The 124,911-nt window shown below is 41.2% G+C and overlaps 4 protein-coding genes and 1 pseudogene across 6 annotated transcripts; 4 read left to right on the top strand and 1 right to left on the bottom strand.

Moving 5' to 3' along the window:
* Nucleotides 1-2,696: 2,696 nt before the first annotated feature.
* LOC113122988 (sterile alpha motif domain-containing protein 9-like) lies at nt 2,697-4,504 on the top strand (annotated as a pseudogene).
* An 8,161-nt stretch (nt 4,505-12,665) lies between these two features.
* Nucleotides 12,666-20,318, top strand: LOC113123847 (sterile alpha motif domain-containing protein 9-like). Of its 3 annotated transcripts, none has more exons than XM_026296172.2 (5): nt 12,666-12,803; nt 13,292-13,383; nt 14,373-14,833; nt 15,888-15,935; nt 16,892-20,318. In XM_026296172.2, the coding sequence occupies exons 4-5, from the start codon at nt 15,912-15,914 to the stop codon at nt 19,562-19,564; spliced, it is 2,697 nt and encodes an 898-aa protein (XP_026151957.1). In that variant the 5' UTR covers nt 12,666-12,803; nt 13,292-13,383; nt 14,373-14,833; nt 15,888-15,911; the 3' UTR covers nt 19,565-20,318. The 3 variants fall into 3 exon arrangements, with proteins under 3 accessions (XP_026151957.1, XP_026151956.1, XP_026151958.1); XM_026296171.1 differs by lacking the exon at nt 12,666-12,803 and adding an exon at nt 13,148-13,182; XM_026296173.2 differs by lacking the exons at nt 12,666-12,803; nt 13,292-13,383 and adding an exon at nt 14,204-14,263.
* A 17,560-nt stretch (nt 20,319-37,878) lies between these two features.
* Nucleotides 37,879-46,858, top strand: LOC113123956 (sterile alpha motif domain-containing protein 9-like). Its single transcript, XM_026296364.1, has 3 exons — nt 37,879-38,171; nt 41,490-41,548; nt 41,817-46,858. Exons 1-3 carry the CDS (start codon nt 38,141-38,143, stop codon nt 46,266-46,268), a joined length of 4,542 nt encoding a protein of 1,513 aa, XP_026152149.1. The 5' UTR covers nt 37,879-38,140; the 3' UTR covers nt 46,269-46,858.
* A 2,744-nt stretch (nt 46,859-49,602) lies between these two features.
* On the top strand, nt 49,603-52,346 carry rpe (ribulose-5-phosphate-3-epimerase). The gene is made up of 6 exons (XM_026295670.1): nt 49,603-49,724; nt 50,106-50,185; nt 50,320-50,459; nt 50,673-50,807; nt 51,658-51,744; nt 51,846-52,346. The coding sequence occupies exons 1-6, from the start codon at nt 49,603-49,605 to the stop codon at nt 51,966-51,968; spliced, it is 687 nt and encodes a 228-aa protein (XP_026151455.1). The 3' UTR covers nt 51,969-52,346.
* An 11,198-nt stretch (nt 52,347-63,544) lies between these two features.
* On the bottom strand, nt 63,545-124,289 carry igsf3 (immunoglobulin superfamily, member 3). The gene is made up of 10 exons (XM_026294644.1): nt 123,573-124,289; nt 123,320-123,438; nt 107,630-108,010; nt 87,409-87,828; nt 84,032-84,418; nt 81,338-81,745; nt 78,186-78,611; nt 67,476-67,886; nt 65,417-65,863; nt 63,545-65,009 (listed from the first exon to the last, which is right to left on the bottom strand). The coding sequence occupies exons 2-10, from the start codon at nt 123,357-123,359 to the stop codon at nt 64,759-64,761; spliced, it is 3,171 nt and encodes a 1,056-aa protein (XP_026150429.1). The 5' UTR covers nt 123,360-123,438; nt 123,573-124,289; the 3' UTR covers nt 63,545-64,758.
* Between the last annotated feature and the right edge of the window lie 622 nt (nt 124,290-124,911).

The raw sequence follows: 124,911 nt of genomic DNA, 5'->3' as shown, positions 1-124,911 counted from the left end.
GGTGGCACAGAGTAAATAGCCAGCGCCCTGTCCACCTTCAATACCACGACTGAGGTGAGACCCTTGAGCAAGGCACCGGATCCCCAACTGCTCCCCTGGCGCCGCAGCATTGGTTGCCCACTGTTCCGGGTGTGTGTTCACTGCTGTGTGTGTGTACTTGGGTGGGTTAAATGCAGAGCACAAATTCGGAGTATGGGTCACTATATTTGGCCATATAAGTCACTTTCACTTATATTTTTGCTGAGCATTTTTTAAAAATTTAATTCCTTCTCTTTTTGCAGCATTTTTTTCTAAATGTCACACCTCTGTCAAATCATTGAAGCTGCTTTCTTAGTTTGCTTGTATTTTGCCAACCGGTATTTGAAAGTGTTTTCTGACAATGCAATGCTCTTAGAGCTCTTAGACTGCTGCTCATTCCTGCTGTCCTTCACACGCCTTTCTCCTCCAATACTTTCAGCTTCAGTCCTCTGGGTGGAGGTTTTAGTCCCAAGGTATAAAAACAGCTTTGTTCCCTCAGTTCTAATGGTGTTGAATAAGATGTAGAGGTATTTTGACCACTTGTATCATGTTGGCTGTCACTACTATATTTTACTGCAAAACAAATGTACCTGTGTGTATAAATTAAGTAACCAAACCTCTGCCTCTGTACATATAATCATGGATGGCTGAGCGATTTGCCCATATTTTGATTTTAATTTTGACACATTTTAGGCCAGAGTATAGGGCATTCCAATTTGAACACCCCTCCTCAGTTGTCATTGACTGTATTTAGTTTCAGGCAGTTTTACAGCTGCCGAGCACTGCAGTAACCTGTTTTTCTGCTTTAACAAACCTCGTTATTTACAACAGGTGCCATAGTTGGAAAACGTATTCAATCACTGAATAATCTAGAATCAACCACCAGGGGCGCACACTACCATATGTTACTGAGAAGTCAGTGGAAATAACTTGTTTTCTGCTATCTCTTCTGGAGACAATGGCAAAGAGAGAAAACTGGTTCTTCCACCTTCATTTGTAATTACATGCTGTGGTCTCATACCCCTTTAGGCTTCTTTTAAATATAATAATAATCTAATGATATGGAAATGTTTAACAATCATTGGGGACATTTTACTGCACTATATTTACATTAAAATACTTCAGGTACATTTTCTTGATTATACTTACTATACTTTGCTAAAGCCCAATGTATTAAGTACTTTTACTTGTGACAGTATTTTTACAGTGTGGCAATTTCCATCATCCATGTGTGTTACCCTAAGCAAGGTTTTCCCCACATGCTGAGTGCTCTCAAGGCTCAGGAACTAGCACACATAGTCAGTATAATAGAACCAATAATGTACTACATGTATGACCCACAACTCAAAGTTAATATCAATTAAGATCAAATGTTATGCTTTTTTTTTTTTTTTTTTTCTCAGAGCTATAAACCAATTTGGTTGCTAAAAAGTATAAGGCTTAAGTATGTTGTCTTAATTGAGCTTAGATATGTGGTTATAAATCAATTGAATAATAGTTATTTTCTTTTGCAGAAACAAATTGCGATTGTGTAGAAGAAACCAAATGTGTTCTGGCAGGACAAGATGAAATGAAGGTAAATAAGAATTGAAATATACAACAATTTTGCAGCAGATGCTCCTCTGTCATAATCCGTTAAACTGCCAACTGTAACAAAAGGATTTACATTATAACAAATTATTATTATAACACAAATTCCTATAAGGATAAAGTTGTCAAAGTAACATAACTTTGTAAAAAAAAAAACGTTAATGTCAATGTCAATTTTATTTATATAGCACATTTACAACAGTGCTTGCTGCATACATGCATACATAAATACATAATGTATGTATTGTGGAAAATATGACCTTTATTTCATTGAAGCTTAAGGTATAAGGCATTATTACAGTTATAGTTATGAAGCATTTGGCATGTGCAAAACAGCAGTAAGCTTAAGACATGAATATGTTTACCAGTAATTGCAAGGTCTCTCACAATGCAAGAAGTGAACTAGACATAACATCAAATAGGATGTCCCTGTTGCATTTGTTGTTGCATTCTGTCTTGCAGGACAGGTTGACCTCTGCCTGGAGGCATAGTAACAGTGATATCTCAGGACATCCCATCGTTCTCAACCTATGGCAGAGGAACATGCCAATTTCCTAAAGATTGCACATTTCACTCTGTAATATTATCACTGGGTCAGGGAAAGATAGGCAGTCAGACTTCGTGAACTGACAGAGAACACTGTTGGTGTTAGGTCTGACCCAGAGCTCTGCAACTGCTTTATTCAGTGTGTTTTAATAAACGGCTAATTTGAGACCATATTTATCGCCTCCACTTTATCAATTAAACGAACACGCGGAACTGAGGGAGAAAATTCCAGTTCCAACAGTATATATGTATATAAAAAAATGTTCACTTCCTATCAATTAATCCTTTTCATGTCATGGTGCATCAACACATCATTTCAAATGTGATCAGTAAATAAATTGTGCAGTGAAACTGAAGGAAATTAACAATGACTTTCATTTTAGTGTGACGAGGAGGATCTGTCACCTGACATCAAGGAATGGAGTAAACATCAAGTGAAAGAATGGGCTCTCCAGTTTAATGAGACAGTTCCAGAAATAATGTTTCAAGAGGACATTTGTGGGTGAAGTCTTATGCATTTAGATACAACAGATTTAAAGGAAATGGGTGTGACTTTTTCATGCCAGAGATGAGGTAGTGAGATCAAAGAAAGAGGAGCCAACAAGCTCTACAAACCAGCCTGGAAGACCATGCAAGCCTTATCCCTTTAATAGTTACAAAGATACATATAGATACATAGAGAGCAGCATTCTTGATACTATAGAATCAGGTCCCTCAAACCTGATAGAACCCTGCCATGAGTATAAAGCTTTCATCAATACAACAGATGAAAATAAAATGATCAAGTTCAATTTTGAGGTTGTTCGCTTTGCAGCTGCCTGCATGAGATGTGATTTCTTTCTTGTGTCGGAAAGATGTGCTTCCAAACAAGAGATTCCTTGTCATTTTCTTACTTTTATCAACAGTGAATGAAATAATGGACCCACTCGTGGAGACTTTCACTACATTCTGGCAAGAGCTCAGAGGCACAGAGCAAATTATTTGTATATGTGACAACGAAAAAACATTTACTTCATGGAAGGATGTGATTCAGGCTCGGTGTGGCTTTAATATCACTGAAAGATGCATATATGAGCTAGGTTTTGCTGAAGTCAATGGCTGAAGTCAAGTTTCAAAAAACCGAAGGGCCAGTCATTTTATGCCTTGTGGTGAGGGAAGCAAAGTCCTTCTTAAGAAGAAGGAGGAGTTCAGCTTGAATACACTAGATGTCCTGCGCATGAACCAGGATGTGGTGGGACAACTTTGGTCATGCATGTTTTATGGGCTCTTCGGGACAGATTCCGTTGTGCTGTCCTTAAAGACAGCAATGCTGACTTTGCTGAAGTAGCTCATCAAGTGGTTCAGTTTTTAATGTATGAACACAAGGAACAACTACCCCGGGTCCCTGTTGTGCTGATGATAGATGACTTTGATGAGAAGGAAAAAGTATTTGACTTGCAGCAGCTCATTGAAAAAGAATGTATAAAAAAAGACATTCAGTCCAAGTCTGCGCAGGTAATTCTCTTGAACTGTATAAGGTCAGAGTCCTCTGAACTAACGGAAACAACCGAAGACACAGAAAAAATCTTCCTGAGAAAGAACAGAAACTGTTTGAGATAAAACTGGTAGAAATAGAGGAAAAACACGAGAATGCTGAAACATTCTATGGATTTATGATCATGAAGAAGAACTTTAAGTGAGAGTATGTTCAGGGAGTGGTTCGTAACACTCTTAAGAGCTTCAGTTTGACTTCAGACTTCAGCTTCAGACATGCAAAACTCCTGGCTGTTTTAGTTTTGTTGAATGTATATCGCAAGGATGCCTCTCTTTCCATCTCTTTGTGTGAGGAATTTCTTGGTCTTCAGCCAAAACCAGTTTGTGGAACAGTCAAAGTTGAGGAAGGATTTGGGAAGTTTTCAACTTTAATTGAGAGCTACTTAGTTAAGGGCAAGGTAGTGTTCAAAGCGATCAAAATGATCCATTCCCGTATTGCACAGCACTGCTTACAGGAACTGTGAGCAAAGCTTATATTACAGACCTTCTGCTAACCACAAAAGAGCTTTATGAGAGCACACAAGGCAAACACAAGCTCCTGCAAGATGTTCACCACATTTTAGTGAAGAGAAGTTCTCTCTCCACTAATTTAATTAGTGGAGAGATAATTTCTCAGTTCTCTCCACTAATTTAAGAGATCACAAAAGAAACTCCAGGAATGGAGGAGATGGTACCAACAAATGCATCAAAAAGATTTGAGAAAGATGCTGTGATCTCTCAGTTATTTGCCAGGTACTACTACCTATAGAAAAAGGATTTCTCAGAGGCAAAACATTGGGCACAGAAAGCAAAAGATCTTTCCAAAGACAGCTCATACATGGCAGACACATCAGCACAGGTTTGAAGCATGAGCTGAAGAATGCCATTGCTAATTGTAAGAACGAGACTATTCGTCCTGAGGAATTGGATAGGTTTCTCCAAATGGCTCAGTCAGCAATAGATGGATTCAAGGAAACACAGAATCTTGCAAGGAAGGAGTCAACTTACAGATTCAACTGTCCTTTCAATACGTCAGTGTGCCTGGGAGAAATTCAGGTTGGAGTACTTGTCATTGAAATTCTAGAAAAGACCCCAGTGTTTTCTTCTGACAATGTCCATCATGACGTAATGAGTCAGGTTCTCTCTAGAGACACTAAACTTCAGGGTGTAGAGGAGAGTGATCAATGGCACAACAAACACAGATCCTACTACATTGTTCTCAGACAGTTTGAAGATGTACTTTGTAATCTCAAAGGTAGCATGAAGAAGAACTTTGACTTCCTTGAGAATTTTTATGTGAACTTGGGCTCCAGATTTGGAATGAAAGACAGTCGTGATCAAAAAACTCAAAGTGAGCTTTTGAGATGTTAACAAAGTGTATGCAGATCTTTTCTCCAAAACAACCCATGGGAAAAATGAAACCATGCTGAAACTAGACCAGGCAAGACAGTTCCCGGAGAAGCAAAAAGTCGCTACCTACTGTGGGATTCTAAATTTTCTCTCAAATGACATCTCAACAGAAATGTTGGAGAAGATTGCTAAACGGTATGATTCTGTTTGTTTACCTGATTATAACCCAACAGTTACAGAAAAAATCAACTTGATCTATGTCAGTGTTGTGTTGAGTGGCGTCAAACTGGAATCATCACTCGTTAAACCATACAATACACTACTCAATCTTCTTCACCAAATTTGATGTGGCCATGTTCCACTAAGTGATTATTTGTCACTGCACTTTAATGCAGTTATGCTGTTGTGGCCACAGCAGCACCATACAAATTGGAGAGTCCTGCAGACATGCATATCACAGATTATCTCCCCTTATCACACAGAGATAAATGGAGTATACAATTAAGCGGCCCATTGCCCATTTCTTCTTGGGGAAAAAGCCATGTGGCTATGAACGGCTGGTAACCCTTGGGGAAATCAAAAAGTGTATCACCGCTGGGCCGGAACAGTTTGCTTCCATGTGGGAAAATGGTAAAATATGGAAAGAAAAGAAAGTGGTGAGAAATGATGTCTGTATTTTACAGTTTGTCCAGTCCCTTTTTAACAGACATGGACAAGACCCAACCAAATATGAATACATGAGACAAAAACTCAGGGAAGTAGGTTGTTTGTTGTTGTACCTGCACCAAGAGTTTTCATTTCATACCATGGAGGATGCTATTAAACGAGCCAATTTCCAAAAAGTTGTTCAAGCTGTCAAGAAAGTTTCAGGGTATGATGAAGAGCAACATTCCTATAAAACACCAAGCCTGGCTTTAAAACTGGGACACACACTTCAGAAAATCTCTGAAATTCTCCAATGTAGAGCACTTATGGCAGAAGACGAAGTCTTGACCAAGTCCACTGAGACATTCAAGAAGTTGTACAGATTTAAATGGTCGGAGTTGGTGTCTCTCAGTGCTCTTAACACACTAAGCAATTCCAAATACAATAAACCTTCCACACTACCATTCACTGAGGATGTTCAAATCCTTCAACAATACCTGGAGAAAACTGCAAAAAGTGCCTTTGGCTACCTCGGAAAGGAAGCCACTGCACAAAAATATGCTCAACTTGCCAAAGTCACTGTTACTGCCATGGGCCGTTTGGTTTTTCGCCCCCCCGTGTGTGTTATTGTGACATTATATTTGACTGAGAACCCCAGTGAAAGGATGCCTGGGATATCCTCACCCACACCTTCTAACCTCCGTCCGCTGGGTGGAGCTGTAGACGGGTGACCAACAGTAGAGGAAGATGCCGGAAAGCAGCTGCAAAACACCTCCATGGACCGCGCCTCCTTGCCTGATTGGTTCCCCTTCACCAGCCTCCCTCCAATCAGCTGACTACACCTCAACAGTCCCTGTATTTAAGGCCCAGGATTTCCGTCACTCGGGGTGAGCTGTGCCTTGCCCATGGTCAGTTCACCTCGGTGTTGTGACTTTTTGCCTCAAAAACCTGGTTGTCAATATAGTGTTTTGTATACCGCTTGTCGGTTCGATTACTTTTGTTCTTGTTAACACTAGAGTTGCTTAGTTACTAGTATTTGTATTGATTTTCTAAAATAGTTAAAAAGATCTGGAAATATTAGTTCATTTTAGAGTGCCTTTGAGCCTGAGTGTTTTTGTTAAACGTTTTTTTTAAGTACCTGGCTGTGCCCATACCAGAATCTGTTTTTCGTTGTTGTACTTAAGTTCCTTGGCCTTGCTTTAGTTTGTAAATAAATATCGGCCGACCTTTTACCACCTGGTCACTGTGTTCTTCCCTAAAAATATCCCCTAGACAAAAAGGGTTGTAACAGTCACACTTGCACAAATTGTTGTTTAATCGTTGACGAGCTGGTGAGGTCTCCAAAATGTGCCTGAAAAGCTTTGTTCAAAGAGACCAAACAAGCTTACATGAAGATGTTGCCATGGGATTATCAAAAGTTGAACAGAAGCTCTGTAATTATTTCGCAAGAGTTGAAACCATGGGGAAAAGAGGCAGAAAGGTTGCAGTCCTCCTTACACCAAGCATGGTGGATGCGCTGACACTGCTTACAAGTAAAAGATCTGAATGCTGTGTTTGTGACAAAAATATCTTCCTATTTGCACGCCCTAAATCACTGAGCTACTACAGGGGACAGGGTGTCTGCGTTTTCATGCAAGTCAGTGTGGAGCAAAGCACCCTGAGCACCTCAGATCAACACAGCTCAGAAAGCCTGTCACCACTGTCTCCCAAGTACTCAACTTAAAAAACAATGAACTTGATCAGATTGCAGACTTCATGGGTCATGACATTCGAGTTCATCGAGACTTTTACAGATTGCCAGTCCCCACAACACAACTAGCAAAGATTTCGAAGCTGCTTTTATCAATGGAGAAAGGACAGCTTTCCAAAATACAGGGCAAATCACTTGATGAAATTTAAATTGAAGGTTTGTACAGAAATGAACACTTTGATATAAAGATTGTCTTTTAGTAATTGTAAATAGACTTGTCTAATCAAAAGGCTGATACATGTTCCTAGGAGAAATTTCAGCAAGTGATGCTGAGGATTTCAGCGAAAATGAATCTGATGATTGTACAGCTGCATCATCATCAGTGTGTGGACCTAGCAAGGTTCTGGATGCACCATCAGATACCACAGTCACAAACCAGGACTATGAAGCAAGAGATCTGGGTAGGTTGACCAGTAATAATTTGGGTTTTGATAATAACCTACGTCTTTTGGAACAAAAATAATGTAAAATTTGGTGTTCAGCAGGGAATGTCAGCGAAAATGAATCTGATAATGACTGTACAGCTGCATCAACATCAGTGTGTGGACCTAGCAAGGTTGTGGATGCACTATCAGACACCACAGTCACAAACCAGGACTATGAAGCAAGACATCTGGGTAGGTTGACCAGTAATAATTTGGGTTTTGATAATAACCTACGTCTTTTGGAACAAAAATAATGTAAAATTTGGTGTTCGGCAGAACCATCCGTGTCCTCAACAATAAATGAAACCGTCTCTGCCACTGAAGGTAAAGCATTTATTTTTATAGTAGCTTTTTAGTAAAAGTTTCTAAAGTGTGTCTTTTGTAAATCACTGGTATAAAATGAGTAATTATGGATGTTTAAGTGTTATCTGTATTATAAATCTTGGGACTTTTAAAATTGACATTTTTCATTATCTTTAACTCTTGTCAACTGTAGAAGTTTTAATCTTTTTTTTCTTCTGCATATTTTCTAGATGATGATGTTGAACGAAACTCCAAGAGACATGCTCCAAAAAGAGCATGGTCCAAAACTGAGATCTCTGCTGTGATGCGACATTTCAAACGCCACATACTGAAAGGGAAATTGGCCACCCTAAATGAATGTAAACAGTGCAAACTGGCAGAAGGGCCAGCACTAGAACAAAGAACTGTGCAAAACATTCGAGATTTTGTTAGAAACCGTGGAATAACTTCACAAAACAAGCTGTAAATTCACCCTATGGTGTCCCTAAACCGTTTGGTTTTATGCGTTTAAATATTTTGCTTATCAAGCAATATTTTAAGTATGCATAATATGTTAAGTTAAACATACTAACGTGTGTGTGTGTGTGTGTGTGTGTGTGTGTGTGCGTGTGTGTGTGTGTGTGTGCGTTATTGTTTATATTGAGGAATTATAGAGTCTTATGGCCGTAGACACAAAAGACTTCCTGAATCTTTCAGTCTTGGCTATAGGAGGAATTAGTCTGTGGCTGAATGAACTTCCCATTCGCCACAGTTCCTCATGAAGTGGGTGGGCAGAATTGTCCAGTATGGAGTTGATTTTGTCCACCATCCTCCTCTCTTTGCCTGTGATGGCTGTATCTACAGCCACCCAATAAAGGTTGGACTACTCATTCACAGCTTATCACCTGTTTTAATATTTTAGGAAGGTAAATAAGTCATTTTGTTTGGTTTATAATTTACTTTATTTCAGGACAGCCTTGTTTGCTAAGTGAAGCGCGCACATTTAGTTAGCATTGGTTTGTCTTTTGTCTATTTGTTAATTTATGTTTCTTTGTCTTTGAGTTACCTGTTCTCTTCCTGGTTTGGCAAAAGAGGTTGCTGAGGTGGAGCCTGAATTTGTGCAGAGACCAACAAAGAGGACCAGACCACTGACTGGAAAACCAGAGGGGGGGACGGATGAAGTCCTTGGTCTAAAGATTTGGTTTCTTTTGTGAAGTTTCATTTAGATATGTAGTTGTTGTTTATTTAGTTTATTAATTGTAAACTGATAGACTTGTAAGTTTAGTTATAAGTATGTGTAATTTAGTTAATTATTTTTGTCTTGTAAATCCCCCTCGTTTCAGTTGGCCTGATCAGCCAGTATATAAGTTCCTTTAGGCCCTCAGTTAGAGGGGCAGTCTTGTTCTTTGTTCAGTCAACTCAGTTTACATTTAGGTTAAACTTTTTTTTGCCTGAGTTAAGTTCTGTTCAGTTGACCTTTTTTATGGGCCCAGAACTTTGCTTACTTTTTTGTTTTTTCAAATTTGTCTTATTTTTGTGCATTTGGGGGAAATAAATCCCTTTTCTTGTTTAAGAATTCACCTGTGGCTCGTTTGTCAACCGGTCGGTCCCTCACACTGCCAAAGCCTCCAGACTGTCCTGATCAACTTATTTAGTCTGTTGGCCTCACCAGCCTTGATGCCACCTCCCCAACACACAACTGCAAAGAACAGTGCACTCGCTACTACAGACTGATAGAACATCTTCAGTAGCTTGTTGCACACACCAAAGGAACAGAGTCTCCTGTCTCCTGAAGATCTGCTCTGTCCTTCCTTGAAGAATGCATCCGTATTGTTTGACGAGTCCAGTTTGTTGTTAATGTGGACTCCAAGGTATTTGTAAGAGTCCACAATCTCTACTTCATCTCCAAGGATGGAGACAGGGACTGGGGTCTTCCTGCTCCTCCTAAAGTCCTCCACCAGTTCTCTGGTTTTCTTGATACTGAGCTTTAGACAGTCGTTACACCAATCGACAAAGCTTTTCATCAAGTGTCTGCATTCCTTATCATAATCATTATTGATACATCCAATGATTGAAGAGTCATCAGAGAATTTCTGGAGGTGTCAGGTTCCTGAGTTGTAGCGGAAGTTTGAGGTGTAGAGTGTAAACAGGAATGGTGCCAGTACATTTCCTTGGGGTGCACCGGTGCTGCTCATCACCACATCAGATATGCATCCATCTAAGCGAACAAACTTTGGCCGCCCAGTGAGGTAGTCTTTGATCCACTCCACCATGTCTGCGGGAACTTCCATATCCTGCATTTTTGCACTTAGCAGGTGGGGCTGAATAGTGTTGAAAGCACTTGAGAAGACAAAGAACATGAATCTCACAGTGTTGCCCTGTCTCTCCAGATGGGAGTATGCTCTGTGCATTAAGAAGATGATGGCATCTTCTACTCCGATGTGTTCCTGATATGCAAACTGCAGGGGGTCCAGAAATTCAGACACTTGGGACCTCAGGTGTTGCAGGACCAGTCTCTCAAACACTTTCATGACATGTGATGTTAGCGCTACTGGTCTGAAGTCACTAAGGGTACTGGGACAGCTTCTTTTTGGTAATGGGACAATACAGGAAGTTTTCCATAACTTAGGCACCTTTTTGAGCCTCAGAGAGAGGCACACACCTTAAGTACTCTGGGACTGATCTCATCTGGTCCTTTTGCTTTGTTGGTCTTTAGTTTAGCTAGTTCCTTCCTCACCTGTTCTGTGGCAAAGGCTGGGCCTGTTATTGTGTTGAGGAGTCAGATGATGAGGGCAGGGGATGAGGTATTGGAGGTGTGGTATACTTCAATGTTGTATGGCTGCTGATAGAGGAGATGGCATCAGTGGGCAATGGGGAGGCAGCATTGGCAGAGATGTTGGGTGGAGGGATGTGAAGAGACCCCAAGGCATCAGCTAAGGTGGTGGAGGGAGGAGAGATGGTGTGTGAGGACACTGGGTGAGAGTAAGAAGCAGAGGTGGTGTATAATCTATTAAAGAACAAGTTAAGTTCATTAGCAAACTTTGAGTCTCCTTCCACAGCAGTGTGTGACTTCTTTTAGCCAGTCATTATTTTCATCCCATTCCACACCTCTTTGATATTATTCTTTCTCAACTTGTGCTCTACTCTGTCTCTATAGAGCTGCTTTGCCTCCCTCAACTTCCACTTGAGTTCCTTCTGCGCGGCTCGGAGTTCCTCCTTGTCTCTTGACATGAACGCCCTCTTCTTCTTGTTGAGGAGGCCTTTAATGTCCTTATTTATCCATGGCTTATTATTGGATTTATTAGGCCCGAGCGCACTGACAGTGCAGGCAAGGGCCTATTGTAATCGCTCAGTGAGCCAGGAGTACAAAACTGCAAGGGGTCCCCTCACATAGCATGGACGACTTACCCACACCCCACCATGACGTGGGACTGCGCGAGACCTTTCAGAAAATATATATATTATGATTGACAGGTGGCCGTGGGCCTGGAAATCGTTAGGAATATTCTTCTTCTTATTATTATTATTGTTCTTTTTCTGCGAAAAAAACCCTTAATTTGACCCCCTGAACATATTCGAAAACTCACGAAAATTTGTACCCAAGTCAGAATCGTGAAAAAAATTTGTTTTTTAAAGGTTTCACACACAACCTCAAAACAATGGCTCTACAGCGCCCCCGAGGAAAGCCTTCTTTCTCCTGTAGTTTTTGTTCTCTCTCTCCTTGTCCTTGCTCTCTCTCTCTCTCTCTCTCTCTCTCTCTCTCTCTCTCTCTGTACCTTCTGCAGGTTTCCCTGGTCCTGACAGTTTTTCTTTCTCCTTACTCAGCTTCTCTTCTAACTTCTCCAACTGATTTTTTACTCAAAGAACCGCCTTCTGAAAACCCATGGTTTTTTACCCAAATATCCTTATAAATATCTTTGCAACAGGGTGCAACCCTGTAGCTAATAGTTTCCACCAATAGGACAAACACCCTGACAAATATCTTATGATTTAATTTTACTTTCAAACTTCAAAGTTCTCTTCATGGCTCACCTGATAAAATTACTTCCTTTTTGAGTTCGAGGATCTGGCAGTGACAATAAGGGCAGACGCACAGTCCACTGTCTCCACACTGTTTGTCAATGGAGTTTTGAGGCTGAAGATTGACTACCTCAGGGCTGTAGTTGCGCCTGTCACTGTCACCTTGATGACCAACTAACAGATCCAACTTCTAACACCACGATTTTTGTGGCAAAACTATTATTATTCTAGGTGAGCAAAAAAGAGAATCGCCGACAGAACTGTCTTTTGAGTTTTATTTTCTTGCAAGAAAAGAAGCAGCACAAAAGTACACAGACACTTCACTATATCCCCAGCTGCTCAGCCTCTAAGCTGAGCTAAGGGGCTTCCATTTATACGCAGATACAAACAACTTTGTTTACTTTGCTATTCTACTACAAAGATTATTCACTAATATGGTTATATCCCAAAAGTTACAATATTACTTGTCAGTTAGTTCTCTGTGCTGGGCGTGCCTTGCACATTGTTCCATTCTCACACCCAGTATTCACACCCATGTCACATAACTGAGGAGCATAGCTGTAAATACAAGTAAATATCTTAGGTAAAATAAGTTTTCCATTACATGGGGCCAGTAACTGCACATCAACAATATACAGCTCCAGGATCAGGGATACCTGCAGAAGGTATGGAGAGAGCAAATGTGAGATTTTTTAAGGAATCAAATGATCATGAACGCCAATAGAAATTGATGTATTAAAATAGTCTGCATACCATGTCTCTCTGAGTTCCAGTTGCCTGTTTTGGATTTGTTATTTGTCATGTCCAAATTTTTCCATGAGCCCTTGTATTTTTGTTGTCTCTGTGTTTTTTACAAGGATCACACAGTATTTTTGAATGTCAGCAGACAGCAATTTATTCAGAGTGGGAATACTACATGTAGCAACAAGAAACCTTACACAGACAGCCCAGTCTATAACAGCTGGGTGGGGCAGCCACAGTGGTATGCTACAAAAACCAGGTGAACTGGTTGTCACACGTAGAGTAGTTGACTTGTTTCATGCGGTAATTTTATACACACATTTCATACACATTAGCTGTTCCAGGTTTTGTTTAACGAAAGTATGATGTTTTGAACAAAGTCTTAAACTTGCCTTCCTGTCTTTCTGGAAAGTACTTGCATCAGGCTCCGCTTGACAAACAACTGTGAGGTCATTGATGTGGATAAGACAGAAAGACAGACAAAGATCAACTGCATTTTGATTGGTAGGAGTTTACTCATTTCTTATTATTGATGATGACTGTACCTAGGCATATCTGCATTCAATATGTATTTTGGTGATTTGGATATCTTTTAAAAGCTTGGAATTTAATGTTATTGTTGTGCTCTTGTCTGTCCATATAACGACTTGGGGTCATTCATTCTGTGACAATGAATCGTGCCATCAAAAGACATGTTCCAAGGCAGGAGGAATAAGGGACATAGATGTCTATCAGACTGACACTCTTGACTATTAGGAAGCTTGCAGTGTAAATTAAAGCCAATTTTAGACCAGAATTAAATCATGGAAAGGAAGTATGGCGAGCACCTCTGGTATTGCAAGCCCTGACATGTTACCATCTAATATTGCACTCTTAACATGGGATGTCCATCAAATATACAGAATTAATAACAGTGTGCCACATTTCACAAACTTTAGACACAGGAAGGACTGACTGCTAGCTTGCCAGAGAGTGGTGCTATATCAGTCTGCCCTGTTGCTTATGTGTATATCATCATAGTCATTATTCTCAATAACCAGTGAAGTCTGATGCTTGTCAAGCAAAACATGATGCATTTATGACACATTTCCTCTATATTTGGAGGGACTTAGTTGCTTCCCTAAATCTTCCCTAAATAAAATGTCCTTATTTTTCCATGAGCCCTTGTATTTTTGTTGTCTCTGTGTTTTTTACAAGGATCACACAGTATTTCTGAATGTCAGCAGACAGCAATTTATTCAGAGTGAGAATACTACATGTAGCAACAAGAAACCTTACGCAGACAGCCCAGTCTATAACAGCTGGGTGGGGCAGCCACAGTGGTATGCTACAAAAACCAGGTGAACTGGTTGTCACACGTAGAGTAGTTGACTTGTTTCATGCGGTAATTTTATACACACATTTCATACACATTAGCTGTTCCAGGTTTTGTTTAACGAAAGTATGATGTTTTGAACAAAGTCTTAAACTTGCCTTCCTGTCTTTCTGGAAAGTACTTGCATCAGGCTCCGCTTGACAAACAACTGTGAGGTCATTGATGTGGATAAGACAGAAAGACAGACAAAGATCAACTGCATTTTGATTGGTAGGAGTTTACTCATTTCTTATTATTGATGATGACTGTACCTAGGCATATCTGCATTCAATATGTATTTTGGTGATTTGGATATCTTTTAAAAGCTCGGATTTAATGTTATTGTTGTGCTCTTGTCTGTCCATATAACGACTTGGGGTCCGAACAAGTCGCCCCCTTTTTGTCTTTGTCTCCTCTTTTCCACGGCGATCTGGATCACTGTTAGAATCCGTTGTAAGAAAGGTCTGAGGCTCTTTTGGCGAGGAGTTGTCAGAGGGATTTGACGTTTCTGCCGCAGTGACGACAGGTACCTGGACAGTTTCTGGAACCGTCGAGCCTTCCTCAGTGCTGGTGTATTTCCGCCGCAGTCGCTGCATCCAGGTAGGAATGTGATTACTCAGATAGGGTTGTAAACGATCATAATGCAGTACTTTCTCACTTCGTCTGTCTTTGACTCGGTAGAGCACTGGTCCCAGGCATTCTGTGACAATGAATGGCCCCTGCCATGGAGCTTGAAGTTTTGAACCGAACCCCTTTATCCCACTTCTGACACCACTTGTTGTGCTCTGATCTGTATTGTTATTTATCAGTGTCCATGGAGGCGTGAGGAGAAGCACACAAAAAAGATGTATTGTTGCAGGAACTTTACTTTGTAAAGCTTCAAAACAGTGGGGTTTATGCTCTTGCCCAGTGCTGATGGGTTTGACTAGATTATTTTTCTGGTTTTCTGATGGATTTAATCTTTACTTCTTGCACTTGTTGCACTTCACGGTCAAATCCATTGTCAAACTATACAAATGAACAAAATACACAAATTAACAAAAATACAAATAAGCACAAATTCGTTTGACATAGACTGTAAACTGAATATACATATATACAATGAAAAGAAAGATAAATAAACATACCTTGCTGGCTGCACATAAAGAGGGAATAAGTTCACTTTGTAAAGAAACCCAAAAATCTTACAAATAGCTGCTTCTTCACTTGCTGTGACTTAACTTCACTTGAGCACCTTTTTTCCCTTTAGCTTATTCACTCGTTTCACATGGTTCTTAGCAACAGCATAACAAAAAAATAGTCAGTGTGCAACATAGCGCAGCGGAACATAATAATAGTTCCTACTGGTGATAATACAAACAATACACTCAACATACGAGAACAAAATAAAACAAACAATATACTTAAACCAAATTTCTCAAATGATGACATAATGTTTATGGCAGCTAATGTTCAGAGGCCTCACTATACAACTTAATGAAATATGGAAAATACAATTACAGTAGATGTATGTTTACATAAAAACTACAGTGCATATCCACAAGAAATATTTCACTCAATAGAAATACATTGTAAGATATTTAAAAAATGTAATTTGTTTGCAGTCCGCACAGCGCGTAAGTTATCTAATGCAATTTTCTTTTTTTTTTTTCAGTTGTTGGTGTGAACTGACATTGCCATGGCTGACCACAGTCAAATGAAGGTAAATTTTAATTAACTCATTTAGAGTGTTTGTAAGTTCTTTTTATTTCACAAATATGCTCTATATTACACAAGTCCAAGTGCAGACTCCCTGTGGTGACCAGCACTGTCAGGTCACAGAGACAGTGTCCCAGTCCCAGTCCCAGGAACTCAGAGCCTTCTTGCTATGAGGTGATAGATCAAGATGTGTGACATTAGTAATATATCTAACAGACTAATTGAGGGTACCTTCATACAGCCCAGTGAACCTGTAACTAATACAAAGTTAAAAGTTTAGATTGTGAACTTTTTATGTCTGTATTTACAGCACACTGCAGGACATTATTGTCAGGTTTGTTTCACTGCACCATGGGTTTGATTAAATGCAAGTCATTGATTTCATTTAAATGTTATGGTGATGTCATATTAGGACGCATCATGGTGGTGTAGTGATCCCTTCACAGCAAGAAGGCTCCAGGTTCGAACTTCATTCAACCTGGTTTGCATATTCTCTCTGTGTCTGTGGGGTTTTTCCGAGTACTCCAGCTTCCTCACACAGTCCAAAGACATATACTTTGGGGTTAAGCTAACTTGTGACTAAATTGCCTGTATGGCCTGTGATAGGCTGGTGATCTGTCCATCCAGTGTCAGCTGGGATTGGCTCCCTTAATAGGAGTAAACTGTATAAATAATGTATGGATGTTAGGAAGGCATTGGTTCACAGCTAACAGCTCGGAATCCGTATAATAGCTTTTATTTCCATACACGGAAATGCATTGGAACACTGCATATTCAAATCATCTCAAATCAAAACATTAAAAATATCAAATCCCTTCTACAAATGTTTTAAAATTTCATTCTGAAGTTTGGTAGGCCACTTCTAAAATACAACCTAGGTTGGTTTAACATCAGTTAAATACATAGGCAGTAATTTGAGCTGAAAATGTGAAGTAAATAAAATTAAACCTTTTGTTTCAGAATGAAGAGGCAAAACTGTCATCCACCACAAATATAAATGACAGAGCTAATGTCAGAAATGATCAATTAAGGAAAGATCATTCCACAAGCTCTGAAAACCAGCGTGGAAGACTATGCAAACCTTATCCCTTCAATAGGTACCACGATACATATAGATACATAGAGAGCAGCATTCTTGATACTATAGAATCAGGTCCCTCAAACCTGATAGAACCCTGCCATGAGTATAAAGCTTTCATCAATACAACAGATGAAAATAAAATGATCAAGTTCATTTTTGAGGTTATTCGCTTTGCAGCTGCCTGCATGAACAGCCGCACCAATGGTACCATACACTTTGGAATAGGGGACATGCCAGACTTCACTCATGGTCAAGTGTTGGGAGTGGTTGTTGAGGACAAAGAAGCTTATGCAAATGAACTGAAATCTGCCATTGAGCGTTGCTTTGAATATAAACACAAAGACACTGCTCAAATGTGCATCAAACCCCCTCGATTTGTTGAGGTTCTGTACAAGGATATGACATCATCTGACAAATGTGTGATAGAAGTCGATATAGTTCCTGACTCTACGATCTGTGAAGAAAACATCTACCACACTTTCAACAGTGGCAAAACAAAAGCAAAGAAAAAAGAAAAACAATTCTATGTCAGAGATGGTGGTAGCAGTAAAGATCTCTATCCAGACGCTACATCTGGCAAAGATGTGGAGAAGAATTACCAGAAATTCATTGACAGTGTGGCACATCTTTCACAACGCCGAAAAACAGAAGAAGAGAAGCATCTCAGTTTAATAAAAAGCAGTACACAAGCCAGCTATGTCAGCCATCACAAACTTCGTGAGATAATAACTGGTGGGACTCTTACTTTAGATAAGTCAAACTTTGAGCGGTATGTGATAGTAACTAATAAATCACATGTGAGGCAGTTTGAATCACTTGGTTTTCTTGTAGAGCTCAACCCAACAGCTGTTTTGGACTTTCACCCAGAATCAGCTAAAGATGGATTACTGTATCACTTTAAACAACAGTGTACAGTAAATGTCCATTCACCAGCACAGTATAAAATCACAGAGGCAGTTGAGGACATTGCAAACAAGTTGAAATTAACTCGAAGCACCAGCTGGGTATTGTGCAATAGTGGTATTGAAGATGAGGCACCATCAGACATAGGCCAGTGGTTGATGGACAAAGGAGCCTCGGTTCAAGATGTAATTTCTTTCTTGTGTCGGAAAGATGTGCTTCCAAACAAGAGATTCCTTGTCATTTTCTTACTTTTATCAACAGTGAGTGAAACAACTGATCCTCTTCTTGAGGCTTTCAATCAGTTTCATAAAGAACTTGGTGGCACAGATCAAATCCTTTGTATATGTGACAATGAAAGATGTTTTACCTCCTGGAAGGACCTAATAGAGGTTCAGTATAAAATAGACATCTCTGGTAGGTGCATATATAAGCTCAGTTTGGCTGCCATTAATGGCACTATCCTAAGTCTTTTCTCAAAATGCCACAGATCCAAGCGTTTCCTGCCCCACAGTGTCCTTTTAAAAACAGACTTTGAGAGTAGCTTGAATACACTAGATGTCCTGTGCATGAACCAGTGTGAGGGAGGAAATGAAGACAAAATTTTAATAGAAGAGAATTTCTACAATGGAGGAAAACCATCATGGTGCAATTTCTATTGTTTAGAAAGCCGTGAACCCACAACATACATCACACGAGACAAGTTAGACCTTATTAAAACCATTATACCAGATTTGTTGTGCCAGAGAAAACCCTGTGTATTGTTCAACCTCCTGCATGCACCAGGATGTGGTGGGACAACTTTGGCCATGCATGTTTTATGGGCTCTTCGGGACAGATTTCGTTGTGCTGTCCTTAAAGACAGCAATGCTGACTTTGCTGAAGTAGCTAATCAAGTGGTTCAGTTTTTAATGCATGACCAGAAGGACCAATCATCATGGGTTCCTATTTTACTCATGATAGATGATTTTAATAATATGGAAAAAGTATCTGAATTACAGCAGCTCATTGAACATAAATGCACAGAGAATAACATTAAGTCTACACAGATAGTTCTCCTGAACTGTATGAGAGCAGAGCCCTTTCACCCCAGTGAAGAAAATCGTACATTCCTTGGAAATGATCTCTCTTATAAAGAGCAGAAACACCTTACACAAATACCAAATTGTGAGACGTTCTATAGTTTTATGATGACAAAACCACAATTAAAGCCAGAGTACATTAACAGTGTAGTCCACAACACCCTGAAAAGCTTTGACATAAATCAGAAATATTCGCAACTTTTGGCTGTTTTAACACTTGTAAATGTGTACAATGCAGATTTTTATCTGCCTGTCAATCTGTGTAAGACATTTATCAGTCTGGAACCAAAACCTCTCTGTGGAACAGACAAAGTTGAAGAACTATTCGGGAAATTTTCTAATTTAATAAACATTAAGGATGAGGGAGAAGACAAGGCTGTAAAAATGATCCATCCAAAAATTGCACAATGTTGTTTCAAGGACATAACTCAAAAAACGACAAAAGCTGATGTAACCAAGTTACTAAAATTGGCAAAATTGAAAATGGCCTCTTTCCTTCCCCCTGGCCTCCAGGAAACTATAAAAAAAACACCCTTACAGCCTACAAAGCCTTTTTACTCCGCAGAATAAGAGAACAAAGATTCAATTGATGAGTTTGTAAAATCAATATTATAAAGATTTGGAGGATAAATGAAGGGTGCATCCATCAGGCGAGTTACAGTATCTTCACCTTTAGTTTTCAACATCTAGAATGTTGATTTAATTAGCTTGAAATTATATTTGTCACTATATATTGTTTTTAGTTCCTCCTTCTCTGAATTCAAGAGCAGGATTTAGTCGCAGTGTGTGGTGTGGTCAGCTCACATGGTCTGAAGTCTTCCCAGCTTAGAATAGTTGAGTGGCCAGCTGGACTGTTTCAGTCCTTCCTTCAGTCACTCCTTTATTTTTTTAGTTTTTTATTTTCGGAGCAAATCCTGGGTGGGGGTAGGCATTTTCAGCGCGTCAGGTGCTGGAGTTCAGCCTTTAAAGTCGCCTCGAGCCCGGCACGCTCCAGAAGATAGACAGGGGAGTTTCATCTAGGCAGGTGCTGGGTAAGATTGTTTGATTTGTTTTGAGCTGGTGAACAGTTTCACTGCAGCAGGGCCTCCGCTTGTCTTTCCGCAATTCGTGTGCATAATTGGTTGCGCTGTCAGCTGTCAGCTCAGTTTGTTCCGTTTTCCATGAAGTCCTCTCCTGGTTCTAGGCTGCACACAAGGTTAAGAGTCTCACTTCGAACATTTAGAGCGAATTACCAACACGCAGAATATTTGGATTATGTTGCTTCGGTGCAAATCATTCGGTATTGTTAAATAAATAAATAAATAAATTTTAATTTTGAATTCAATTCTAGTTGTCCTGTTTCTGTATGCTCTCCTGTTTTCTCCGCATATTTCAGTCTTTCCTGCTCCGTGCGATTCGCTTCTCTCTCTACTCCTTACCCCCTTCTTGAATCCGATAGGTTGCAATGCTCGTCTCGACATCCACCTGTTTATATTAGCCAATAGCACAATGATGTGAAAGTCATTTGTTCACTCATTCACTGAAAACAATACACTGATTTAAATTTTCTAAGACACTTTGCAGGAAGGTGTATCTGAGCATGAATAGTCGTGATTTACCTGAGAAGACAAAGACCTGCATAATGAGCCTTTCAGTCATGAATGTGGCTGAGAGGGAATTACTGCAATAAATGTTTGTCATCTGAGTCGTGTTTTTCCTGTGAGGACAAAGTAAACTATTTCTTATGAAACGCTTCTTCACCCGCGTAGTGTGCCACCATGTGTGGCACGTGGCGTACATAAATACCTGGTTCACATCAGATTATTTCCATATGAACAGCGCGCTCAGGGTGAGTCAGGATCACATTAGTTGTAATGACGCGATACAGGAGAAAACGTACTGCTCCTTACGTTCATATGGATTAAATAAAAAGTTATTTTATTAAAAGTTTTAGACTTGAATTGTTTCATTTAAAAGAAAACATTTCAAGCTTTCTAGCCATCTATTTCTTATTTTTATGAGGCCAGTATTCCCTGAGATTCTGTTTTATTTACGTGTCTGTAACGAGAGATGACAGAGAGCGCACCGTGTGTGCTTTCTTTATTTAACAAAAGCACAGCGTTTTGTTGTTATTATGAGGGTATACATCCAAAACTATATTCGAATGATATATTGCTTTTATCTATACGATCAAAATTGACGGAGTAATTTAAGTTTGTTTCGGTGTTATCAGGAGAAGATGCCACAAAACGTGCCGCCTCGTTCGACAACCCCTGAGGGTTAACCCCTCAGGCCGGTACAAAGGCTTGAGTATACAGATAAACTGTACCTTTTTAACATGGGTAATACTGTATGTAGGGGCTTCTCTTTTGTTCAAAGGCAAATAGTTCCACAGCCTGGGGGCAGCAATAGAGAAAGCTCTGTCTCCACGGAGCTCCCTCGTCGTTTTGGCACGTCAAGAAGCAGAAGGTCAGCTGATCTAAAAGAGCGGCTAGGAGTATAAGGGTGGACAGTTCAGTGAAATAAAATGGGACAAGGTCATTTAAAGATGTAAAAACAAATAATAAAACCTTAAAATGAACCCTGAAAGACACTGGCATCCAAAGGAGTGCAGCCAGGATCGGTGTGATTGTGCTCATTTTTTTGCCTTCTGGTTAAAAGACAAGCCGCCGCATTTTGCACCAGCTGGGGGCATGAAAGGCACGACTGACTAACCCCAACATACAGTATTGTACAAAATAATAGCAACACAATGTGACTAACCAGAATAATCCAGGTTTTTAGTATATTTTTTATTGCTACATGGCAAACAAGTTACCAGTAGGTGCAGTAGATTCTCAGAAAACAAACAAGACCCAGCATTCATGATATGCACGCTCTTAAGGCTGTGCAACTGGGCAATTAGTGTCCGCCATTGACTGTACAAACTCAAAACTATTTTGTATAAACGTTTTTGTTTCTAGGATTTAGCAATCCTGTGAATCACCACTAAACTAATATTTAGTTGTATGACCACAGTTTTCTATAACTGCTTCACATCTTTGTGGCATGGAGTCAACCAACTTGTGGCACCTTTCAGCTGTTATTCCACTCCATGATTCTTTAACAACATTCCCCAATTCATTTACATTTCTTGGTTTTGCTTCAGAAACAGCATTTTTGATATCACCCCACAAGTTCTCGATTGGATTAAGGTCCAGGGATTGGGCTGGCCACTCCATAACATTAATTTTGTTGGTTTGGAACCAAGACTTTGCTCGTTTACTGGTGTGTTGTTACTAGTGTGGGGTCATTGTCTTGTTGAAACAACCATTTCAAGGGCATGTCTTCTTCAGCACAAGGCAACATGACCTCTTCAAGTATTTTGACATATGCAAACTGATCCATGATCCCTGGTATATGATAAATAGGCCCAACACCATAGTAGGAGAAACATGCCCATATCATGATGCTTGCACCACCATGCTTCACTGTCTTCACCATGTACTGTGGCTTGAATTCAGAGTTTGGGGGTCGTCTCACAAACTGTCTATGGCCCTTGGACCCAAAAAGAACAATTTTACTCTCATCAGTCCACAAAATGTTCCTCCATTTCTCTTTAGGCCAGGTGATGTGTTCTTTGGCAAATTGTAACCTCTTCTGCACATGCCCTTTTTTCACAGAGGGACTTTGCGGGGGATTCTTGAAAATAGATTAGCTTCACACAGATGTCTTCTAACTGTCACAGTACTTACAGGTAACTCCAGACTGTCTTTGATCATCCCGGAGCTGATCATTGGCTGAGCCTTTGCCATTCTGGTTATTCTTCGATCCATTTTGATGGTTGTCTTCCATTTTCTTCCACGTCTCTCTGGTTTTGCCCTCCATTTTAAGGCATTGGAGATCATTTTAGCTGAACATCTTATCATTTTTTGCACCTCTTTATAGGTTTTCCCCTCTCCAATCAACTTTTTAATCAAAGTACGCTGTTCTTCTGAACAATGTCTTGAATGACCCATTTTCCTCAGGCTTTCAAATGCATGTTCAGCAAGTGTAAATAGGGGCCACCTGATTCACACCTGTTTTTTCACAAAATTGATGACCTCACTGATTGAATGCCACACTGCTATTTTTTTGAACACACCCCGTTCAACTAATTGCCCAATTGCACAGCCTTAAGAGCGTGCAGGTCATGAATGCTGGGTCTTGTTTGTTTTCTGAGAATCTACTGCACCTACTGGTAACTTGTGTGCCATGCAGCAATAAAAAATATACTAAAAACCTGGATTATTCTGGTTAGTCACATTGTACTGCTATTATTTTGAACAATACTGTACAAAGCATTACGGAAAAATGGACTGGATGAGAACACATTACTAAACAAGGAAAACAGAGAAGTCAATGTGATGGAGACAGTCTTTTGTATGCAAATTTGACTAATAGGTGTCTGTATTGTCCTGAGGCAAGGCTGTCAGCTTGAGCACACCTTACAATAGTCAAGGTGTGCAGTAACAAAGGCATGGATTACTAACTTGAAAGTGATGCCTAGACACTAGAGGTCGTATTTTTACCAAACGCCTTAAATGGAAAAAAAGGGATTTTACCACAGCACTAATTTGCTTATCTAAATAGTCTAAATAGTGACCACTGGTCTAAGATGAGATGTCAAGGGGGGCAGATTCAGATCCAGAACAAAGGAAGACTCACTGGAAGCACTAGAGCCAACCAGCACTACTTTCATCTTTGCGTCATTAAAGTGAAGAAGGTTCAGTACCATCCAAGCTTTAATACTGTTGAGCAAGCAAACGTGCAATTGAAAAACCCTCCTTTTGTTTCAATGGAAAATAAACCTGAGTATCATCTGCATAACAATGAAACAATATGCCATGCTGTCTGAAGATGAAACCCAGAGGAAGCAAGTAGAGAGAAAAAAGCAAAGGGCCCAAAACTGAACCCTGGGGAACCCCGGAGGACAGAAGAGCAGAGGAGGATACAAAGCCGGCAAGACCCACAGAGAAAGTTCTAGCTGCCAGGTAAGATTTAAACCACTCCAAAGCAAGACCACAGATACCAACAGCATCATGCAGGTGAGAAATCAAAATGCTGGGGTCAACTGTGTCAAAGGCAGCACATAAATTGAAAAGAATAAGGACCACAAAATCGTCAGTATCAGAACCAGTGAAAATATCATTAAAAAGCTTAATCAAAGCTGATGCAATGGTATGGTGTGATTTAAAATCAGATTGAAAGAGCTCTAGGATCTCATGCTCATCCAAAAACACTTTCAATTGAGCATACACAACTTTCTAAAATCTATGAAAAGACGGGTACTCTAGAAATAGGCCTATAGTTAGACAGCACAGATGGATCAAGATGGATGCGGTAGTGGTTGCACTACTGAAATTGGAGGGAACCACACCAGACGATAGACTACCGTTAATAATGTTAAGGCCCAATTTATCTATACAAGGAAAACCTTCTTTAAAATACCAAGGGGGACCTGGATCGCGAGGGGAGCCTGAGCGATTAAGAAGGCCAACCACATCCTCTAGTTGTGACATAGATATTGGTTGGAATTGAAGGAAAAAAAAGCAAGGAACTGTAATGGAAAAATGAGTTTCAGTGATTGATTATTGTTACTGATCATGATTTTTATTGTTTCCTACTGTATTCTTGGTTTTCAGGTTTCACAGGTTTTCATTTACACATTGATTCACAGAGTTCACCAAGGCTCATGTGTTTTTCATAATCATGTCTGATGTTTATGTTCTTTTAGACCTAGCATAGTCTGACACTAAGGGACAAAGTGTTGTCAATAACAATAGGGAAGTACAGACTTAATTATCTGATTATGTGAATGATAATTTGCATTTACTTTGCATGTCTCTATAAGTAGCAGCCTCAGCCTACTAGGAGCTGAGCGACAGGAGAAACAACTGGGGAAGACTCTGTGTCCTATTCTGGTTTGTTCCTTTATTGCAAGAAATATATTCAGAAAAAGATTATACTAAAAGCCAACATTCTCTTTATTGCTCATCCAACGGGTTTAGTGTTATCCTTAGAATACAGGTCTAAACAGCCGTAGACTTATAAATGGGGTTCGGAACCTCCAGCTGTAGTCTACTCAGTCCTAAACGTAAGACTCCGGGACTCAGGATCATCCCCACAGATAGTCTGTTTTGAGATACTTTTAGTCCATCAGGAATGGGACAAACTGAAAGTAGGAGACCAGCATGGTCTGATAGTCAATATCAGAGCAATATCAGGAGCAAATATAGGGTGACATAGTGGCGGCATGCCTACAAACATGGATAAATGATTATGGGTTTCCTGAGGGAGGTTCTTTAAGTAAAAACCAATTGGAGAAGTTGGAGGAAAGGCTAAAGGAAGCAGAAGCAAAACTGATGAAGAAAAAGACAATACCAAATAAGATTTTCCAAGACTGTAAAATGCATGAAGAATGTTTGAGACTGTGGAAAGAGGCGGTAAAGTACAGGGAAAGAAAACAACTGCAAAAAGCAATGAAAAATCTAATGCTTTAGAGGAGGTAGTTGATAAAAAGCAGGGAAAAGGCTCAAAATCCTCAAATGTGTCACAAACTCCAAATGCTAAAAATGAAAAAAAAGAGAATAAATCACAACAGATTACACCACTCCCAAATACTCCCGATGCTTCTCGTGTCTATCCTCAGATTCACACGGTGCTGAAACTGGACTCTGATCTGGACTCCTGTCTGTCAGGCCCTGCATCACTACCACATACAGTATCAAGAGACAATCACTCGACTGATGACAAAGGTGAAAACTGCCTTTCCACGCCTGATATATATGGGAAAAGTATACAAAAAGAGGGTGAAACAGCAGAGGATTATCTACACCGCCTCAATGACATTTTTGACACATATGGAGGCATAGACCATCCGGCACAGCTTGGACAGGTTCCAAGTTCATGAGAGATGCATGTAAAGAGTGACATCCTCAACGGAATCTGTCCTGGCATTGCTGACTTTGTGCATCTAACCTGGATTAGATTGGATTGAATAAGGGAGTACGCCTGAACGAGGTGCGAAGACATGCAGTTCATGCTGAAGAACATGGTTAGAAACAGAGAAAGGAGCTTCATTTGCCTCCAGTGACAATACTGCATTCTGCAACTAACCAAAACTACTACAAAGAGGGGTCATGGACGATGCAAAAGCAACTTCAATAATATCGGAAGAAGCGAAGATGTCTGTTTCCGGTGTGGGAAAGCACAGACAGGCCAAATGAAAAGACAAGGGCCAACGTATGGTCTTGTTTGTGAGTAGGGCCAATAACAGACGGCACCAAATTAAAAGAATCAACAATATTTAAGAAGTTCTTCACCAAGGGTTTATTGGGGCAACACACATGAATATTAAAATCTCCAAGAATGAGGACATGGTCATAATTCGGCATAATCCCAGACAAGATGTCAGAAAAGTCATTAATAAAATACTTATATCTAGGGGGGCGATAGATGACAGCACACAACACAGGATTAGACTGACCAATTTCAATAACAGCCAATTCAAAACTGTGAAATGTAGGTAAAAAGGAAGGCTGCTTACATTTAAAATCATCCTTAAAAACAATTGACATACCTCCTCCCCTGCCTGAAGTCCTTGGAAAATTAAAATAGCCACAGCCAGGTGACAAAAACTCAAAAGAGCACTGGAGTCCTCGACTGCAAGCCATGTTTCAGTCATATAGAAAAGAAAATACATGTTATGAGAAGTGACAAAGTGTCCATCCCACTTTGAATGGTGCAGCTCTCATCTCTAGGAATCTGGCCAAGTTTATTAGCCGACCTAAAGTCTGACAATCCAGTGGGGACCAGGACGCAGAGACTCAGTCTAAAACGCCTCTCTGCAGTTTCCTTAGAACCGTCACCACTCAAATTTATTATAATTTCATCCTCAGAACAATTATAATTCATTTGAGAGCCTCACTCTTAGCCTCTCACACCCAAACTGGAAAACACAAAAACCAGTTCTACTTGTCATTGTGTAGCCTACCGTCCACCTGTCCCTTGCTTAGAGTTTCTAACTGCATTTCCAGATATGAATTTCCACATTCTTTAATAACTTTTGAATTTAAAACAATGGATCATGCAGCGTTTGGAAGAAAATTCCGCTACAGCAGATGTTTGTTTAATCTTTATTTAATTCTATCCCTTGTGCCAACACAGTGGAGGAAAGTTGCCTCAATCCTACCAAGTTGATCATGCTGACTGTGCTGTATCCTCTTTGCATCAAACTCTTGATACTGTGGCCCCTTTGAGAAAAATGTTAGTGAATTAGAGAAGATTAGCTCCATGGTACAGTTAAAACATACCTTAAAGCAGGCATCACGGAGGCTGGAAAGGGGCTGATGTTATTTGGAAGCAATCTATTAATTACAACTGCTATGAGAAGCTTTTATTTTAAGGAAGCCTGGCCACTGATCCAACCCAGGACACTAAAGTACGAACTGATTCTACAACAGTGAAGCAGCAGAAGCACAGGCAGACCTGTAACGTTACAGTACAGAAGAGCTATAACTCACTATGTAGTTAAGTAGTTGACGAGATGTCATTTTAATAGAGACAGCTGTGTTATTAATTACTGTTTTATGCAGCGCAGTGAAATAGTCTGAGTCGCATGAGGAAAGATAGCACCGTAAAATGGCTACTAGAGTTTAGTACTGGGTCTAACATCTGAATTGTCACTGTTATGTGAAGAAATGAGAAAAAAGTACACTGGAAGTTGTAAATAACTGAATTGTAAATAACGATCAGTGCAATGTTGTCCAAGAGAGACAGAAAGAAAGACAAAATGTTCCAAGCTGACTGGGAAGTGTCATGTGGAAAGAAGAATGTCATGTGAGGGAGAGTAAGAATTAGAAGACCGTGAAGCTGGAGTCAGAAAGTCTAAACAGAAAATCACTACACTACACTGGACAGCACATGCAGATGTAGGATCAGAAGACAAATATGAACGACAGCAGTATGTTGAAATATGAAGGACAGCATCCTATAGAAAATAAGGAAGCAGAAGTGATACATTCAACACATTTCTATTGGACAAAGACTACTGCTGTTACCTCTGTTCTACTCTCCCTGACCCAGAAAGAATTATTTACAGGAGATACTCCACATATCTCACTGGCAAAGCCTTTATGACTGGAGTTGGAAAAACCTGAACTGCTGGTTGCAGAGTTTGCTGGTCCTCAAGGACTTTCAACCAACAGCATCAGATCCTAGGACAGCGTACAGCAGGAAAAGTGATGTACATCATACACAATTTACGATGTACATCATACACAATTTATAGCAAATTCCAAACATGATTTTGAAATGAGTCTTTGATAGTGCATCCAAAATCAGAATACAAGCCATATAAAAAGCAATAGCCTTTAAAACAGGAAGCCATTGATGGTATAAGCCTGTATTCAATTCTTTGTTAAAAGCTGGCATAATAATTCCATGTGAGAATTCTCCAGTGCACATTCCCATATTTCCAGTTAAGAAGATAAGAGACCAAGGTCAACCAACTGAATGGCACTTTGCACACAATTTACAGGAGGTGAATGCAGCCATACACCCCTAGAGCGCCAGAAGTAATCCTCAGTTCATCTTGTCTCCGGTACCACCAAATTTGACTCATTTTTCAGTAGTACAGTTGGCCAATGCTTTCTTTTCTGTCCCTGTACATAGGGACAGCCAGTACTGGTTTGCCTTTTCATTTGAAGAAAAGATTTACACCTGGACCAGATGTCCCCAAGATTACTCTGAAAGTCTGAGTTACTTTCATCAGACTCTCAGTAGAAGCCTTGAAGGCCTTCACTTACCTGCCGGCTCAGCATTACTACAGTATGTAGATGATTTGCTGATTTGTAGTCCACCTGAAGAAGCATGCAAAATAAATACAGTGCACCTGCTAAAACATCTTGCAGAAAATGGTCATAATGTAAATTTTTCCAAACTGCAGTTTGTACACCAAAAGGTCACGTATCTGGGTCACATCATCACTCCAGAAGGAAAGACAGTCACAAAAAAAGAGTTGCTGCAATTGTTGATTTGAAATATTATTGCTCTTATCATCCTCAGAGTGCAGTAGAGTGCAATAAAATGACAGAATGGCATACTTAATAGCAAACTGACAAAATGCTGTGAAGAAACGGGTTTAACATGGATCCAAGCACTACCACTGGTGTTTATTACACTCGTACAAGTGGAAGTCATGAAGATGCAATGTTAGACTATTGTGCAAAGCTTTCTGCCTCTCTTTCAGCCCTTAGTCCACAGGTGAACGCAGCTCTGTCTAGCCCTGCAGCTACCATGCTGCAAGATCTCAAACCAAGTGACTACATGCTCATCACGGACCACTGGAGGAAACACTGGAAGCACAGATGATTTACCGGACCACATCAGGTGCCACTGACTTCGAATGCAGCAGTAAAGGTGAAGGGACGTACTTCGTGGGACCACACCAGCCTCTGTAATAGGATTCCAACACAGGACAACAACCCCCACCCAAACATACCCCGACTGGACGAGGTATCAGCTGCAGTGGAAGACTATCAACAAGGCACAGAGAATCAAATTTGTTACCTGAATTGTTCAACTCAGTGAGGGGGGAGAAGTGCTGATTGGGCAGGGCCCACACTTCGAGCTCCAATAAACGTTAAGAAAGGTGCACAACAAGTGCATCCACTCAGCAAAAAGGAGTGAACCCTGAAGATCAGGTTATGCAGATTTATTCTATTCACTGTGATTATAACAATCACGCGGAGTTATGACTTATAGCAAGATCAGCAGATCACTCTGCAGTTTACCACCAATATTGACTGACAAGGAGTATGACTGGACCTGCACATTTGCTTGACCCATATTCCTACAAATACAACACCAAGTTATCAATGGTAGGACTCCCTGAGGACCCACACTGCATGACAGATAGTGTTAAGTTTAATTGACTCACTCGATTATCACTCAAGCCTCCAGTCAGGTGACTTGAAATACCAAGGGCCTTCTGCTCCAGAAATGCCCACCACATCGGAACTCAGTATCTATTTCCCCTCTTCTGTCTACATTACATCACATCAAGCCTGCAAAGTTATGGAAATGTTTCACCGGGTGTTACATTATTAAACTGCACCAAGACACGCACCCTGTACTCTCCACTTAAACCTGCACATTCACAGAGCTTTGAAGTTGCCAAAGAAGTCATTGAGGATGGAGTTTATGGCAGACGTTATAAAGGTGATGCTTTCAATGTGGGAATCAACCCAATGCCTGATGTGTATTGTGGCATGTCAATTAAAGCTCTCCCAGCAAACTGGACACAAGTGTGGGCTCTTGTCATGCTGGCCCAAGATACACATATACTCCCAGCAGCAACTTCAGATATTGTACACTGGTCAGACACACCACATCATCACATGAAACGAGCACTCCAGAAACCTCTAGGATCATTTGACCCAGAGGTGTACATCAACATTGAACTACCACAAGGAATCTCAAATGAATACAAGGCCTGTGACCAGATCACAGCAGAATTTGAGTCCTCCCTCTGCTGGTGGTGCACAACCATTAAGAGTGTTGATTGGATTAATTACTTTCCGGCTACGATGACACCAGCACTTGCTTGCTGCTATGCTCAGAAAATGGAAAGCCTTTTTCTTGTCTCTTTTCACAGTTGCAGTTATTGGCATCATGGTACTGACCATGTGTGGATGTCGCTATATTCCTTGTGGATGTGGAATAATAATGCATGCAATCAACAACTCAATATTTGACAAAGTGTATAGTTAGGACTGACTTCAGGTAACCCTGAACCATTCCTTAGCTATGCTGCTAAAGGCCTAGACTGCCCGAGGACCATCAGTGCACTGGGCTCCCCTACCCTAACCCTCCCCTCCCTTCCCCCCTCACATTTATATTCCACCACTGAACGTCACTAACCTTGTGCTCTCTCTCTGCCATAGTTTGTGCTCTCTCCCTCTCTCTCTGTACCTTCTGCAGGTGTCCCTGGTCCTGGAGCTGTATATTGCTGATGTGCAGTTACTGGTCCCACCAACCTGCAGTGTCAACCATTTGTTGTTTATTGTTGCTGTTCTTTTCTCTCCTCTATCCACTCACCCCAACTGGTCGAGGCAGATGGCCGCCCAAACTGAGCCCAGTTCTGCTGGAGGTTTTTAATTCCATTAAAGGGAGTTTTTCCTCTCCACTGTCGACAAGTGCTTGTTCATAAGGGATTTGTTGGGTTTTTTTGTTTTTGTAAAGTGCATTGAGATTATTTGTATAGTAATTTGGTGCTATACAAATGAACTGAATTGGATTTAATTGAATTTCACACTAGCTGACACTTCAGAGCCCTTACTCAAAGACAATGCTTCCTCTGGACCTCTTTACGTCTCTTTACAAGCTCCTTTTTATGAAGATGGGAACCTCAGAACTCTGAGCATTATTTCTGAGAAGATAATCACAAAATGTTTTGAAAATCTTTGTGAATTTGTGCTGCCTTGAGTATTTTTTTTCTAACTGTAGTTATGGAATGATCAAAGGAGGGATGTGTGAGGGAAATTTTCAACAGAATACCTTGTTCAAGACTGACATTAGGTCTGCTACCTCCCTGTGTGAATTCAAAAAAGACTTTTTGTGAATTCAACAAAGACTTTTGACACTGCTTTGTATTTCAGTAGGGAAATGCAGGAAGCAGAAGGACCGGTAGTCACACAGATTTGCTAATCACATTACTGACCACTGTGTATTCACTTGTGTATGATTTACATGTGACTGACTCTTGTGTACCTTGAAACTGCTGAGAAGGTATAAAAGACTGATTTTACCTATGTTCTGGGTCAATCGGTATTGGCCTGTTCTGCTTATGATTCTGCTGCTTTGCCTATTAAACTTAGTTAGTGAATATTTTACTACTGAGATGGTTATGCAGGTGCACAGTTGCACATTTTTTTCCAAAATGGAAAAATACATTGGAGGCAATGTGAGTTTCTAGTTTAAGTTGTGTTTAAACTTTGAACTTGAAGTCTCCTTTTATTTATTTTTGAGTTAACACTATTTTCTACATACTATCAATAATTTGGTATCCAAACAGTTCTTGTGTTTCGTTCACAGATCTTTGTTTCACTATGTCTAATTTTAGGCCTACGTTGATAAATGTGACTTCACTCAGTTACCCTCTGCTGGATCAATGAGCCAATCAACCACTAACACAGCAACTCATGTGCTTCACCAATTGACCATTAGTAAGCATGCAGTGCAATGAAATTACGATTCAATTATAACATTCAACATTACACAGAAAATAACACATCTTGAATATATAGATGCAACTTCAGTTCAGTGTAGAGTTGCTTCCTTATAAAAGTCCAGCTGAGTCTCTAATGACCACGTTGCACAGTCTATGTATTCCACATGTGCTGTAACAGTCTGTGTAGATTCACTTTTACCATAAAATCCTGTCCTCACAAACATCCAATATTGAAAAAATGAAAGTTTCTATTAGTCCTTGTTGGGGTCGGGGGTTTGTGTCTGTGGAAAAAAAGAAAAAAATATATATATATGATTCTGATATTCTGATGAGATGCAAGAGCAGAACAGAATAGAGCACAATCGATCAGCAATGTCAGACCCTGAAGCTTATAATAATAGATTGCTCTTATTCACATTTATTTGATCTGAATAAGTTTTTATTAAAAGCATGCTACTTTACAGATATACATTTTGACAATAGGTTTTGTTCCAGGGTTGAACCTAATTTTTTTTTTTTTTAATAATTTGTAGTTGAGCCACAACACAATGTTTTGGCAATGGATAACTATAATACCATTAATTATTACCGGTTTACTTCTTTACCTGTTACAGGGAAGGTGTTAAACACAGGGTTTCAGCACATTACTAGGCCTGGCAAGAACAAGGCAGAAGCTGCCAAACAGTGTGTCAATCATGTGTGCCAATGGGTCTATTTCATGACAAAGAACCAAGTGCCTGGGATGACGTGTGCAGCATGATGGTGAAATGGAAAAAAAAACAAGACCACCCTAACGAATAAAGGACATAAGAGTTCTGAATGCAGCGAGGACAGACCAAGGAAGAAAAGGAAGAAGAGATTCTGTGACAGTGATGAGGAAAGTGTTGGCAACAGGAAACAAGACAATGGTATACAGTGATCTAAATAGAACAGGGGTCTCGAACTCCAGTCCTCAAGGTCTACTGTCCTGCTTCTTTTTAAAAATGCAATTCTAAATTCGAGGTGCAGGGATTAGGGTTAGGGTCAGTGGAGGGACACACACTAGCCTCAATATAAAATAAAAAGGATTAGATGGTGTTATAAAATTAGCAAAATGTCAAATTCAATTAACAGTTAAAGGCTTGCAAATCAGCATTAGACCTTACATTTTTTTATACATACTATAATGTATTTATAAAAACTTTGTAATACATTACAATATTAGTATTACAAGCATTTTGAGAATATTTGTTTTGATTATAATTCATATTGTCACTGTCCTCTTTGAAACTTTCTTATTCTCTTGCTGTACATTTTAATGTCATCGGGAAACTATGTGAGTACAACAGTACAGTGCTAGTACAGTACTAGTGATTCTGGAGTGTATTTAAACCAAGGACATGTCCTCAATGATCAATAGAGAACAGCTTGACAGTATCCTGAAAATGATTGCAAGACACATTCCTGTGCTGGTCCTCTGCTAAACCAAAAATAAAGGGTCCTGCAGTAAACAGAAGCCTAGAGTGAAGTGAAATGATGGGCATGGTGTTAAAGCTGTTTACAGTAAGGGTAAAACATGTGTCATGGTATCAGCTGTAGGAAAAAGAATGACCCCTAGACGTAACACAAATGCATCAATAATTTCACCACTTTTACATTTCCATTTTGCCCAGAATGTTGTTCTAAGTACAGTATCTTAATTAAAATCAGAACTGTCACCTAATGGGCTGCAGTGACCCCTTCTTGATCTTCTTTCCCATGAGAAATTTTCTATACAATGACAGACATTTGTATGGACAGACCTAAAAAATTAAGCCTCCTGCAGCTATGCCAGAGGTCCACAAAATGACTGTCTAAGCCAGAAGCCTTTTTTTTTTTCTTTTTCAAAACTACCTTCCCCAGAGACTCTTGAGGCCCCATTTCTGCCTCAACCCTACTTAAAAACTGCATATATCATATCAGCCTGACTACCACAGTAAACCATGCCACCAGTGACTCCATAATTTCTGCAGTAAAGCAAGATGTGGGCAAAACTCATAAATTTCAGATTGGGTTTAGCCAATTTTGGTATTTGAGTGAGGTTTTCTGTGGGCTGAGACTCAGCAGAGAGCTGCAGAGAAGCTTTTTTAAAACCCCAGCCTCCTGCTCATTATAATTCACAACTATAACTCCTGTGAAGAACATTCATACCATTTTAGTGGACTGTATCCAAGGTGAGGGTGATGGCAAACCAATTAGAAAAAGAAGAATAATTCTCAATCTAAAGACACCACAAACATATTAGAACAGCAAATACCAACAAAACTAGTCAGTCAAAACTACAGACAATGGCAACCCTGCTTTAATCAATAACACCTATTTTGTTAAAACACAGTTTCCTCATATAACCAAATGTCTTTCCTCTATGGAGCTTTTTATGCTAAGTGAGGGCACAGCAGAATGACAGACACAGATGGGGAGACAGACAAGAATAAATCTGTGAAATCTCAAAGGCAATAAGCAGAGAGCACTCTGGATAACTTGAATTGGGAAATGCTTCATAAGATTTGGAAATCTTATGCCTTTTGCACCACTTAATAAACTGTGTCCAACATTACTTAACAATGTTGTACTAAACACAATGCCCCAATTACAAAACTGCCCTGCATTACCCAACGAAGTGTCTATTACCAAAAATAATAATAAAAAGAGAAAAGATCACTGAATTGTCTGTATTCTGTTTCAGAGTAGAGGAGCATTATAAAAATAGCAGTTTAACAGGGATATTTTTCAGGCAATTGTTTGCAGGAACAAAACCCGGTTCCCTGTTGTGCTATTTAAAAAAAAACAATTCAATATCAACTATTTCCAGGTTTTGCACCACTGAGAGCCTTTATTGTTGTAATATTCTACTCAATCAACACCCAGTCACTCAAATTAAATCAACCATTTAGGGCTGAGAGGTGCTGATGATACATAACTTGTGTTTATCAGACACTGCAGGCACCATTGTCTCCCTCTGTTTCTGGGTAGAGGTTAAGTGCTCACAGTTTGATGAACAGGAAACATAACAAGAGACATGAGCATAAGACAGATAAGTCAGGACATATAGGAGAGTGAAGCTAAAGGCCTCTGAACTCTTGTTTCTAAAAGCTGAACTAATTAGTGTGACTGAATCCTTTGTCAGCATGTTTGTCTGCCTGAGAAATTGACAGCAAAAAAAGGGACAGTTCGTTTCCAGTGTGAGCTCAGCGCCATCTAGCGTCAGGAAGCTGTGTCCGCTGTGGTAAAGAAGGAGGTAAAACAAAAGGCGGAGCTCTCTATTTACTGGTCGATCTACGCTCCTACTCTCACCTATGGTCATGAGCTTTGGGTCATGGCCGAAAGGACAAGATCTCAGATACAAGCGGCTGAAATGAGCTTCTTTCTCCCTTAGAGATAGGGTGAGGAGCTTGGAGTAGAGCCACTGCTCTTCCACATCAAGAGGAGCCAGCTGAAGTAGCTCGGGCATCTGTTTCGGATGCCTCCTGGGCGCCTCTCTGGGGAGGTGTTCCGGGCATGTCCCACCGGGAGGAAACCCCAGGGAAGACCCAGGACACGCTGGAGGGAATATGTCACTCGACTGACCCGGAAACGCCTCGGTATCCCCCAGGATGAGCTGGAGGAAGTGTCCAGGGAAAATAAAGTCTGGGCATCCCTGCTTAGGCTACTGCCCCCGCGGCCCGGCCCCGGATAAACCGAAGAAGCTGGATGGATGGATGGTCCGCGGACCGGTACAGTTTGTTTTGCATGTCTGTGTTCCAATGATCCAAAATGGGATAAAGTATACCAGTATGCCATTCCTGCACCTCCTGTCCTCCTCTTTACACCTGTGCTGTCCTACAGTGGATCAGTACAACATTCCCACTCAGTATGAAGTTGCCTCTTTTGGAGCCTTCTCTCAGCAGCCTCAGCTGTTTGTTATGGTGTGTTGTCATAGCTGGTCTTAACACTAATTACATCTGTATTTTTCTAATGTTTACTGTAGGTCAACAGCCTTTCAGCCACATAAATGGGAATGGTGCATGTCAGAGAATAGCTTTGTGTCTCCAAAGATCTCCCTAAATACTGCTACAGTTCCAGTAAGTATGAGGTCTGTGTGTAAAGAGTCCTGCTAGACTATTCATGAGGTTCTCAAATACCTGGTGCTGACATGCACAACCTGGTTTGTCTGAATGTCTTTAGCTCTGGGTGCATCTTTGAGACTGACAGTCTTTACTGGTGTTGTGCATAAAAATCAAATAGGTCATAATTAATCAGAATTTCTCCACCATTCTGGCTATGCCAGGCGCCATTTACAGACAGTATGTCTAACTGTGGTCTTATTAACATCTAAAGTCTTACAGGTGACAAATTTCACAAAATTCACAATTCTTGATTGTAGTGTTTCTGAAATCTTTTTTTTTTTTGCAAGGCAGGGCTCATATCAGCTGATGTTGCTTGTGAATTTTTTATAATTCAGTGTGTTTCTAAACCAAACCTCCATTCTCACTTCATTGATGGAACTCCGAGGTTGATAACACCAAACTTCAGCTGATGTTTAGTGACATCCCCGGGGATGGGGATGTAATGGCCCAGTGTTGCCATTACTTTTTCCACCCTTACTCTGCATCTCTCTGTTTAATAAAAAAAAATCATGACTGTGTTTTTATCACCTTTTAAATATTGTAGTTGTTGATATTTGTGACTTTGGTGAAGATCAGATCTCATGTCATGACCAATTTATGCAAAAAACCAGGAAACTGCAAATAGTGTCATTACTTCTTTGAAAGCGTATATTCTATATTTTTGCAGAGCATTTTTTAAAAATTTAATTGTCTTCTCTTTTTGCAGCATTTTTTTCTAAATGTCACACCTCTGTCAAATCATTGAACCTGCTTTCTTAGTTTGCTTGTATTTTGCCAACCGGTATTTGAAAGTGTTTTCTGACAGTGCAATGCATTGAGCTCTCAGAGCTACCATATGTAAGATACTGTATATGGAATATAACTTCCCTTAGTACTAGTGATAACAGCCTGATATGCAGAATATTCTGTGGACAATGAAGACTGCTGCTCGTTCCTGCTGTCCCTGACACGCCTTTCTCCTTCAGTACTTCGTGCTTGTCTACATTTTCCTTTCTACGCAGGGAAGAATTTAATATGCGTTCAGTGACTTTTTCATATAGGTACAGGTGGGACGAAAGTACAAATACTTTGTTACTGTATTTAAGTAGATTTTTCAGGTATCTGTACTTTACTTGAGTATTTATTTTTCTGATGACTTTTTACTTTTACTCCCTACATTTAAACACATATATCTGTACTTTCTACTTCTTACATTATCAAAACAGGCTCGTTACTTTTTTAACTTTTTCGACATAACTAACTAGAGAGGGAAATCGAGTGAGTCTCCAGGTTATGACACTGTGACATGGAGGAAGAAAGGGATCCAGGGAGTGTTGCCATGTTGTGTTTTGTTCCCTGTTTTGTTCCCAGCACTGTGCAGGTTGTTCATAAAGAAGAAAAAGAATTTCCTGTTTTTTGTGTCGAACTTTTTTTTTGTTTTGTGGAGTTATCAAAAGATCTATTGTGTATCATTGATGGCAAAAAAACATTTTTACTTTTTACTTTTATAGCCTACTTAAGTACATTTCAGACCCTGTACTTTCTTACTTTCACTTGAGTAAAGGAGTTGAATCAGTACTTCTACTTTTACCAGATTCTTGTGATCCAGTTGATCCAGTACACACTCATGAAAACACAAAATGCTCGTGGGTTTCGTTTCCTCTGAATTGAACTGCCCACTTCATGATATAAGACAGTCTGTCTTCAGTCGGTGCTGATTTTCTTTCCTCTTTGCAAACAAACATAGACCTGATGTAAGTGCTTGAAGGCTATGTAGTATTTAGCAGCCCAGTCTGAAGACCTCAGCTTTGGATGGCGAAGACGGTAACTACGTCGACAATGGGTAAGTGTATGTTCGGGCATTAACTGACATCGATTGTGATAATTGAGTTTGATAAAATGTTTCAGATTTGTGTATTGAGCAGAGAGTTTAAAAAGTACAGCTTCTTCCTGTTTTTTTATTTATCCATTAATAGAACATTATAGGGAAAACAGATTAAGATCAGGTAAGTGTAAGCTTGTACGTTTTCTGCAGTGCATTGAAGAATCATCAGCATGTACATGGACTTATCTTTGTTCAGAAAATCGCAGCCTGCAAGCAGTTACCTGCAACCAACTTCACAAAGAGAAGTGTCTAACTTAGCATTACACAAACATATATGGGAATGTGCTTCTATCTATTTAATCTAAACAGTTGGGGAGGCACCATAGCCCCTCGGCATGATATGCATCCCATCCGATGAGCCTACACCCTGTAGGTGGCTTCAGTCTTCTTCTGTCCAGCAACCCTGTCAACTAGGACACTGTGTATTCTAAGAAATTAAAGCTAACTCTGTGTTACACCCTATTGAGCCACAGTTCTAACTGTCTATAGCAGATTACACAAGTGAGACTACACCTTTCCTGTTTATGCCCTCACACAGGAGCTCACTATTTGACTGTTGCTTCCCTTTAAGCATTATGCAATTAATCAATAAAAGCAATGGCTTAATACTATTAATACTATTATTATTACCACAAATATAAATATATTATTATCCCAACATAAGGAGTAAAATATAGAGGGGGATCATTATTGTCATCTGGTGCAAGCAGTTATTGATAACCATATTTGCATTTTATCGACTGCAATAGGCCTACCATACTATGGCATGCAGGAATCTAGAATCAACCACTAGGGGTGCACACTACCATATGTTATTGAGATATCAAGGGAAATAAAACTTGTTTTCTGTTATCTCTTGTGGAGGCAATGGCAAAGAGACCAAACTGATTCTTCCACATTTATTTGTAATTATGTGCTGTGGTCTCATACCCCTTTAGGCTTCTTTTGCATATAATAATAATCCAATAAAAAATAATAATCCCCTCCTTGAACCACCACCTTATCGTGGTGAAGGGGTTTGAGTGTCCGTATGATCCTAGGAGCTATGTTGTCTGGGGCTATATGCCCCTGGCAGGGTCTCCCAAGGCAAACGGGTCCTAGGTGATGGACCAGACTAAGAGCGGTTCAGTGACCTCTTATGGAGCGAAAACCGAGGACCGTGACGTCACCCGGCATGGCGAAGCAACATTGCATGTCCCTAGAGCCAGTTTCAGCATCCAGGGATCGGGTCGCCGAGGTCCCACTCTGGATCCAGGCCTGGGGTTGGGGCCCGTTGGCGAGCGCCCGGTGGCTGGGTCTCCCCCCATGGGGCCCAGCCGGGCAAAGCTCAAAAGAGCGACATGGGGCCGCCCTTCTGTGGACCCACCACCCGCAGGAGGATCCATAAGGGGCCGGTGCCTAGTGGATTGGGCAGTGGTCGAGGACGGGGACCTTGGCGACCCGATCCCTGGATGCTGAAACTGGCTCCAGGGACATGGAATGTCACCTTACTGGGGGGGAAGGATCCTGAGCTTGTGCGGGAGGTCGAGTGGTACCGACTAGAGATAGTCGGGCTCATCTCGATGCACAGCCTGGGCTCTGGAACCCAGCTCCTTGAGAGCTCCTTCTACTCTGGAGTTGCTCGAAGTGAGAGGCGGCGAGCTGGTGTGGGCTTGCTCATAGCTCCCCAGCTCAGCCACCACGTGTTGGAGTTTTCCCCCCAGAGTGAAAGGGTCGTTTCCCTGCGCCTTCGGGTCGGGGATAAGTCTCTCACTGTTGTTTCGGCAACAACAGTGCAGAGTACCCGGCTTTTTTGGAGTCTCTCGGGGGGGTGCTGAAAGGTGCTCCTACCGGGGACTCCATAATTCTGTTGGGGGACTTCAACGCTCACGTGGGCAGCGACAGTGAAACCTGGAGTGGCGTGACTGGGAGGAACGGCCTCCCTGATACGAACCCGAGTGGTGTTTTGTTGCTGGACTTCTGTGCTAGTCACAGTTTGTCCATAACAAACACCATGTTCAAGCATAAGGGTGTCCATCAGTGCATATGACACCAGGACACCCTAGGCCGGAGGTCAATGATCGACTTTGTAGTCGTGTCGTCTGACCTTCGGCCGTATGTCTTGGACACTCGGGTGAAGAGAGGGGCAGAGCTGTCAACTGATCACCACCTGGTGGTGAGTTGGATCCGCTGGCGGAGGAGGAAGCAGAACAGACTTGGCAGGCCCAAACGTACTGTGAGGGTCTGTTGGGAATGTTTGGCTGAACCCGCTGTCAGAGGGGTCTTTAACTCACACCTCTGAGAGAGCTTCTACCAGATCCCGGGGGAGGCTGGGGACATTGAGTCCGAATGGACCATGTTTTCCACCTCCATTGTCGACGTGGCGGCTAGGAGCTGTGGCCGTAAGGTTTCGGGTGCCTGTCGTGGCGGCTATCCCCGAACGCGGTGGTGGACACCGGAGGTAAGGGATGCCGTCAAGCTGAAGAAGGAGTCCTACCGAGCTTGGTTGGCTTGTGGGACTCCCAAAGCAGCTGACAGGTACCACCGGGCCAAGCGTGCTGCAGCCCAGGCGGTGATGGTAGCAAAAACTCGGGTATGGGAGGAGTTCGGTGAGGCCATGGAGAAGGACTACCTGTCGGCCCCGAAGAGATTCTGGCAAACTGTCCGGCACCTCAGGAGGTGGAAACAGTGTTCTACCAACACTCGAGGATCTCCTCAATCCCGTCAACATGTCTTCCATAAGGGAAGCAGGGGCCGGAGATTCGGAGGCTGATTCATCCATCACCCAAGCTGAAGTCACCAAGGTAGTTCAGCAGCTCCTCAGTGGCAAAGCACCAGGGGTGGATGGGATCCACCCTGAGTACCTCAAGTCTCTGGATGATGTTTTCCCCACATGCTGAGTGCGCCCAAGGCTCAGGAACTAGCACACATAATCAGTATAATAGAGCCAATAATGTAACTACATGTATGAGCCACAGCTCAAAGTTAATATCAATTAAGATCAATCTCTACGTAGAGTTTCATTGAACACACACAACATCTGCTTATAAATATCACAATGAACCTGGAGCTTTGATTTACGCCATTTTCATTCGGCCTTCCGGCACTCCCTTTTCTGTACCCTGACCGAGTCATCATTTCTCCACGGTGGCTTTTGCCTGTTCCTGATTAATTTATCTTTAACAGGTGCAATCACATCTATGACATTTAGAACATTATGCTTAAGTATGTTGTCTTAATTGTGCTTAGATATGTGGTTATAAATCAGTTGAATAATAGTTATATTTTGTTTTGCAGAAACAAGTGACTGTGTAGAAGAAACCAAATGTGTTCTGGCAGGACAAGATGAAATTAAGGTAAATAAGAATTGAAATATTCAACACTTTCACAGCAGATGCTCCTCTGTCATAATCCATTAAACTGCCAAGTGTAACAAAAGACTATTTACATTTTACATAAATCATGTAAAGATAAAGTTTTCAAAGTAAGATAACTGTAAAAAAATTTCCTATCTATTAATCCTTTTCATGTTATGGTGCACCAACACACCTAATTTTTCAAATGTGATCAGTAAATACATTGTGCAGTGAAACTGAAGGAAATTAACAGTGATTTTTATTTTAGTGTGACGAGGAGGATCTGTCACCTGACATCAAGGAATGGAGTAAACATCAAGTGAGAAAATGGGCTCTCCAGTTGAATAAGACAATTGCAGAAATCATGTTTCAGCAGGACATTTGTGGACAAAGTCTTATGCTTTTAGATACAACAGATTTAAAGGAAATGGGTGTGACTTTTGGACCAGCAAAGCTTCTCATTCAGGCCAGAGATGAGGTAGTGAGATTAAAGAAAGAGGAGCCAACAAGCTCTAAATACCAGCCTGGAAGACCATGCAAGCCTTATCCCTTTAATAGGTACCACGATACATATAGATACATAGAGAGCAGCATTCTTGATACTATAGAATCAGGTCCCTCAAACCTGATAGAACCCTGCCATGAGTATAAAGCTTTCATCAATACACCAGTTGGAAATAAAATGAGCAAGTTCATTTTTGAGGTTATTCGCTTTGCAGCTGCCTGCATGAACAGCCGCACCAATGGTACCATACACTTTGGAATAGGGGACATGCCAGACTTCACTCATGGTCAAGTGTTGGGAGTGGTTGTTGAGGACAAAGAAGCTTATGCAAAGGAACTGAAATCTGCCACTGAGCGTTACTTTGAATATAAACACAAAGACGCTGCTCAAATGTGCATCAAACACCCTCGATTTGTTCAGGTTCTGAACAAGAATATGACATCATCTGACAAATGTGTGATAGAAGTCGATATAGTTCCTGACTCCACGATCTGTGAAGAAAACATCTACCACACTTTCAACAGTGGCACAACAAAATCCAAGAAAAAAGAAAAACAATTCTATGTCAGAGATGGTGGTAGCAGCAGCAATCTCTATCTAGACACTACATCTGGAAAAGATGTGGAGAAGAATTACAAGAAATTCATTGACAGTGTGGCACATCTTTCACAACGCCGAAAAACAGAAGAAGAGAAGCATCTCAATGTGATAAAAAGCAGTACACAAGGCTCTAGATTGAGTCAGATAATAACTGGTGGGACTCTTACTTTAGATAAGTCAAACTTTGAGCAGTATGTGATAGTAACTAATAAATCACATTTGAGGCAGTTTGAATCACTTGGTTTTCTTGTAGAGCTCAACCCGACAGCTGTTCTGGACTTTGACCCAGAATCAGCTAAAGATGGATTACTGTGTCACTTTAAACAACAGAGTACAGTAAATGTCCATTCACCAGCACAGTATAAAATCACAGAGGCAGTTGAGGACATTGCAAACAAGTTGAAATTAACTCGAAACACCAGCTGGGTATTCTGCAATGGTAGTATTGAAGATGAGGCACCATCAGACATAGGCCAGTGGTTGATGGACAAAGGAGCCTCGGTTCGAGATGTGATTTCTTTCTTGTGTCGGAAAGATGTGCTTCCAAACAAGAGATTCCTTGTCATTTTCTTACTTTTATCAACAGTGAGTGATATAATGGACCCACTCGTGGAGACTTTCACTACATTCTGGCAAGAGCTCAGAGGCACAGAGCAAATTATTTGTATATGTGACAACGAAAAAGCATTTACCTCATGGAAGGATCTGATTCAGGCTCGGTGTGGCATTAACATCACTGGAAGATGCATATATGAGCTAGGTTTTGCTGAAGTCAATGGCACTGTCCTTAGTCTTTTTTCAAAAAACCGAAGGGCCAATCGTTTTCTACCTTGTGGTGGGGGAAGCAAAGTCCTTCTTAAGAAGAAAGAGGAGCGTAGCTTGAATACACTTGATGTCCTGTGCATGAACCAGTGTGAGGGAGGAAATGAAAATAAAATTGTCATAGAAGAAAATTTCTACAGAGGAGGAAAAGTATCATGGTGGAATTTCTATTTATCAGAAGAGCCTGGATCCACACCATTCATCAAACGAGACAAGTTTGACTTCATCATGAACACCATCATACCAGATTTGTCGTCCCTGAGAAAAGCCTGTGCATTGTTCAACCTCCTGCATGCACCAGGATGTGGTGGGACAACTTTGGCTATGCATGTTTTATGGGCTCTTCGGGACAGATTCCGTTGTGCTGTCCTTAAAGACAGCAATGCTGACTTTGCTGAAGTAGCTCATCAAGTGGTCAAACTTTTAATGTATGACCACAAGGAACAACTACCCCGGGTCCCTGTTGTGCTGATGATAGATGACTTTGATGAGAAGGAAAAAGTATTTGACTTGCAGCAGCTTATTGAAAAAGAATGTATAAAAAAAGACATTCAGTCCAAGTCTGCACAGGTAATTCTCTTGAACTGTATGAGGTCAGAGTCCTCTGAACTAACGGAAACAACTGAAGACACAGTATTCATTGGAAACAATCTTTCTGAGAAAGAACAGAAACTATTTGAGGAAAAACTGGTAGAAATAGAGAAAACACACAAGAATGCTGAAACATTCTATGGATTTATGATCATGAAGAAGAACTTTAAGACAGAGTATGTTCAGGGGGTGGTTCGTAACACTCTTAAGAGCTTCAGTGAGAATCAGAGACATGCACAACTCCTGGCTGTTTTAGTTTTGTTGAATGTATATTGCAAGGGTGCCTCTCTTTCCATCTCTTTGTGTGAGGAATTTCTTGGTCTTCAGCCAAAACCAGTTTGTGGAACAGTCAAAGTTGAAGAAGGATTTGGGAAGTTTTCAACTTTAATTACTAGCTGCTTAGTTGAGGGCAAGGTAGTGTTCAAAGCGATCAAAATGATCCATTCCAGTATTGCACAGCACTGTTTACAGGAACTTACTACCACACACAATGTGAGCAAAGCTTCTATTGCAGACCTTCTGCTAACCACAAAAGAGCTTTATGAGAGCACACAAGGCAAAGACAAGCTCCTGCAAGATGTTCACCACATTTTAGTGAAGAGATATCATTCAGCTGAGGAGGAATCTCAGTTCTCTCCACTAATTCAAGAGATCGCAAAAGAAACTCCAGGAATGGAGGAGATAGTACTAACAAATGCATCAAAAAGATTTGAGAAAGATGCTGTGATCTCTCAGTTACTTGCCAGGTACTACTACCTAAAGAAAAAGGATTTCTCAGAAGCAAAACAATGGGCACAGAAAGCAAAAGATCTTTCCAAAGACAACTCATACATGGCAGACACATCAGCACAAGTTAACAAGCATGAGCTGAAGAAAGGCATTGCTAATTGTAAGAACGAAACTATTGGTCCTGATAAATTGGATAGGTTTCTCAAAATGGCTCAGGCAGCAATAGATGGATTCAAGGAAACACAGAATCTTGCAAAGAAGGAGTCGGTTTACCGATTACAAGTCAAGACAGACAACTGTGCTTTCAATACGTCAGGGTGCCTGGGAGAAATTCAGGTTGGAGTACTTGTCATTGAAATTCTGGAAAAGACCCCTGTGTTTTCTTCTAACAATGTCCATCATGACATAATGAGTCAGGTTCTCTCTGGATACGTTAAACTTCAGGATGTAGAGAAGAGTGATCAATGGCACAACAAACACAGATCCTACTACATTGTTCTCAGACAGTTTGAAGATGTACTTTGTAATCTCAAAGGTAGCATGAAGAAGAACTTTGACTTCCTTGAGAATTTTTATGTGAACTTGGGCTCCAGATTTGGAATGAAAGACAGTCGTGATCAAATAACTCAAAATGAGCTTTTGAGATGTTTCAAAGTATATGCAGATCTTTTCTGCAAAAATGGGAAAAATAAAACCATGCTGAAACTAGACCAGGCAAGACAGTTCCTGGAGATGCAAAAAGCTGCAACCTACTGTGGGATTCTAAATTTTCTGTCAAATGACATCTCAACAGAAATGGTGGAGAAGATTGCTAGACAGTATGATTTTGTTTGTGCACCTGATCATAAGCCAACAGTTACAGAAAAAATAAACTTGATCTATGTCAATGTTGTGTTGAGTCGCATCAAACTGGAATCATCACTCGTTAAACCATACAAGAAACTACTTGATCTTCTTCACCAAATTCAGCGTGGCCATGTTCCACTAAGTGATTATTTGTCACTGCACTTTATTGCAGTTGTTCTGTTGTGGCCACAGCAGCACCACACAGATGGGAGAGTCCTGCAGAAATGCATATCACAGATTAGGACCTCTTATCACACAGAGATGAAGGGAGTGTACAAGGGAAAGTGGCCCACTGTCCATTTCTTCTTGGGGAAAAAGCCATGTGGCTATGAACGGCTGGTAACCCTTAGGGAAATCAAAAAGTGTATCACCGCCGGGCCAGAACAGTTTGCTTCCATGTGGGAAAATGGTAAAATATGGAAAGAAAAGAAAGTGGAGGAGCTCCTCTGCAGGGTCAGAGGCGAGGTGAAGAATCACCTGATACTGGCAGATACTTGTGTCCCAGATCAAAAGGTGGAAGTCAATCCATTCTTTCGAAGTCAGGTTAGTGGCCATGCGGATGGCTCAAAGGTGTCATTCTTTATTGGTTTCTCAATTAAAGGCCCTCTTGCACTTGATATTAACTAAGACTTGAAAGCAGCATATTCCACCATGCTGTATTTTTTGCTAATCATTGTAAATTCATGTTTTATTTAGCCTTGAAGTTTACCTGAAAAGCAGTGGGGTTGTTTTTTTTTTTAATTTCTATTGTATTTTTATTGTTTATTTTAAATATCTTGTTTTTTTTTTTTACTTTTTCTATTTTGTTTCTATTTTTATCTTGTACCTTACTTTGCTGCTGTGACTGTGGATTTACCCTACTGTGGTGCAAATGAGGTTATTCTTATTTTATATTATCTAATGTTTAACTGTGATTCTCTATACCTTTCGCTCTGTACATGATTTATAAAGGATAGCATTTGGTTGTAACATAACATTTGGCAAGTTTGATCTTAAAATAAAATCTCTTTAAAAAGTCTGATTTTCAAATTTGTATTGTAGCTTACAAGTCATTGTAAATATGAGTCTTTTTTTAGCGGTGAATATTGAAATCATGTGGTTTCTCTACTGACATTATCTTACATTTGAAAAGGGAATTCAGCTCTTGCTTTTTGAATTGTAATGCATTAACTGATTAAATCTGTTATATTGAAACTTATTAATGTTCCCTTAAGTGAAATAGTCTGCATCATAAGTTTTACTTCATTTTTTAAATTCAAATTAACATCTATTAAATATTACCATATAGTATCTTATAGCTCCTATATCAGTGATATCAATATTTTACTTTAAAAACCTTTGACCTAAAACCTTTGATGTTTTACTTGCTTAGGTTAATTCTTGAAAGTGTTTGAAATGTTACCTTACCATTTTTCATGCATTTTGTTTTTTTCTTAAACATTAATTTTGAATTACACGAAAAACAGTGATGTCCAACTGAGTGTTGAGTTGACTTTACTTTCTAATAAAGATGTACTTTAATATTTTTATGTAAGCCTTTATTTCAAATTTACTGCACCATGCACACAAGCTGTTACTAGGGAAACAGAGGTGTGGAGAAAGTGATGGGTAAGTTTGGTATGCAGGACAGGAATGCAGAAGGACAGATGGTGGTAGACTTCGCCAAAAGGATGGAAATGGCTGTAGTGAACACATTTTTCCAGAAAGGGGAGGAGCATAGGGTGACATATAAGAGTGGAGGCAGGAGCACACAAGTTGATTACATCTTGAGCAGACGTTTAAACCTGAAAGAGATCAGTGACTGCAAAGTAGTGGCTGGGGAGAGTGTAGCTAGACAGCATAGGATGGGGGTGTGTAGGATGACTGTGGTGGTGAGGAAGATGAAGAGGACAAGGGCAGAGCAGAGGACCAAATGGTGGAAGTTGAAAAAGGAGGAGTGTTGTGTGACTTTCAGGGAGGAGCTGAAACAGGCTCTGGGAGGTCAGGAGGTTCTTCCAGATGACTGGACAGCTACAGCTAAAGTTATCAGGGAGACAGGTAGGAGGGTACTTGGTGTGTCACCTGGAAAGAGGAAAGCAGATAAGGAGACTTGGTGGTGGAATGAGGACGTTCAGGAGTGTGTTAAGAGGAAAAGGTTAGTTAAGAAGAAGTGGGACACTGAGAGGACAGAAGAGGACAGACAGGAGTACAGGGAGATGCAGCGTAAGGTGAAGGTAGAGGTGGCAAAGGTCAAACAAAGGGCATATGAAGATTTGTATGATAGGTTGGACACTAAGGAGGGAGGGGTGGATTTGTACAGGTTGGCGAGGCAGAGAGACAGAGATGGGAAGGATATGCAGCAGGTTAGGGTGATCAAGGACAGGGATGGAAATGTGTTGACAGGTGCCACAAGTGTGATGGAAAGATGGAAGGAATACTTTGAAGAGTTGATGACTGAGGAAAATGTTAGAGAGCACAGAGTAGAAGAGGTGACTGTTGTGGAGCAGGAAGTAGCAAAGATCAGTAAGGATGAAGTGAGGAAGGAATGAGAGCTGTAAGACAGTGGTGAGGTGTGCTGTAGGTGTGACAGAGGAGTTCAAGGTGGAGGTGGGACTGCACCAAGGATCGGTCTTAAGCCCCTTCTTGTTTGCTGTGGTGATGGACAGGCTGACAGATGAGGTTAGACAGGAATCTCCGTGCACCATGATGTTTGCAGATGGCTGTCATCTGCAGTGAGAGCAGGGAGCAGATGGAGGAAAATCTGGAGAGGTGGAGGTTTGCTCTGGAAAGGAGAGGAATGAAGTTTGAAAGTTTTAAAAACTAGTTAGCCAATAAATCTGCTCAAATTTGCCAGTGACAGCAAAAGCCTGATGTCAGAAATTAGAAGCTTGTTTTGCCTTTCTAAACTCAAATACTATAGAATTATGTTAAAGGATGAGACGAACCAGAACCAGGAGTCCTGTAACTGATGGTGTGGTGTCCGCAGAGCCCTGATCCCAGCATCATGGAGTCTGCGATTGTGTTTACAGAACTATGGCAACTTCTCCAAGATGCTGGAACGTTCTACACTTGCCAAAAACTGGATGAAACTGTGTCTACTGAGGAGAAGTGCTGCTGGCAATCACAGGAAATACTGGTCAGCTTTAGAGTTTTCTTATTTACTGCACTTTGGATGAATTTCTCTGTGAAACAAAAAGTAATCATGCTTTTTTTTTCTGAAACATCCTAACATTTTGTCAGAACAACGGTTAACTACACTGATACCAAGGACATTAAGAAAAAAGACCTCAGCTAGAAAGATTCACTCCTGGAAAAAAAAAAACATCACACACACACCATTACAATAGCTGGATTTGTCTGTTTTGATGATGGAGTAGTTTGTCCTCTCTCTCTGTTTGATGAACAGGAAATATAACATGAGCATAAGACAGATAAGTCAGAACATATAGGAGGAGAGTGAAGCTAAAGGCCTCTGAACTCTTGTTTCTAAAAGCTGAACTACTAATTAGTGTGACTGAATCCTTTGTCAGCATGTTTGTCTGCCTGAGAAACACTAAAAAAGGAAAAGTTCATTACCAGTGTGAGCTAAGCGCCATCTAACGTCAGGAAGCTGGAAATGTCTTATTTGGAAGGCGAAAGTGTGATACCGGAACTACATGGTCACAATTCAAATTAATAAAAGCTCTGTAGGCACATATGAAGACGGCTGGAGAAAACCCAATAATGTCTTTGTATCTATCTCCGTCTGCTTCACTGTCTTTCTGGACACCAACAGCCATCCCTAGGGCAAGTCAATAATTGTTACTGGCCACCTGCTACGTTTGTGTAGTATTTAGTTATTAACACATTGTTGTCATTAGCTATTAAGATGTTTAGTAGAGGCTTGTGTTTTTTATTTTGAAGGCTTTTCAGCGGAAGTTGCGCTGTACGTTGCGGTTAACTTGACCTGTTGTTGGCTACCTGGCTGTGTGCAGACAGCAGCATGGCTTACAGTGCGAAGATCGGCCCGTCCATCCTGAGCAGCGACCTGTCCTGTCTGGGCAGCGAGTGTGTGCGGATGATGGAGTGCGGGGCAGACTATCTGCACCTCGACGTTATGGACGGGTCAGTTTATCAGCAGCGAGTTAGATTAGCTGGCGTGCTAACGGCTAGCCGATCCACTTGAAGTTCAGTGTAGCAGAGCTAAAGTTGGCTAATATGAAACAACCTGGCTAAACTAGCTTGTCAGAGCTAAGCTGGGACTTACTTTTATATATGGAACTGGGGTTTTTCGGTTTAAGTGTGTCAGTGAAGAAGCTCTCAGAACCACAGGATGTCAGACATTGTGTTGTAACGTTGTTAAAGTATTAAGACTTCTTCCTTCTGCCTGGTGGTTTAGACACTTTAGCTTCTTGTACACTCATGCATACTTAGCAACAGTTTGTGCAAGATGAGAGGATTTCATAATAGCTGCAAGTCAATGTCCGCTTTTGTTTCCATTTAAAGGCATTTCGTCCCCAACATCACATTTGGTCATCCCATGGTGGAGTGCCTAAGGAAGTCACTAGGCCAAGAGCCTTTCTTTGGTGAGGAAACCAAACAAACAAAAGCATCCACATGTGCCAGATTAAGGCCTTAACCCATTAGCCCATTGAATTGCCCCCTGATTGCTTAAGGTGGTGCAGTGGGCTGCAGTGTTGTGACAGTGTCTGTGTTGCAGACATGCACATGATGGTGTCTCGACCGGAGCAGTGGGTGAAGCCTATGGCTGCAGCGGGCGCCAACCAGTACACGTTCCACTTAGAGGCCACCACCAACCCCGGAAACCTCATTAAGGAGATCAAAGAGAGTGGAATGAAGGTGAGAAAGTTATATCATTCCCTGAGTGCTGTACTGACTGCAGTGACTCTAAGGATCTCTAATTTGTTTACAAAATCACAGGACGCTAGTCTCAACTTTTTTTTTTAGATAAGCCATTATTGTATACGATACGTATGATAGTGCTGATCAAATATGAATTGTTGGCATTAGATACAAACACATGAGTGTTTTAATCACTTTAAAACATCATAGGTGGGTTTGGCCATAAAGCCTGGTACCACGGTTGAAGAGCTAGCACCATGGGCTAACCAGATTGATATGGCTCTGGTCATGACTGTTGAACCTGGCTTTGGAGGGCAGAAGTTTTTAGACGACATGATGCCCAAGGTAAGGACTAGCCACACGTAGAGGAGGACGTAACAGGAACCAGACACACAGCCACAACAACACAAAGTGGGCTTTAAAGCTTTTCACACAGCTTTTCTTTGATACATTAGCAGACACTGTCTCATCTGTTATTTTGAGTCACTGATATACTTAAAGAGCCATAGCAGAATACTGTACATGCAGCTTACTGATTAGATGTTTTGTAGAAATAGATTGACACCAGCAGAATGGGAATAGTTAGCTTTTGCCTGATCCATATGATACTCTTAAATATGTTTTTTAAAAAATAGCAAATACCAAAGTGTTCAGTGCAATTTTGTAACTGGTAGCGTGTAACATAATAAGCCCGTTTGGACAGGTAGACGGTCTGGTGGGTGATCTACCACAAAGATATAATGTACTAAATAGAGCTCCCTTCAGTCAAACTAATTGTGCGATTGATCAGGCTGGTTGTATAAACAACAATTATATATCGCAGCAGGATTATAATTATGTACCTGTTTCACAAAGGAGACATGGATAAAATGGAAGACTAAGTATAGTAATTTAACTCCTTTTCTAAACTTGAAAATTACACACTTACACTGCCTAACACCTGAGTTCCACTCAGGTTTCTGCATTGAATCATACGTAATTATATTTGATAAATACCAAATAAAAACCGTTTCATCGCTCGCTTATTGTCTGTATCACTGTTTAAAGAAGTTCGTTAGACGTTTAAATGCCTGCAACAGGTCACAGCCCTGACGGAAGCACCCAATAGTTTTGTCTGACTAGCATTCTAATCTAGTTAAGGATGTTTATGATTTAACCTGCAGCTGTTTTTTTTTTTTTTTCTGTATGTAAACAGGTGAGCTGGCTGCGCAGTCAGTTTCCTTCATTAGACATTGAAGTTGATGGAGGCGTCGGCCCCGATACCATTCACAAGTGTGCAGAGGTAAGGAATATGAATATGAACATTCCTTGCTGATTGATGTAACCACCTAAAAACACTTTATTGGATTGTGTGACTTTGTCTTACACTGCGTGTACTTTCAGGCAGGAGCCAACATGATAGTGTCAGGCAGTGCTGTGATAGCCAGTGACGACCCTCGTTCTGTCATCGCCCTTCTGCGCACTGTAGTGGCTGAAGCAATCCAGAAACGCTCACTGGACCGCTGAGTTGTCATCTTTGAGGGGGTCCCCAGAGGGAAACTGTAGCTGCCCGTCCAATCCGCACACCACAGCAGTCAGTGCAACAGACTCAATATGGGGATCTTGGGAGTCTTGGTCAGAGTGGGCAGCTTCTGTGAAGTCGTGAGCCGACGGCCATGCCAAAATCACTTTGATGTGACTGAAGCTGCATTGTGCCTCTACAAAACTGTTTTGAGTTTCATCCTGTACTTCCATTATCTCCTCTCTGAACAGCTAAGTCAAAGTGAGTCTCATCATTTCGAGACTGGAGATGAGGTTACACTGATTTCACATCTGAATACATTCCTTAATACTGTAAGTATGTATTAATTATGGAAATAAAATGATCCAAAAATCACTGTGTTATATGTATCTTCCATCTGAGATCATGTTTGATACATCAGAAAACACTTCTGGCATATCCACTGTTTTGCTAAGCATTTACAAACATCTTGGTATATTATACACTACAATTCAATTCAAAAAATAAAAATCCAACAAATCCCAGCACTTGGTGACAGTGGAGAGGAAAAATATCTCCTTTTAATAGAAGAAAGCTCCAGCAGAACTGGGCTCAGTTTGGGTGTCCGTCTGTCTTGACCAGTTGGGGTGAGTGGATAGAGGAGAGAGAAAAGAACAGCAACAATAAACAACAAATAGACACTGTAAAGGTTGGTGGGGCCAGTAACCTCACATCAGAAATATACAGCTCCAGGACCAGGGACACCTGCAGAAGGTACAGAGAGAGAGAGCACAAAGTTTAGCTTGACAAATGTAAGTCCTCAAGAACATAAGGAATGGACGATTCAAGGTCACCTGAGCCAGCCCTAACTATAAGGTTTCTTGAAGTGAAAGGTTTTAAGTCTAGCCTTAGAGGGTGTCTGCCTCCAGACCCAGACTGGGAGCTGGGCCCAAATACAATAATTTCTGTTTTCTCTGAGTTTAAAAGTAGAAAGTTACTGGTCATCCAGGCCTTTATGCACTTTATGTCCCTTACATTCTTGAAGTCTGGTTAACTGGTTTGTGTTTTCAGGTTTCACAGATAGATACAGCTGAGTGTCATCTGCATAACAATGGTAATTAATATAGTGCATCCTAATAACACTGCCTAAAGGAAACATGTATAAGGTGAAGAGAGTCAGTCCATAACTAACTTTTGTGTCTTTGGAAAGTTTGTCATAAATCAAAAATGAACAAATTGGAATCTGTCTGATAAATAGGATTGGAACCACTTTAATGCTGTTCCTCTGATACCAATCACATACTCCAGTCTGTGTAATAAGATGCTGTGGTCAATAGTGGCAAATGCAGCACTAAGGTCTAACAGGATAAGTACAGACATGAGCCCATTATCTGAGGCTAAGAGAAGATTGTTGGTGACTTTTAACAGTGCTGTTTCTGTACTATGTGTTTTAAATCCTGATTGAAAATCTTCAAATAGTTCATTTCTGTGTAAGAGGTCTGATAGCTGCTTAGGCAACAGCTTTTTCAAGGATTTTAGAAATAAATAGTAGGTTGGATATTGGTCTATAATTAGCCAAGACTCCTGGATCAAGACATTGATCAAGTCATCAAGGCTTTTTGAGTATTGGTTTGATTACTGCAGTCTTAAAAGCCTGAGGTACGTAGCCTGATACTAGAGACGACTCTAAGGAAACTACACACAGGCGTTTTCTAAATCCAGTTATTATCTAAAGACCAAGTCTCTCATCCCCACTCTGGACTGTCAGACTTTAGGTTGATTAATAAACTTGGCCAGATTCCTAGACATGAGAGCTGCATCATCCAAAGTGGGATAAATGCCGCCCCTCGCTACCAGACCAGGATTTCACAGAAAGTGGCCCAATTGTCTCTGAAGCCCACATCGTTTGCTGGACATCACCTAGACAGGCAGCGGCGACATGCGGCTAAATATGTTATTGTTTTAGCAAAGTTACACACAGACTCAACATTAATTTTAATGACCCCCCTCGATTGACGTGAAAAACAATCTTACCATATTTCCGATTAGCCTTAACCAGCAGCTTCAGGTTTGACTCCATGTGGCTCTGGTCCCAGGAAACATTGGACTGCGGTCTGTGGAGTCTCAAACTTCACATTTCTGACTATAGAGCTGCCAATTACCAGAGTCGGTTTCTCAGCGGGTGTGTCGCTGAGTGGAAAATCTATTGGAAACGTGAACAGGCAGGTGATGAGCCGTGGGCTTCTTCTTAGCAGGATGTTTACGTCGGACCGTGACCCAGGCTGACTCTCCACAGCTGGTCGGACAGCTAACAAGCTGCACATCCCGCTAACGGGGCTAGGCTAGCTGGCTTTAGTTGGTGAGGAGCCGCTTCCATTTTACTAATCCTCGCCTCCAAAGCTACCAGGAGCTCACACTTACTCCAGGTCTCATTATGACTAAAGGAGGCAGAGGAAAAACTAAACATGTAGCACAACGACCAAGAGAGGCCATGCTAGCAGCTAGCTGAGCTAACTGGTAGGCTAACGAGCCGGAAGTAACAAGTTAAGTCTGGAAATAGCAAGAAGTTCTGGATAAAAAAGACGGTACTTGACTAGTACAGGAACATATAACGGGTTATGAGTTGTTGTTCAGAGAATCAAGTTAGTTGTTAGGTGTGTTAGACTAGAGCTAATCTCTGTCTGAACGAGCTGTACAGAAACACGCTAGGAACCGGAAGTAAACTCGCTTACCCAGGATACACATCGCCAAGACACTCCCGACTGTGACTCGTAACTTCTTCTCCTTTCGGCTGCTCCCTTCAGGGGTCGCCACAGCGAATCATCTGCCCCCATTTAACCCTAACTGTGACTCGTAACTATCCAATGTTATACTTGTAGTCCTGATCAATAGGACATACTGTATATTTTACTGCACTACGTTTATTTGGCAGCTATGGGTTACAGTTACTTTGCAGATCAAGATTTTTTGTAGAAACAGTCATGGCAGATTTCAAATAGCAATTTTACTTTTAAAGAGCATTTCACTGTCTAAGCTTTTGAATGTAGCCTACTTTTTCTTGTGTCAGTTATTTTACATTGCGGTTTTGTTAGTTTTACTTAAAATAAAGCAGTAAATACTGTTTTCACCACTGATCCACAATGAACTAAAGTGTTCTATGAAGTTTCACAAGAGTTTCTTTTTTCACACACTAGATGGCGAATTCGGACCAAAATAACCCAGGATTTCTAGTCGGTACAAAATAATATCATGACATTGTGATCATGTATTATTAATTTGTAAGCATTAACAAATATCTTACACTGCTCTGGATTTTAGATAAACTGCTGTAATCTATAATGCATTCAGCCTTCATGGTGTGAACAGCCCTACTAACAATGCAACAGGGAGTTGGCTACAAAGTGATAGAGTGGTTCTCTTCTGATAAAATGGTCTTGGCAAAAGAGTTTAAACTGTCCAGTCTGTCTACACTTACACTACTGTTTTACATGTTGCCCTTTTTCCTCACAATCCTGCCACCCAGTCGATTCAAATCAAAAATATTCATAAGCTTTTTTGTTGTTAGAAAGGGAATCATGTGCACTGCCAATGACCATTTAGCTGCAACAGGGAGAAATGCAAGTTTGTGAGCGGGATGCGTTGTCGAGAATCAATATGTAATATTACATTTGTCAAGCTAGACTGTGATGTGTAGCCCTCTTCCCGAGGACACCCAGAAAGACTAAAGACATGTCTGCACTATCTTTCATCTCTTTGTCTGATGAAAGAATCCCTCCTGTCAATGAGAATCACCGATGACATACTTCAAACTGCAAGCAGCTCGCTCTCAATAATGCAGCACATGCCTGGGAGGCAATTCACAGACTGGTGAAATATTGATATCTAAAATCTGTATTTTCATTTCAACATCACACATAATGGCAGATGATGTCGCATTGTTTTCTCTTTTGCATCACTGTATATGTGTGGATGGGGATTCACATAGGGTATGCAGATGTGGCAAGTGACTCGTGTGTATGAAACTCGCATGTGTACACCATGGGGAAAACTCTTGCGTGTGATTTCTGTTTTAACAGGTGAAGATAGACATTTTGTCTGCCTGTGTCACTTCTGCCTCACCAGAAACAGGCAAACAATGTAGTGTGAGGGAGGAGTCAGCTCCTACACATGCTCCACATTCCTCAAGCCATGTTGCCATCTCATTAGCAGTTAATTGACAGTTGCTTATGTCTCCAGATCACCTTGCCCTGCTTACACACAATTTATTCATTATAGTAGCAGGAACAATGAGAAGAGTGTGCTTATACACTGAAACACACACACAAAAAAAAACCTACCTTACATGAATATATATACCTGACATATATTACAGCAGGAGAGACTTTTTACTCTGGCACCATGACAACCACATTCGAAGGTAATGTCATTTGTGGTTAAAAGCAGTAATAGTTGGGGGATGGCAGGGACACAGAATAGAATGGACAGAGATCAGGCGCTTGGCCTTTCTTCTGTGGTCACATGTGTGAATAGCCTTCATCCTTCACAGCATGTCACTGGGTGTATACATAAGAAAAGTTAGAGTGCATCCACACATAGGGAAATGTAGAACGAAAGAGTTAGAGCACATCTTCAAAGTTCAGAAATGATTTTACACCAAAAGTAACCCAGACAGCCATCACGCAGAGCTTTTGATCTTTAGACCACAGTTGTGAGGGAATGTCTCAGTTCCTGTCAGAGGTGTGTGCATACAGTACTTAAACAGAGTACCACAGGGTGTACAACCAAACAGCAAAGGCGGTCAGATCACCAAACAGCAAGTGCCTCCAAAGGCCTTCTTGATAGACAGCAGGCGTTACGACTCACTCACAGTAACAGACACAGTAGGGAGCAACTACCACATGTGTAAAAATCCACATCTAGAAGTTTCAAACCAGGAACTCAGTGAGCGTTTATGACACCAGTACCCTTAATCATATTCATGATCATGAGAGATGAATCACTCGATAAGGAACCATTATATTAGATACTGTCAAATATTCATCAGGCTCAACCAAAGATACTGTTTGAAGTAGATTTTCGTCCCAGAGGAACATGATTCTTATGTTTCCTTTTTTTTCCCTTGCACTTTCTGCTGCCATCATTTATTTTGTTCAGTCTATTCCCTGCTGCATTCTCTTTGGCTCCCTGGCTCACCCTTCCCCCTCTCTAGAATCATTATATAGTAGAATTATATCTTTCTGCTTCTCTCCTTATTGTCAGCACTAAAGGCACATTAGTGAGCTCGCTTTGCCTGCCCCTGCTTATTCATAATTACTTGGCATCCCACAGGAGAACAAGATGCACATCGCTGATTAGCTCGCTGTTGTTACCACCTTTACTTATGCATAAAGTGCCTCTTCTGATTGAGAGTGCATAGTCTTATTAACAATTCAAAAACAACTTAGAAAACCATAAAAATCATCTATTTTCTTTGCCCTGCAGCAGGGTGGGCTGTTGCATGGTATATAGTGTAGGGTAGCTGTGATGGATAACTGATGAATAACTTACTGATTCACAGAAGGGGGCAGAATGTCACAGGGCAGCTGTTTTTCCTGCATCCCAGTTTCTGTTTACTTTACTGTTACTGTACAGTGCCTCAGGGCATAATACTGTTGGCTCATCTTTTCTTACAAATTGTAATTATTAATTTACTTCTATGGATCTCTCGCTGTACACTGTAGCTGCAACTCTGTCTGGTAAGGGATGGATTCAAAGAAATAAAAGTCAGTGCTTCATCTTATTAGCTGCAGTATGTACATGTGCTTGTGCCATGTTGCACAGTGGATGGATTCTTTGGTGATCCCCTGACATTTACTGTAGTGCAGGCCACACAATTACCATACTACCATAACATTATATACCACCACATAGTACTGCTGTTAAATAAGATAATATAGTCTTATTGCTATTATTGCTAGTTTAATTACTGTTCTTATATTGTTTTTAAAAAAAAGAACACTCTACCTAAATTTCCCTTTGGGGATTAATAAAGTTTATCCTATCTTATCCTATTTCTACAGCATAACACAAAGACATGCCAATAAACAACCACTTTCCTTTCTTCATTACAGAATCACTGACAATACTAAAAACAATAAAATATAATGTATAAAGTGCTGAAGATGCCTTACCTCATCACTGCTGATGGGGGGTAGGTACCTGAGAAAGTCTGATTTCTTATCATATTGACAAGTATTTTTCAAATTTGGATTTTTGACATTAGGAATAAGCATGTATAGATAATGGATGGATGGATGGATTTTTGACATGAAATAACTATCTACTCACATGCATGAATGTTGAAATTAGGGGGTTCTGATTCTGCTGTTCATTCATGCAAAGTGAGTTAAGGCATTGAGTGTCATGCTAAAATGAAATACAGTAACCTAAGATAGCCACAACATCTATCTACATCAGAAACTGAACTACAAACCCACTGTACACCAATCCATCAACTCTGTCACTACACTAACAGTCAACACATGTAAAGGCAGTTAAGCACAAAGAATATCTCCCTGCACGACGCTCTATGACATGAATGTGGCGACTACAAGGGCACCCCATTCCTCAATAAGACTTTTAAATGATCTTTATAGCACAAAGTGTTTGGGACTAGTTACATGCCAAACCTTCCTGATGTATCAGTAAAGAAAATGGCCACCATATGGATCTCATAGAGTGAGCGCTCCCAGCACTCACTAAATTAGTTCAATATGAACAAATACCTGCAATGCCTTCCCATCATACTTAGCTTCACTTTTGTTAACACACTAAACCAATTTGATGAGCTGAGTAAACATAACTGCTAAACATCAGCATTTTGCCTTTTTCGTTCTGAGCATATTAACATGCTGCTGTGCCACACAAAGCCACTAGTATGGCTTTAGGCTACTCTGGTATAAGAAAAAAAAAAAACTCAGGACATTTTCCTTTCATTTTTTTTTCCAGTATAGAGAAGTTACATGTTAAAAGACCTCTGTCAAACGCAGTTAAGTCCTATATGCTTTGACAAAGATCAAGAGAAGCTTTAGAAATGGTCAAGATAAAATGGCCTTGCAATGTCAGTTTACCCAGCAGGTATTAAATGCTTTAATTTAAATTCTCAATAAAACAAATAAAATAATGATTTCCTAGAACAGTTAATTAGCTCTGCATCTGAATCTCCAGGCTTTCTCAAAGCCCCAGAGAATAAAGAGAGACAGAGGTCCCAGGAGAGCGTAGCATCACTTCATCCCAGACAGAGCCAGTGGAAGTACACACTTTCATACCTATGAATTATGCATGAGATGAGAATATTCCAGTGTGAGTGTTTGTAAATTTGTAGATGTTTTTAATTCATAATGAATGACATGGGACTGTCACTATTTTTGTTGTTTGGATGTCAGTATGTGTTTTGAGCTGCACATGAATCATGCGATTTGTCTTGAGTTTTCATGATAATCATCAGCCTCCTGTTAACATTTTTTTTGTTGACATTCTGGTGAAGAGTTTTAACTCAAGACACATCAATAATGTCATTTTCTGTAACAGGTGCTATCTGTTCTCCTCCTATTTTGATTTTTTGCTCACTTTACCTACTCTAGGCCTACTACTTGAAACATGAAGGTTTTTATTGACTCACACTTTCATCACCAAATGACTCATAACACACAGAGGTGAGTGTAACAAGCTGTGCACAGGCCTCAACAGGACCAGTCACTCTCTACAATCTGTTAATTTTGTAGCGCTGCCTCCCTGATTTCTTCACGTCTAAGAACAAAACAACCCGTCAGTTCAGCTTATGTATAGAAGATGTTGAGTATTGTGTGATAAGTCAACATGTTTTTGCATACTTGCCATTGATCTGTACACTTCTTCATGGGTTTCTTTCTCTGTCCTTGTTATCCGAGCTCACCCCACTGAAAGCAGGAAACAATGTGTCCTCTCTTTTTATTCTCTTCAGTGTCTCACTGGTAATAAATCATAATCTATTTGCCTGACTGTTACCCTGCCATTCTGGATCGTTAAGTGCTGTCTGGCCATGTGTGCCCTCTAGTGTCTATATTCTCATCAAGGACTATGGATTTGTGAGTGTTGCAAAACAGATCTTCACTCATATTGAGTGTGCTTGTAAAAAAAAAAAAAAAAAAAAAAAAGGAGAGAAATAAAAATATATTAAAAAAAAAGTAGGACAGGGAGATAGTCCTCAAAGGGGGTAGGATATGGTGCTTTTGAATCGTGTGAAGTTGTGATGGAGCTGCTTGACAATAACAGCAGTAATATCAGTGTGCCTGCTATCAGCGCTAGCAGCATCAACAGATCTTCGAGTGCATGGGCTCTTCCAGTAAAGACAGATTGTTTTGTCAAGACACTGAAAAAACGATCTAGTAGCTCCACAAGCAAACACTAAACCATGAGATTTCTTGCAGCGCATGCGGTTTTCCCTTGGTGTCACCTCAATTTATAGAGTGGGTGCCAGCATTCGTTCTGGGCTTTAGTGTTCACTGTATGTGCATCAATATGATTTCATATGAATTCAATGGAGAAAGAGTCACAGAGACGTTTATGGCATGGCCTGGTGGGAAGCTTGGGAGGCATGTTTACAGTGTTGTGTAGGTGTGAGCAAGTCCATCTGCATTGAATGAGTTATGAATGGTGAGATGTGATTTGCTGAGGCTGTCACAAAAAGTGCACGGTTAACTTGCAGGAAGCCTTCTAAGTATTATATATTCTCTGACATGCTGGCCCAAACCCTTTCTCTCTTCCATTCAGAAAAAAAAACACAAGTACACAGAAAGCTGAACTGAAAATGCAGCATAAATAAACCTACATGTCCCATGTCAACTCAATAAGATCCTGGTGAACAAAGCCGAACTAGATAGTGGGGAATCATCACATCATGGCTGTTGTGAGAAAAATTCAACCAACACCGTGTTTGATAACCCGTTTCCAAAAACTGCAAAATGCATGTGGGGGAAAGGAAAGCAAGAAGATGCACTGAATGGATTTTATTGCAATAAACTGACAATAGCAAAGTGCCCTTTTAACGGTCACGATGGCAGCTGTTCGACAGAGTAAAGAAAAAATGAAACCAACCATGGTCATATAAAAATACATCACTGAAAATAAAAGCATCACTGGCTGAACTCAAAACATCACCACAAACTATTTTACACCTAAATTTGGAGCCAGTACACAGCCAATACATGCAGCCCTCGAAACGCAGCTACAACATTGTCAGAATATCTGGAGGAATCTTAGGAGGCAGCTATGGACTGTCGGTATTAATGCTAAACATAAAAAAAAAAAAGAAAAGAAATTAAAGAATCACACAATCACACGCCCTCCACTTCCTGGTTCATGTCTAGAAAGATGAAATGAGTTGAATATTGAATGAAATAAGTGATTGACACACTGACACTGAAGCAGCTGTTCAGTGGTACCATTCATTTACACAACTCTAGCACCATCCAAGTTTTAGAAAAGAAAAACTCTTTTAGTTTTGCTTATAAAAAATTACACCACATCCCTTCACCAAAAATCCAAATGCAAGTCAATAAGATATGCAGCCATTACTGTTAAATGCCTAAAGACTTTCCCAACAGCTCCATCAATTATCCCTGGTGATACTGGGGCCCAAAAATGCACAGAATGACTTTCCTGCTGTTTTGATATCAAATACCAACAGGAGGCTAAAGACTGTTTATGATTGAAAAATAGAGGTAGTTCACACAATAAATATTGCAATTTAATGAGGCGACATTTCAACTGTCAAGGCAAAAAGTATGTGGAAAAAATGGAAATATAGGCATACAAAAAAATTGGACAATTAAGAGATCACATGATTACAAATGTACAACCTTGTACATATTTCTGTCATTGTGCATTTCCTAAAAATGACTCATACAATAGGATTATGTATATAGATACAGACACCTTGGATAGACTATTCACACACACAGTATACATGGATAATGTGTGCTTACAGAAGTTTTTTTGTATCATGTATTCTCCTAATTGTATTTGGAACTGTTGTATATTATTTCATATCTGTTTCATTGTCAAAATATTGCCTCATTAACTATTTGTGAACTTGCAATATTCAGTGTGTGGAGTACTTTTTTTTTTTTTTTACATTGTATACTGCTTTTGTCTGGCACCCTCTATCTAAGGTACCTTTTAGTGAGGTTGGGTGTGCACACATTAACCAAATTCTTTGCTAAAGATTATTTATTCACATTAATATCTATTTTATGAAAACATATGGTTAATAATGAGTAGACAAATAACTAACTGTTGCACCATTTCTGTAAAAGGTGTAGTTTAGTTGTAGTTGAATTTCCTTCATATGAACATTTCTGATTAAATAGCACCAGCTATCTTCTTCCTGGAACTGCAGGGTCTATGGGCTGGTTCACTTGTGAAAAATGAAGGTAGTTGAAATCTCAAAACTTGGTGGCTTGCGTCCGTTTCAGCTATGTATTTTTTTTTTTTTTTTGTCTTTTCATGACATAAACCTGTTTAATGAAGTGCTGCATAAAAGCAAAGCATTAAAAAGACAAATATGAGCAGTAATATCAAACACAATCTCCACAACACCCATTCTTGAAACAGATTACTTCACAGGTTCATAGGGCATCACTGGCAGTCAAATACTGTAACGAGGGGCTGGGCTTTGTGTGGACTCTTGGCTCAGGAAGTCGGGGGTGTTTGGGTACTGCTCTGTCACACAAACACAACGTTCGAATAGTTCGAAGATTACAAAACATCAAAATTCCTCCTGCAATATTGTCATGCAATATACATGGTGACACAAGTGAGACAAGTTTTCCAAGAGTTTTCACATCCAGTCTGGCAGTGAAAGGGTTAGGCCCACATCGGCTAGAGGATTTCACACCTCTCCTGGCTGTTGCATTCCAGGGAAGGTGGCACAGATTTTCAAACCCTCGTGCCTTGTGTTTTGCGTCCCAGAAGCTGAGAAAGGCGCCTTCAGCTAGAATCCATGATTAGAAGTTCGATTTAGCAGTTCAGTTTCATCTGTCTTTGATCAAATATCCTACCTAGGTGTTACACCACATTTTACTAATTAAATGCGACTGAAGCAAAAAGCATTAAGTGAATCCATTTTTGTGACTTGTCTGTTCAACTATTGTACATATGAAGCCACAGTAAATTTCATTATAGGTATAGATATACAGTGTTTTGACACTGACCAAACCATGACAATCTGGTATGAAATGCTACAGACTGCAATGCGCAGGACAAATCTAGCATTTCTACATCTACCACATTGCCAACACACAGGCTATTGACATAATCTGCTTGGTGCAGTTGCCTGGCAACACAAGCACACAGTTTGAGAATTTCAAAGCAAAAAGGAAAAAAAAAAAAAAACTTACAAAGCTATGTAAAGTAGTATAAAACAATAAATAGAAAAATCTTTCAAATAAAGCACAAAAATCAAACATTTTCCCCTTCAAATGAGCTTGCTTTCTTATAATGTGCAGATTGCATGTTTAAAGTGCCCCCCCCCCCCCCCCCACACACACACATCTACACACTAGTAAAAATCAGAGTGGCCTCTAATAAAAATCTGGTCTTTTTTTTTTTTTTAAACTAATAAGAATTTTTTGAACTTCTGATATCTTTTAAAGACAGGACGGAGTAGTCATAATGGACAACATAAAGAAATGTGCAAGAATTTAATTATAGTCAGTGACCCCCTGCTGTGTAATTTAAGAAGGACAATTCAGCTGATTGAACATGAGTGTTAAAACTGCCCTTTTGCCCACAAGGCCCATAAACCCACAGCAGGAGGTAAGCAGACATATTTACAGTTCTGCTTCAGAACCAATCAGCTTTCCCCTCTCGCTTTTAAACTTCAAACATTGGCTACAGAAGACGGTGTGAAAACAAGGAGGACTTGGCACTGAAAAAAAATCCCTTGTGGTAAAGTATGTATATCTTCAGCAGGAGAGAGCTGTTCATTTATTCGCCATCATTTCCGACCTCTCTCCCTCTCGGTCTCTCACTGTCTCTTTTTTGGAGAGAAGGAGGATGGAAGAGAAGAGCGGAGCAGTCTCTCACCAAGTCCGGAGTGTCTGGCAGTGTGTAAGTGGTGCACCAGGACCTGTTTCTGTCTGCCAAAGCGAATTCATTGTGGAAGCAGGTGGGCCAACACACATACACACATCCTCATTTAGGACACAGGCTTGTGTGTCCTTGCCTTTGTCTCTATACAGGCTGGAAACCCAGTCATCAGCTATGGAGTCAGTGGGCGCAGAGCATCTCTATGGCAACCAACATAGTGGGCCAGGCTGTGGCTGCTCTTGGATCAGCGCGGAGACTTTTTTTTGGCATCCGCTCAGTGCCGGAGTGGATGATAGAGTTCCTTCTCTTAAATGTCCTTCCCAGATTGGCCAGTAATCTCATTTTTTCCTCTTTTATAAAATAGAGCAATATTCAGAGTAATAAAAACCAAAATGCTATGAGATTTAAGTTTCACAGAAAACAAAAATGAGAGCGGCTCACGGTACTTTCATGTCCTTCAATTCCCACTTACACAGTTAATCGCTCAACATGGCAAACTCATTCTAGTCCACACACACACCCAAACACACACACAGTAGTTTAACAAAAAACAGTTAGCCACCAGGGTAGGATTTTTTAAAACTGATTGACTAATTCAACACAGCAGTGAACGACGGTAAGGTCTGAAGGTGGAGTCCAGATCTTCTCCCTGGCATTGTGTTGGCTGGATCTGCAATGTGTGAGAGACAGGAGGCGGAAGATCCTCGCTTAGTCAACAGAGCCAGGATGCAGGCTGAGTGCAGGTGGGTCCAAACAGGTGGGAGAGTAACTGAGGTGAGGTTCTTTAATCCACAGTAAGGGGGCGCCGTTCTTGCCTTCCTGGCTCTTGCTGTTGTTGCGGCTCTTGTAGCGAACTAGCAGCACAGCGATGAGCAGAATGCCGAAGATGGGGAACGGGTAAAAAAAGACAAAGTAGAAGAGGGAGTCGTTGGAGCACACCACCGACTTGAGGGTAGATGCTGTTGATGGAAAGAGAATAAACAAATCAAAGTTTTACCCTTCTCACACTAACCACTCTGTTTTATTGCTAAATGATGGTTAGGCGTCTCTGGCTCTGCTTTTAACTGGTGTTAACAAAATAAATATTTTGACTTGGGAAGCCAGATCATCCAAGGCAGAGCACCTGAGAACCTCTTAATTGGGCTATTGATTTTTTTTCTTGTTTCATGTACTGTAACAAAACAGGAATATAATGTGAGATAAGAGCTGTTAAAAAGTGCAGTAATTAATTACTTCCTATTCTGCTATTAAATTACCATTAAACTGCCAGCATAATATTAGATCCACAGATCCAAGCATAGCTCTCAGTGTTCATTTTCACCTACATTCAGAGAAGCTTGAAAAATGTAGTAAATTAAGGACTCACCTTGTTGCAGCACATTGACAGCGGTGAACCCAGAGTTGTTAGTGGCCAGGTGGTACCATGCATTACGGGGGTTAAGGAGCCACTCCTCAACGTGGCAGTAATAACGGCCCGAATCTGTTGGCCGGGCTCCTTGAATGGTAAGTGTGTACTGGTCAGAGGTCATTCTTTCAAACTGCAGGCGGGAATTTGGGCCCACCTCCTCTCGGGGGCTGCAGTTTCCATTTCCAAAGACAGCGTCATGGCCGATGGAAAACACACACTCCTGATCTCCTTCTTCGTCACCGGGCTGGTCCTCATCTTCCTCGCTATCGGAACGCTCCACGTACCAGGATACGGAGAAGCGAGAGTCTCGGGACGACTGTGATGGGATGCTACAGCCTAGTCGTATTGAACCGGACTCTTCCACTGTCACATTTGAATCCATTTTCTCTACCTGTAGTCGAACCTCTGCAGAGGCCCAGGAAGATAAAGGAAAAAAATGGGGGCAGAAAATAGTGAAAATATATACTAAAATATGCAGTATTTGATGGAGTCTAGAATTAGCACAATATACACTAAACTACACTCAAAAGTTTGGACACACTTTACCATTGAATTGAGAGAATTGAGAATTCCCATTGAGAATTGAGAATGAGAAAGTGTGTCCAATATTTTATATTTATATATATATATATATATACTGTATATATATAGTTAATCATTAATTTTTTTTTTTTTACATTAAACTAAATTTTATTTGGTTTTTCATGTTTTGGTGACACAAAAATTATTTTAATGCATAAACCATGGCCTCTGGGACATTGTGGTGTACATTTTTCAGCATATTTTGATATTTTGTGGATAAAAGAATTATAGAAGTAAATAACCTAAAGATAAACCTATAATTTAAATAACAGTTGGCTGCAGCCATTATGAACTTCAAATAACACCGCAAATGGATACCAAACTTTTAAACTGTGTGAAGACAAAAATAAATAAACCCCACAATGCTGCCCACAGCTATCACCAGTCTTTCAGCTTTTCAGCAAGGTTTCATCCTACCCCCAGGCCACTGTGTCTGTCTGTATAGTTTTGCTACAACCCTTCAGGGGCAGTACAGTGACCCAGTTCCACTGTGGTTTAAAAAAGTGGCAGTAAAGGCCTGGCTTTCTTGGGCTCCTCACACACAGTTTGAAGAGTTCTCTTGGTAAAGAAGCAGAAATGACCTATGCTGAACAGGAAAAATGTTCCGGCACCCCCACCCCCACATATTTCCTCTCAACAGGCAGATTTCTGGACAACTTCCATAGGTGAATGCATTTTTTTTAGAACCTTAATGTATATCTATGGTGTTTATATGGCATATTTTACATGTGTCATGGACATTTAAGGTAAAAGTATTTAACATATGGCTACGAATCAGTAAGTAATCCTGCATTTCTATCTGTACGTAGCTTCATTAATTCTAGTTGGACAGATGCCATATCAAGCATTTCACTCTGCATTATAACTAGGGCACCTGGTAGAAGAACACTGCTCCCAGAGATGTCTAAAAGAGTCACCTTCAGCTGACGTGTGGAATGAGTCGTACAAAAAAGGGAAAATCAAAGATGGATGGGTCGTTATTATTTATTTGTATTTGGGTGTACAGAGATTTATTGTAGAAGAATGGAAGGAACATTGCTGTAGAGAGTCAGGGAAAACATGATATGTACTGGAGATAAATGCCATAAGGTAGCAGGACGTACATTATGTCGATGAGTACTTGGAGGATTTTGAGTATGGAACATGAGGATTAGGTTTTGTGTATGAGCCAGGCTTTGCCCTCTGGTGTAGTGTATGACAGCTGGCATGACTTCAACCCATTTTTTTTGCCACCTGAGCTCTGCCAGGGGCAGTTGTAAGGTCAACAGAGCGAGACGGCCTTGAGGCCTTAAGCATAGCATGGTATAAGAGGCATGTGGAGGGAAAAGCTATTTGGAGGAGAGATTGGCTTAATGTTTAACTGGGGGGCTAAATTGGCAGTGGGAATAAATCAATGTTTTCTTAAAGAGAACATCAGTTTAGATTGCTTGCTCACCTGGCCGTCTAACCAGAACCTGCGTGAACCCCGAGGACTCCTGGGAGAGACGATACCAAGCTCCATCTGGGTCACTCAACCACTCCTCCACCAGGCAGTAGTATGTCCCAGAATCGCTGCTCTCTGCCCTGTTCATCGTCAGCGTATACAGACGCGGTGACAGCCTCTCCGCCTGCACGCGATGTCGCAGTCTTTCCTCATCTGCATAGGCGCCATACTCAAAGGCCCCAGAGCGTTCAATTCTAAGCAGGAGCTCATCAGCTTCGGACCCTGTTGCACGCCTCACGTACCACAGCACAGCATGCTGGGAGTCCTGACTGGTCTGAGAGGTGATGGAACAATTGATCCTGACACGACTGTTCTCCAGGTACACCTGAGATTGGTTGGTCTTTTGCACTTGTAGCTTACTTTCTGTAGAGATGGGGTGGGGGGAGAGTTAGGGAGGGAAGAGAAAAAGCAGACAGTCATTTCTTTGGGTGTAGGAAAATGTGAGCGCTGGTGACAGGTACACAATACAATTTCTGTTTTGCGACACACAACCTGTAGATGGGTTTATTTCGGGTGGCAGCAGGGCACAAAACGATAGCGGTGCGTGGGTTGGTACAGGAGGTGACAAAAAAAAAAAAAAAAAGAAAGACATAAGAGGGAAAGGGAAATAAGGAGGAAATGTCAAGCAAATCAAAGCTGAGAGGATGGAAGGTTTGTTGGCATCAAGGTAGAAATGTAAGATAAGATGCAAAACAGCAGAAGAGACATGGGTGAAGGAGAAAGCATAGGGATAGATTGTAAAGCAGGGCTATGGATATTATTAGGGAAGATAGAAAATAAAAGCAGGGCAGAGGGTCTGTCAGTCTGCCAGAAAGAGAAGGAATACATTTATAAAGTTAGGCAAGGTTGGGAAGAGAGCCGAGAGAAGCGGAAAGAGACGATAGAGAGGTGTGACTGAGACGTCAGGAAGGAGCTGAGGCTACCCTGAGTGCTGTGACAGGATTGGTTACAGTGACATCGGTTGTGGGATGGGATTAGCTGCAGGTACATCAGGTGCAACCTCGACTAGAGCCCTGCTGTCAAATGCTCGGGGGAGGATTAGTTCAGCACAGAGCACATAGAAAACACACATACACACGCACACATGCACACACACACGTACACACACGCACACACACACATCCTGACACATATATAAAAACACAGGAACACAAACAAAATAGAATTTCACACCTAACAATTCTTAAGCAAAACACACACACAGCAATATACAGTATTTACCATGCCATATGACTTGCTGTAATTTCCAATTACATGACATAAAATAGAACAGCTACCTCAGGAGATCTTGAAATTTAGATTTTTTATTAAATGTCTTATTCATAATCACAAGGATATTTATTGCACTCAAGCAAAACACTGAATGGTTCCACATATACGTGTATTTCTAAAGTATATTTTCTCACACTGGAACTGACACATCAATCACAGACCATCTCTATCACGCACTATAATATCACCATCTTTACCCTAAACAATGACTCTTTGATTGGTAACACTTTCTAGTGTTGGCATACAGATAGTAAACCAAGAGTTGTTTGTTGGCTGAGCTCAATTTGGGAAAACAAATTCCCTTAATTGAGCTCAGCGGCAGACACACAAGTGCCGGATATGTCATCTTTCCACTTCTTCCCACCAGAACAAGAATGAAATAGCTATTTCTGGATCAGGGGACCGATGTCTGCCAGAAGTGTCTAAATAACACACTTTTCAGGCAATTTGTGAATACACAAATAACCAGTAAATCCATAGACAGCATTGTTTTTGGTAAATATGACCTAAGACTTCCTTCAAATACAGTTTTTTTTTGTTGCATGTTATATTGTATTAATTAAAAAAAAAAACTAAAAAAAAACTTCCAGCTTGAAAAACACAAGAGTAAGAGTTTGAGAGAGTTTGAGTTTATTCAAATTAATTATTTAGTGTGGTATTTTATAGTTGTAAGGAGGAATAAGAATGGGTATCAAACTGTGAGACTACAAGCTACAGAATGAAATGCATCCGTAATATAAAGCATTGAAAAACGTTACATTGTTAATATTTCTATTACTCAGTGTATGATTTTTTTTTTTTTTTTAAGTATTTAGTATTGGTTACAAACTCTCACACTGTAGCAGCACAAAAAAAAAAAAAATAAAAAAATAATCAACCCTAACTGGGAAAATATTTGTATTGACTATGTTTTGTTAACAAGTTGTCAAATACATTTGAAGTCTTGATTTCTGTTAAACCCTGAATGCTCCAGGATAAGCGGTAGATAACGGATGGATGGATTTTTGTTATATGACACATCTCAGCCTTCTGTCTTTGTCTTGCATCCTCCAACAACACTCTTCATTTCCAAATTCATGTAACCTCCTAGCTCTCACTAAACCCTGTTGTGAATGACTGACTGATTGACTGCCTAGGGTCACAGCCATCTGCCCAGTAAACCTAACCCTTATCTACACGTCAAGTGTGCTCAAATTATTGCTAATTATGATTCTGCACATTTACAATGTATATACAGTTTATACAGATTTAGTTGCATTCAGAAAATGCATGTCTACAAGTCATCACCAGAACACTTTGTTGTGCAATGCAATTTCAACTGAACGTCTCAAATTAGTCATCATCATTGCCTCGGTAACCACTAGAGACTTAGTAGGAAGCCTGACAATCTTCCCATCCAGAATTACTGCAGAGCCCTGTGGTATCCTGGCAATCATTTTTTTGCAGGAGAATTACCTCCGAACCTCCTGAAGTGGAACCATGCAGGATTGGATTGGCACAGGACAAAGTAATTCTCTGTCGTTTCCATTTGAAGTTTGAATCCGCAGCCAGAAGAAAATCTGGAGGCTGAAAGCCTGTTGCCGTACATGAGTGTTTACAGAAACGCTTTTTAAAAGCTAAAATAGGCAAATTATTCAAGCCTTATTAGGTAGCATCATGAGCTATTACAAGTTATAATAACTAAGCAGTCACTCAAGCAAAGAAACAGGGACAAATAAAATTGAAGAGCAATGGGCAAAAAAGACAGAAGAGGAAATAAAGAGAAATTGTTTTATCCCCAAAATAACCTTAAGCTCTCCACTCCCATATCATATCCTGCTGTGAAATGTGTCAGCATGAGAACAGCAACTTCACAGGCCAGCCTGTCACATCCTCTGACACGTGTCCATTCCCACAGAGACTGAGATTTCTTCCTTCAGCTACAGCCAGGACTGTTACATCAGTGCATCTGCTGACACAAGCAGCAGTAAACAGGCTAAAATTCCTATATTCCTATACAATGTACAGTATGTAGAGTATGCTCTGGCTTTTTAGATGTGCCATTGATGGGAGGATTCGTTATGAGGTGGGAAAATACCCAGTGTGAGGAGTCAGATCAATCATACTTTGCTAACAAGGCTACACATCATGTAAGTGCATTCCCTCCACAGCAAGAGTAACTGTGGGTTCCTCTGTGTCAGCATCGCTGTCAGTATTTATTGTAAGTGTGATCACATGTTCTTTGCTGCTGTGTTTTCTTTAATGAGCCACAAGGGTGCATCCACAAACTAAGGCAAATCCATAATTGGAAACAATTGTTCTCACTGTTCTGCATTAGTTCATGTGCCAGTCAAACCTGGTCCCAGTGAGAATAAAAGTGCATGTTCTTATATATGAACCAGCCTTTAACTCTTCAATTGTTGTCTTTTGTTTGTCTTAAAAGGGCAAAAGCTGTCTGCCTTTATTGGAAAGAAGAAAAAAAATCAAAAATGTGTAAGTTAACCTTAAAGTTGAAAATGTTTATAACATCTCACACTCTTCATCTGCCTCTGTGGTTTCTAGGGCAACCCAGTCTGAACAATATGGCATAGCTAAATTACCTTTGGGTACATCACTGATGTTATCTTCCAGTAAGAAACAGCAGATTCGATTAAACAAGGCCAGAGTCTTACTTACAACACACTGCACGATTGAATAAAATTTAAACTGATTGCTGTTCTGTAAAATGTGTGAAAAATAATTTATTGGATGGAATGGATATGCGATAACATCTCCTCTTATGTGGGATAGGCACATAAGAGGCACTCACCATCTCAGCTCCACTGGGCATGTGCTGTCATTACAGTACACACAAACACACACAAATCCACACAGTACAGTCACTAATTGGCTCATTGAACCCGTGTCTCACCCCTTTCCCATGTGTGCCCAATTTGTCTGGTTTAATAGCTACAGAAAACTGCAGAGTTGAGACAAAGCTGTTCTTATATCTTTTATTTATCCATGGAGGTAAGTACACAAAGACTACAAACAGTACCCTAGTTGTGAAGGAAGAAAGACAGCAGTGCGCGCCCCCAAACCCCAAAAGCTACACCATACTGTAGTTTATGAGGCAGTGCACATAAAAACAAGTTTGAATCCAGTGGGAGGAGAAGCGTACAGCTAAGGATGCTACTGTGGCATGTCAGCACACATTACCAACAGCTTGTAACAAAATTTTAGGATAACTTCAAAGGAACTAGGAAACTGCCTGGCCAAGCGTGCAGAGGAGGAGAATAAAGCTCAAGATTGTAAATGAAAGAACGTTATCCTTTTATTCTTTGGGTACAGAGGAAATTCAATTCATTTTTTTCCATCTCTGTTTTAAGCTGCCGCTCCAGGTGAATTCTTTTAATTTAAGACAGGATCTAAATGTTGAGGCTGAGACGTCTGCGTCACCCCTCTTATTTCCCCTTCATCACTTTCATTGTTTTGACCAATCGCAACCCTTCTTCTCCCTTCTGTGTTACTCTGATCTTTAGCGCGGCTCTTCTGATCACATTCTGTCTAATCATGTGATACAACAACAATATTCAGCAGTCTCCCCTGTGTGTTCATAAATATTAATCAGGCCTACATAGAAAAAAAAAAGGGACACCCACTCCGCCCACACTAAGAGTGGAATGAAAATAAAAATCAGTCTGATATGTAATTACTGACCACTAAGCTGACAACTTATCCTCTGGGCCACAGATGCTTCTGCTAAGTTGAAAGAGGCCAGAGTGGGCAGAGGACAGGCAGAAGAGACACGAAGAGAGGAGAGGGATGAATAAAAACAAAAAGACAGACACAGAGAAGGATGAGTTTTTAAAGAAGACAGGGTGAGAGAAAAATAGGAGCTATAAAGGATATATCACCAAACTCAACAGATATTCACAAGAACCTACCAACAGAGAATCGAGGGGTGAGAGTGAGTGTGCATGGGAGGGAGAGGGCCTGGAAAAGATGAGAGAGATGTAAGAGACAGAAAGTGAGAACATGCTCCAGGGGGATTTCAGAAAACAGCAGGCAGTCTCTCCAGCTCCACTCCAGAGGACTTATAGTCTTAATGGTTGTCTGCTCTGCCTTTAGCATTAGCATTAGCACGGCCCTGAGCTAATCCACGGCCGGGACCCCAAGCATGTCAGGACTGAGAGCTTTAGACACGCCCTGATCCCCTGCAGAACAGCTCACATTGGCTTGCCGCTCCTTGGAAACCTCTGCAACTACATACTCAAACACACAAACAGCTGCTCACCAGTCACCCCCCACCCACCCGCCTGCCTGGACTTCTGCCACAGGGGGCACAGATCTGAGCAGGCTGCGAGTCCCAAGCAATGACGAATGGGGTTCCCCTCACTGAAAGTGGCTCCTCTGCCAAACTGGGAGCTTAATTTCTATGCTAATCACTGCAATGTATCTATGATCCCATTGTGTCAAAGGGATATTACCACTCCCCATCTCTCCCTTTTCCAGCTCCCCCTGCAATATCATTAAGACAAAGCTAATTATGGGGATCTGTGCACCTAACACACTTGAACACACTTAAAGCCTCATATACAAACACACTGACTGCACATTCCCTCTTCCTTCCTGCCTGTCTGAATGAGTGACTGCTGGAGGCAGGCAGGCCCAACAGGAAAACGGATGCACAAGAGGGTGAGACAGGGGGTCAGGGCAGGGGAACTCTGGGAGATTGATTGCCCAAAAGAAACTTGCACGGGTGGGAAAAGCATAAAAACACCGAAATTAAAATATGCATGCGTGTGTATTTGAAAGGGGTCTGCCAATAAGCATAAAACACATTATGCTCATTAAACCACAGAACAGTGGTTATTCAGTTAGTGCAGGCTAGAGAAGGGCAAGTGCGTATGTGTGTGTGTGTGTATTGAGGAGGCAGCACTCCTGCTCTGCTCCTGCTATTAGCCACTGATTTACATGGGGAGCAGCAGCACTGTAGCTAGCTCTGAGTTACGACTTCAATTACAGCAGCAGCAGAACACATAGCAGTGCACATATGCACACATGCACACACTGGTGCTTAAGAGAAATGAAGAGACACAACACAGAGAATCTCATTGTGCCTGCAGATTGGGCCGAACAAGGAAATGAGGCCTAGATTGGATTGGGTTTGACAGAAAAATGTGCCTGTGTTCTTGCATGAGAGAGCGTGTTTAAGGGTTAGTTCTTGTGAGGATGAAGGCATGTAGGAAAGGAGCCTGACCTTGAATTTGAAGCGGACGTGATTAATCAAAAACCTTTTATGCAATTATTTTCTGTTTCGGTGAACCCCTCAAAGGCTCTTCATTTATTACTCATTATGACCTGGTGTGAGAGAAACAGACAGGCTGTGAGAGCACTTTGATTTATTTACATATGCAACATATAATGTGCTGTAGTAGGAGAGACAGGTGCTGTGTTGCAGACGTTTAAACAGCTGCATACATAAGGTTCTGCCGCAGGTGAGCTTGCAGGCAATCCCAAACTATTTACCACTGCAGCCAAAATCAGGGCACAAAAAAAAGGTTTACAACCCTGTCACCAATAATAACACCGTGATAAAGCTGCTACTGTGTGCAAACAAGCACGGCTGCCATATCCTTATTATTCATGAAATAATGACAATGGTGAAGAAGCTATTGGAATAAAAATGTAAACATAATTGAGAGAATTATGATGAGGAGGAGGGGGGAAGTAGGGAATTATGAAATATTGAAAAATCACAAGAGTGAGAAAGAAGCTGGGGGCGTTTGTGAAGGGAAACATGCAGCTAAGTGAGAGTGAAGGGGAAAGCAGACATTAAAAGGGACTTATGGGGAGAGTAAGAACAAAATGTAGAAAGCGAGATGGAGCTGGAGGGCGATAGGCCGGGCCTTAATGAAGATAGACGGCTCCTATCCATGCCCCGATAAGCAGGAATCTCCAATCAGCACAGTGACGCCAACGCTATCAATAATAGCTGGGTGGCATGTATTTCACTGGCACACAGAGCATCTGCTGGTGCCAGCCCATATTAAATGTGAAGATACTCTGAAGAACAATCACGGAGAGACAGAGACTTGAGAGAATATACCAGACAGGACAAGATAAAGTAGGAGGAAGTTGGAGGCATATATCCTCTAACTCAAAGTGCAATCACAAGAGAGCAAAACAAAAGAGAAGGATAACAATAAGCAAAAAAAAAAAAAAAAAATCCCTTCCTGCATCGTGATGTTTGATCATGTGAGTGCAAAGTAGCCAAGCAAGCGTAGGTGTGTGAGGAGAGATGAGGAGAAACTCTAAGTGGGACAACCCCCCCACCATCATCATTCTAGCTCAGCCAATAACCAGACGGCCTTAATATCCCACTTCTAATGCCAGACACACGTGCACAAATGTGCACATGCACACACTCAAATGATGAGAAAAATGTATTGAACTCTCAAAACCATCATTAATCTAAACTCCGGTTCCATTAGGGAAGATTCAGCATAATTAGTTTTGTGTGTTTCCAGTATGCGTGTGTGTGCAAGAAAGATAAAGTGTGAGTGTGTGTGTGGTTTGAGTTATGAGTAGATGATATTAGATTGTGTCGTACAGACTGAGGCTTCCCTGGTGATCTGCCATGCTGAACATGTGTTTGCCATTATTGCATTTCAGAAAGAGAAAACTCAATCAGGTGAAATCTAATATCACTGCCACTGTATGTGGAACTATATACCTGTGTGTGTTACTTTTGTGTGTGTTTGTTGAGATCCTCTGCTGTGAGGACTAATATTGAATCATGTTTTACCATAAGATAATTACACTTTGGCTCTGGGAGGTAAAACCCCAGTGTGTATCCATAAACTGAATGTTTATGTGTAGACATGAACATGATGTTTGTGCTCCTGTGAAGTTTGTGGTGTATAATTCAAGCCCAACCACAGCCTGGTGTTTCCCCTCACAATTAACATGAAAATGTTAATTGTGTGTGTGTGTGTGTGTGTGTGTGTGTGTGTGTGTGTGTGTGTGTGTGTGTGTGCGCGTGTTCTTGTGTGCACATATGGTGAACTCCTCTCATATGACCCAGGGGGTTTGGACACAGGCAGGTGAACTCCTCTCATATGACCCAGGGGGTTTGGACACAGGCAGGATGCTGTTAATGGTGTATGGAACAGGGAGTAGGCCTGGGATGGGCTACAGGCACCTCTGACAAAATATCACGCTGACAGACTCAGTGCTTCTGTGTGGGTTTGGTCCAGCTTTTATCTATATCCAACTTTTTCTCTTCTATGAATCTAAGATGCATGGAAGTTGGATCAAGGGCTCCGTCTCTGATGCTAGTTTTCAATCTCTGGTTTTGAAGTTCTACAATAATTTAATGAAGTGCGTCATTCTGCATTTGAAAACCTTCTTCTGTTTGGCACACGCAGGCATCAGATGGACCATCAGGAAGCTGCGAGAAACAATTCAGCTGAGTATCAGGAGTGAGGCTCCTCTATAGAAAGTATATTAAAGCTCTCAGAGGCACAAAACGTCTGCCCACATACATACATGCACACGTGTGTATGTGGGCACATATTGCTGGTGAAGCAGCTTATACATATTGAGCAGGTACCTCTGGAAGCATGAATTTAAGTCTCTCAGTTATGTATCTGGTCAAACACTGTGTTTGCTCACACCTCATTACACACACTCCCCTTTATCCCACTTCTTTTAAAAGTGGAACTGAAAATGCCAGCCGCTCATTTTGCCAAAAGTGGTTAACATTTAGAAAGACAGAGGAAAAACCAGATGGGGAGGAGAGGCGTGAGGCAAAGAGAGACGTCCTACATTCTGACAAATGAATCATCAGTCTAAATGAAGGTCTGACTGCACAATCCCCCCCAAAAAAAAAAAAAAAAAAAAAAAAAAAAAAATCACAGCATGACCACGTCTGAGCTGGGCCTTGACAGCCAGCGAGCTCAAGGAATAACTCACTCACCCTCCCCTGTGAGAGAGTGCCCTTACACACAGAATGATTGCACTGTTATGGTTACTGATAGGCTTTCAGTAGTCAACTGATAACACTGTCTTGGTTATTGATGACATTACCTGATCACTTTGTCATGGTGACGCTAGTAGAGAGTGTGAGGAGCATTAAGTATTTATACCTCTGCAAAATGTGTGTGTGTGTGTGTGTGTGTGTGTGTGTGTGTGTGAGGGTGTGTGTGTGTGTGAGGGTGTGTGCGTGTGTGTGTGTACGTGTGTGTGTGGTTTTGTGTCCTCAGATTTTTCTGGTTAAGGATAAACAAGTGAACTACACACAGGCGCAGGGTAAACGAGCAATCAGGATGATAAGTCGATTTTCAAATCACTCATAAATGGCCTGGGGACACTGTGTATTCTGCATGAATTGTTAAGGTCAGAGCACAGTCAATCAACCAAGTAAAGCACTAGCTGTCTCTACACAGTGTCTGTGAGTCAGTTCACATGGGTTTGGATTTGTTATTGAATCAACAGCAGAGACCACCTATAGTGTAAACTTCTAAAGTGTTGCTGATCACCAAAGTCTGCTGCTAAACTTAATACAGCATCTTATTTCTCCTCGCTTCAAATTAGGAGAGGCCTGAAGTCAAGCAAAAAACACAAGCTTGCATACATCTATTGACGCATTGCTTATAGTCAAAAGTATAATGTTACATACAATCATCTGGCATTTCAGATGTTGCTGCATGATTGCTGATCTTATCCAACCCACACACGTAGCTGATATTCCTTCTGCCTGCTACAGATACCTCAGAGTTGAGCAGGACTTCTTTTAAAGCCAGATGTAGTCTGGCTTTTAAAATGTGTTTTTTTATCTGCAGGATGAGTATCTGCCTTGGGCACATTCACCTGCATAAATGAAGTATCATACTGTTGAGGCACACCAGACAGGGCTAAATTAGGCCATAGTGGGTTTTGTGTCTGTGTGTGTTGTTGTTTGTGTTCAGCCACTAATTGGCCTGTGTCTGAATGAGGTTTTGACTTTGTGTGTGGACCACACAGAGCCAGTGAGGGCAGTGTAGACAGTTTAATACCTCCGCTGAGGAAAAAGGTTCAAGGACAGATCACTCACTCTCTCTATCATACTGTCTCACTCTCTCCGCCTCTGTCCTCCTCTCCTATCTCTTTCATTCAGTTTTCTCTTCCTGTGGGATACTCATCAATCATTTCACTGAGCTCCATACAGCGACTCCACCCACACACACTCCAATTAATGGCTGAACCAGAGCCTAAGAGCAATTAGGCCATGCAGAAATCCTTTAAGCTGAACCCATTCTGAACTCACTTTGTGTATGTGTGTGAGTGAGTGTGTGTTTGAATCTCTGTGTAGCCCTGTTTGTGTGCTCATCTGTGTTTTGTCCAATTAGCAGCGTGTGTGCCTGGCAGGCTGTCATGCAGACTTACCTGGCTGGAGGACACTGATGCCAAGCAGGTTTGAAGTGCGGTTGGCAACTCTGCTCCAGCTGTTGTCGTAGTTCCTCCTCCAAAGAGTGGCAGTACACTGGTACTTGCCAGCCTCACGACGCCCTGCCCGGGTCACCGACAGGCGGAAGTTGGTGTTGGAGTAAGAGCGGTCCACTGTGGTGCGGGTACCCAGCCCCAGCAGCTGCTCTCCCCACTGCAGAGTGCCCTCCCGGGTGAAAGTCACCAAGTCTTTAAACTCTCCTTGTTCCTTGTCATCAGATTCTGTGCCAGCCGGCATGAAGCGCCAGGTGACAGAAGTGGGGACACGAGGGTTGTGACGAGGCTTGACCAGGCACAGGAGGTCAAACGAGTCTCCGAAGGTTACTGATGGTGTACGTGAAGAGGCTGACACCATGAAGGAGGACTCTGGATGGTGGAAGAAGAGAAGAGAGGATGTTAGGATGACACATTGTCCCACATTAGCTTTCTTATTGACTAATGATGAACCCTTCAAACACAGAGTACTGCTGATTGCATGTAATAGCACAACACAGTCTGGGTCCATGATTGAATCTGCTCTTTAAAAGCCTGAAGCTCAACAAATGAGGTCGAGGTTCATAATCATATCCAGGAGGGAACTTTCTTTTTAAGCATAGCTACCCAGACTAGAAAAGCCTGCTGGAAGAGATACTGATAGTATTTACTTAAAGCACAGTGTATTATTGGTAAAGCAGTTCTCAGTCTCAGTATCTTAAAGCTTATGTACCTAAAGACAGCCATTGAGATTATGCTTGTATATGTACTGTATATACTATCTTGTGCTTGTGTGTAAGAATGAGTTTGTGTGCTGCTTGACTGTGAGAGTGTGCCTCAAAATTAATGGTGATGCAACAAAGAAAACCCAGGGGGGAGATTTCCTCTAAGCATCGATGTTCGATCTACGCCCAACTCCTTGCCAAGACTAAACTATCCTCATTAGGCTAAAAACTCCATATATTATTGCCAAGATACACCTACACTGGAAAGCAAGGGAGACACGAGAGACGAGAGAGAGAGAGAGAGAGAGAGAGAGAGAGAGAGAGAGAGAGAGAGAGAGAGAGAGAGAGAGAGAGAGAGAGAGAGAGAGAGAGAGAGAGAAAGAGAGAGAGAGAGAGAGAGAGACTAGATATGGCCCTTTAATAATCTGGCCCTGCTGTGCCTATTTCAGGGCAATTCAGTGAATGTTAATGACTGAGCATGAAGAAGAGAAGGACGGTCATACACAAATGAAAAAAAGAGAGATGCTGATGGAGTCTGATGTTGCTAGACCAGATCATTTATTTCTTTGAGACTTTGCAGATTTCTCCATTATGTTCTTGTCAACAGCCCGTCCCTCTCTCTCTGTCCCTAACCCTCTGTCTCGTCCTCCAACAGCCGTCGTCCCCGGTGTCCTTCAGGATGTGTAATCAATGGCTTTCTGTCCAGACTCGGCCACTGCTGGGACAGTCTCCTGGGGCTATAATTCCCTCAGAGACAATAACTCTCCCTTCTCATGCTATCGCTCATCTCCCTGCGCACCTCTTCCATCCATCCATTTCCCTCATTGTCTGCCTGATCTGTAACAGAAAAGAGGATTTCACACCAATCCCTTTCCCCATACAGTTCTGTCTTTTTGTTTGTTTGAATAAACATGAATGTGTCTGTTCCCTTCACTATACAATGTGTGTGTGGTTGAGTGGGAGAACGTCTCTGTGGGAATCTACTATATGTTGGCTTGCATGTGTATGTGTTTGTGTGTATAGTATTCTCACTTGTACACACTTGCTACCCTACACACCCTGAGGGACCATTAAGCCAACTGGCTGGAAAGAAGACTCTACCAAGCAAGTTTAGTAGAAACATTAGGCAGCCGGAGGACATCCCATCCCCTCCGGGTCTTGTCAGCACGCGGAGGAGATCCATAAAGGCGGAAGTTATGAACTAACTGAATGTACAGTGATCAGTAATGTCTTCAGCTTCAGTCTGTAGTTTGGTTCACTCAGAGGACAACTCAGTGTGATGCCCAATCTGAGCACAGGGGGAAACTAGAGCACAAGTTTTTTTTTTTTTTTTTTGATATATTATTAGGTGCAAAGACTAACAAAACAAGGGAAGAATGGTACAAGATGGGAAAGCTGAAACAGAAAAAAAACCACCAGCAAGTGCTGTACCTGTGTAGCAGGCCTATGTCCAATAACGCTGCAGTTGGAGGCTAAATTGAGAAAAATGTAGACCAAAACAAATCTGAGACAAAGTAAAACACACACACTGACCGTCACACAGGAGTGCACATTTAGAAAATCCTTTGATCAACAAGCACAGGGGAGCAGTAGAGATGTCGAGGACTGTAGCTTCAGAGAGACGAGAAGCTTTGGACCTATTTTGTCTGATTTACATAATGTGTCCCTTGGTCTTCAAACTAATATTTCTGTTGTTTCCCAAATTTAACAAATGGCCACTTAAAAACTGACATCTCTTCTTTGCAGCATGTTGCTGCAGGGAGCTAATCCTTTGGTCGTGCGTCTGTGTGTGTACATTGAACCCAGTGCTCCTGGCCTGCCAGCTCCTCACTGCTCCGCTCCAGTGGCTTTCTCAGTCTGTGCCGAGGATGTTCAGCTTAACTCAGCACTGACAGAGGGGACCCACAGACTGTGAAACACATGGCCACTACATTTCCATTCTAATAATTCAGGCTAATCCATATGGGTGTGTTTAAGTATGTGTGGGCATCTATGAAAGGTGTCACAGAAGCACTGCTCATGACATGTGGCAGGTGGCATAAGTGTTTGTGCTGATGTGTGTGTGTTTTTTTCCTACAGTGTAGGGACTGAAGCCTGTACTCACTCACATTGTGGGGACTCGGCTTCCTTGTGAGGACCAAAGCCTGGTCCCCACCATGTAAAATCACTGAATTTTAAAGTGATGACTTTAAAGTTAGGGTGAGGTGATGTTAGGTACGTAGTGGTTATGTTTAAAGTCTACAGCAAATCACAAACTGTATGCCTCTTTTTTACTTGGTGTGCTTGAATGCAGACACACTGACTTACTAGTCAGTGTTTTGATTTACTGACTTGAAGTCATTAGAATACTCACAATCTACAATAATGAGGTTAGATTAGGGTGCAATAACTCACCAACGGTCTTGACGGTGACTATCTTAATGGCTGACTTCTCTTCTATCTTCTCCCATTTTAGCTCCGGTTCGGTGGCGGTCTGAAGCCACTCACTGGCTGTGCAGCTGTACTGGCCCTCATCCCCAGGTAAGGCATTGTACAGGGACAGAGAAAATGTGTCAGCTCGCACCTTCTCCACACGTATCTCCCCATAACTGGAGCGCTCTCTGTAGGTGGGACTGGGCCATACTGTGCCATCTTGATCCATGGAGGCTACCTCCTGGGCCGGTCCTGTTCCCTGCTTGTCTGTCCACTGCCATACAACAGACAGTGGGCCTGTAGTGAACTGAACTGAACAGGTCAACTGGATCGCGTCACCTTCTCGGACCTCAGAGGAGTTGGTGGACAATGACACAGTGATGTTGCTCTCTGAGAGGAAAGAGAAAAGAGAGAGTTAGAAAAACTCAAAAGCTCAACTCCTTCTCATGCTGAGAAAACAGAAATCATTCTGTGTTAAAACATTCAAAGAGCACAGGAGGCCAGAGGAAATAAAACTAATCACTGACCCTGTTTGTGGGAGTATAACACAATCCTGTGCGTGTGTTTGCATGTTTGGCATGTTTGTGTGTACGTGAGATTGTGTTTGAAAGGACCTTAGGCCGTTACAGTGACCACCAGTGAAGAGGTCCTTGCGTGTTTGTGCATGTGGGTTCAGAGTCTCTTTTTGAACTTTGTGCAGCTTTATGACTGAGTCCACACAGGCATTGGAAAGAAGCCTGAGATCAGAGGGTTCAGCAGCACTTCAGAAGAGGAGGGGGATAAAAATCTTTACTGGCTGATTTGCTCTGTTTCTGCTTTATCTCGACTCTCGTTACCTACATGTCCATCCAACATTATGGAGCTCTGGTTGACCCAAAACATCCTTTAGCCCTGCAGGGCCACAGCTGCTGTGTCTTGGGGGTGTGGCCTAAGGTCCATCCTTTTTTCCCCCTCTCCTCAGGCAAAGCTATGCCAGCCCCACTAATGAGCATGAGCCCTCTGTGAATACGGAATAAATTCGCCTCTCACATCTGTCACACTAAAATGAACAAAAGGAGAACTCTTTATTCTATTCTTCCCCCTTTCTATCTTTCATTTTAACAGCTTCTATCATTTTTTACACTTGGAAGGTGAAGAGAGGATTGTTACACAGTTATTAAAGTCGATACATACAGTACATTCTCCTCCCCTTAAAACAATAAGTTTCAGGATGACTTTGTGCTTCCCTTTCCCTTCACTTTGAAAATTATTTTATACATTTTCACCCTTTCCCCACTAGCTGCTCTTACTTTGTTTTTGGAACAAAGATTTTTTTTCTCCTCTCTCCCTTTGTTTTAGTCCTTTCTGTACGATAGAAATTCACTGTGGCACGTAAGCTCTCTCTCTCCTTCTTATAGAAAAGGCAAACTCATCCATCAACACTGATTTGTGAGAAGTGTTTACCTCTGTTTTTCTTTGGCTGTCACCTCTGCCTGCTTCTGACTCATCAATTGTAACCCCTGTCGCACTGTATTACCAACTCTCAACCAAATCCACACAATTAAACTGATGAAAACTAGAGTTATAGACCAAACAAAAAAAGCTGACATCTTGAAACTGCGTGTGTGCAGGTAAGAGAAAATAGACATGGGAGGACAGTTTGAGCATGAAATACATGTCTACCTCTGTTTTATGAATGTTCTCCTCCAATAACCATGACTATTATCCTGTGTAAACCCTATAAACATCGTTTATAGGTCATCAAGGTCTTTTGCTGGAAAAACAAAACCTCCCATACTGAGAAGTTCCCTGGAGACTGTTGCAGGCTTGGGGTTTTTGTTTAGGCTGATTTACCAGAGGGTGCAGAGTAGTCAGGATAAGGTAGCATTGGCTACTTCAGAGAAGCTACTATTCTCTGGTTATTATGCTTTATTATAATAATAACAGCTGTCTGCATGCACTATTGCTATCCTAAGAGATATGGAAACCCAGAGAGAAGAGTGGATGGAGTGCATGTCCCAAAATGATGAAGGGACGGCTTGTGTCTGCCATCGACAGGAAGAAAATCTCAGGGACAGATGAGAGCACTGTGAGCAAGGTTTTAAAAGGCTGACTGTAAATTTACATCGATCAGCTGTAAGCCTGACACAGCCCCACCATCAAGCCCTGCTTAAACCAGCTGTAGAGCTCTGCCCCAGCAGGACACATTAATTTAGCCTGGGGAGCCACTTAGAGGGCTCTAGAGAGGCAGGCCCCTTTCTCTGCTTCTTTTCTTTCTCCACGCTTTCATTTCTTGGCTGTTAGCTCAGCCTCCTTGAGTCTGGACTCTTCTGCTTTCCATTATCCTACTATAGTGTTACCCTCCTCCCAGCTAAGCCAAGGAAATGGGAAGGACCATAATGCTGCATTTCCAATCCACTCAAACAGAAAATACATCAGGAGAGGAGCATTATCGTTTACCCTCTTACTCACAGCTAACAATAGAGGCTGTGTAGCTATCTGTTACAGGCCACAGTGGAGGGGTGAGGGTGGGGCTGGGAAGGAGAATAGAGGGTGCTGAAGAGGTTCAGCATGACATTACATGCTGCCTATATGAAGATAAAACTGTTATTATGAAAAGCCCATAATTCTTAGTGTAACTGACAACTAAGGACAGGATAACTAAGCCAGTGGCCTTGTGAACAGATTATTACTCACTGAGCGGCTGGACTGTGATCTGGACATTGCGAGACCTCTTGCTGCGATCAATGAAGTCTCCCGTGGGTGTCTTCTCCCGCTCTGTTACACGGCAGATATATTTCCCAGCATCTTCAAGGCGTAGGTGCTGCAGCTTGAGCAGGTGCACATTGGCGCTCTCTTTACGTACTGTCATGTGACCAGCTGCCTCACGGGCGACATAATCGGGGCCCAGGACAGGCACGGCACTGGGGCCCACCACGGCCACCGGTGAGCTGCTGAAGACCCACGACACCGAGAAGAAACGCTCAGGGACATTCTGGGCCTCAATGGTGCAGCGAAGCTCCAGCGGCTCACCGGCCGTGAAGGACCGTCGCTCCGTGCTCACCTGGATGCTAAAGTCGCGATCTGAGAAAAAAAAGGAGGAACTTTAGGTAAAAAAGAGTGTAGAACAGTCAAAAATGTAGTCAAGCAGCTGAAAAATAGAGTTGAAGATATAATGCTGTGATATTTGAAAGAAGATCCTTTTTGAATGTTGTACATAATTTGAGTTGGTCAGGGATGTGTGGGGGCAATAAACTAACACCAGTTAGTGCCTGAGATGACGAGAATTGAAACTAGAGAAGGTTGAGGTCAAACAGTGCATCGCTCCAGTAAAACGCTGATCTTTCAGAGAGCTCTGCCACCCCACCCATCCCACTCCCCCACCCTTGGTTTCACCTCTGCAATAAAAAACACATCTAATTAAAATTCTCTTCAGCAGTGTTAAACAGAGTCAGGCGCTCTCTCTTCCTCCTCCTGCAGAGTCTAAGACAGAACAGACAGAGTAAACACTGCTGGCGCTAACTCCTCCAGTTGCTCCAATTACACTTGTTGACTGCGCATGTGCTGTTGGGTTTGCATGTGTGTGTATGGCTACATGTTCAGTTTTATTTGGTGCATTCATTTCCAGATGATGAGCATGGTGTGTGTCAGACATGCTGCTTTGCCTCTCAGTGAGGTGGTAGCCCCGAGCAGTAATTTAAACAGACTTCCTAAGAAACACGCAAATGTAGAAAAATTCAATCTCTACTGTTGGTATAGAGCTCATTATGCAGGGTAACACTGTGATGGGAGATATTGTATTCACATACACAAACACATGTATGCTCACACATACTAAATAAGCCATACAAACTCAAAGTACATAGAGGTGTGGACTGGAATGTTGAGCATCTTGTATTACAAGACCACCAGCGAATAACCCACAGGGGTGGAGCTAGAAATGTTTTGTGCTGAACAGGAAATTCATTATTGAAACTTTATGTACAGTCTGTGTCAGTGATCTAATAAAAACACTCTCTGGTTGCAGTACCTCAACTGTGAGGAGTTTTCCCCCAGTTTTATATCATTAGAAACTGGATATCTTTGGATTTTGGACTTTTATTAAATGTTTTGACCTTTTACTGGCTAGACAAAAAGCTAATTCATCAAAAATAGTGGACAAACTAAAGAACCAATTTAAAAGCATTACTTGCAGTCCTGGTACACAGGTAAATACATATAGTTTGATAAGCTTTAGGTGAACAAAGAAAGAACTACCCTGCAAGACAGCAAGACACTGTATTATATGATCTGAATGGAATTAACTGTGAAGAAAGGGCAGCAAAGATAAAAGAGCCATGACCTGCTTTGACAGGAACTTGCCACCATTCAGCATGGAGATCTATTAGGGCCATGGTTTACAGGAAAAGTGAAAGGATGCGGACAGGGGGCTAGAAAACTGCCTCATAGCCTTGGCATCTGTGTTTAGAGCTAACTAAAAAAACAAAAAACAGTACACGGTACGTTTAGCAGAAGGAGTAAAGAGGAGGAAGTCGATGATGGAGAGAAATCAAAGGAGCAGAAAAAATGATAAGACACGGCTGCAGAAAATGAGAAGCGATCTCAGAGAGGAGAACAAGGGAGGGGTGAGAGGAAAGAGAAAGAAAGAGGTGGTAAAAACCGAGTGAAACGTACATTAGGATTCTGTCCGTCGCTCTTCTCTCTGATGCCGGCTGTGGGTGATTAGCTAGTGATGGGGCTGTCTTGAGATCCACTCCATCTTTTATAATAGGAGCCTAATGGAGGAGCAGCTCCCTCCCCTTTCTAAATTTCTCCCTCTGTCAAATATGCACTTGAACAGGTGCAACATCAAATGCAGAAGTTCAGCCTGAAGGTATGCAGGTTGTGTCTTCATCACATAATAAGTACACAAGAAGAAATTAAGATAAAGTTACACAAATACTAAGGTCTGAGCACACATCACAGCACAATTCTGCTGAATTCTCTTTGTCACCCAACAACACGTCCATCCATAATAGATTACACAGAAGACAGAGAGTGACGAAGTGTGCTGAGAGTGGGGCTCTTTGTGCCTTTTGTCTCCTCCCTGAAGTAGCAGGAGCTCATCTGACAAACCTGCTTTACATCTGAGTTCCCAATCTTCTTCTCATCCACCCAGCACTATCTGGGGCACCATCAACTTGTATTGGTCCAGAGCGGATCTGATGCTTAATGGGGGAAATGCAAAACGATTCCACTTTGAAGTGATTTACTGCCATGAGACACTCGCCACTGCATTCTGCCTTGGTAATTGAGCTAATGTCAAAGCAGTTTATAACCCATCTCTGTGGCCCTTTCTTGGACGCTTACAAAGACATTCTTAGTGTATGTGATGGGGTCATGTTGGGTCAGAGCTTATACATGGAAGTATATGTGAGAAATCCTAAAGGCGTCTTTGTTTCTGGTTCAAGTCTATATATTGACAGCTTCATCATTATCATATGTGATATATTTTTCCACCAGCCATCCCAACATACTCTTTGTTTCAGCTATAGACTTCTACCCCTTGTTACTTATTCAACTCCTTGTCTCTCTGCCACCCACTCCCTCCTTTGATTGGTAACTTCATTCCTTTCTTCCATTAGACTCTCCTTCAGAACTGGGAACTACACTAAACCAGCATGGTTTCTCCCACTAATGCACCCAGGCATAAACTAGACTGGTGTAGTTACTGGTGTGGAGTGATTGAAAACCGCATTTTTAGCTTCTAATGTCTGGGCCACTCGTTGCCTGGAGAGATTGTATATGTAGGAGATATAGGTCCCCTGTGTCAAACACCCACATTGTTTGGAGCTAGTTCAATTATTCTTGGATGTACTTGTGATGTTACCCATCAAACAGACACAAACACAAAAGTGGGGAGTCTATGGAGGTTTAGTTAAGCCCTTTTTAGTAAGCTAATGAGCTTAGTGTGAGATACTGATCAGCAATCAGAGGAAACTGCCCCACATGCATGTGTGCTTCTCAGTTGTACAGAGGGGACCCAAGAGTAGACGAACATCTATACCATCACAGAATTTCCTCCCTTTACTCACCAGTGGGCTGAATGCGGAGCTGGGTCTTTTCGCTTTGTTTGCGGGTCATGGCAAACCAGCTATCATCTGGGTCCTGAATCCACTCTGCCGCCTGGCAGTAGAGCAGGCCCTGGTCCATTGGCTGTAACTTGTGAATGGTCAGCCTGTAGGCTGTGGTGCTGGTTTTATCCAGCCTAAGGTCCCCTGCTGCCATCCTCTGCCGGTATGGTCCCCCAGAGCGCAGAACAAAGTCCCTAGACAAGGTGACAAGCTCCTGAGGTGGGGCAGCCGCATCCTCTGGCGACCGAAGAAACCAGCCCACAGACAAGTGAGTGTGCTGTAAAGTGGTCCGAGACACCTCACAGGTAAGCTGTAGTGTGTCGCCTTCCACCTTGGACAGGGTCTGGGCTGGAGCTGTAACCGTCAACGAGTCAGCGATGACTGCAAAAACAAAGAAAAGAAAGTAAAACTTAGCCCTTAGAGTCAGAATATGTGATGGTAAGGGTACATTAGAATAACTCATTTTGATTTTATGTGTTATGTGGTCCCTTATATATAAATATAAAAAACTATATTAAAACTCTTCAAATACCATGTAATTGTGTTCTTGCTAAGGGCAGAGGCTTGGCAATAATAAAACAGACTTGCTTTGGTTTACACCTGCTATTGTGAAAGTGAAAATGAACAGGCATTCTGCTGTAAATGGTTCAAAATCTGATTTATTCCCCAGTGTGAGAAAAACTTATTAATGCAACCAAGCTTTTGTTTTGAGGTGACTGCCCTCTATTTCCTCTTTCATACATGACTTTCACATGTCAGTGTGCGTTGATGGCATTTTCTCTATCTCACACAGCCAGATGCCTCCGGAGACCCCTCTGGCACTTTCAGACTGATTCTATCCCATATGGTTTGCTATAGAAAATATAAAATCTCCACAATGGCATCTTACAGCTGTGCTCCCTCTCACTAAACCTTCCAAACATTTTTGATCACACATACTAAATATACATACAGCAAGTTAAAATTGCTGTAATAAATTCAGCCCAGTCATGCCAGATGGTTGAGAGCAGAGATGAGAGAGGGGGGCAGTCAAATACAAGACAGAAACAGACACATCAAGTTGTGAACATTTCAGAAAAACAGAGCGCTGACAGAAATAAGCATGCATAGTTTAGCTAAAGAAGTATTTTTGGATATTTACACTAGGCTGACAGTCTCCGTGTGTGTGTGTGTGTGTGTGTGTGTGTGTGTGTGTGTGTGTGTGTGTGTGTGAGCACGTAAAAATGAAAGAACAAGACTAAGACCTAAGATTCCCAAACATAATCCATTAATAACAACAAAAAAAGAAAAGAGGTCCAGAAGTTCTTGTGTGCTGCTGTGCAAGGATGCCCTCCTGTCGGTCTGTCCCCATATCATCTACACAATTCATAACTTAACATTAGATGAGACTATATATGTGGATTGCATAGACACGCACAGATATCTGCTCATTAGCACACAATGGCTAAGAGAATGCACACAATGGCTAAGAGAATGCATAGAATATGCAAAGACAGTGTTCACAATGGACAGAAGCGGAGTATTTATGCTAGGCTGGGATAAAAGGAATTGGTAAATAATGTTTTGAGCAGCTTTCTTGCATTGCCATATGGTGACTGAGAGCCCTCCTAAGAAACCAGAAAAAGGGAAGTGCTTTGTGTGGGTTTATGGTAGTTGAGTGCTTTGTCAAGATGTTTGGCTATTCAGGCTCTTAAGAGATTTTGACTGTGAAGGCTATACATCAGCATGTTTTTGATCTGTGCTTCCCATCAACTCACCTGCTAGTGCTAAACATAGATGCTAGAAAAAGCTTTACTCCTGCATTAAAAAAAAATGTTTTCAAGTACATACTACGTGCATGCAAACAAAGTAAATATATCTCTGCGTCTGTATGTTGGGAAAATAAAATGGGGAGTGCAAGAGCAGAGACACCAATAATGAAACAAACAGGGGGAACAAAGGAAGAGAGATCAGAGACAGAAGATAGAGGAGGCGGAGAAAAAAGGCTTGACATCTGGTTACTGGAGTTTAACAAGACTCTCAAAGGAAGAAACGATAAATCAAAAATGGCATGAAAATAAAGTGAGTAATCAGGTGGGTCAGACATAGTGCAGCTCTAATGAGATGCTGCATTCTGTAGATATATACAGTAAGTCCAGATTTAAAAAAAAACACTTTCCTGTGATAGTTTGGAGTAATTGTGAAAATACTGATAAGGTCTGACTGATAAACAGTCTAGCAGCAGGGGAGGCAAATTGTAGTCATGGGCCTCGATAAAACTATTCTGCTGATATATTTGCTGGTTGCATGGCAAAATAACTAACCTGGGAACCATTGAGGGCTAGTATTAGTGTTTATATTGAGATGCATTATTTATAACGGGTTAAGGCTGAGTACACTGCCTCTCCTAATGGCTGTAACTGTTGAGCGATGATTCCTCAATATTATCATTTACTAACTTTCAGTGGAGTCATATTGTGATGATATTATCTTATGTTACTGTTGCCTAAATTTGTGTTTTGAGAATGAATCATTCAGAGTAATTACTGTGTTAGAGTTTAACCATATTGCCAAGGCCTTTGTTGAGGATGTTACTCTTAACATTATCACCTAATATTTCCCTTATACCACCAGGGCTTTTGACTGAAGAAAGTAACATCAAATAAAAACATTTTTTTTATTATTATAGAGGCATCACTGAAGTCTGATCCTGGTCCTAAAGCCCCTGGTGTTGCAAAGTTCTCTCACTCTCACTCTCTAATCAACACTGAGTGAACGGCAGCCTTGCATAGACATACTGTTACCACAACAACACACCTACGCTACAACTTGCCATTGCCATAGCAACCCTCCCACATGATGCTGAGGGCCTCTGAAAACAGCCGAGAGTTACTATAGTAACTAAAGTAACAGCACCCCTCCAATCCCAACGCAATTCTGAAAGTGAACAGTGAGACCACACCTGGGCAACAGAGTGGAAGCACGAACAGCTGAGGCTTCATGTTGCTTAACCTGCTTCTAATGGAGATATTTAATACTTCTTCTCAAATCCGCTGGACCAATCAGATCTGTAGACACAGATATATTTGAGAAACAGAACCAATCAGACAGCACCAACCAATCTCAGCAGTTCCAAGGGTCAGGGTGAGGTTGTAAACACACCAAGATCCTCTAATAGCCTTACTGACCTCAATCTGGGAAGGATTAAGAACAGCATGAGCTGGCATTTTCGGACACACACACAAAAATGAGTGTGTGCGCAAACATCCATTCTTGTCACTTGCGTGGATGCTGTTTTTACTTATTTTACCTTAACACGCACCGATATTCAGTAGCTGAAGAATGCAGCTCTTTTTTATTATAAATACATAAATGAGCCACACCATACAATTACATGTTTCTTCATCACTCTTTACCCCTGTTTGAGTACAAAAAACTATAGGACACTTGATAGCTGCTTTAGGAAATTACTATTTTGAAAAAATAAAGTATACATTCATGACCTGTTTCTAAAACTTGTACTTTATATAAGAAAAAAAAAAACTGCTGAAGTGAATGTTAATGTTTCATTTCAGTGCATTTTTAACATATTCAAAACATAATATTTAGCCACTTTACAACTGCAAAAATGTGCATGTGTTCACTGCAACACGTGTATATTTTATTACCATAAAATAACCCATTTGAGGATTAAGGACTAATTGTTCTTATTTATATTAAGACTGGAATTTCTTAGTACCAGGGATTAATTTTTAATTTTTTTTTTGTCAAACATGGATCTGGTAATTTTTCACATTTTGAGATAGAAAAAAAAAATCAAGTCTGTGTTATTCCACTTTTTTGAGTGGCACAGAAGCTGTCAATCCTTTATAAATCTTTAAACCTACTCTCTTCCTGCTCTACCTCATCTGCAATTTTTGCTTTCATCTCTCTCCATTCCCGATCTTCCCGTACTCTCTCAGCCCTCTGAAGTGAGTGACGGTTGTCATCCCTCAAGCTGGCCTTTTAAGTCCAGTCACACAGGGATAGAAATGTGGGGGACATGAGGACACAAAAACGCAGGAAAAGAGATTTCACAAAGACGACACAAGAAGTGAAAAAGGATGATAATTTATGAACTCCGATCTGTACATTTTGCATGCACCCAAACTTAACATTTCTCTGAAGTGTGTGAGGTGACTATTGAAGTTGTACAAGCAGAAAAGATTCCTAACATAGAAAATAGGAGCATGAAATCAAATAACAGTGACTGCTTGGGTGTTTAATGTTTTCACACATGAGCAACATGTTTTTCAACATGGATCAATATCAGCAGACAGTGAAAATCCAATATCCAATCCCATGACATGATGTGCTGTGGTCTAGTCATGAGAGAAGATGATTGCACCAGTAGGCTACCTGAAGAGACTAACAAATCTCCCTGTTTGCATAATCATATGTCCTCCCCTTTCATGCACCCACGCAGATGTAATTTTATTGTATTTCACTGCAGATGTTTGTGTATATGTGTGTTTGCATGTCTGTTTAAATGCCCAAATGTTAAGTGTAAAGGCAGCAAGTTTCAGGCTTTGTTGTTCATTTCCTTTTGGAGCTTTGAATCAGTTCGGAAATGTCAAATGTTTGCCACTGGCAACTGGCCAATGAAATTGAATAAGTACCTACCAAAGGTGTGTGACAATGGCAACAACCATGAGGTTATGAGAAGCTTTTCACTGACCGGCCAATACTGCAGTGAACTCTCTGGTGAGGTATCCAACAGACTCTCTCCTGAGAGCAGGTGGGCCGACCCTACTAGCGACACTACATGGCCAAACATATTTAGAACAAAGTATCAATATGTGTTTATTCTATATCTCACTCCAAAACCACCGTCTTTAATCTGCTGATATAAAACCATTTGCTTTCTGGAAAGGTGTTACATGGTATTTTGGGGGGGGGGGATGCTATGTTGGGTTGCGCCTATTCATGCACAAATGAAGTAGTTTAATTGGGCAGTAATGTCTAGTGGTGTTGAGGTTAGAGCTCTGTGGAGCAAGTCAAGTGACATAATAATTATTATAATTTGTGCTGAGATTCATTGTCTTATTGTTGTTGTCTGATGTTGTTTATACAGCTGGCTGTATACCAAATTACCCTCCGGGGATAATAAAGTTACCATGAACCTTGAAATACTCCCAAAACAAACACAGAATCCCCTTCTTTTGGGATGCACATTTTGTGCAGGGACACTGTCATGTCAAACCAGAAAAGGCCTTCATCAAATTGTTTAAAAAAATACAAATTGAAAGCACATTAATGTTGAAAATATAATTGCATGTTGTACAATTAGGGTTTCCCTTAATATGGAAATAGGACTGATAAGCAGCTTTGATATATAAAACCTCACAAAAGTATGTGGATCACCATTACTGCAGATGTTCAGCCACAGCTGAAGTGGTTACCACTTTTCAGTGTGTAATGGCCTTAAGTGTTTGTCTGCGTATGTGTCTGTTGCTGCAAAGCAAATGGCCATTTGGCAAAGCCAGTAGGGTAATTACTGTTAATTACTCTGTGAAACTGAGAGTAGTGCTGAGAGGAAAACGGAGCAAGTGGGCGATCCTCAGCTCCACTTCATGTGTGGCCAGCCTCATCATTAAACAGACGTCACTCCTGACCCAGGATGCCTGCAACACATGGAGGCATCCTGGGTCAGGGAGCAATACAAAAAAAGCTATATTCAGAAACTGTGCCTACATCTGTCTTTCCTACACTTATTATTCACTATCCTGCCCATAACATCCTCCACTTCTTTGTTCTTCTCTGTGAGAGCTGTTGAGTTTGAATAAGGAATGATGTGTTTTAACTGGAAAATTGGAGAAGAGGAGGATATACAGGAGATAAGGTGAGGATAAAGGCATAAAGATGTATAACAGAGGGGGCAGTGCTATTTTTCTTCATACAACCCACGTCATGATTTCTGTGCTGCAAGGGGGAAAACTACTTCAGACAGATTATTAATATTATTATTATTCTGTTTGTAGCCTATATATAGATAGTGTACTTGTCACTCTTGCTTCAATACTCTAACTTCATTCATGCACAAATCTGGCAAACAGAGAGCAAGCGCTTTCTCAGGAGACAGGGAAATAAAACAGGTTTTCAAACAAAACACCCTGAGCAACCAGTAAAGCAAAATCTAAAAAAACTGAGGTATACAATCTATTCCCAGAAGCTTGTACTGATAATAAGGATGGGACATGGAGTAAATGAAGAGAAAAAGGGGCAGAGAAAGACCCACGCCTTCTTTACCAGAGAAGAAAAGGATGGCATAAAAAAGAAGGTCTGGGATCTGGGTCCACAGTAGGGGGTACATCTATAATACAACACGCACATGATCAGTTGGGCCCAGCACCTAATTGAGACCAAGCTACAAAACACTACTCTTTCACCTTTCTGTTTCAGTGATTTCACCTATATATGTTATATAATACAGGCATACAATATGTTATGCATTGCATGGAGGGAAATGATTATGTTTTTATTAATATAAAAATGTTATGTTTGTTTTTATGTGATTATGTTCTCTGAATTTTCGGCAATGCATTGTCACCATGCTTTCACTATAATAACTGTAATAATAGTAATGCCTTTTTTTTTTTTTTAATCCACAATGTACAGTATACAGGGCCTAAAAAAAAAGATACCATTCTTTCAAAATTATTGTATTTGCTTAAGGACCCATGTACAGTGCTCCTGCATGTGGAGAAAACCCAAAGCTTGACAGACCTGCCGTGCCAAGTGATAGTTGCTACGCTATTATCGGACAAGTGGGGGTTTAGCAGATGCTCGATTATATATAATTGAATTTTAATCCATTTTGTATCCATTTATAGAATTCAAAATAAATTCCAATAATTTGAGTGATTTTTTTTATCAATTTGTCACACACACAAATCCAGATATTGCTGAACACTTTAATATATCATGAAAATTTAATCACAGGGGTGTTGATGGTGCCTTGCCATGCCTTATTAATAAGGAAACACTGTGAGAAACAGCAGCACATTCATTAGTCTGTGCGTGGATGGTACAGTGGACTCACTTGTAATTATATGTAACTAGCCAACAGCTCTGAGTTTGGAAAACCATCAAATATTTGACGCTGACATGGCTGAGGTCTTGGTCAGAGACACTAATGATTTTAGTTGAATGCATTTTGGCATAATGAGTAAATGTTTTCATAACACATTCACCCTATCACATTCATCTATGTAACAAAAGCAACAAAACCCCAAATTATTTCCCTAACATATACCGTATCTGCAAAATGTGCAAAATCACATTATTTCTTAGCTCAAATATCTTAGAATCCTCAAGTAGTTGTCTTTAAAATACGTTAATAGTGTTTTCTCCTTGACCCCTGAGCCATGCAGAGGGGTCAAGTTGTGTACCAGAGGGCTGAAGCAGTTTTGATTTCAGCCCTGAGTCGCAAGTCAACACTTGCCTCTCTTTTTCCACAGAATAAGCCAGACACTTCGTATGACCCAACACTTTTATCAAAGTGGTACAAATTAAAACAATTTTGTCAATAATTTCATTTTTTAAATTAGACACTACAAATTGAATATTCTGTCTGGGAAAAAAGGCTTTCACAAAGCCCCATCATAACACACCACATCCAATATTCTACAAATGTGAAGAGAGATGAAATAGAAATAAAGGGGGATTGAGGAAAAGGGTGAGAGGATATGAGAGATCTTACAGATGCTGTTATGAGATTTTCAGTTAGGAGCTGTGAGGCTGTGCTAATGGTGCATCACTCTCGGCGAGTATGTGAGTGTGTGTCCTGTGCTATAACCCAGAGGTCACAGTGACTGAAAGGAAAAAGGCCACTTCATTTAATAAAGGGGGTCTCTGAAGCATTCGTTTCTGTCTCCTTACACCATCATTCTTCTTCACACTCTGTCCCATTTTTCTCCTAACAATTTTCTCCTCACTCAAGCTTTATTCCATCTATGCCCCCCTCTTCCACCCGTTCCCCAATCCACACCCCCCACCACTCTCTTCCACATTATCTGGTGAGTTTCCCTTTCGTTAGACAAGTTGCTTGTCAGCACCCAATTATCACTTATTCTGTTTTTCTCAGTCTCGTCCCTCCTCCAGCACAGTCTCTTCACGATGGTCTTAGAACACTGGCAAGCATATTTTATTGAATGCTGATCCCCCTTTAACCAGCTTGTACTTTATATGTCAGTCAGACAATGACCCTATTGAAAGTTCTTTTATCCTTGGGGGCAATAAAACTGGGAAATGTAGTAACATCTGCTCTGTGTGTGTGTGTTAGTGTGTCTGTGAGAGGGAGAAAGAAACAGAGCTATAGCCCCTGTGGGTATTACAGCTCATTATACCTAAAGGTAGAAGAAGAGGCACATAAAATTGGGCAGCCTCGCTTGCTCTCTCTCTCTCTCTTTCAAACACACACACACACACACACACACACACACACACGTATGCACACGCACGCACACGCACACAGTCAAGCCTGGGGGGACAACTGCTCTCTGACACACACAGAGTAGTATAAGTGACTGAGGTACTCCCCTCTGCTCGCCCAAACATTTCCTCCAGAGCTGTGACTCAGCCATACTGGGTCACTGAATTACACACAGTCCTAAGGGGTGTGCTACTTATAAACATGACTTTTTAGAAGAACATACAGTTAGTTTTAAACAGACTCACTTACTGGCACCGGATTTTGAAAAGCATTTGCTGAGTAACAATATGCATTAATTTAGAAGGTTACTAATTCCATCGTTGGATTTAAATTGTAGTCTACATGTTTTGAAAGTTTTCCATGTAGATGTATCCTTTTTTACATACAAAACAGTTAATACTGCAAATAGGACATAAGGAGATATACAAGGATCCCTGAGTATTTTTTATCTGTTATTTCAACAAGGAAAATTGTATCTGATGAATTGGTCCATATAAGAAAAAAGTTGATCATATGAGAGGGCATATGAGATTAATACACCACACTAAGCAATATCCATCAACTCTACAAAACATTTAGGTGTTTTGTGGCGCATTGCTTTGTTTTTATGGGCAGTAAGTACTGGTTTTGTTTTGCTTTAAGTAGCCTCGTTTCCATCAGCATCTGACAGCTGATTTCAGCTAAAAGCTCAAATAAACTTGTTCTACTAAACTCTACCTGCCCAGCACCGAATGGCAAACAAAGATAGCAACTGGCTGGTAAACATAACTAGTGAAAAACTCCCTCGGAGTGAAAACAGGACCTTATAGGAGAGCAAAACATGGACTTGTATTCGCCAATTGGCCAGAGGCATGACTTTGAATGAATGTTAAATGTGTGCAGGAGACATAAATATGCAAATCTTTAATGGTACATTTACTGTATCAATTTTATAAAGTGATAATATGTCAATTTCGTATTTATAACTCATTGGGTTGCTCCCAGGTGGTCAATAAATGAATGAATGAAATAATAACGGCTGCTTTAATGATCATTTATCAGCTCTACCTTCTCTGGTTCCCTTATTATTGTATTACCAAATTGCACAGCCTTTTCAACATATGTCCTTTATTAATTAACAGGTACACACCAGCACTCTTCGAGAAAAAAAATACTTGGTTAATTTCAACAAACTGACAAGAAAATGAAGGCATATGTAAAATGATGCATTACCAATATGACAGTAAATTCATAAGAATTCATCTAAAGCACTTTTTAAATCGCCCTTCAAGCTCCACCAGTTTGTTTGTTTTTTTTAGACTCATATGCATGTGTCGAGGTTTTGTCACTGGACAGCACCAGCAGTTAGGGAGAGGTATAACAAAAGGAGAAAGTGGGAGAAGAAAAGAAAAGAAAGATGGGCAGCAAGTGAAGGAGTGGGTTTTGTTATTGTAGCGGGAGAATGGTGACGTGGAGTAAAAGGCTGAATGTTGCGATAAGAGGGGGATCCGTGGTGAGAAGAAGCTTTCAAGTATGAGACGCCGCTTACACAAAGGCAGAAGAGGAGGATTTAACATAAACTAAAACACACATGGGCCAACACACACACACACACACACACACACACACACACACACACACACACACACACGCGCATTTACACAACATGACACTACCTCTTACTGAGGCCCAGCCAGGAAATGAGTGAGTTCGTTGGGAAGATGGAGAGTAAGGGGAAGATTAAAAGGCAAGTCGTGAGAGGAGGGGTAGTCTGAAGAGAGGAGGGAGTATGAAAGACAAATCTTCCTAAGAGCATTTGAGAAGAGCTGTGCGCAAAGCTATCGTTGACTGAAATCCTTTAGAGCATCAAAGATTTACTCATCATGCCTAAACACATGAAATATCCCCTCCAACATCCCCTCCACCCCTCCTACTCTTTTTTACACTACATTTCTCTTTACATCTTCACCAGCTTCAGACCCACCTTTTCGATCTGTCACACACTTTCTTTAGCATTTTCCGCCTTCCGTCTGCTCATGTAGCCAAATAACATGAATTACAGCAAACACTCTGTGCTGTGGAGGAGTGGAATATATCAGACACCAACCCTGTGTGTGTGTGTGTGTGTGTATGCGTGTTTGTGTTCTCAGTGGCTGCTGTCCTGAAGGTTGTTAGCACATGTGCAGGGTTTTGCTCCGTCTGCCAGCATCAGCACAAACACACACCCCAGAGTCATTACCATTTCCACACATACACACACACACACACACACACACACACACACATAACCTATCTACCTACAGGCACACGTGAATGCACACAGGTGCACGAACACACCATGTGCAATCCCTCGCATTGACGCACCTTCCTACTCGTACACTATAAACAGAATTTATCAAGTATATGATTCTAATATTACTGGAGGTGCAAGTATTAAAACTAATAAGCTCCATCCCTGAGCTGCACTTACTCGCTCTCTTTATTTCACTCTATACCCCTTACAGGAGCCCCCCCCCCAACCACCAATATCCCTTCATCCCTCCCTCCATCCGTCTCTCCAGCCCCAGATGGTAAAGCACTGTGACCAATTAAAGACTTCCCTGAGGATAGAACCAGTTATAGCCCCAGCCATCTGACCATTTCTGTGTGTATGTGTGTGTGTGTATATATAAACCTTACAAAACATACTGTGTTTTCATCAGTCTACAAAGCCTTGTTTTTTGGCCGGTTAAAGCATGCATTCTTCCTTAAAAAGGTACACTGTCATATGAGTCCAGTAATACAGACGGGCCTAAAGCCTTTTGTATTGTACTCAACACATGCTATGCCAAGATATAAAGAATCACGTCATTAGAGCACAGTGCAAGGCAGGGTTTGAGTTGAGCAGTGTGTGGAGGCTGGTCGGAGGTGTAGAGAATTAGCAGGTGTGCTGGTGTATGAGGAAACATGTTACTGAGGGAGGGAGTGGAAAAAAACAAGCAGAGTGCCACTAAGGGAGGTGGGCAGTGCTCAATGACCAGGCACCCATCCAGCAGGACAGCAGATGAGGGAGCAACTGTCTGTCTGAGCTGCCAGCACTGAGGAGAATCAGGCATATGCCAATGCCATTCCACCCCCCTAATACACACATATACACCCACACAAACATGCACACACATGTACTAACATCCCAACATAACCACCCTCGCACAGGTGACAGCATATGTCCGCTGTCTACCCTTAAGTCAAATGACTGACCTGGACATGACTGTTTATGTGTGTGTGTGCTGTACTTTACACTGAGTCAAAAGACCTTGCTAAAGCTTTTAGATACTTGTGAGTGTGTGTAGGTTACATTATTAGATTGTGTACTACATATTTAAGATAGTGTTGTGTCCCTGAGACAGAGCTCGAGGGTCATTGACTTGCTTGCCATGGTGCTGCTTCACTAAAATGACTTTAACCTCCAAGGCTTCTTTCCATTTTCCTTTTCACTTCTACACCAGCACTTAGCAACAGCCTGCAGCTGGCTGTACAGCCCACACTCAAATATGTAAGACATTTTAACTGAACCTGTTTTCCTTTGCAAATAATGAGGCTGTGATTAGCATGCTAATGAGGTGAGCGCTAAACTTTAAACTATATCAGCAGTACTTACCAATAGATCCATGCCAAGATCGGGACAAGTAATTAGCAACTTCTCTAAGAATAACAATGAAACTGTAGTTTCGGTGGGGGGACTGAAATTTTGTATTGAATAAAAGCACCTAACAACATATCTTTGTGGGATACAAGGTATATATGGTAAATCTCTGACTACACCCAGAATCAGAGCTCTGCAACAGTGTTGGTCTGAGACAAGTGGAGTCCATTTTGGTCCAATTTGGTACTTGCATTAGGTTTAAAAACAAACAACAACACTGTAAACAATACATACAGTACAAATAAGCACATATTTCACCATCGCTTGATGTGGTTAACTATAAATGAAAAAAATACCATATTGTCAAACCTGCTGCCCGCTCATCGGTAACTGAGGTTTCCCTGCCCTTGCCCCTATGTAATGATCAGCATACTGACACAGCCAAATGGGGTGGAGCTTCCATGACTGTGATCATAGCTGGCTGTGCTGCACAAACAGCTACACCACTGCCAACCAGGGTATAAATTACACAACGAACATATGGCCTTGACAATTATAGCCCTTACATTTGGCCTTGGAGTCCCTATATTTGTAACACTACTACAGTCATGGTGTCCTCATCAGATCAGACAAAGCTTTCTACTCTCTTCTCTATTAACGTAGTCAGTCCCAGCCCTGTAGATCTGCAGCTGCAGCGTTTTTATCCATCATTCACAGAATACCTTTAGACCAATCAGAAACCACATCAGTCCTGAACCCCATTTGTTGGAATCGCAAAACGACGCCTGCTGTCAAACATTCAGAGGGGGAGAACGGGGAATTTAACAGTGTTACTTTCAGTGAAGACTTGTGAATGGGCAGAAGCACCTCCACAGTTAGACTAAAAGGTAAGCAGTGTGCAAATCACGAAGGGGGTTGGCTCTGGGCTGAGGGACTTAGAGGGATGAAATTCCTAAATTTCTTAGGCCATAGTGAATTATAGTGTGGGTGCTGCTGTGACAGTGTAAATTTCACTGCTGTGGGACAAATAAAGGTTCTTCTTATCTTAATTACAGATTATAGAACTATACATTTTAGATGTTTATGTAGATGATGTTTATTTTGAAATCTTAAGTTCTTTTAAATTTTAATTAGACTTCACAGTGCAGTTATTTTCTGGAATTTGTTTAGACTTTATGTTTCCTTTTGTTCTTTATGAGTCTGCTTTTATTAGTCTGTTAAGTACTTCTTGACAATAAAACGTATGTCTTGCTGCCGGCCACTAGTTGTAGTTAATTTGCCTAGGTGCTGTGCCAGTTGTCTACCGTTCCACACGCAGGATATATCACAGAAAGGAGTATCTTTCCGCATCGCCTAAAGGTGCTTGCATAACATGCCACAGGGCATAAGAGCCAATATCTGTGTATGTTCTTGTATTTCCGAATGTGTGTAATAGATTCTATGTCTGTGACAAAAGTGGTTATCAGATGTATAGCTTGAAACAGGAAAAGCCCCCTGGCCACTTTGTGCTCAGATAAGGATACAGAGGGGCCGCCAACATCAAACAATGCAGCAAAAGCCTGAGTGTCCTGGACCACAAGCATGCTATTTTATTGCAACTTCCACTCGTTACACAGACATTTTAATGTCATCAGCACAAACACTCGTTAGCACATCCATTCACATCCATATTCATGCTGAATACATATTCATTCTGTGGCTGTGCTCTGTTAATCTCACAGAGAAGAGGCAGCGGGCCCCTGAGGGTTAGCGGTTAGCTAAGCTAATCAAATCAACTAGAGAAACATGGGCTCATCTTTAGCCTATTATATAAACATTTACAAACATACACGCACAACACACACTAACACATCTGCCCGTGCGCACATACACACGTCTATTTGTTAACCTATTAAATCTTCTCTCATTAGCCTACCTCAGTAGTGTGGGCGATGAGCTAAACACAGAGCATCTCTGACATCATTTATGTTTTCATAAGAGCAACAGTCAAAACTTGCAAAGCAGTGTATGCTTAAAAATGTGTGTCTGTAGGCTACCAGACCATTTAGGTTAATGTTTAATATCTATATCTTATTAATTGGCCCACCATACTCTTCATCAGCAATATTTGGAACAAGAGGAGGGGCTAAAACACTTTGCAGCCTCATCAAAATATCTCCACAACTCCAATAGGTTCCTAGTATCCAGAATCAGAATCAGAAACAGGTTTATTGCCAAATAAGTGAGGGGTTCCCATTAGGAATTTGTTTTGGTGAGATGGTGCATAGGACATAAGTACATAAGAGCATAGACATGAGGAGTAACATATAACATGTATTAAGTGACCTAAATAAGCAGCATAGGTAAAATAAAATGAAGTAAGGTGCAGTGAAATAAAAAATACTGTATGTATACTTTTCTTATTTACAAAATGAATTTACAAAATTAAGAGCTGAAGATCGAAGAGGTGATCTGAGCTCTACATGGGGCTGGGTCCAAATTATATACAGTTTAATTAGGTATGGGAGGGTCACATTGTGTTGCTATGGATTCTGGAAAAAAATGCCAGCAAATCACAGCTATCATACAATTATTCTTCAGAGTTGCAAAGAGCATTTTATAGGTCTGTTTGGAAAAATATAATTAGTACAATTTTCTATTTAGACAGGATCTAACTGTGCTCAGATCTCTTATTTTGAAAACACATTTATGGATGTGTGGTTCTGGTAGGTTTTCTATATCTCCATTCTGGGTCAGACCTGAAGTTTCATCTATGTTGTGCTCTTCTCCATTGGCTATATATACAGCCAATTTGTCCAATATCCAAGCTGCATTCTACCTGAATGTCTGTTCAGTGTTTCCATGTCATTGCAAGTGACAGGCAGTTGGCAAGACCCAAGAGCCACCTTAGAGTATCTGAGTATCTAGTATCAGGCAGTCAGATTTGATTTAGACCTATTCGTGATAGAATTACAAATCAAAAGACAAATTTAAATGTTTCTTTTCCAAAATGCTTCTCTTCTAATTTGATTGCAATTTTTATGTGATACACTGCCCCATCTTTGAGTGCAGCCTTTTACAATTGGTGTAACTATTTCAAACTTGAAATATAATTTATTTTCACAATCCACCCCCTAATGCTACAAATTACTTATGAGAAAGTTTTAGGCATTAAAAGTAAAGTGAAGATGCTTTCAAACATAATTCCATGGCTAGTTTGTATATATCAATTCACTTCATATAAAGTGCAGTAAAAAGAAAAATGAATCAATCAATATGATGAAATTCCTCTGCATTTAAACAACACTTTCCGAAAATCATCAAAGGTGCACATGTAAACAGATTTGTATGCAGCTTTTCATGCTATATTGCTCCCAGCGTCTTAGAGAACTCGAGGACTGCTTGTTCATCATTGACGACAGTCATAATTCTAAATGCATGTTTGGGGTTGTCATGCTGCAGAATGAATCTGGAATGATCAAATACCTCTATGTTGCTCTTTTGAGAAAGATAAGTGCTTCAAACGTTTGGATAGTACTGTACATACAATTTAGTACATCTTACTCTATAGAACTACACAATATCAGTGTGTCTAGATTGCCCTGTTTTAGCCTGTGCTACATACTCTATTCAGCAGCTGACTTGTCTACCATAGTGATCCACTGGGCTGTTAAAACCCTCTTCAGTGATGTTCAGTAGCAAGCATATGTACCGACGGGAGCACTACAGCACGGTCCCTCTCAGACTCAATTATGGGTGCGACATCTGTCCTGACTGACAGCTCGCTATGGAGCATAACTGTGACTGTATTTGTGCTTCCTCTGTGTGTATGCATGTGTCAGTGTATGGTGGGTCCAAGTTGTTATTCAGCAGAAAATCCTGTCTGGTAAAGTAGATGAGATGCACAAGGAAATGGCGAGCCAGAGATAGCGATAAAATCTCTTTCCATTTGGAGTCCTGCCTGGTCCGCAGCTTAGAGCCACTCTGTGCATATACACACACTGACACACAAAGTCCGAGAAGGGAATGTAATTGTAAATGAAACTGAGAGGTGATGGTAGGGCTAGAGAGAGGGGGTGCAGAAAAAACTAGAAGTGTCACTGCAAGGAGAGATGAGGGAGATAAAATGCTCCAGTCGTACACAGGCCTCTGCTTCCAATCAATACCAATAGACAGAGATACAACTTCCCTTGTCTATTCATCTGCACTTTCTCTACTTCACCTTTTCCTTCACTTCATCCTACTGTATCTTTCTATGTCAACACAAGGCTTTACCCATATATTTGTCTTCTCTAAAAAAGATTCCTATCTTCATCTTTTTTCCTCCTATTCTTCCTCCTCTGTCTTTATTCAATCACTGGCTCTCTCCACAATCTTATTCTGTGTGCTTCAATTTACCTCCTGCCTTTTTCTTGTGATAAAGCTCAAGGAGCTGCTGTATTGACAAAACCATACACCTGCATGACCAACACCAGCTGAGAGCCAAGGCAGGGACTAGACTGAATCGAATCTGTAGCTTTGGACTGATGGAGAGAGCCTGGAGAACGGGGAAGTGTGGGGTGGGGTCTCAGTGTCAGCCTGTGTAAAAGATAGAATGTGAGATGACATCTCCCCATTCAAGCTATCTCATTAGGTAGAAGTAGAGGAGTGCAACTTGGCAGTGCCAACTCCCTAGTGAAAACTAAGCTAGAGGAGACACACAAATCAGACACACACTTACAACGCTGAGCTCAGCAGAAGCATGATTCAGCCACTCTTCCTCTGTATGTATGTTTAGCAGTGCACAGGATCAGCTAAGCCAGGAAAAATCAACAACCCTGTTCTTTGCCCTCTTCACAAACACTCAAGCATAACGGCTGCACACACACAACCAAAGATAACTACATATTGACCTTGAGCAGGCACTGCTTCAAAGATTACAGATAGTTTACAGTAGGGCCACAGTTTCAGCAGGTGAAAGGATTCTTCTCCTCCACAGGAAATGGAAGAGAAGCAAATGTAGGTCATAAATATGAAAATGAGAAGTGTGACGTGTGAAATGTGGTATTTTGCTGCGGCTTGTTCTGAAAATGATTCGCACAACAGCTTTCGTTTTTGTTAATTGAAATTCCTAGCTCTCATCTGTAGCTTTTTCCTCCTCTTTCTCTTTCAGTCTCCTCAATTTGTTGCTGGCTAATTGCGTTTAGAACTTGTACAGCGGTTAGTAACTGCATTAACCTTAGGAGTCACATCAGACAGAAACTATTTAAAACGCACCCCTATAGCAGCAGTTGTATTGTGGGTAATGCCTTGGGGAGGTGTAACCAATCACATTGGAGTTGAGAGGAAGAGCTCATCATTTATTGGTCACACATTCTATTCAGCATCGCCCCACTAGCCATTTCTAATACTGCTGCTTCTCTCCCCATTCCTCTTATTTTTAATTTCCTCATCTCTGCCTTTTTGCACCATCCATCTAACTTTCTTTTCTTTAAAACCACTCAGTGCAGTACTTAATTTTTTTTTTACTGCCATATATCCAAAGATGGACGTTTTCTTCTTTTCTTTTGTCCAGTGAACTACAGACTGGAGCAAAAATGCTTCAGTGTCAGCAAATCTAACACGGCTGGGGTTCTGAGCTCTATTACTACATTACTACAGGAGTGGGAATGGGTGAAAACTGCCAAATGCGGAGGCTAGAATGTGTATATCTGCCAGCATGGTGACTCCTATGGTGCTTTCTATGACAGAGGGGGTATATGGGAGCTTCATAAGTAAGAGCAGTATGATACTTGTCTCGGCGAGGGCTTGTTGTTCTGCTAGTTGTTGGACACGCTCACACACAGGCTGGTGCGTAGGATGAGGACAACCATGATGGCCATGTCAGGCTGTTGTCCTTTTCTTTTGCAATCTGATGTGTAGGAGGAAGTCAAACACACACACACACAGGCAAAGGAGCACACTAAACACACACACTAAAATGCACAGATTGAGCTTAGTCAGTCGCAAAGATCAGAGAATGGAGGTGTGCACAGGGAAACAGCAGGTGAGCTTCACAACAGCCAGGTTAGATCCAAGCCTTACATTAGATTTAACCAGACAGTGATACACAACGTTAACAACAACAGCTGAAAGAACAAGATTTAAGTCTGAGAAATAATGGCTTGAGACAAAAAAACAAAAACAAAATGAAGCTATTTCAACTGAAACATATTCACTGAACAAGAGAGACACTGAGGAAAAGGTGCCACTGCAGGTAAAGATTAAATCCTGCTACTATGATTACTATAATCAAAACCTAGAAACAGAACAGCTAACTGTACCTGTCTGATTTTTGTTGCTTAGCAGGCAACTCACATGGGATCCATTTTAAAAAACTAAAAGTGTGGGTCTGTCGTCGCAAGATTTAACGCACAGGTGCTTAAACATTTCAACATCAGAGCTCTGACTGGACATTAGAAAATGCTCAGTCATGCTGTCTTCTGATCCAAACTCTTGGAAGGAAGATAAAAGAAAGCCAATCTTTATTTAACAAACTATTTTTTTCCATCTCTAGGTCTCTCTACAATTTAATAGACATAATCCAGTTTTTGTGTCTTGATGCCCAATTAGGCTTTTCACATGTGTAATATTACCACACTGCCTAAGGCATTATTGGCACTCAGGGGCTGAACAGAGCTACATTTTCATTTGATTAATCTATGCTTGTCATCACTGAGGATAGGAGATACACACTCTGCTCACTCCCTTCAAAAAAAGCATCTCGGACACAAAGAGAAGCAGGGATCATTTCACCAGGCAAATCAACCGCACACACAGTTGAGGTGGCCAATTCTATGCGACGATGAATGGGATGCATGGAAACCCGGCATCAAATTATCAGGGAGAACAATGTCCAGGTGCTCTGCCAAAACTGTTCTGCTCCTCAGGCATGAGGCGTGAGTTTCACATTAAAACCCTCCCCTGCTGTTTGTCCAGAAAGATGACAGTGGATGAAACACAACGGCGCTCAAGACACCGATTACTGCTTGGCCCTCTTCCCCTACAATTAACCCAACCACCCCACTGTCAGAGCCACACAGACACATCCCTTCTCTCTAGCTTTCCCCGTCTTATCCTTCCTCATCATATTTCCTCTGTAATACTCTCTGGCTTGCGTTTGTCCTTTGACATCACCCTTGAAAGACATATCCTCAAGGGCAGTATCTGCTAAGGACTTGAGCGAGACCAAATTAGAGAAAGAGGCCAGGGCTGATGAATGGAGACAGACAGATGACAGTATAAAAGATGGAAGAATGAGGGGGAGAGGAGGGAGGACAAAGAATTGTTTGTCCACAACGGCCAAAGGAGGCGTGCAGCTGCTGGGGGATCACAAAGGAACACAAGGAGCACGGCAGTGAAAAAACAGAAGAGGCCCTGCTGTGTACCCTTGACCTCTGAAACTAGGTTAAGAGGTTAGAAACACAGAGAGAGGCTCAGATAACAAAGTCCCTCAACACCTCCACTGACATACTCCATCTAGCTTTCTCTCTCACACAGATCTATAAATACAATGTGCTATCAGTAGTCTTGTTTTACTGCCCCCTGTGCCTGAGCCTTGCCCCACATTCAGATCATACTGCTCATACTAAAATATACAACTGCTGAGGTCCTAATAATAACACATTCAACAAAAACTATTGATCTGTTGAGCGCACAATAACTTTCGTTTCTGTAAGAAATGATTACCACAGTTCTCAGTTTCAAAGGTAATTAAGTACAACATTTGTTGTATTACAGCAAATAAGCATTTAGTTAGAACTCTGACCCTGCGAGGAAGGTCAGCCATGTTGGGAATAAAGATATGAAGTTATGAAGGGAATGGAATCCCTACTATGATAGCTGTGCCCTCAATGCGGTGGGCCTGCTGGGTGGATCTGTATGTAGCTCTGGTATGGGAAGGAGATGAAAAAGGAATCTCATGCTACTGTTTGAAACACACAGTATACCAAAACTGTGGGCGTCTTATTGATACCGCCCTGGGTAAGAAGAGAATAGGTGGGAGGGAGGTTCATCATTGTGCGTGCGTGAGTAAGATTGAGAAAGAGAAAGAGGCGACGGGAAAACTTTGACAACTTTGAGTTTGGATTTGTGTATCTATTTTGTACTTGTGTGTGTGCTGAGAGACTCACCAGTGAGGTTGGTGCGTGCACTGTAGGAGCCCAGGTACCGCCCATCTGTGTTTGGTGTGTAACATTCAAACAGACCCTGGTCGTTGGCCTGCACTTTAGTGATGTGCAGCACAGCTGAGTCGCGGCTCAGCCTTTCCACAGAGATCTCTTTACTATTCACCCTCTGGGCATATACGGCATAGGCATAGTTTGGTTGAGCCGTGCTCACAATGCGGATCTCCCGGTCCGGTGCTGATGGCAGGTACATGGACCACTCAAAATCCTGCACCACCCCTTCTTTATATCCAGTCACGTTGCACCAGATAGTCACGTGGGAGCCCTCGGTCCGTATCAGCGGCCCGCTCTGCACCGTTACCACTCTCTGAGCCACGGCAATACTGGCTACAAACAGAGGTGAGGAGAGAAGGGGGGTTAGAGAGAGGGGAGGGGGTGAAGGTAGGGAGAGAGGAAAGAGAGAACATGGATTACAAATCTGTGGTTTAAATATTTAGCTTTGGCAGAGTTTATGCACTTCACATCTCCCAGGAAATACAGAAACTGTGTGACATGTGCAGTTAAGCATTCCGGAAAGCACTTGCCAAGGTTAAGGTGTGTATATATAAACACACAAAACACACACACACACAGTTTTTGAACATCAATAACCACTTGAAAAACCCATCATCTAATCGTGCTCTCTGCTATTATAGGCACTCATATGTTAACCCTACACCACAAGGACAGCACTGCAGCTGGAGCACAGTGAGGTGACAGGAGCCCACTGGTAAAACACAAGTCACCAGGGCATGTGTGTGAAGGTGTACAGTGTTTCTAGATATCCACATACTAGACTGAGATATTTTATATTTGCATTGCGCTAATATATAGACATTGCATATATTATGAAAGAAAAATAAGATATTTCAGTACATAAACATACTGGATATTTGAAGTCATTTCGAAAAGGTGCTGCCAATGCATTCAAAGGGTTGTCCAGCACCAATCACTGACAGGTTCATTTTTCAATCCTAACTCAGTACATATGTTGTTCACAATTCTTTAAAGGACTATAATGAAAAATGTTTATGCACAAAAACAAACATCAGCCAATGTATCGTAACCATGAGTTATTAATGCATTTTCTACACTTCATTAGAAAACGCTTAGTCACAGTTTTATGAGGTCCTGCTTGCACCAAAACTGTTTTTCATTTTAAGAGTCTGAATTTTGCAAATGAAAACTACAGGAATCTAAGGACAAACTGTAAAAGACTGATCTTGCAGCTTTTGTGAAAGAATAAACAATGACACTACTGTCCATATCATTAGTGGACTGAATAATGGAGCATGTAATTGTTGTTGTAACTGACTGTAGCGTTGTGAAGACTGATTTTTCCTATGCTTTATGTTGCTTTGTAGCCTCCCTTTAGGCAGCCAACATATGTGAATCTTGCCTAAACCACTTGCAAGCACACACACACACCAAGCACACAAACAGTATTCATCATTCAATGAACAACTACAAACATCCCTCTCATTGGGGCCGGAAACAACAGAGCACTTACACATACCCCCCAACTCCAGACAGAGCGACAAGTATGCCGTTTCCTGCCTGCAAAAAGCAACTGGGGATTGCAGCTGTGTTTGTGTGCGTGCGCGTGCATGTGAGGAAAAAGTCTGCAAGAGGCTGTGTCTGTAGGCACAATGCTTGGCATTAATAATTCACCAGAACAGCTTTTTAACTTCAACATCCTCTTTTGCCTCATAGTAACGTTCTCTTACATTTCCATTACACCCCAACCTTTCATTCATTGTTATTAGTGTGAATCCATTTACACCCATGTATGTGTGTCCATGCGCAAACATGCATGAGTCTGTGCTACAATAAAAAGGTTATCTTGAAAAATGAAGTCACTTTTGCACATTGTGTCCACTCAGTTGGTAAAATGGGGTGTAAAGGGAGAAAGGGTCTACATTTATGAATGTGTGTGCATGTTTTGTTTTTCGTAAATGTGCATATCTTTTTTCCTTCCTGAATATGGAGCATCAAGTATTTTGTCCATTGCTTACTTTTCAAAAAACATCCTACTCATGAGCTGATAAAATCTTCTCAAATCTTTGATACACAGTCTCTTACTTGAACGGGATTTGAAAACGGTCACACTGGCATACCAAACTGATTAAACTATTCATTATTCATGGCTTGATTTCTCTGGGAGGATCCCCACAGGACTAATCAAGATGTACATTTTTAAAGTTTACTTATGAAAAAAATTAAACCTGGTGGCCATTTATGAAGAAAATAAAGGAAGAATGAAAATTTTAAAAAGAATGTAAAATACATATGATTCACTTTAATGTCACTGAACCACACCACATATGTCCCTATAGGAATGCTTAAAAATACAGATGAATCCAACTAGAGAACCAAATGTATTTATGAACAAGACTGTACCTGTTAATGTGCTTTCTCACATTTTTCACATGATCCCACTGACTAATATAAAGCATTCTCTGAGGGCACCATGCACACACAAATATAGACATGATCAATAACAAATTGCTTTGGTCTGTTTGCACATAGGAATTCAGCTAAATAAATAAGTCACATAAGAAACCCAGTTAAAAATATTGTGCTGTTTATCACAGGCCACTTAGTGTCAAACTGTAGACAGGGTATTTATTTTGAAACTCCTAATATTTTTCAAACCATTAGTATAAAACAGCATTTGTGGTGTAACCAATCAAAATTGTAGCGGCCAGAAACAATGCCAGACCAGACTATAGATGCCATAAACTAGAGATGGCTTCATTTGTGGATCAGTACACACCAGCAATGTATACTCAGATGCCTCTCTCCTTCCAGTTCTCTTTGAACACCTGCCTCCCCTTTAAGTTTGTCACATTTAGGACTATAGTTTCAAGTGGCTCCAAATGGAACAGTTTGAAGCAGGATTTCATGCCATCAGTCCAGGATTTGATATGCCTTGTCAGACCGGGTGTCATCCTGATAACATTCTCACCTCCAAATCTGTCTCTCAGCTCAGACATAGGTCGATCAGAGACAAATTCTCATTCTTCGACTGGAGGTTTACAGGCTCAGTAGGGCCCTGCTTCTTTTCACTTGATTGCTCCTCATTGTTTGGCAACTGTGGTGCTGACTAAATTAAAGATGGATAATGAAAGGAAGCTTTCTCTAACAGAGCCATAATATGGCTACAAAAGGCTGCAGGCACATTTCTGACTGGATAAAATTTAAATAAAACCTCTAAAATTTTAAATATTTTTGTTGTGCTCATGAGAATATCTTCAAACCTTTTGTCATATTAAATAAACTACAATCAATAAAATTCATACTGGTAATCCTTCCACAGTGAGCAAATTCCAAACATGTTGAACTTAAAAACTGAGCTTGACAGAAAGTCTATAGTGCAGTGCCTCGACTGAAACTGCATGAGCATGTTATGGGATCCATTAGGTAAGAGAGGCAGCCATCTATTCTGACTCAGACCATAGTTCCCCGTTTTGTTTGACTGTGATGTCAGTGTGCTAATCCGGCGGCACCCAGTCTACCCACATCCAGTTCAGATCAGCTCAAAGCTGTACCGCTGCATCACTGCTTCTCATGTTGCAGCTACTCATCTAGAACTGCTGGAAAAATATTACTCATGCATCCAAAAAACCCATACTACTCATGCTGTGTTGGCGCACTAAGAGCTTTCCTCCGCTCGCCTGTCTCTTGTCATCCTCCTGAAACAAGCTGCCTCCTTACTTCTGATTACTCTCACTCCCATCCTCCATGTTTCACCCATCATCAATCCTTCGTTTTGTGCTTCGTCTCTCTCTTTTTGTATATTCCTATCTGTTCTCTGTGCCTCGCAGTTCTCTGCGTCTTTTCAGGCAGGATTTAAACAGCTCTGCCAAACTTCAAAGTGCCCATCACTCTGCGGGCTGTTTAGAAAGACTGACAATGACATACCAAACCCTGCAGACCATCAACTGATCGCTTTATTCCACCGCCATTCCACAATAATCCTGTGCCCGCAACCTCCCCAACTTCTTCACCTCTGGCTGTGCTGCAATGAGTGCCCATATTTGTTCAACAAGGTCTTAGATTTTCTATTATTAACACCCATCCACGTCTCTGCAAACCACAGATGTCTTTCTACCCTTCTCTTCCTCCCACCCCAACTCTCTCTGAGCTCCCTCTCCGGTGGCTCATAATTTTCATATTTGCTCCCAGTTGCTTCCCACACAGCTTGTTGACAGGAAACCCGCGTCCCATGTCCGATAACAGTCAATGGCCACGGACAAGCTCTGTAACTGACCTTGCTGTTCCTCGGTTGGAGCATGCAGAGCAATGGGAGCAGATGACTTCACATTAACACACACAAGCACAAGCACACACACACACACACACACACACACACACAAAGCTACAAAGAGGATTACGCTAAGTGAAGAGGGGGTTGTGGGGGGTTAAACACTAATCCAATCATTTGTGGCCAGTGTCTTATTCTCAGTGGAAACAGCAGCAAGGCCACTAGCATTCGTGCCTACTACTCTCATCATCACTCTTCTATGACACATGATAATTATACACCTTTCCAGGTGTATAATGAAAACACTGCAGGGTGTAAGTTATATGGAGAATGTGCTAATATGACCTGTCTGTCACTACGTCTGATATTACTTTCATTCTTAATTATACACGCGCGCACACACACGAACACACAAAAATGAAGAAACCTGGCAATGGAAGACCTATCACCAAGGGTAAAATTTACTAGTGACTAGAGCAGAATAGATATGTAAAAAGTGGGTTGGGCTCATTTAGCCACAGAAGGGATGAAGGACTGTTTGCTTTAACCACACCCACAATCCCATTAAGCCAATTGTTCCAAACTGTACATTATCATTTATTTAGTCATTCATATTTAATAATGTTGTGGAATATTTAAGATCTGAAACCAAGTTATTCTTTGCCTAGTTTCCTTATAGCCAATCGACTGTATATTAAGACTCAGACCAAACTCACACCATAAGCCTGTGGTTCTGTGGCTGTGGTATTCCTTTGCTTGCAGCCACATGTGGTGCTTATGTCTACCCCTAATGGTGCAAATGAACAGCAACTCTTCACTGAAAAACTTTTCTGCAAAAACTTCCAGGGAAAGTTGAAGAGAGGCGGAACTTGAAGTAACTCTAGTCTGTGAAAGATGAATTAATTATGAACATGCTTGCTAGACATAAAAAAATGGACCTAGTCAATGTCCCATCTCCCCAAGGGAGGTTCAGACTCATCCCACAGATTTCTTGTGAAGATTTTCAAACAGGGAGGTAGCGATGAGCAGAGGAAAGGATTGCAGGATTTGTGAGAAGAGGAGGAAAAAAAAAAAGACGAACAGAGAGGAAGCTAAAGAGAAAAATACAGCTGCCTCCAGGGTTCTGAACACCACAAACGTGGACAGAACTAAGCGAATATACTGTATGTACTGCTGACTTACAGTATGTGGTCCACATATAAGTGTGACACAGAGACTTGAGCACTAGACAGATATGAAGAACATACGAGTATTTTCCTCTTTACATTTTCCAACACTTGGCTCCAAAATCACTCTGCATGTTTCCCCCTGTAGGCTCCTGAAAGCGTTTGACCCTGTTAACATCATTACCAGGGAGAGCACGAGTGCGAGAAAAGCAGAGAGATTCCAAGATGAGGGAAAACTAGAGGGAAAGATGAAAGCAGAAGAAAGAAGAGACATGTAACGTTAACATTTAGAGAGGATATAGGGATGGTACATAAATGCTTTCTTGCTTTCTTGTGCAGCCCTATAAAATAAACCAATGTGCATTTCATTACATTGCAGCCTGCAAGATCACAATTGCCTTTTGTTTCATTTATTGTCATCTTCTTCGTCTAAATTTGACACAACTGATTTTGTGCCTCCACTGGTGTGATGTGCAAAAATGAGTGTAAAAATTCTCACACTGTCATCAAGCAAGAATATTTTGCTTCTCACTGGGTAATCATGTGGTCCTAATGTAAACCATGTTATGGATTAGTGATGCCCTCCACTCTTCCCTCCCCATAACTTTCTCAGCATGTATAATCTTTGATGGACGGACTCCACCAGGCAGCATTGAATATTTTTATTTATTTCATTACGCGCTTCATCCTCTTGCTCTTTTTCCGCTCCATGTGCTTCCTGCGGTGATAATCATCATCTGCATCAGAATGCAGAAATCAGTGGAGCAGGACTGTCATTAAGAACCTCTGACCCTTTTGCCCTTTTTCAAAACCTTCAACAAATCCCATATCCAGTATCGAATTTATTAACTTGAATGTTTTAGAAACGGATGGAGGGTGGTGTTTTTGTGTGTTCTGAGTGTGTGCGTGCACGTGCATGGTGGGGGGGGGGGTGTATTTTTCTTCCCTACCACTGAGAAAGCTCAATTATTTTCAGTGATCACACGAACAAAGATTCTAGCTGTTGGGAGCCTGTCAACTGGGAAACAGGTGTGACAGTGTGAGTGTGTGTTGTGACATTGATAAATACAGAAAAAAAAAGAGAGACTAAGTGTTCTAACTTCCATTAGAGGGCCAGTTAGGCCAGCAGGCTGCCCAAACAGCTGACAAACAGTTACAACAACTGCCCATTACACCCACACAGCTCTAATCAGAGCAAGAACATGAGAACAGGAGCATTTGGAGAGTAGCAGTTGAAGTGGACATACTGTTGAAGTAAAGAGAGGTAGGTGGTGTTAGTGGCACACATACAAGGATTACAAGATGAGGACAGATACACGGAGGGAATTCACTGAGGGAGTTTTTGCAAGCCTGCAGTGCTAAGGCGGGCTCGCCATCAAAACGCCTTAGAAAATAGAAACCTAGAGGGCAAAGAGACAACAGGCACATTCAGGCAGAGATGCAATGGTGTGCATATGTAGGTATAGGATGTATACCCATCTCTGTGCAGGGGAACAAATGTATACCTACTGCACATGTTACAGACTAGAGTTACTATCTGACATGTAAACTCAACTGGGGTGTTTACTGCATACAGGTGGAAGATTTGTTCCCTGACTTTACTCTTTAGGACAGTGACTGCACAGTCAACATAAGTACCCAGTTAAATCTGCAACAAGCCTTGAGAGAACCGATGCCTGAAAGATAAACGTGAGGAACAAATGATTCGCTCGATGATGGCTCCGTATCATCCAAGCTCCTCAGCTCACACAGAAACAAATACGAAACGAACAACTACGAAATGCTGATTTCACGCATGAAAGTGAGGAGCTGGAAGGGGAAGCTTCTACAGTGGGAGAATATGGAGTCAAGCCACTCAAATCCAAGACTTAAGTCTATGGACATGTTGCCCTGACTTTCTAATCTTAATTTATGAGCCCTGTGGGCTACAACAGTCATGACCCCGCCTGTGCTGTATACACAACAGCTGGTGAGACCAGCATGAAAACATAAAAAAACAGAAGGGGGGGGGGTCCAATTAATTCACAATTCTGTATCAGTACATTATTGTACACTGCACAGTAGGGGTCTGTGACTACTAGACTGATATAACTACATATGGGGCTATCCATGCTTAGCAGAAATGTTATTTCCCTATGTGAGCTGATTCATATTATCTACTTTCCGCTTACTGTGCCTGTAGTATTTGTTGATAGTGTCAACAACACAGAGCAGATCCCAATCTATCCTCTGCTGAACAGCTGCCTCTTCAGTCTCCCTCCTACACCCTCATCTGCTTTGCCTTACTGCTGGACCACAATGGAGAATACCTTTTAGCGCTTATCGTTTCACCCTAAGTGATTATTTGAAACAGATAATCAGCACACAGTAATTTCTCTGATCTTTTTAAATAACATTTTGATCAATCATTTTCAATCACAATTCTCATCAGTGATGCCAGGCACATTGTTTTCCACCTCCGCATCTTGCAAAACCGCTGTTTCTCAGATGCTATGTGCTGCTTTTTCCCTCTGTCCCTCAACATCAAGATGAGGGAATGTAAACATGATTAGTTAGGGATTTTATTAGAGAATGATTACATGACTCATTCTCTACATAGCTTTGCAGCAGTGCAGCAGCAAGCAGTCAACAGGGAGCGCTGTGCAGAGCTATAACTCAGTTACTCCACCATCATCACATATGGCATTGCTACAGCAACATCTTGAGGGTGGAAATATGATTAAGTCTAAAAATTGCAGGTGGGCAATAGTGACTGTCTCTATTTGCTGAGACTCAATCTATTTGCTGCTGTCCAAATGGGCTCAGTAAAATTAAATAAATAAATAAATAAAATAATGTTGGCGATCAACTCACTGGACCAACTTCTATAGTGGCAGGCTGAGCCATGCCAAGCGCAATCAAGTTATACTCTCACTGAAATGACAACGGAGCAATTTTCAAACCTATACTACACAACTCTACTTCTCAACAACATCTGGACACAATCAAGTTATGACATGGACAAAATACAAATTAAAAATGCAATGATGTGGCCAATGTGGTCGATTGCAAAGTAAATGCAGCCTTGTCAAGTACATGTTAGTACACATGCACAGTGTGACTGATGGTTATAGTTACTCTATAGGTGATGAACAGGCTGGATCACATGGAAGGGTTTAGGCTAGTATTTAGGGTGACAGCCATAGAAAATATTACCCTTATCCAATACTGTTTATAACAATGGGGGACAGGTTAAAATAAGGGGCAGAGACCATGCACACACACGTGCAGACACACACACACAACCCCCCACCCACATTAAGTGCATCCATCTCTTCCCCTCAGCAAATCCATTAACTCTGTATGGACACCTGCTACCCCACTAGCCTCATTTTTCCCCAACCCAGGCCTAACCAACCTGACCCCCCCCCCCCGAAACACATGCACCTCCCACTGTCTTGCTGACAAAGGACTGTGGACTCTCAAACCTACCCCAAACAAAACTTTCACACAGTCAGAGATAAGATAAAACAAGCTGAACCTATTACATCCTGTCATGAGCAATGGTTACTGCAGAGTCGACTGAGCGCTGTAAAAGAAAGTGAGGCTATTAAAAACACTCCACTATCTTCTGTCGTTATCCATCTTGTACTTGTGCACAATTAAGCCTGACAGCTGTATCTACTTTATGTACAGTGGTTATTTTTTGTATGACTGGCAGCTTGCTATCAATTCCCACGTTTGTGCATTAGGCTGCAGATTGCAAAAGAACCTAATTAACTATTAATTAGTCTACTTCAAACAGACTTTTTCTGCCATTGTCAGTCATTTTGCCTTTCAAACAGAAAAAAAAAGACATGCACTTGTAAATTCATGCATTTATGCAAAAGCAATTAGACAAACACACACGCATCTCGTTGGTTTTAGGTGTAAAGTGGGAAAGAAGCACATTAAATGAATATAATGACAAAGTGAGTGAAGTACTCTTCATCATTACGTAAGATTTTGCATCCATATAGACATTTATGCATGGGCGCACATGCATCTTTGAACATGCACACACCCACTGAATATGGATCAGCTGTGTGCAGGTGGGGAGCAGTCACCATAGTTACAGGGCCTCGTGTGTATCCCATCAGTGTGGGATCTGCTCGGGTGGAGGATCAAGCCGGCAGCATGGGAGTATAGCTGCACTGAAGGACAGCAGCTCTGAGCACTATGGGTGCTTCTCTCTCTATACAGAGAGAGAGAAAAAGAGCGTGTGCGTGTGTGTGTGTGTGTGTGTGTGTGTGTGTGTGTGTGTGGGGGACTAAAGTAGAATCCTCTTGCTGACCAGTCTTCGTCAATCCCAAGGGGAAGGGGGCTGAGTTGGTCTTTTAAATGGTCAAGAAAGGTAGAAACCATGCAAGATAGATGTGGCTCTTAAAGACAGAAACAGACTTCTTGTTTTACACTGTGTACGAGAGATGAAAATATCTGGTTTGAATCACTTGAGGGCAGTTTCTAATTAGTACTCTTTGAAGAGGTGGTGGGCTGGGCATTGTATTGTTTAGAACAGAGTGGGGGAGGCAGGTCAGGGGCTATTCACTAGAGAAGGGGGAGGAGGAGGCAGCTGGAGTAGTTTTTAAATGTGAGCGAGGCGAACCAAAGATCCATGCAAATCAGCCCAAAATAACACTTACAGTAGTTTACAAACTGAATGGCTAAAGGCTTGCTGTTGGGTTGTTATATATAAAAAAAACATGATATACAATCTTGGGTGTGAAGAGATACGTAGGCGCAGCCATGTGATCCTGACAAAGAGTGTGATATGGGAGAGTCCTGTCTGTTCTCCAGGGCTGCTGCTGCAGAGTCAAAATCAGACACAAAGCAGATGCTGCCTCTGTGCTGTCTCCAGCTACAGCCACTTTCCTGATTCACTGGCAGCCAGGAAGTTTCCCTCAAGAACTTTGTTTCACTTCACACAGTCACTCCCCCCCCATGTGAACTGGAGAGAGACTATAGCTCAGATCTGGGGCACTGGGGAGGACTGTCATTTAAAAAAAAGGAGAGGAGTAGCTGAGATTATTCACAACCAACTTTAGTTTGGAAGTTATTGCTATAATTAAAATCAGTCATTTCCATCTCAAATGTTTTCAGCCCTTCTATGATCTCTTCTAAAACCTGATAGTGGAACTGTAGTAAAACTGCAGCAGTAGGTGGGTGTGAGTTTCAGTAGCTGACTGTGAAGTCTGCATTACAGGGTAATTACTTGCCCTGTGGGTAGTACACAGTACCAGCCTGACTTGTCCACAAGCACAAAAACACACTTCCACGGCAGCACGATCGCACGATCACCCCCACCCCCCACCCCGTCATCCAGATCTATTGATCCATGACTAATAAGGCATCTTAGTCCTCAGCAAACAGCAGAACACTGACCTACGAATGGCCTGTGTTTTCATTATGCATCCTAAATTTAATGAATATTTACTGGAAGCTTACCACACAGATGGTGGATGATAGCCAAGTTGACAGTTTTGTTTCTGCTTTTCTGGTGTTTGTTTTTTCGGAGTTGAGTCAACAATGTTGTGATAAGAAAAAACAATGACACAAAAGGCGCCTTGTCATGGGTATACACGGAGATGTGGGTCTAGTGCCTATAATGCAAGCAAGCTTGTGTGCAACTAAAGAGGAGAGCATGCACAGAAAATTAAAATCACCGGATTCAGACAGCTGTGCAAACCCGTATGTCCCTGAACAGAAAGAAGTAGTTGCTCCAATTCGGGTGTCAGCAACAGGAAAAATAACAAGTGACAAAACTTGGGATAATCACATGTAGATGCAGTAAACTTTACCTTAGCATATATGTCCCCAGAATACAAGTATTTGGACAGTTTATTGGACATTTATTGCTCTATAAGCTCTAGTCACATTCAGTTTGAAATGAAGCAATGGATACTACATTAGATTGTAAAGTCTTAGCTTTGAATAGGTTTAGGCCAATTCAGAAAGAACTGTGTGTGAGATAGGCGTTGTAACAGATCATAGGACAGCTGTACAAACTGCTAAACAGTGAGTTAATGTATTTTGATCACTGTCTAGACAGCGCTCTCTCTCTCTCTCGCTCTCTCTCTCGTGTCAGCTGAGGCTTACAAACACATGGAAAGTGTGTTTCCAGTGTGACAACAGCTGACTCATGATGCACTGCATAATGATGAAGAACACACACTACTTGTAATCCCTGTCATTCTAGGGTGGGAGCTTCCAGTTATGTGTTCTTAAGTGGGACAGAGAAGAGGCTGGGCGGGTCTCCGGGAGTGGCACAGCAAACTTTACAATCTGACAAGGTTTAAGATGCTCCTGAGAAGACCACCACATGCCCATGAACAATGAAAAAGAGTGAACAAAAAGAATTATGCCACATGGATCTAATTTATTTTAAATTGCCTGTTTTCTTCATCAACATCAATTTAATTAAAACACATTTTGTTAATATCTTCTATGATTTTTTAAAATATCTTGTATGATCTTAAGAGGGATCCTACTTTTCCTTAAACCTACATGATAATATATTAAAAAAAACTAGACAGATGTTAATGAAGTGCTGTATGGTTGTCTAGATGAGTCAATTTCATGTGGCTGATGTAGATTTCACTTGTAAATGTGGGGTTTTTTTCACATTATGGTGTGTACACACTTTAATGATTATGTCTGAAATGAAAAATGAGCTGATTCAATCACATTGAAGCATTTGTGAAAACTGTCACAGCACATGAATAATCAAATCTCTATTTAAGTGGCAATAAGTGATGCTCTTCCTACGTTGGACAAAAGTTTGGACCAAAAAAAACAATGACACAGCAGTTATGCCTAAAATGGAAATAGGTTCTTAAGTACCTTTACATGGTTTGACTGAGACAATTACACAGGACTGGCTTTATACTCTGTATGCTGATGAGAACTTTTGATTGTGGTACTACTACTATTTAAAACCTCTCTCTTTTCAATCAGTGACAATGTAGTAAGAAAATAACATCAGGCTATTCTTTTACCTTCTCTTCTGACTTGACACAGCTGATCAAAAATAGCATCAATAATCTCACTAAATGATACAGAAACAAGAAAACGTCTTCCATGCATAGTGAGAGTAAAACAAAATGGTGGCGGATGAAGGAGAAATAAGTTTTATTTGTTTGGCTAAAAAAAAAAGCATATATTGTATATTTTATATTGCCACTGACCACTATCTATTTATGTTGTTCCAACTTTTTGAATGCAGCTGCCTTACATTCCAGGTAGTCACTGGTTTTCATGTATTTCTATATTTATGGCGTCTTGATTTGTGTATTCCCTCACAGTGAACATGGCATTTTTAAAGTCTGCCAATATATTTTCATACCCTACAAATATAAATGCAGAGCAGGAAGGAAGGAAAAATAAAACAGTCTGAAATACAACACAGCACAGTCTGTTCATGGCTTGTATGAAATTTGCAAAACATGCTAAATTGCCTTAAGCATCTGATGGCATCTACTGGACATTTAGACAAAAGATGCCTCTGTCAGAGTTATGTAGGTATACTGGTTAGGTTCAGCTTTGAACATGAGGCCCCACCCTACTTTTAGCCAAATTGTTTAAAAACTCTATTACTTTATTCCCTTCAGCTCTCTCATGTAGGTCTGTGTAAATTCATTCATTAAAAAATACAGAGTTGGCAGAGATAATCACGATATATTATTTAGAATAAAACCTCACATTATGAGATGTGAATAGCTGCAAGTGGCAGACACAAGTTTAGGGTTTTTCATCTGTACAATGTGAAGCTGTTCTGAGACCAGCTGATAAACTGAAGCAGTGGCAGCTCATTAGAACCTGTTCGACTGCAGGCTGCTCTCCTGTCAGTCTGGCAAATGGAAACCACCCAGGCATTTCACAGTTAAAATCAGCCAGGCTCACACATTTTCCACTCTCAGTGTAGTTATATAAACTGGGACATCTTAGCTGCTTTAGGTTTCTCCAGCCGTTTTTAAACACACTCTTAAACAAACAAAAGCACAACCCAAGAAAGCACACGATGTTACAGCAAACCAAACGCATGACATCTTCTCACTCTCTGTAGGGGAGAAAGAAGACATCCTGTTTGTTAACCCTAATAAACATTCGTTCCTCCCGGCAATTCTTCATATGCCTTATGTCATATATCTTGGTGCCACAAATAAACATGCAAACTCACTCACTCCTGGTTGCAAACAGCAGCATAAATAACCCCAATATAACATTTGCCTGCAAAAAAAAGTGTAAATGGGGCCTTTGGCTTTAATAATGCCAGATACACTTGCCATAACACAGCTGTCCCCCACTTTTATTGTATTCATTTTTACAAAGAAAGGCAACCGCAAACCCGTGTGTCGGCTGACACACTGGGCAAAATAAGACAGCTGATCATACACTAAAGACACACACAAACACATCTCACCTAACACAGACTTGTACCTGTGCATGCTCCTAGAAGAGGGCTAAATCACTGATATGGAAATGTACTGACATCAATTTTGTTCTGATGCATTATGAATACACTACATCCACTACTGCATTACTGGAGCTGATATGATATCACGATGGTTTTCGACATACTAAGATGGCACGTGTAGTCATGTTGCTGTGATCTAAATATAAAATATGGATTTAGATTCATGTTAGGTTGCACATAATTCCGTTTGTATAACATTTTAAACTTTGTAATCTATTGAATAAAAACAAAGTAATTATTTCTTAGGTTTAAAAAAATCTTATTTTAGAAATGTGTTAGAAATGTGTTTTCTTTATTTCGTAGTGAGCAATTATAATAACAAAAGATATTTCAGTTTAGTTTCAACACTCAGAAAAACAGAGAATATTGATATTTAAGAGACTAAAGTCCACAGACTTTTTGCCTTTTTGTTCTTTTACTTAAAGGCAACTTATAAATGATTATCGCAACTGAGGCAGATTTTCCGTCAAACTACACATTTTTCAGCACTGGAGGATTTGTTTGCAGCATATCTCAAACTGAAGAACTGCCGACATCATATCACCAACAACAACCACATATCATATTAGCATTAGAAAATATGACGAGTCTCACTGTGATTTGTGCCAGTGATCCACACAGATGCACAACACATAAAACAAAACCTTCTCTTTCTTAACACCTGAAATACTCTTCACCACATCCAGGCACCTGATTCACGATTATTATATAATATTAAAAAAAAACCTTGTTATCCAACCTACACTGTAGAAAAGATCTCCGATGTGAGTTTGTGCAGTCTTCTCTACTGTTTAGTTAACAATACATGTCACATATTCATTGGGAAAACTCATTTACGGTGCTCATCCCAGAGAAAGTGGTCGATGTGCTGATAGGCGACCTGAAGCAAGGCACAGACTGGTAATCACCTCGGGCCAAGCGGGGGCCCCCAGTGGGCTGACTTGCACTCCCTTGCACTCCCACTCACGCCCACCCCCCTTTACACCCCCTCCCCCTTCTGTCCTCTCAGCAGCACTGACAGGCCTCCTCATCCAGGACCAGAAAAGCCATCTGGTGTTTGTTTGGGACAGTTCACAAGCAGGATGTACTTTATACATTCATGTGTCAGCATATGATGCCTGTATGAATGTTTGCATGTGTCACTGAGCATCACTCAGTGTGCATGCTAGAACCTGCATTTCTAACATCCAATAAAACGGAGGTTAGGTGACAAACTGAGCACAGTCATTTGAAGGGGCTGCCTTACTGTATTACAAAGCCGGTATTAGGTGTCTTCACACCCACTGGATGACTTCATACCCTGGGTTCTCTGTGACCCAGGTGTGTCTCTCATGTGGGTCTACCAATTTGTGTATTTATAGGTGTGTGTGGGTTTAGACAACATCAAGCTACACTATCATGGCTTGAACACAGGAGGTCAGACTGTATAGGGTTAATCTGTGACTGAAGTCCAAATATCACATTAACCTAGTTCAACACACACACATATACACACATACACTCACACCCAGCTGTTCCCAGGCATCTGTTATTATTGCAGTGATTATCGATGTAGCCTACTCTACTTCCTGATTCATGATGACTGGAAGGTGCTTTCCCAACTAACCCGTTATATGATCAACGCCTCATACAGGTGTGCCGTGACTGGGACACGCCAGCTGATAATGTTCATAGCTCTTTTAAAAGGACATGGAAAATGTGAGGCAGACACGCAGCTTCTTCAGATGACTTACCAAGCAGCGCACAAGCAAGAAGGAGCGCACCGGTTGCCATTGTATGCTGCCCCGCAGATTCACTTCCAGTGTTCCCAGTAGATGAGGAGGCGGTGTCTGGTCGGGTTTGACCGCTGGTCCTGAATCAGAAAGAAGAACAGGGTCTGCGAATCCCGGGAGACAAAAGCAGGCGGGGGGTGTGTGGGGTGGGGGGTTGTCTTGTGAGGCAAATCCACAGCCGGCGAGTCCGGCGGTTTGCCAGTGTCCGACTCACCTCTCCGGCGTCTCTCTGTTGGCGAAGCCTCGGGTATCGCTCCCCCTCGTTTTCACCCTAACCTATCTGCTTTTATCGCTGAGGACGTGTGCGTATGCCCGGCTCCTAGGCGACCCAACCCACTCTCCGTTTACGCATCCGAGACTGCGGAGGTGATTCACACTCGCAGCCTCCTCGGTAAAAGACAAAAGTCCAGCGTGACTTAACGCGTATTAGGATAGGTTACCTATAAAACAAGAGAGTGCATGTGCAGCCTACAGGGGATCTGCAAGTACTTGCGGCACGGATTCAGACTGGAATAAGTCGGTCCCTTTTCTCTCCCCGTCACTGATGGGAGAGCAGGCTCTGGCTTTCTCCACGGCAAATCCCAGCGACTACAATCAATCTCCCTCTATCACTCCACAGAAAGCCCAATGGGCGGGCGCTCAGATGAAGCAGACGAGGCTTTGTGCTCTGACACAATAAAACTGATTAATCAATGGAAACTGTAAACACCAAACTCTGCGTTACAATAATTCTACCGATACACCTGTGCCTGTATGTCCCAATGTATGGATCTAAAATACGCACGTAGTTTGACGAAGACACTGATTAATAGTCAAAAAGCTTCTTTAGTCATCTGAAACTGGCTGTTTAAATAGAACATATCTGACGCGTACTGTAATCTAGTCCCAGGGAGAACCTGGATTCCTCTTCCAACGCTACTTCCCTGTTTTCCTGCTTGGCAAACCACTTGTGTTTGTCCGGGTAGTTTGAAAACTTACCAGCGTGCTGCCTGCCCCCACCCTTTATCAGAGACCACGCCCCGGCCTGTGGGGACCCCATCCGCAATATGGGAGAAACCAAATTTGCATTTCTTAATTTAAATTCCAAGTCAGGGCGTTGATGGTTTCAATAGGTTAAGCGCAATGGAGGGTTAAAATTCTACAGCTACCAATTTTCTCAGCTTTTTTAAGGTGTAACCACCTTGTGAGGTTGACATGAATTATTATGGCGCAGAATCACCTCGTGTTGCATATTAAGTACATAATAAGATCTTCTAAAGGGAAAAGAAACAAATCCTTATTTGAAACATTAGGCTTTTCATTCAATGCGCTTTAATCTACCCTGCAGTCTCTCTGTTGTAGGCAGAAATTTTATATTACCCCCAATTTTTCCTTACCCAACACAGTTATACACACTATGGGCAATCATCATAATGAGGTGCCACTGTGCCTGAGAACTGTAGGAAAAATCAGAACAAACACATTTTTTTTTTCCCTGACACGTTACAGTTCACCTTTCAGAGACTGCAAATTGCAAATTTCATCACAGTTCTGTTCAGATAATAAGTATCAAA

This window comes from Mastacembelus armatus, chromosome 21 (assembly GCF_900324485.2).
Source record: "Mastacembelus armatus chromosome 21, fMasArm1.2, whole genome shotgun sequence".
NCBI classification, from domain to species: domain Eukaryota; kingdom Metazoa; phylum Chordata; class Actinopteri; order Synbranchiformes; family Mastacembelidae; genus Mastacembelus; species Mastacembelus armatus.
The sequence above is the reverse complement of the archived record's forward strand: the minus strand, read 5'-3'. Positions and strand labels throughout refer to the sequence as shown.

Coding starts and splice junctions, on each gene's coding strand:
- LOC113123847 (XM_026296172.2), top strand. CDS start 15,912: ATGGCTGACCACAGTCAAATGAAG. Junction 15,936..16,891: donor CTGACCACAGTCAAATGAAG/GTAAATTTTAAT, acceptor CTTTTGTTTCAG/AATGAAGAGGCAAAACTGTC.
- LOC113123956 (XM_026296364.1), top strand. CDS start 38,141: ATGGCGAAGACGGTAACTACGTCGACAATGG. Junction 38,172..41,489: donor GGTAACTACGTCGACAATGG/GTAAGTGTATGT, acceptor TTTGTTTTGCAG/AAACAAGTGACTGTGTAGAA. Junction 41,549..41,816: donor CAGGACAAGATGAAATTAAG/GTAAATAAGAAT, acceptor TTTTTATTTTAG/TGTGACGAGGAGGATCTGTC.
- rpe (XM_026295670.1), top strand. CDS start 49,603: ATGGCTTACAGTGCGAAGATCGGCCCGTCCATCCTGAGCAGCGACCTG. Junction 49,725..50,105: donor CACCTCGACGTTATGGACGG/GTCAGTTTATCA, acceptor TTCCATTTAAAG/GCATTTCGTCCCCAACATCA. Junction 50,460..50,672: donor TCAAAGAGAGTGGAATGAAG/GTGAGAAAGTTA, acceptor AAAACATCATAG/GTGGGTTTGGCCATAAAGCC.
- igsf3 (XM_026294644.1), bottom strand. CDS start 123,359: ATGGCAACCGGTGCGCTCCTTCTTGCTTGTGCGCTGCTTG. Junction 84,419..87,408: donor GCTCCGCATTCAGCCCACTG/GTGAGTAAAGGG, acceptor TTTTTTTCTCAG/ATCGCGACTTTAGCATCCAG. Junction 67,887..78,185: donor CATCAGTGTCCTCCAGCCAG/GTAAGTCTGCAT, acceptor CCATCTCTACAG/AAAGTAAGCTACAAGTGCAA.